The 144179-nt window shown below is 33.6% G+C and overlaps 15 protein-coding genes and 3 non-coding genes across 22 annotated transcripts; 9 read left to right on the top strand and 9 right to left on the bottom strand.

Moving 5' to 3' along the window:
* Window positions 1-2872: 2872 nt before the first annotated feature.
* Window positions 2873-3628, top strand: LOC146900626 (uncharacterized). The gene has a single exon (XM_085734421.1). The coding sequence runs from the start codon at window positions 2986-2988 to the stop codon at window positions 3454-3456; it is 471 nt and encodes a 156-aa protein (XP_085590547.1). The 5' UTR covers window positions 2873-2985; the 3' UTR covers window positions 3457-3628.
* Window positions 3629-13487: 9859 nt separating this feature from the next.
* LOC146900625 (ammonium transporter 2 member 3) lies at window positions 13488-16067 on the bottom strand. Its single transcript, XM_085735937.1, has 4 exons — window positions 15456-16067; window positions 15006-15077; window positions 14386-14671; window positions 13488-14269 (listed from the first exon to the last, which is right to left on the bottom strand). The coding sequence occupies exons 1-4, from the start codon at window positions 16065-16067 to the stop codon at window positions 13713-13715; spliced, it is 1527 nt and encodes a 508-aa protein (XP_085592063.1). The 3' UTR covers window positions 13488-13712.
* Window positions 16068-33436: 17369 nt separating this feature from the next.
* On the bottom strand, window positions 33437-34275 carry LOC146900624 (protein IQ-DOMAIN 21-like). The gene is made up of 2 exons (XM_085735936.1): window positions 33957-34275; window positions 33437-33806 (listed from the first exon to the last, which is right to left on the bottom strand). The coding sequence occupies exons 1-2, from the start codon at window positions 34209-34211 to the stop codon at window positions 33633-33635; spliced, it is 429 nt and encodes a 142-aa protein (XP_085592062.1). The 5' UTR covers window positions 34212-34275; the 3' UTR covers window positions 33437-33632.
* An 8229-nt stretch (window positions 34276-42504) lies between these two features.
* LOC146900623 (uncharacterized) lies at window positions 42505-43826 on the top strand. The gene is made up of 2 exons (XM_085736965.1): window positions 42505-43521; window positions 43614-43826. Exons 1-2 carry the CDS (start codon window positions 42505-42507, stop codon window positions 43824-43826), a joined length of 1230 nt encoding a protein of 409 aa, XP_085593091.1.
* Window positions 43827-56206: 12380 nt separating this feature from the next.
* LOC146900622 (uncharacterized) lies at window positions 56207-58859 on the top strand. The gene is made up of 7 exons (XM_085739526.1): window positions 56207-56461; window positions 56548-56724; window positions 56831-57088; window positions 57176-57418; window positions 57703-57889; window positions 57980-58105; window positions 58197-58859. Exons 1-7 carry the CDS (start codon window positions 56208-56210, stop codon window positions 58731-58733), a joined length of 1782 nt encoding a protein of 593 aa, XP_085595652.1. The 5' UTR covers window position 56207; the 3' UTR covers window positions 58734-58859.
* A 2425-nt stretch (window positions 58860-61284) lies between these two features.
* Window positions 61285-64677, bottom strand: LOC146900621 (protein FAR1-RELATED SEQUENCE 5-like). The gene is made up of 2 exons (XM_085739525.1): window positions 63299-64677; window positions 61285-62864 (listed from the first exon to the last, which is right to left on the bottom strand). The coding sequence occupies exons 1-2, from the start codon at window positions 64179-64181 to the stop codon at window positions 61345-61347; spliced, it is 2403 nt and encodes an 800-aa protein (XP_085595651.1). The 5' UTR covers window positions 64182-64677; the 3' UTR covers window positions 61285-61344.
* Window positions 64678-66693: 2016 nt separating this feature from the next.
* LOC146900620 (outer envelope protein) lies at window positions 66694-69339 on the top strand. Its single transcript, XM_085739524.1, has 5 exons — window positions 66694-66821; window positions 67004-67065; window positions 67161-67337; window positions 67733-67931; window positions 68933-69339. Exons 2-5 carry the CDS (start codon window positions 67007-67009, stop codon window positions 69119-69121), a joined length of 624 nt encoding a protein of 207 aa, XP_085595650.1. The 5' UTR covers window positions 66694-66821; window positions 67004-67006; the 3' UTR covers window positions 69122-69339.
* Window positions 69340-70825: 1486 nt separating this feature from the next.
* On the top strand, window positions 70826-74598 carry LOC146900619 (F-box protein At4g35733-like). Of its 5 annotated transcripts, XM_085739520.1 has the most exons (5): window positions 70826-71076; window positions 71179-71250; window positions 71506-71569; window positions 72461-73681; window positions 74197-74598. In XM_085739520.1, exon 4 carries the CDS (start codon window positions 72510-72512, stop codon window positions 73644-73646), a length of 1137 nt encoding a protein of 378 aa, XP_085595646.1. In that variant the 5' UTR covers window positions 70826-71076; window positions 71179-71250; window positions 71506-71569; window positions 72461-72509; the 3' UTR covers window positions 73647-73681; window positions 74197-74598. The 5 variants fall into 5 exon arrangements, with proteins under 5 accessions (XP_085595646.1, XP_085595645.1, XP_085595649.1 ...); XM_085739519.1 differs by lacking the exon at window positions 71506-71569; XM_085739523.1 differs by lacking the exon at window positions 71506-71569 and having other exon boundaries at window positions 74170-74598.
* A 3357-nt stretch (window positions 74599-77955) lies between these two features.
* LOC146900618 (U5 spliceosomal RNA) lies at window positions 77956-78073 on the top strand. The gene has a single exon (XR_015024456.1). It is a non-coding gene; the product is annotated as a U5 spliceosomal RNA (small nuclear RNA).
* Window positions 78074-80102: 2029 nt separating this feature from the next.
* Window positions 80103-82566, top strand: LOC146900617 (F-box protein SKIP23-like). The gene is made up of 2 exons (XM_085739518.1): window positions 80103-81362; window positions 82004-82566. Exon 1 carries the CDS (start codon window positions 80135-80137, stop codon window positions 81326-81328), a length of 1194 nt encoding a protein of 397 aa, XP_085595644.1. The 5' UTR covers window positions 80103-80134; the 3' UTR covers window positions 81329-81362; window positions 82004-82566.
* Window positions 82567-84330: 1764 nt separating this feature from the next.
* Window positions 84331-84403, bottom strand: TRNAF-GAA (transfer RNA phenylalanine (anticodon GAA)). The gene has a single exon. It is a non-coding gene; the product is annotated as a tRNA-Phe (tRNA).
* Window positions 84404-92738: 8335 nt separating this feature from the next.
* Window positions 92739-92811, bottom strand: TRNAF-GAA (transfer RNA phenylalanine (anticodon GAA)). The gene has a single exon. It is a non-coding gene; the product is annotated as a tRNA-Phe (tRNA).
* A 38-nt stretch (window positions 92812-92849) lies between these two features.
* LOC146900614 (conserved oligomeric Golgi complex component-related / COG complex component-like protein) lies at window positions 92850-98868 on the top strand. The gene is made up of 11 exons (XM_085731236.1): window positions 92850-93329; window positions 94824-94972; window positions 95116-95193; window positions 95333-95426; window positions 95535-95609; window positions 95724-96020; window positions 96563-96630; window positions 96715-96769; window positions 96944-97079; window positions 97784-97968; window positions 98190-98868. Exons 1-11 carry the CDS (start codon window positions 93048-93050, stop codon window positions 98535-98537), a joined length of 1767 nt encoding a protein of 588 aa, XP_085587362.1. The 5' UTR covers window positions 92850-93047; the 3' UTR covers window positions 98538-98868.
* A 1047-nt stretch (window positions 98869-99915) lies between these two features.
* On the bottom strand, window positions 99916-102087 carry LOC146900613 (GDSL esterase/lipase At5g55050-like). Its single transcript, XM_085739157.1, has 5 exons — window positions 101802-102087; window positions 101559-101704; window positions 100984-101217; window positions 100631-100877; window positions 99916-100291 (listed from the first exon to the last, which is right to left on the bottom strand). Exons 1-5 carry the CDS (start codon window positions 102085-102087, stop codon window positions 99948-99950), a joined length of 1257 nt encoding a protein of 418 aa, XP_085595283.1. The 3' UTR covers window positions 99916-99947.
* A 15144-nt stretch (window positions 102088-117231) lies between these two features.
* Window positions 117232-120246, top strand: LOC146900612 (GDSL esterase/lipase At4g28780-like). Its single transcript, XM_085734061.1, has 5 exons — window positions 117232-117632; window positions 117781-117926; window positions 118856-119086; window positions 119213-119459; window positions 119784-120246. Exons 1-5 carry the CDS (start codon window positions 117365-117367, stop codon window positions 120005-120007), a joined length of 1116 nt encoding a protein of 371 aa, XP_085590187.1. The 5' UTR covers window positions 117232-117364; the 3' UTR covers window positions 120008-120246.
* Window positions 120247-121525: 1279 nt separating this feature from the next.
* Window positions 121526-124535, bottom strand: LOC146900611 (GDSL esterase/lipase At5g55050-like). The gene is made up of 5 exons (XM_085731544.1): window positions 124286-124535; window positions 123223-123368; window positions 122849-123091; window positions 122489-122735; window positions 121526-121764 (listed from the first exon to the last, which is right to left on the bottom strand). The coding sequence occupies exons 1-5, from the start codon at window positions 124533-124535 to the stop codon at window positions 121541-121543; spliced, it is 1110 nt and encodes a 369-aa protein (XP_085587670.1). The 3' UTR covers window positions 121526-121540.
* A 1925-nt stretch (window positions 124536-126460) lies between these two features.
* LOC146900610 (anthocyanidin 3-O-glucosyltransferase 5-like) lies at window positions 126461-128220 on the bottom strand. Its single transcript, XM_085737698.1, has one exon. It carries the CDS (start codon window positions 128218-128220, stop codon window positions 126730-126732), a length of 1491 nt encoding a protein of 496 aa, XP_085593824.1. The 3' UTR covers window positions 126461-126729.
* A 158-nt stretch (window positions 128221-128378) lies between these two features.
* On the bottom strand, window positions 128379-129188 carry LOC146900609 (uncharacterized). Its single transcript, XM_085736964.1, has one exon. It carries the CDS (start codon window positions 129186-129188, stop codon window positions 128379-128381), a length of 810 nt encoding a protein of 269 aa, XP_085593090.1.
* Between the last annotated feature and the right edge of the window lie 14991 nt (window positions 129189-144179).

The following is a 144179-nucleotide window of genomic DNA, read 5'->3' as shown; positions in this document are numbered from 1 at the left end:
TTAATCAAATATATGATCTGTGTGACTACATTTTAGTTGCGTGACCACATTTTTTCTGGAAAAATAGTGGCCACGCAACTGAAAAAAATGTGGTCACGCAGACCATATATTTGGTTAACAGAGGGGTATAAAAGGGGTACACATTAAGAGTGCCAACCTATCATTGCTGATAATTTGAGTGAATCGTCAACTTTGTCCTTGAATTTTCACGAATCGGCCAAATTCGTCCCCCAATTTAGCGAAATGTCAAATTAGTCCCTGAATTTGTCAGACGTCCATCAATTTAGTCCCTCCGTCCGATCTCTCCGTTAGTGGCGATGAGGTGTCTTCCTGCATGCTGTGATGTGTTCTACACGTGTCATCAAATCAACCACGTGTACAAGAACCATTTTGATTGAAACGTAACAAATTTCATTTTTAACTTTTCACTTTCAAATTTTTTTGTTTTTCCAATTTTACCCCTCTCTTACCCATTCATTTAAATCGTTACATTTCATTAAGACACATCAAATAAGTCCCTGACTCTTCTCTTTCCTATTAAAACCTTCATCATCTTCATCTCTCCAAAATCATCTTCATCTTCATCGATCAACATTGTTAAAGATTTTGTTTTAAAGGAGATTTCGTCATTTGTTAAGGTAAACGCCGTTCCTCTTCTTTTTCTTTAAATGTTTAAAAAATATTAAATGAGAATTATCAACATTAATATAATGTTTTTATTGAATATTTTTTCTCATACATAGAAAAGTATGTTAAATATTTGAATCGCATATCTTGTGGATTTTATTTTCTTACGTACGCAAAAACAAATTTGGAGAAGAAAGAGTTGTTGGGGAAGAAAGAGCAAAACATTTTTTTGTAAATCAATCAATTTGATCCTTGAAATTTTTGGTCGCTATCGGCCAAATTAGTCCATGCTTGTGTGACATCTGACATGACAACCCACATGAGAGGTTAACAGCCACGTCAGTACCGTTAACACCCCAATTAGATAAAGAGACTAAATTGATTGACATACGACAAATTCAGGGACTAAGTTGATATTTCGCTAAATTAGGGGACGAATTTGGCCGATCCTTGCAAATTCAAGGACGAATTTGATGATCCACTCATTATAATTTTATGTTTATTTATAGATTATTCTTTGATGAATATTTTATAATTAAATGATAAAAGTATAAATGCTTTTCATTGAATTGATTATACAAATGATCTTTTTAACTTATTTTGGTTGGTATGAATATATTTTAGGGTTAAATAAGTAAATGGTCCCCTTAAATATATCAACATTTGATTTTAGTCCCACTAAAATATTCTTTAGGGTTTTGGTCCCTCAAAAATTTTCATCCATGAAATTAGTCACTATTTTTTGGTCAACTCATGTCTAATGTTCATATTTTTTAATGAAATTTTCCAAAAATAAGTAGAAAATTATGACAATATTTTCCAAAAAAAAATAGAATTTTTTAAGTAAACATGAACTTAATACGAATATTTTAACACCAAAAACATAAATATTCATATTAAATTTATGTTTTCATAAAAAATTCTAATATTTTTTGGAGAGGTTGTCATAATATTTTACCCGTTTTTGGAAAATTTCATTAAAAAATATGAAAGTTACACATGAGTTGACTATAAAATAGGGACTAATTTCATAGATGGAAAATAGGGACTAATTTCATGGATGAAAAATTATGTTTCACACAAAATTGTCTAGAATGTCAAATGAGCATTACGAGCAATGCATAACTTAATTAGTAATGATATTGTATAATATACTCCCTCCGGTCCTATTTATAAGAGAAACTTGGGTCAATAAAAGTTTATGTATCTAGTTAAAAATTCAGTCCAAATACATTAACTTTTGTTGACCTAACTTTCTCTTATATATAGGACCGGAGGGAGTAGGTCTCAGTTCGATTTTCTACGGTGTCAATTTGGGTGGGCTATTTAACTTCTTCTAAAAAATACCAAGATGGCAAATTAATTTGAAAAAAAAAAATATATTCCTTATTGGTATATTAAATTGTTGTTAATTAAAAAAGAACAAAAATATATCTTTGCCAATCAAAAGCATGGATATTTTGTAACATCTTTTTTTTTTTTGAGGGAATATTTTGTAACATCTTGAAATATTAAATAGATGTAGTCTTGTAACCAAAAAATAGATGTAGTCTTGTAAATTAATTGTTCCCCTAAAAATAATGTAGATTAATTGTTATTATTTATAGGGCATGTTTGCACAAGTAACATAACCACGATCAACAAAAGTATATAAACAAAAGTATGATCCAAGTAACATAACCACGATCAAATTGATATTTTTTTTTGAAGGAAAATTGATTTTTTATTTAAAACTAAAATTATATAATAGAATGTCCGAAAAATTGTTTTTAGTACTAATAAGTAATAAATATTATCTTGTGATCCCTTCAAAAATATATTATCTTGCGATGTACAATATCATTTATTATTTATGTACCATTCTTGTCTCCATTACTTATTTTCTTTTTATGTATTTTCTTTTTATGTATTTTGTCCTTTCCACGCCTCTCCCCATTCAACAATATGAAGTCAACTATATTTTTCTATAATTTCCCCAATTCCCTTCCTCAATAGTTAATAGTCATTGACCAACAAAATCACTTTCATTTTGCCTTACGTCATTCATATACGTGCCTTGTTAGTTCTCTACAATCGACATTTGTCCTGCATAGCCATAACTCATTATTCTTCCTTAAAAAAAAAAAAAAAAAACTCATTATTCTTAAGTATATACTCTCCATCTTATATTATAAGCCATTTTAACATAAAAAAAATAATCTTATTTTAAAATACGTTTATTCAATAGAGTATTAATTAGTATTAATATCTCCTTAGTTTAGAAAATTTACAATATGAAAGTTAAACAAAGGAGTAACAAAAAAAATTTAAGAATCGATCAAGGCTCTCAAAGAGTCATAGCTTGTGTGTCTCATCAATATGGAGAAACTATCAAAAATGAAAAACAAGTTTTTCAAGTTTCTACCAAAACGACCCGTAGCTTCCGTTTCTAGTTATCAAAACCCAACGTTGAGTCCTAATGCAAGTGTTACAACTGCAAGAAAGGTTTCAATAATTCCAAAAGAAGCACGAAGAAAGCATAGAAGTATAAGCTTTAGCGCGCGAGAACCATCCTCTCCTAAGGTTTCTTGCATGGGTCAAGTGAAGTGTAAGAAGAAGAAGAGAAAGGCCAAAAGGGTTCATCAATCTTCAACAAAAAAGAATGATTCTGTTACTAGTCATGAAAATAAGAAGATTCTGTTGCAAAGTGAGAAAGCTTTGGTCGTGGAAGAGAACCAAGAGTTGGCACCCTCTATGTTGATAGTACCGACGTTGGGTACAATGAGAAAATTTGAAAGTGGTAGAGGTAATTCATTGTCTGATTTTGATGCTACACTTGCAGAGAGGTGATGTTACATTCTTAGTAGTTAGTAGCTTAGTAGAAAAATTAATCTGGTGATACATATTGTGTGGAAAAAGAATGTTAACACAAGTTATTGTTGTGATATCTATTTATGATGGCTGTTTTGTAAAGTTTATATTGGAGAAAAATAAAATATGTTTTAAGTTATTTTCTTAGCAAGATGAAGATGTGATTTGGTTAGTATGGAGTAATAAATAAACAACTAGGTTCTGCTTTATGTAGCTTGAGAAAAAATTAGTGACCAATAAGCAATGGTTTCCTCATGTAAATTTATTGTTTCAATTAAAAGTAAATTATATTAATTTATTTTTTGAACTGCTAATTTCATATATAGACAATCTCTTGCGCGAAGAGATTGGGAAAGATACAAAGATTAAACAACAGCAAATATAACACAGGGAACAAAGAGAAAACTCATTAGACTTACAAACAAGATATTGTGAGCAATGGGTTATCATGATAATACTTTTAAGAGAAAACTCATCACACTTACATACAAACATCAAAGCATGTGACCAAATGCATGTAACGGAAAAAGGAGCATAAGAAGAAATAGAGGTATCACCTGCCACTTGCAAGTGAAATGCGGTATCACTTGATTGCAGCGGTCGCACCCTTACTTGAATCTGTTCTACAATGACAGTCCTCCAAAATATATACATAATCGACTAATCGTGTCTTGGGATTAAGGCAAAACATCGATAGTTGGTGGAAGTAATAGTTACCATTTATAAACACCAAAAAAGTATAAGGCTTATGAGATATTGTTTTTTTTTTTCATAATTAAGCAATTATTATTAGCGCATCAATGCTCTACATACATCAAAACTATGGGCTATCATCAGAGCGTAGTCTACACCGCCTATAAGCCATGACAGATACTCGTAACCAAGATCTAACCAAAAGTATCAGTAAAAAGCCAGAATCCTACTATCATAGTTATATCATACTAGAGCAAGGAAATCCCTAAGCAACTGCAAGAGTAAGTTAATAAAATAGTTGACACTCATTTCAGCACCTAGTTCTTCTTCTTAATGATCATCTCACTCCATCGAGAAAACCATGTAGCCAAGACTTAATTTATTGTATCATGTTCATGCTACTCCCACTATACCAATATAACATGCAGAAGATACTCAAAAACAAACCAGAACCATTGACTTCTTTCAATACCCCACAGCCATTACCTTTGCATCAATAAAATAAATGCCTAAATCTATGTATCTAGTGCAAAAACAAGACAACAGTCCCATGTCCAAGGTTGTTGTTCAATGTGGCCTCATTGGTCCAATTTTTACAATCCAGTAAAGTTTAACAACACTCATTCCATCAACAATTAACCACATCAAGACATGCTAAAATGAGCTTTTTAGCTTCTAAATCTAATTTTGATAGTAAGATTTTACATATGCTCATGATTGACATGGTTTGGTTTATCTTCATTCTTCACCATGAAATTATCAAAATAAAAAAGAAAAACATGCCATATAAACAAAAATGAAGAAAATTTACATATAATCTAGCTCTCGACAAAGCAACCTCAGAGCACTGAATCCAAAAAAAAACCATAATAATATAAATAAGATCACCTTGCTTCAAAAACAAAATTCTGAAACACCTAAATCCAGAATAAGAATAGGAATCAAATTTCAGTCAAATTTTGAAGCAAAATAATATCACAAACAAAAAGAATGTGTTGTTTTTGGATTTCCAAACTGTTGTATTTGGATTTCCAAATTCTATTATCTACCGAAGTTGTTACTAGGTTGAGTCACGACCAGGTCGCTCTCTTTAAGACGTTTCGTGGCACTACCCAAAATTGTGCAAGGTAGACTATCAACCACGCCGCCTCCAGGATAAAACAAGCCCAGCTACAACTGTGCGGTTAACTACTGCACCGTAGAAAACCGTTCGAGAATTACACCTTCAAATATGGTACTAAGACCACTCTTTAATACTGAAACCACTTTAATATGGTATTATTACCATTCTATTATGGTGCTAAGACCACTCAATTATGGTGTTTCCACCATTCTAACCTTTAAGTTCTCCAAACTTTCAATATGGTACTACGACCACTCAAATATGGTGATACCACCATTTCTCCTCAAATAGAAAAATATTTAAATAATTTATATACTGTTAAGATCATTCATAATTCCGACGGGACATTATTATTACGAAAGGGACTATGATCTTAATAGTACTCTTTATTCCGAAGGGACGTTTATTACCGAAGGGACTATGAACTTAAGACCACTCTTAATTCCGAAGGGACATTAAACCGAAAAGGGGACTATGGTCTTAAGAACACTCTTAAAATATGGTTCAATCGATTGATCGAAGCCACTCGATACGGTACGTAACCGCTCTATTTGAAACCGAAAGGGACAGAAAGGAGTAGAAGCAGAAGAAACTCGTTTAGCACAAGTCGGAGGGAGAAGAGAAGAAAAGAATTCCCGACTACTCAATGAAATTCTTTTCGGTGTGTAGAAAATTCACAACTAATAAGTGAGAAACTTTGGGAACAAGTAATATGAGAAACTTTGGGAACAAGTAACATATTACTTTGCGATTAAGTAATTCACATATTAGATCTAGTACAAAAATATCTTAATTGAGTACTAAAATATATTAAATTTAGTACAGAAATATATTATATTATGTACTAAAATATTTTAGCAAAACTTGGGGACTAAGAAAGCACTTTCTAATAATGATTAAATTAATTATTTAATTTATCATTTCCAAATAATAAAATATATATCAATATATATTTTTTTCTCTAGTGCTTATGTACGCCCATTAATTAGAGGTACACCCCTACTATATAAACACTACTAATGTGTGTGTTCCATCCGATGTGGGACTTCCACTTTTTTCAATTCACACAACACTAGTTCTACCCAACATGGGAATTTGTGTTTAGTCTTTTTAACTCAATTTCCACACATGTTCCAACAGAATGTATTGAAAATGTTGATCTGTTTGGCTTTAAGGTTCATATCACCCACTGTTACAAAACAAAATCATAGATCAGCTCTTTGTTTGCGATATTTGATCGCACATTGGCGATTTTCCTAAACAGCATTGAGGTTAATTTACAACAACAATCATGGTGATATTGAGCAAATTACAAGCTTCAAATGAACTTAACCTTTTTTCATTCATCCCTTCAACAAACAACCCATGTCTTTTCCGACTAAGTGGTGTCGGTCGGCTATTTCTATTCATCCCTTCAAGCAGAATTTTAAGATATGTGAATTCTCACCATGCTTCTATCATGTCTTGAATATATCATTCATAATTATACATTTTGCATAATAAAACTACCTTACTAACTCTAACCAATTGTATTTGTCCCAAGAGACTCCTCAATTATACTTAAAACAGCATCAATTAAGTGGTATCCCGGATCAGTTTTTCAATACTGTTAGAACTGAAAGTAATTTTCATTCATTCTACTTCAAAATAAACTTCTGATACAATATATAGAAAAACAGAAAAAAGGGAACAGCAGGACAGCATAGTGACTGTCCCCAACTAAGCATACAAAGTCTTAAACTATTCAACAAGTATGGGATACCATACTTCTGCACAGGCTACTATAATAAAATAAGAGATGTTCCCATACTTCTAAAGAGACAACTTCCACTACCACATTAAAATAAAACATAAAATATCACAGCATGGTACATCTGAAATCTCAATGTCTCAACACTCCTCCTTGAGATTTTGGATGGACACTCCAAGCAATTCTCGAAACTTTTCAAACTTAGCTCTTGGAAGAGATTTAGTCAATATATCAGAAACTTGAGAGTCAGAACAGCAATGAATAAGCTTGATCTCTTGATTTTTGACAGCCTCGCGTATGGCATGGTACTTCACTTGAATATGCTTGGTCTTACCATGTTGAACTGGATTTTCAGCAATAGCAATTGCTGATTTACTATCACAATAAAGCACAGTTGCTTCCGGCTGTTGTATTCCCAAATCAAGGAGTATTTTCCTCAACCAAATAGCTTGGTTTGCAGCTGCAGCTGCGGCTACATACTCTGCTTCAGCCGTGGATTGAGCTACAATTTCTTGTTTCCTTGAGTTCCATGAGAACATGCCAGAGCCTAAAGAAAAAGCATAGCCTGTAGTACTCTTCATGTCATCAATATTTCCAGCCCAATCACTATCAACATAGCCTAACAAACTTCCATTTTCACTTGGCTTGTACCATATTCCGAATTGAGTAGTACCCTTAACATATCTAAGTATCCTCTTTGCTGCAACAAAATGTGTCTTGGTAGGACTCTGCATAAATCTTGAGAGTAAGCTTGCTGCATACATAAGATCAGGTCTGGATGAAGTTAGATAAAGTAGACTTCCAATCAAACTTCTATAATGAGAAGCATCAATTTTTTCAGCTTCATCTTCCTTTGAGAGTTTCAAATTCCATACCAAAGGAGTGGGAGCAGATTTGCAGCTTTCCATTTTAAACTTCTTTAAAACTTCATGAGCATACTTCTCTTGATTCAAAAAAATTCCACTCTCAGATTGATGCACTTCCAAGCCGAGAAAATAGTTCATTTCCCCTAAGCTAGACATCTCAAACTGGTTTTTCATCTCCTCCATAAGCTGTTGAACTTCTTGTTGATTATTGCTTGTTACTAGCAAGTCATCAACATACAAAGAGACAATTAAGGAACCACCATCCAGCAACCTTTTTACATAGAGAGTTGCATCATTTTCACTCCTTTTGAATCCTTGATTAAGAAAGTGACTATCAATTTTGCTGTACCAAGCTCTAGGGGCCTGTTTCAGCCCATACAAAGCTTTATGAAGCTTATAGACCTTGTCTTCCTCCCCTTTTACCAAAAAACCAGCAGGTTGAGCCACATAAATTTCTTCATCAAGGTTTCCATTTAAGAATGCTGATTTGACATCTAAATGCCAAATTTTCCACTTCATTTGTGCTGCCAACGCTACGAGAATTCGAATAGTATCCATTCTTGCTACTGGTGCAAATGTTTCTGTGTAGTCAATTCCAGATTGTTGAACATAGCCCTTGACAACAAGCCTGGCCTTGTATTTGTTGATGGATCCGTCTGGGTTCATCTTTACCCTATAGACCCATTTCACTCCTATGACATTCTTGTCTCTAGGCTTGTCAACTAGCTGCCATGTCTTGTTCTTTTCAATGCTGTCCATCTCCTCTTTCATAGCCTGGTACCATTCCTCAACTTTACTAGCATCTTCAAAGTTGGTAGGTTCAAGGACAGCACTATTGCATCTTTGATAAATCTCTGAAAGAGGTCGGGTACCTCTTACAGCAAAGTCATCATCAACTTCTTCATCTTGATCTTCATTTGTATCCTCGAGAGAAGGCAAAGTTGAACCTCGATCAACTTGAGAGGTCTCCCAATTCCAATATGCATCTTCATCCACTTTAACATCTCTATTAATGAAAATTTTATTTGAATCAATTGCATAGACTTTATAGCCCTTAGACTTTGAGCTATAGCCTATTAAAATTCCCTTTTCAGCCTTTTCATCCAATTTGCTTCTTTTCACATCTGGTATGTGAGTGTAGCACAGAGAACCAAACACTCTTAGATGCTTGATAGACGGTTTGATGCCTCCCCAAGCCTCAATAGGTGTCATTCCTTCTACAGCCTTTGTTGGAAGTCGATTTTGGAGATAGACAGCAGTGTTTATTGCCTCTGCCCAGAAGGACTTCGGCAATTTCTTCTCAAAAATCATGCATCTAGCCATTTCAAGGACAGATCTGTTCTTTCTTTCAGAAACTCCGTTCTGTTGAGGCGAGTAGCTGACTGTAAGTTGACGTTCAACACCAAAATCATCACAAAATTTGTTGAATTCTGCAGAAGTATACTCCTTCCCGTTGTCAGTTCTGAGTTTCTTCAATAAGCAACCACTTTGATTTTCAACAAAGACCTTAAACTTCTTAAAAATAGAAAAAACTTCAGACTTCTGTTTCAGAAAATAAACCCAAGTCATCCTTGTAAGATCATCAATAAAAAGAATAAAATACTTGCTTCCATTCAGTGAAGTAGTATTCATAGGTCCACAAACATCTGAGTGAACCAATTCAAGTTTTTCACTTGCTCTCCATGTTGCTGAACTTGGAAAAGGCAACCTATGTTGCTTACCAAGTTGACAACCTTCACACACCTCTGAAAAAGTTTGAATATTGGGCAAGTCTTTGACTAACTCATGCTTTTGAGCAAACTGGATAGATTTCAAATTATAGTGGCCAAATCTTTTGTGCCAAAGCTTAGAATCAAGCTCAGCCTTACTCATTTTACATTCATGTTCAGAATTCCAGTTAACAGGAAAACTTCTTTTTCTCATATTTACTTCAAATAATTCATGACCATTAACATCAGTTACCACACAACTTCCTTCTTGAAATAACAAACAATAGCCTTTTTCAATCATTTGGCCCACACTCAATAGGTTTTGTTCAAGTTCAGGAACTAAAAGTACATCAGAAATGTATTTAGTACCTGTTGCAGTGTGAACTTTCACCGTTCCTCTACCTGTGATGGCAACTTTCTGTCCATTTCCAATCTTTACAGATCCTGCAGCGGGTTTGGGCTCTGAAAACAGTTCTGGTTTGCTAGTCATGTGTTGTGTGCAGCCACTATCAATAAACCATGTGTCTCCATCCTCCGAACTCCTTGTAGTATTGGCCATGAACAAGAGTTCTTCACCATCTTCAGTTTCAGTCACATTTGCCTTTTGAGAAGTATGATTTTGCTGATTTTGTTGCTGCTGTTTCAGCCTACAAAATCTCTCAATATGCCCAGTTTTATTGCAATATCTACATTGAAATGGTGGTGGTGTTTTTCCGTTGTACCAACAATCACTTTCCTTGTGGCTGGTTCTTTTGCAAATTCCACATTTTGGAAATCTTTCCTTCTTCTTTGTATCTTTCCCAGAATGCTCTCCAACAAACTTCTTTTCACCTTTCGCTTCTTTGGTTTTTCCTTTGTGCTTGACTAGTAAAGCTGTTTCTGATGCTTCTTCTTGTCTCAAAAGACTTCTCTGCTCTTGAGCTTGAAGAGCATTTATAAGCTCTGTCAAGGTTATCTTGGACAGATCTTTTGATTCTTCAAGTGCAGAAATCTTTGATTCGAATCTTTCAGGTAAAACAACCAAGACTTTTTCTACAATTCTGCTATCAAGGAATTGTTCTCCCAACAATCTGATTTGATTCACCACTTTCATAACTTTCGTCATGAAATCATTTATGTTTTCAGCCTCATTCATCTTTAAGGCTTCAAACTCTCTTTTGAGATTTAGAACCTGCATCTGCTTGGTTCTTTCATTCCCAAAAAACTCTTCTTCTAGCTTTTCCCAAACTTGTTTTGCTGTCTCCAAGTGTGAGATTCTCATGAATACATCATCATTCACAGCAGAGTGAAGGATGGTAAGAGCCTTAGCTCTCTTGGCAACTTGCTCACTGTGGTATCTCATTTGAGCAACAGTTGGATTTTCTTGCAGAGGTGGTGGTTCAGCAGCTGTTTCCACCACTTCCCAAAGATCATAGGCCATCAAATGAGTCTTCATCTTCACAGACCAGATTTCATATTTCTTTCCTGTAAATACGGGAGGTGCTGGAAGGGTAATATTGTTTGAAGCCATCAAGAAAAAAATGGTTGGGTTTCAAGAAAGCAAAGGTTTTTAATCACAGGCCCTTTAAGAACAAAGAAGCTCTGTATACCAATTGTTAGAACTGAAAGTAATTTTCATTCATTCTACTTCAAAATAAACTTCTGATACAATATATAGAAAAACAGAAAAAAGGGAACAGCAGGACAGCATAGTGACTGTCCCCAACTAAGCATACAAAGTCTTAAACTATTCAACAAGTATGGGATACCATACTTCTGCACAGGCTACTATAATAAAATAAGAGATGTTCCCATACTTCTAAAGAGACAACTTCCACTACCACATTAAAATAAAACATAAAATATCACAGCATGGTACATCTGAAATCTCAATGTCTCAACAAATACAATTAGATGGTGCATCCCTTTGTCCACCATTTACCACTTCCTACAAAATGGCATCAAATCTAGGCTTACCAAGGCTTCAAAAACCTGTGTTGTTTACTCCAGCCCTACAGAGCTATAATCAATTGGCTTCTTGATTTCTCTCTCATTGATTAATTTCCTACCACTGACCTTCATCTTCATAAATGTATAACAGATATATGCATTATGAAATGCAGACAGAACTCCAGTATTAGTCATTATTAACTATTATGGCTGCCCAGTGCACTAAAGCTCCGGCATGCGCATGGTCCATGACCCACCAATACGCAGCCTTACACTCTTTTTTACACAAGAGGTTGTTTCAGTGACTTGAACCCTTGACCTTACAGTCACGTGACAACAACGTTCCCATTGCGCTAAGGCTCCCACTTATTAACTATTACAATGATAATTTTATCATACCATCATTATTAACTATTGCATTATTAGTCATTGTTTGTTATCAATGTATAATCAATATATACGCTACAAAATGCAGAAAATACTCCAATTATATGATTGATTCAAGCAAGCCTGAAGCAGAAAATTCAACATGAGTTGCATGAAAGTAATTAGACAACTGTTACGTAGAATCAAAAAACAACATTCACCAATCAGATCAGAAATTGTTCATTCATTCAAAAAGAAAAATTAGTCAACATTAATCCCCACTTTAAATAGGAACAAAGAGTTAAGTAGTAGAGTGATAACAATGGCTCAGATTCGATTCTCACCTCCCGCAAATACTAACAAATTAACAAATAACATACTAACATTGACGATTCACTTCAAATAACGTATCTGAAATCTAAGAAATGTTAGTTCATTCAAAACATACATTCAAATCATAAAAATAACGACGGAATCGGTACTTATATCCTCTCAACATCTCTCTTTCTTTATTAATTCTCTCAAGTGTAATTGTTGCTTCAGCGACAGCAGCCTCCGCTTCAACTTTTTCTTCATGTTCAGCATATTCTTCATATTCAGCATATATATTAAAAAACCTTTGGTTAACTCTTAGTTTACTATGAACCCGAAAACGGACTTCCTCATTGTGATCTTGATGCAAGTTGACGGTACGCTCCAAATGATCCAACCACTCGCCTGTAAACGAAAGAGCTCTGCAGCGAGAAATGTAGGAATGGATGTAAGGTGTGTGGTGGTCTATGATATCTAGCATGTCTCGTTCGTCGACGAAATCCAGTAAATGAAGCAAAGAACGGTATGCTATTTGGTTGTGATCGTAACCACAGGGATTACGCATTCGTCTATTGTGAGGGTCAGTGTCGAGAAAATTAAGCAATAGTGTAGCCTGGCGTTCTGATAACACTACCCGCCGCGAGATACCGTAGGCGTTGAGTCTTGCCAGAATGGATTCGGAAGGGGTGTAGCCCGCCATGAAAGGAGCGAAGCCAGAATATTGCGTTGGTTACAATTTCACTTTTGAAGAGTATTTGAGACTATTTAATTTAGGGTTTCTCGTCTCTCACTAAGTAATGACTTCACGGCTCTACGCGGGTTATTCGGGACTACAAATTTTGAAAAGTTGGACTATTTCTCGTCTCTGGTTGAGTCTAGCCAAATAATTTGAATTATGTTCCTTGAGGTACAAATTCTTTTTTTGTACAAATTTTACTCGATCTTACGTATTTTTGACATTTTGGTATAATCGAGTTGGCTATACTTGATTATTCGGTTCAATTTTAGGATACTTGACCAACATGTCTTGGTTGTTGCTTAAAAATTATCTTTCGTTAGTTTTTTGGCGTGTGTAGTTTCTTGAGTGTCTTAGTTTGGTGGCTTAGGAAAAATAGTACACCTCTAATTAGTATTTCTAAAATTTGTTATCAATTATATCTATGGTTGAGCACCTGCTTTTGATTGTGTTTGAGGAACGAAAGAAATTTTATCTGAGTTTGATATGGCTGTCAAAAGTTTAAGTCCAACATTCATGTCGATCATTTTATCAATGCTTAATATAATATAGATGATACGAGAATACAATAATGGTATCAGAGTGGTATACAAGCAGTTATATACAAGTGGTTTGGACACCACGTCTTAATCCAAAATCTTAAAAAAATGGATTTACGAGCCATCTTTCGCATATAAGTTACTCAACTTATACATTTCTATCAAATGTATGAGTTTTTTTACTCACACTTGAAACTCCAATGATAAAAAGATCACTCATCAATTTTATTGATATGAGGTGAATGTCTTTGGTGAGAAATGGAAGGAATTATTGGACTTATATCTCGACGAAGAGGGAGCCGCATTCTTTCTCCATCACCCCATAATACATAAGCTTCTTCCCCATGAGCAGCATCATCACCAACCTCAAGGTCTTCTTCTTGCATTCGAAGACTCACAAAGCGATTTAAAAGAATACAAATGAGACTAGTGATAACAACATTCCAAATAGTAATAAAAATTGCTCCTAATAATTGGTACCACATTTGCTTGATTCCTTGACCTATATTATCATCAAAATAACTATAGAATAAGCCAGTCCTATAAGGAATTTCTGGTCCATAGAGAATCCTCAAAAGTTTAGGTTTAGCAAACACACCAGAAAGAATTCCCCCAAGAATACCAGCCACAGCATGAGTGTGAAAGACTCCTAATGTATCATCTACACTTTGAAAGAATGATGATTTTTTGTGCAACACCATCATCGTGTACCATGGGATTGAACCGGACAAAGCTCCCATCAATATTGCTGCACATGGATCCACCAATCCTGTCACATACATACGTAAAAATAATGTCATTACTTTTGGACATATAAGCTTAGGGAAGAAGTCTTCAGAATCATATTTTGCAACTGTTGAATGTGTGATTTTACGTGAGCTTTACCTGCACCCGGTGTAATGCAAACGAGACCAGTCATCATTCCTTGGACAGAACCTATCAATGAGCCCTTCTTGTATACAGCCATATCTAGGGAAAGCCATACAAGTATGCTCGTGGCAGTGCACAAATGAGTATTGAATATTGCCAAGGATGTAATCTCTCCCACTTGAAATGGTGCTCCACCATTAAAACCTGTCCAACCCATCCATAAGAACCCTGCACCTCCAAGCATGTGAATTATGTTATTTGGTGGAAAATTTTGTCTATCGTTTGAAGTTCTTGGACCAACCTGCCATTCATCAACATTAATACGAAGTTTAGTGAGAATAAATCTTCAACAAACCATAATTTTAGCATAAAATTAAAGTGTTTTGAAATTAATTTGCATGTATTTGGATTTTTTTTATATTATTTTCTGCAAAATTTTACTTGAATGTGTTTATAGATTAAATTTGTAAAGTTTTGAAATAAACCATAATTTTAGTATAAAATAAAATTTGATCACAAATTTTCTAAACATGCTATGACATCCAATGATTTTTGTGTTCCAAGGTGGAACTCAAATATGTGACAGTCCAATGCATGTCATACATGATACATGTTACACAAGTTGTTATAAAAACTAGGTCCTTTGCAGTTGCATTGTTGTAGCCAATACAGTTGGTTTTTGCACCAAAATCTAATACCTCTGCCAACTACTGCAAACTGCAAAGGATCCAAGTACCTGACTTTATCATGTTACTATATATTGTGATTTTATTTTTGTTGAGTTTATATCTAAGGGTGGTCCATTTGATTAGAGGATAATAAATGCGAGGAGAGGCAAAGTAAATTCTTTTAAATTTTTGTTGATAGTTCAATATTTTTTAGTTGGTCTTAACCCTTCGGCTTTTAGGAAAAGAGGGTTATAGTATCTGAAGTTCGGCAAGATCGAGCTGAAATTTGAACTCAGATTCTTCCGAATAATTTGTGTTTAACTGAAGTTCATTAATCACTTGAGCTCAATGAAACCACTTGATTGTTTAGTTAATATTTTGGAGGGGACGGGAAATAGATTAATTATAATCAATTACCCAATAAGCAGCTGTGAAACCTGCAACACCAGAGGATAGATGAATTACAAATCCCCCAGCATAATCAATTATTTTCCCTTCAAGAAAGCCATTCCCCCATATAGTAAAAGCACCAACAGTATAAGACAATGTAAGCCACATAGGAACAAACAACATCCATGCATAGAAATTCATTCTCCCAAGCAAAGACCCTCCAAGCAACACCAGAGTAATTGCAGCAAAAGCAAATTGATAGAAAACAAAATCAGCCATTGGTAAATAATAATTTGTTGATGCCTTAGAAAGTAGAAACTTCTGACTCAAGGCAAAGTTTGGCTTTCCAACAAAAGGCAAAAGCTTGGTACCAAATGCCATTTGATGAGCCCACAAAACCCAACAAACTAGTACAGCAGCAAATGCATATAGGGCCATGAACGCGGAATTTACGGCCCATTTTTTCTTCACCATGCTGCCATAGAGTATTACAAGCCCAGGAACAGTTTGAAGGCCTACTAATGTTGCTGCTGTTAGTTGCCATGCATTGTCTGCTTTGTTGTTCCATTCTGGTGATGCATCATTTGGCAAAAGTGATTCTGGTAAATGAGATATATACTTTGATGAATTAAAATTCATAATGTAAAGAAAATGACTTAAGTTTTGAGGAAAATTTTCTGGTTGGTGGAGTGTGGTTTGGACTATATAGCATAATTAATTTTGGACATTTTTCTTAAGGTATCTTTGGAATAATCATCAAAAGTTGTGGTTTCTTGTTGCGGTGGCTGGACATTGTTTGATGATGCAATAAGATTCAATTGAAAATTCTATTATTTTGAATTTTGATGAACCTAAATTAAAGATTCTCTAGCCCACCTCATAGAATTTCAGCTTGAGTCAATTTTAGTTTTGTAACTTGTGAATGAGACAAGAGTTGTCAATTCATTTATGTCGCAATGGACTTTGTTTTAATCGCTACATATGGTATATAGTCCAAATGACATCATTGCACTGCGTGGTTTGATTAGATGCATCATGTATGTTAAAAACGTTTTACGTCGTCGATGTATATAAATTAAATTATAATAGAAGAGATTAGATTTTATGCATTCACAGTGTTAAATTTTTTACATGAGCATCCAATGATATCATTAAGGGCGTAACAACTCAATTTGGATCGGTTTTCAATAAAAAAAAATGGAACAGAACCAAACTAATTGATTTGGTTTATCGGTTGTTTAAAAATACAATAAAAAAAATTCATATTCTAATTCCCCTTCCATGTTTCATATTCCATGGAGGTGTTCAAAAATCTTGTGTGTAACTAAAATACTAATATGACAGGCAAATCTACTGTGAATCATACATAATAAGATAGCACTCAACATGAAAAGAAAAAAAAAATAAAAAAACCTAACACACATACTAAGTAACCACCCCAAAGTTCCAAAATTTTTCTGCTTGGAAAACCCCAATGATAACAATTAATACAGTAGCACCTGAAAAATGAAATAAATGAAAACAAATAGAAACTAACAAGCAATCTTGAACTTCAAATAAGTCTAAATTTGCCCTAAATCAAATCTATTTCATCAACTTCTAAGTTGAAATGACAAAAAGCACGACCTAAACTTTTTCTATTATTCTTTCAAGCAAATAGAAGCCAATTCATACTCAAATCATCACACTCAAACAATAACAAACAAAGAGATGGAACCGAGGTGAGAGCGACAGTTGATGTTGATCTAAGTGACGGTGAGGAACGACGGTGTTACGTGTGGCTGGCAGTTAGGGTTTCTTTTTTGGGAGAGAGTTGAGAGAAAGTGAAATAAGATTGATTATTGTGAAGTGAGCCTGAGTGAGAGATGAGATCGGTTTAGATCGATTCAGTTTGATTTTGAACCGAATCAGATAACACCGAATACTTTTTGGTTTCGTTGGATTTTCGATTTCATCGATATGCACCCGTACATATCATGCCAAGTACATTTTTATAGAGATATTTCATTGTATTTGAAATTCATTTGCATATCCTCTTTATGAGATGTGCGAGTTAAACAATTGAATTTCAAAATACTTCATTGAATTTGTAACTTGTCTAGTAGTGGCGTAATGCCTAAAAGGTTTATGTGTACAAAATCAGGTTTTGGACTTTAGGTCAGTGTGATTGCTAGTGAAATCCTAGAAAATTGCTTTTTTGACAAAGAATACTTCCAATTGACACATGGAAATGACCATATTGCCCCTGGCGGTAGTTAACTACCGCTGGTAAACACGCCGGCAGTTAACTGCCGCTGGTGTTCGTGATAACTCCAAGTCAGTAGCACAATCCAGACACTCACCCATCATCACCATCACCATCTTTCTCTCAAATTTTCACTCTCTCTAAAAAAATTCTACCAAATCATCCAAAATTTCTTCCACTAAATCACAAGTAAGTTATCACTTATGCTATTGTCATACATTTTAGTTAGTATATGTGTTTATATGTTTATAATTTTAGTTGTTGTTTAATTATTAAATTTTGAATATTTGTTTTTAATATAATTATGTTGTAGATCTAAAATGCTATTAACATATATTATGAATACCTGTTATAATGAAGTTATATTGCTTAAATTTATAATTTTTTTTGAATTTTTTAAATTTTTTAGGGTTTGAATATTTGTTTTTAATATAGTTATGTTGTAGATCTGAAATACTATTAACATATATTATAAATACATGTTATAATGAAGTTATATTGATTGAATTTATAATTTTTTTTTTTTGAATTTTATAAATTTTTTAGGGTTTGTTTAGGATTTTTAGGGTTTATGTCAAATTTTCACTACAAGTGTTTGAATGAGTTTTTCATTGATTATTTTTAATTTCAATGTGTGTAGATTTGAAACAATGGCCGGATGGATCGACGTTCATGCAGAATTCAACGGTGGAGAACCTCAGAGGTTGAAGGTTCGGTGCCTTGATGTAACGTTAAGAGGTCTCAAGGATCAATTGAATGAATTCAACCAAGGAGTCAACCCCAGAGACACAAGGAGGGTGCAAAACGTCCGGTATAAACGTCCGACGCTCGACGAGGGGAGGGTATCATTCACTTGGGTGGAGTTAAAGAACAACGAAAACGTGACGAGCATGTTTTGGGAGCACAACATGTTCCAGTGGATTGATATGCGGGTGACGTTGCTGAGATCAACTGAAGATATCATCAACAGCTTGATTCCGCCAGAAGATCGTCATTAGTTAGAGTAAGGTGCATTCCAACTACAACAATTGTCTTACCTCTGAAATGGGGTGATTCAAACTTGCCAAACGGCCAGGACTCAAGCATTTCGCTGGGCATTAATGTTTTTCCTTTGAAAAGATTAAATTTTTGTTAGGCTTGCTTAGATGATGGTATTAAGTGTCAAGGAATGGACCTCATTTCATTGGCACTTGAATACCATCATCTAAATCAAGCCTGACAAAAATTTATTCTTTTCAAAGGAAAGCATGAATGCCCAGCAAAATGCTTGAGTCCACTTGTTTGGTAAGTTTGAATTTACCCCATTTCAGAGGTAAGACAATTGTTGTAGTTGGAATGCACATTCCAACTACAACAATTGTCTTCCTCTGAATGGGGTAATTCAAACTAGTTAAATGGCAGGACACCGGCATTCGCCCGGGAGTGCTTTTGTTCCATTCTAAATGTTAATTTCTTGTTGGCTTCGTTTAAATGATGGTATCGAAGTGTCAAGGTCTGGACCTCATTCCGTTGGCACTTAGATACTATCATTTAAAACCAAGACCAACAAGAATTTAACATTTGGAATGGAACAATAACACTTCTGGACGAATGTCGGAGTCCTGGTTTTTAGCTAGTTTGAATTGACCCCATTCAAAGGTAAGATAATTGTTGCAGTTGGAAGGTACATTTCCGAATGTAATGTAATGATAGTTGATGTACATATCTTTTACGTAATGTAATGTAATGATACCACAATGTAATGTAACGTAGATGAAATTATATGTAAATAAAATTGTCTAAGAATTAATGTTGTGTACTTATCGAATTTATTTATTCAATACGCCATTTTTATTTGAATTAATGTTGTGTACTTATTATAATTTACTTATTCGATACGCAATATTTATTCGAATTCACGTTAGTTTTTATTCGAATTTTAATTATTTGAATTCACGTTAGATTTTATTCGAATTTTATTCGGATTTTATATAAAATAATGAACAAAAAAAAAGGTTGAATGGTGAAAAGGACGGTGCATCCTAGAACGCACGTAGCGGCTGTTAACTGCCGCTGGAAGACTCCAGCGGTTGTTAACTGCCGGCGCATTAACCAGCGGCTGTTAACTGCCACTGGGGGTAAAATGGTCATTTCCATGTGTCAATTGGAAGTATTCTATGTCAGAAAAGCAATTTTCGAAATCCTATAGGATGAAGGGGGAATGGATCCTCTACTGTGACTGGAGGGTCCAGTGTGATCCTAGCCATTGAATAATAAATACACAGGAGCAATTAAATGTTAAAATCAAGAGAGATAGTATATTTAATGGTTTGGATCTTTGACTGGAGAAAACTGTAGATGATTTCACTAGAGGGAATCTTCTCCCGGATGAAGGGATTAAACTAACCATTAGATTAGTAATGAAGCAATACAGTTAAAACTCTATAAATTAATAATGTCAGTACCGGAGAAATTTATTAATTTAGAGAGTTATTAATTTATCGATAAATTAATAATTATTAATTTAAAGAGTTTTTAAATAATTATACTGTACATACCAAACAAAAAGGCAAATTAGTCTATGCCTCTTAGAATTACGTTGCAGCGAATCTTGGGACTCAACGTAAATTAGTAACTACTGTGTTCATATGCATTGAAAATCAATAATGACTTTTGAAGTACAGTAAATGTAAACAAGATGAACAAATGTGTTCAATGTATTCTTAATATATTTTTTTCAGTTTCTATGAATTATTAATTTATGATTTTCTTGGGACCGAAAATTATAAAGGGATCTCTCGAAAAATTATTATCTTATTATTTTATCGAGTTTTTCAATTTTTTACATTGGCCCAAGTTGGGACCGAACAAATTTATTATTTTAGAGAGTTTATTAATTTACCGAGTATTAATTCAAAGAATTTCTACCGTATATATATCTCGTGTTGATATTCTCTTTCCATTATCTCTTTATTTAAAATAAAAAGTTATCTTGTTTCTAAAAGATATTTATAACTTATCTGATTCTCAAAAAGGATTTTGGAAAAATTGAGTTTGCAAAAATTTCTAAAAATTGATATTTATACTATTTAAGAACCCAATAAGACATCTTCTTTCTTGTGTTTTGACTATATTTAATATGTCTGAATGTGAGCTAGTAGCATCAGAGGCGATCCTGAGTGTGGGGAACCTGGCCTATTTTTTTTAGGGCACCGAAATATACTTTGAATAGCCAATTTATATTATTAGTTAAATTTAAAAAAGTGGGGAATGGATTATTAGTTATATTTAAAAAAAGTGGGGAATGGAAAAGTTCAAATCCAACCTGAAACAATTGTAATATGATTATTGGTTCCACTAATATTAATACATCAAATTGTAACCAATGAGCTAACATCTCTTGGACAATTAAAATTATGATTACATATCCATAAAAAAAAATCTAAATATATATAAATGTATATAGTATTGAATATTGAATGATTTGGAAAATTCTATGATAACAATTTGAAATCTTGTTCAAACTTTTTGAACCACACTTAGAACATAATGGTTTTATGATCTTGATGGTGAAATTTCATTGTAAGAATTAAAAGTCATTAGAGAAGTTTTAACAAATGAATCAAATCAAATTATATGATATTGATTTATTTTTTTTTACAAGTTATATGATATTGAATTGTTTTCCTAATGCATGCACGACACATAAAATAAGATTAATTATTCAATTTTCTATTGCATCTACCGAAAGAAGTTTTTTTAAATTGAAATTGTGAAAATCTTATTTGAGATCTACTATGCCACAAAATAGTCTTGCTTTGATTTCTTTTGATTTTTTTTTTAAAGAATCTTGATTATGAAAGAATCATTAATGATTTTGCAATGAAAAAATGTATGGAGAATGTTTTATCTTGGTTTTTCGGGTGTCAAACATTGATTAAGTTTGAACCTTTTTAACCTTTGATATCTCATTTTTTCTTGGGAAGGGAAAAAATAAGCAAAACCCTTGAGAATCGAGGTCCGGGAGTTGTTTTCGCTACGGGAAGGTGTTAGGCACCCATAACGACTATAGTATCCTATAGAAACCGTCTTTACTTTCTACGCGCGCGCTTTATTTTTAAATGCTATTTGAAAAATGATATTTACACCTAAGAATTTACTAAGTGAAGAATTGGAGGGAGAAGAAGATGTTTGAATTTTTATTTTGTTTGAATTGAAGGAATATTGTTTCCTTGCCTACGTACCCTTTTAAGGGATCAAATCCACCGTAGTTCTCTTCCAAAGATGTTTTTTTTGTTTTTGTTGGTTGATTTTAATTTTGAAAATGGGATTTTGAAGAATAGAAAGAGGCCTCAAGGGCATGAGATTTAGAAAAGGTGAGGTGGAATTAGTTATTTTGCAACAAAAAAGTCTAAGTATTATTAGAATTCATTGAAGTTTTTGTTTAAGAAAATAAAAGAAAATTCAATGGGATTTTGATCCCAAGGTTTATTAGGAAAATGATTTGAGTGAAATTGTTCATATTTTTTGGAAAAGAGAATTTTTCTAAGTATCGTGATTCCTAAGCATACATCTAAACATACATTCCCTAAGCATACGTCTAAAATATCCATGTAATGTGTGTGCATGTGTCGGTGCTTGTGTCGGTGTACATCATTAGAGTCCATTGTCCTTTACATCATTGGCCTAAATACATTCTATGGTCTTGCAAGAAATTAAAAAAATATAAAGAAAATTACAAAAAATCCTAGGGTTTTACATTCTAACTTTGCATGACTTTTAAAGTGTAAGAAAGATAAAGACCAAGAATATAAGATGGAGGATGAGATGCCTTATGGAATGCATGAAACATGAAGCAAAGTGGTTAGTAGCATAAGGTATCATAGAATGGAAATTATAGGCAAAAGAAACACTAAAAACTTGACAAAAAAATGATAAAATCCTTAACCTAAAAGTAGTAAAGATAGGCCTAAAGTTCATCATAACATCCAAGAAAGTGTATGACCTATAATCCTCACATCATGACAATTTTCTAAAGGTTTTATTACCATCAATAATGTGAGAATTATAAGAACACACTCAAGTCAAGAATCATGATATATTTTGGCCATACTTGGCACTTTATTTTCACAAACAAACATCCACATGACTTGTAGAACAAGCAAACACACACAATATATCCACATGCAGTAGAAAACACTTCAAAACAGCAAGAAATTCATTACAAATTCACACTTCACAAATCCATGTCATATATCAAGATTAGGGATCAAGAACATGCACTTTTCACAAATTTTTAATATAAAACATCACAAAATAGCAAGAAAAGCATCACATTAATTTTTATCAATTTTTAATGTGCAAAATCATCACAAAAATATCACAAAACTAACAAGAAATATACATGGAAAAATTTTAGAATTTTAAAGGATTTTTAGACTCAAGAACATACAAAACTTCACACATTTTAACAAAAATAGTAACAATTTAGCAAGAAATACCACACATATTTTCCTCAGGTTTTAACACACAAAAATATCACAAAAATGTCAAGAAAGTTATCAAGAACATGTGGAAATTTTTTTTAGGAATTTTTACAAAAAAAAATTAGGCAAAGCAGAGGTGTAGGAATCAAACCACAGTATTGAAATAGCAACAAATATAGGCAAAACGAAAACCTCATCGAACACAGGCCCAGGTCCAAGGGGGAAATGGATCCTGGATCATCCAAACGCATCAGGGGCGTTGGATTGATCCAGTTTGTCCTAACCCTAGATCTGCCGGTGGAAAGCTCAAGGTCCAGGAGTGAACCAGACTGGTTCAGGTGAACCGGTCTGGTTCACGTTCCTTTAAATGCTTAAGAGGCCGGTCCAAGGCCATTTCCCACTTCTCCTTCTCTCTCTTCTCTCATTCTAGTGAGAGAAGCTCTCACTTCTCTCTTCACCGGTGTTCATCTCTCCACCGCCGGTTTCTGGAATGAACGGCTGGAGACGATGAAGATTCATCGGAATCTTCATTGTCACCGCCGTGAATTCCAGATTCCGGCAACACTTAAACTTCTCCGATCTGTTTGGATCTAAACCCTAACTTGTTCTATTTCTTACACTGATTATGAATCTGAACTCAGATTTGAAAAATAAACGGTGAATCTTCGTAGATCTACATCTTAGGGTTTCAGTTTCAAACTTTTTCAATCTCTTTCAAACTTTTTTCGAAAGAACAAGTTTTAAAACTTGTTAATCTACTCTGTTTCACCGTTTATTTTTATTTGTGAACCTTCGATGAAGATTTGGAACGAAAATGAGAAGGTTTTATGAGTTTACCTGGATTTGAACGGAGATTCGAGCGAGACGATGAAGAAAGACCTTTGTGGATCTTCTTTGAGCCTCTGATAAGTGTTGAACCGAAAATAAATCTGTGACTTCTCTTCTTCTTCTTCTTCACCGGTTCAATTCCTCTTTGATTCTTCTTCTTCTCTTCCTCAAACCTCTTTTTGTGATCGTTTTATACTTGAATTGCAAGAAGAGAAGAGAAATAGTTCGATGATGATGATTTTCACGGAAAATCACTGAGAACTTCACTAATTTCAAAAGATTTGTCGAATTGAAAACGTTTCAGCTTTGATTTTCTGGAAATTTTGCATTGATTCTGTATGTTTGATGATGAATTTTATGGAAGATTGATTCGGTTAGGGTTTTGTGATGATGAAACTTGATGGAGTTCTTGATGAACTTCAACAATATTCTTTGGTTCTGTTGAATTCGATCTAACTGCCAAGAGAGAGAAAATCTCTTTCTGTTTTTTGTGACTTGATGATTTGGCAAATTGTGAATGGAACTGTTACTGTATAATTGGTGATGTGACCTTTATATAGGTGACATGTGGTCCTGAGACCCAATGGATTGTTGACACCTGTATTTAGACTTGTTTGGCTCGGCCTTGGACTGTTTTGGACTTAAGGACCCTTTTTGCAATTTTGGTAACTTGAAGGATTATCCTGCAAATCAAAAAACTTAAAGGGACAAAACTGCAAAATAGAAAAAGGACTGAACTGCAATTTTTATGATAAAAGGACTAAATTGTAAAAATGAAAAAGACTTTAAGGACTGAAATGATAAAAAAGGACTTATATGCAAATTGTAAGGACTTTAAGGACTAAAATGCAATTAAAATAAAATTTGGTTAAAATTTGGTAAAATGAAAATAACGTAAAGTGAAACAAAAATAAAATCAACAAAAGGACTAAAATGAACCCACTACACAAATGAGGTACTTTAAAGTAACCTCTCTCTGTCAAAATTTCATGTGAAATGACCAAAATGCCCCTAGGGACTAAACTGACTCAAAAGGATTCAGGTGCAATTTTAAAAAGGATTTTGACATGGAATTAAGATAAGACTTTATTCAAACCAAATGGAAGGACTCAAAGACAATTTTTAGGGATTAGGGAGAGTTTTAACACTGAAAATGACTAAAATACCCCTAGGGGCTAAATTGACTCAAAATGACTTCAAATGTAATTTTTGAAATGGACTTTAACATGAGATTGAAACAAGGACTTATTCAAATCAAATGAAAAGACACAAACAATTTTCAAGGACTAAAATGAGTTTGAATGCAGGAAATGACTAAAATGCCCTTCTTTATGACTTTTGCAAATAACATTGAAGTAAGATGCAGAGAAAGATGCAATTGATTAGAGACAAATTCAGAAGAACTGAGCTAGTATTTTTAGGTCCAAAATTAGGGTATAACAGAGAATAATATTCAAATAGTTAGAACGACACCATTTTATTACTTTTCCCATGGCACTCAAAGTCTCAGGACTGACCTGAGTATCGTCTTTCCCACAGTGCTTCAACCAATGACTCTGTTCCATTTTCTTATACAACTCATTTCACTTACCAAATCAAATGATCCATGATTTTCATAATCAATATCTCATATGACAACATTTGTTGCTCTTGCCTCGTCTCCGCCATGTGGCAAGTGACTATTATGGCCTAGTTGAACGGCCTCTGATTCTGAAAGGCTCGTGTGATGATGTCATGCATAATCTCCAGCTTCGTGTAATTGCCTCTCATAGGAGTCAAGATGCGAGTGACGATGTAGTGGATCATACAGTTTTCAATCGCGAGCCTCCTTGCAGTCATCACAAAGAGTCTTATTAGGGATCACGAGGGTTCCTTTCCATGCATCTTTTATGGTAGTATTACCCCTTGTGTATTGCTTATGCCGAGATTCTAGCTTTATATCGTGGTTTGGATTCGTGTTGGTCGGCTGGTCATCGTCATCTTGTTTGCTATTCATATTCTCTCCATGAGATCAAGTTGGTTTGTGACCCCTTGAATGTGTTTCATATAGGTTTGGCAACTTGATTAGTTTGATTAAGAAATTATTGAGTCAAGATTGGTCTGTTGTATTGCTTCATACTCTCCGCGAAGGAAACTTTGCTGCTAATTCATTGGCTAAGTAGAGTGCTAGGAGTTTTAAGAGTTTGGTGGTTTTCGATACAATCCCTCCAGTATGCGTTCTTCGTTACTTGTTGATGCTATAAGTGTCTTTTTTGTCAGGCGTTTTCCGTTTTCTCTATTGTTTTCTTTTCTTCTTTCCCACTTGCAACAAAAAAAAATTGCATGTTGCTATCGTAAAAAAAAATGCACATTATTAAATGGATCTGAGCAAAAGATAAAGAATGCAAAACGTATGTAATTCTTTATGCTTTCTTTCGGAGTTTGGAGGGGACGACTTTGAAGGGTAGAAATATATGAAAATAAAGAAATCTTTCACAGTTTTGTAATGATAAAAAGTATTTTTTAAAGAGTGTTTTTTTTAGAAAATAATAAATTAATGATTATATTTATAGTTATATATTTAAAATTTTTGAGGGGATTATAGTTATATATTTTAAATTTTAAAAATATTATAATAACATATATTGAATTTGAAAAATTCATCAAACCGTTCAAAACCCTCCAAAATCCTCCTCTAGTACAATGTTTGAGTTCTTTCAAATTACAGATTTTATATTAAGAAGACAACTAAACCCCAAAAATCCATCTCTCCTAAGACTCTCCATTTTTCCGGTTGCTCCTTTTTTTTTCTTTTTCAAACCCCTCCTCTCTCTCTCCAAATTCAGAAACAAAACCTTAGTAAAATAAAAATAATATTTAATACATTGTAACGAAAACATTCAAATCTTCAACCCACTTTCTGCGAATAGTGGTTAGTTTTTTTATCATAAAAATAAAAATTGACAAGTCGATTGGTAATATATCAAATAAATAAATTGCATGAATCAACAAGAGTATTTGTTTTTTGTCAAATAAAGAGAGCTAGTAGAGCTCTCTTTTTTTTTTTTGGAAAAATAAAAACTGACTAGTCGATTGGTAAAAATATAAAAAAAAAAATAAAAGACATTGCTAAATTCACAAGAGGTAGTTTTTTTTTTTTTGTGTGTGTGTTAATCACGTAGTTCTCAAAACGGAGTCGGTTAGAGATAAAAAAAAAACATGATCAAAAAATTTCTACTCAACAATCGAACTCAAATTTTCTTAAACAATTCGTTATTAGTAGAGCTTATTAAACATGTAAGGTCAATTGTTTCGTTTAAAATCTCATGAGTGTGGTAGTAGGAAGTAATTCATTCATCTCATTATGAGTGTTACTTTAGGGCATGCATATTTTTCGAAAAAAATTACTCCCTCCGTCACGAATTAATTGAGCCCTTGGCTCATTTCACACTTATTAAGAAAAATGTATAAATAAAGGGGAAAGTGAAATATATTGAATTGGGAATGATGAACGTAATATTAATTAGAGTTATAAAGGAAAAAAAAGTGGAATATATTGAATTGAGAATGATGAAAGTAGTATTGAAAATTGAAATGACTCAGTTATTTTGGGACACTTTTTTTTAGTAAATAACTCAGTTAATCCGGGACGGAGGGAGTAGTAATTATGTTGAATTCAATAATTCAATAATAAAATAATATAATACTCATATGTTAACTAAAGTTTGAATTTTATTTTGAATAGACATACGTTTTATTTTTGTTAAAACAAAATTAGTTGTTATAAAATTTTAATTTTCTTGACCAAAAAAAAAAATAATAATATTAAACCACATTCTCAAACCTTTATGGGCCACTATTAATGGTTCCCATAAATACCATCTCAACCAAACCACAAAATGGTAGTACTATTGAAGCATGGGCACATGTAAAACAAGAGTTCATATTGCGACAGAGATACTGCTTTGCCATATTGAGCAAACATAAAAAAAGCATTTAATTTGTAGAATTGTTTTTCAGGTCAACCCCCACACCCAGGCCCTTACTTACACTCTCAAAAGAAACAATATTCTCTCCATCCTACACACTGTATGTAGTTTTAGCATAATTGATTTGTATCAGTTTATTTTAAAATTGTTGGGCATATGAATCTCATTTATTACTTCACTTGTTTGAGTATTTTTTTAAAGTCTATTTACAAGTCAACTTCATAACAAATTAATAAATCAATGAGTAACCTTTTTAACTAAATATAAGTCTAAATGACATTTTTTATGGTCTAACTTTTTTCACTGATTAGATTTTTGATGGTCTAAATTTAACGCAACTATAAGCCATAAACCTCTTTGAGTAACAATGTCTATTCTCACCTCTGGAGAGCTAGCCAAATGGTTTGGACAGTTCTGAAACAGAGTTTAATGGGTACTACCTTGCCTATTAATGTTGCAGCCTGTATATTTCAGAAAGAGATTCCCTCATTCAATGAGATGCTCTTTCTGGTGTCTCCAACAACAAGTATCGCCATCATCAATGGCCAGGCCAGGCCACTCTTCACATTAATTACAGTCCTAACCATTATGCAACTAATATTCTAAACAAAGAAAAGGGTTCATTTTAACTTTCTATACTAGTATGAATTTGAATCTCGCACATACTAGTGAAAAATGTACCCTTTCCATGGCACAAAAATTATCATAGTATTTCATTTTGCACAAATTAAAATGAAATTATAAATGAATGAAAAATAATAACAATTTTAAGGAATTAGACTCATTAACTACACACTCAACTGTCTCTCTCTTTTTCCTTTCTATCTTGTGAGCCGTCACAAAAACCCTAGTTTTTTCTCCATCATTCATCAAAGAGGGGTGATTTAGGGTCAATTTTTGACCCAAAATCACCTCTCTAACTCGTTTTTCTATTTCCCTTTTATTGAAATAAATGATTTTCACATCTATTTCGTTTTATTTTGTGATTTCGTCGTCTTCGTGCGACATTGGTTGTTTGTCGTCTTTGTGCGACGTTGTTTGTTTTTCTTGTTTCTCTCAGGTATTTGATCGCTTCAGATTGTCAGATCAACTTCGATCTAATGCAGATCCAATCAATGACTTTGGCGTCATCCACGTTGCAGATTCAGAAACATGGTTATTCCGGAGATTTAAATATAGTCATATGTGTAGGCATTTGTACTTTGCCGTTTTATGCTATTAACATGGATGTTGTGAGCCTGTTCACAGATTCATCCTTTTTGTTTTTAGCGACTTTGCATTATATCGATGTACTCTTTCAATTTGAATGAATGAATATCTTTTATTTTGTCAAAAAAAAAACTACACACTCAACTGTTTTGAAACATGAGCAATGTGAAACCAATAACAAACTACAAACAACCTCAAAATCAACTTCAACATCCACCCTCACGTTACATGAGTCGAATTCTCACATTGCAATTCTTAACCTGGTTATGATACCATGTTAAATGAGTTTGGCTCTGATACTCAAACATATTTATACACTCAACAGTATCAAAATCTGAGTAATGTGAAACTAATAACAAACTACAAACAACTTCAACAGGGGTTAAATACCCAATTTTCAAAAAGAAACTATTGGTTGATTTATATTATCATAAATAATAATTTGAAAGTGATGTGTATAGTATTAATTGGATAGTATAATTAAATATCAACAATTTTTTTACTGTAATTTTGTGTGTGTAAATATGTATGACAGTTATATACTTATGGGACAAATAAAGTAACATTAAAATTTTACACTTAAAAGGACATCACATTGTAATAAGTGAACGTAAAGAAAAAAACATTGTAGTAAAGTGGAAAAAAACAAAAAGGTGGGAATGGAGGGAGAATTACGGTTTTAAATGCTATGTCCCAGCTTTATGCTTTGGTAGTCGAGGTTTTAAATGCTATGTACAGGAATCATGAGACCCCTCTTGTGAAAGATCTTAAATACTGTTATCATCTAAGACATTCTCATACTCACACTTTCCTTCCTTTGTTCTTGCTGTGCTTCTCTTTTCTTTTCTTCTCTTCATATATATCTCATGATGCAAACAAAACAAAGAACATTGATTGGAGTATATAGTATATACATGCATATGTACTTGAAGTAGTTAATGAGATATTGGCCTGGTTCACTCAGACCATATGATAAACCACCAAGATATATTGTACTTGTGTGGTTTTGGGTTTGATTGAGCCGTGCCAATATCTCACTACTATTTCATGTTTGCTAGCTAGGAGATAAACTCAAACGCAAAGGTTTTGTTGATTTGTCACATTGTTTTGTTCTTAATTTATTTGCTTTCACATTGTTTTGTACATGTTAATTTCGGTTTGGATGGTTGTATAGGTGTATGTCTACGTGAATGTAGGTCATTGTTGTGATCCATGTTATGAGTTTTTTGGTCGTTTGTGTAAATGAAACAAATAGTAGTAAAAAACTTGGAATGTTTTTTTTAATGACAAAAAAACATGAAAGGTTTAGGATTATATAGTTTAAAATTAATTAATCCTTATCATGACTATGTGTATTTACCACTGGAGGTTTAATTTTTCAATTAGAGAATAAGTAAATACCACCTCTAGTTTTTTTATTTTTTTATAAGAAACAAAACACATGATTCATCAAGACCAACAAATCATCCAGAAAATGATTATTCGCATTTAATTCGCCTATAAATTTAAATGTATTTCATGACTATAACTATCCCTATATTAATATTACTCTTAATTACTTTTAATACTCTTTCTCATAATAAATAAGTACACAAATAAATAAAATTCAGCATCTAATATATTTGAAAATTGGTCAATATTTCTTTTAAAATGGATCAAAATTTTGAACATTTTTATTTTTTATAAAAAGGATCGGAGAGCATAGAGAGTAAAAACAAAATACGAGTACTATATAAGAAAAAGTTGTGATAAATATTCAGGTCCTCTACATGTTAGTATGAATGCATGAAACTTGAAAAGACATGACTGAGTATATCAAAGTTAATATGGTCAAATTACGTATACTCTAAAGAACGTGATAGAATATAAATTAACCAATGAAAAATCAGTGCTTTGTGGAATTGACTAGAAGTTGGTGAAAAAGATTGAAGTCAATAATAAATGGCTAGGCAAAATACACAACATGATGGGTTAAGATCCTCTCCATTTGATAAAATAAATGGAAGTACACGCGTGATTCTCATTCGCTATAAATAGCATTTTTCGCAACCTACACACAAAATGAAAGAAAGTTGCGCCTCTCGTTTTGAGCTCTCAAAATTATAAAATGTTGTTAGGTTAGTTTGTCCTTGATTGAATTCTTAAAAATAGCTATAAAAATTCTAAAACAATTAAATATTTTTCAATCATTTTAGTTAAAACATTTTTTTAGTATAATATTTTGATTTCTAACTAACAAATCTTTCAAAACGAGGCCAAATATTAGTATTATTAATATCGCATTAGAGGGGAGATTAAATTAAATTCTCGACCTCCCTTATCACTATAAAATATTAACACCCTCCCCATCAACTATACCAACGAGATATGGAGTTAGGAATTAAATTTAAAAGGGGTCAAGTTTAAATGTATGATTTAGTTAGTAAAGAAAAAAGAAATTTTAAGACATATTCAAATAAAAAATAGTCAACTAAAAAAAGAACTAAAATTTACTAGTTGTGCTAGTTGTTATCATTTATCATAGATGAGGTAAATTTTTAAAAAACAAGAGTAGACAAATTAAGTTTCTAATAAATTAATTTTCATGCTTGTTTTATATTTACTTGGTTGAAATACTTTTAATTAATAATAGAAATTTAACTGTTTAAAATCCAATATATAGTAAAAAAAATGTTCGTTATGCAAAGTTCACAAAAAAAAATTATAGAGACCGAAAACAATAATACTAGTAAACTAGTATAATTTTTTTAAAAAAATCTGGGAGGACCATCATCTATGTTGGTCTCCTTTTAGTTTTGTCCCTATATTTAATTCAATTGTTAGTATGACCCTGTTTTATGCTGTAGTACTGATTCGAATTGTGATCTCAAAACTTGTTTCATGTATCACCCCATAAATATTTAGCCTAAGGTTAGTTGAAGTAGACAAATTGCCGACAGATGCTTGATTTTGACTTTTTAGGATTAGCTTCTCAATGAAATACATGTAAAAACAACACAATTTTTTTATTAAAAAGTACTTCTAGTATGTAAAAACAAAACAAAATTTTAATTCAAAAGTAATTCTAGCATTCTAAAAATAGATTTTTATTTGATAATGAAAAATAATTTCAAAAATCTTACAACATATATTATTTGGACAAAACAAATATATATATATATATATATATATAAAAATACATGTGTGGGGTATAGAGTAGTGCTATTCATCCCGAAGGATCCCGAACTGTTCATAAAAAGCAATTAGTCAATAAAACATGTGTGGTCAATGGGTGTAATTTATGAAAGATAATAAGTGATCAGACACTTGTGATATTGTCGTTAGGTATACTCGTGCGACAAAGAGCAATTTCCTTGTTTCTAAATCATCTAGGCCACAAAAAGATATCCCAAAGCTCAATACATGGACTCAAATTAGTTGCAAAGTTCGAAAATGAACTGGTTATTATACATCATCCTCAAAAAACACCACCACCACATGACTTTGTTAAATCTCCTAAAAAATAACATGAGTTCGTTAAATAATATTCTGCATTCATTGTTACGGTGAAGAGTAACTAGTAAGTAACCATAGTCAAAATTTGGTTTATTAAAGATGAGGTAAAAATTAGCAAAATCATCCTTCTTCCAAGTTCCATCCATACTCATTAACATACATAGACACAACATTGACTATGGTACTGAAATAACCACTACCAACATTGACAAGAGGACCTGCATTAGAAACAATAGGATCCGTCCTAAAAATAAAATGGTTTTTCCCTTTGATTTTGATAACAGAACATGTAAACTGGGAATTAAAATATCCTAATTTTAGGACTGCTGTAACATTAATTGTGTTAAAATATAAACTCGGTGGCTATTTTCTAAGAATCTACTTAAAAGATTCTTGTAACCTGCTATTTACACCATGTTTTGTGACCGACTTAAAAGGTCCGTCCATTATAACCATCATAAATCTCTTTTCTACACCGGTGTGAACCTCATCTATATTTACTTCCAATAATCAAGCTTCAAAATTGATGAAACTAAGAACAAAATTTTCAATCATCATCATAAACGCCAATTTCATATTCTCTATTTTCATCATATCAAGACCTCTGATCATGACATGGAGGGAGTATTTTGTTGGTCACCACCATTGTGGAAAAGGAGAAGGAGTATTGCACTTCTTTGTATGAAAATACATGTCAACTAGTTACTTTGAATTTGGAATTGATGAAACTATTAATTAATCAAAACATAACACAACATATACAAACGCTCATTACATTACACAAAATCCAAACGTAAATGCATATAAAATAAATAAATAAATAAATAAAACTTCTCACAATATATGTACACATTGAAATTCTCATATGTTTCTTTCTCTTACAATTTCACACTCATTTCTTTCTATTTCTACTCATCTCATCTCCTTCATTTTTCAATATTATATAAACCAGATATGAGAAAATTTGTTATACTTACTTGTTAGTGCTAGTATATTATTGACTATGATCAAAGCTACCGAGCAATTGCCTTGCACGAACCTTGACTTGTAATCGAACAAGTGCGTGCATACACTGCATTGCTATACGCGATTGTCTCCTCACACACACCCCGCGAACCAATGCTTGCAATTTCACAAGGCTTTTCAATGCCCTATGTGCTCGTCTTGCCTGCTCAATTCAATTCAATAGTAGCAAATCAAGTCAATTAACATAGACACATTTTGTACTTTTAATTCAAAAAATTTAGTCAAAAACTATATACAACTATATACTTGCTAGAAAAATTGATATAGTTGCTACAAATTATGAATTACATACGAGATGACCCCTGAAATAAGCTTGAATCTTAATTGCTGCAAAGTCTTCTTTGCTGAATATGATCAATGAAGCATTAATATGTGGTGGTGGCAAGCTGAGTAAATCTTCTCTGGTGGTGGTTGATTCATTTCCAAGTATGATTTGTTGGCTTTGATTTGTGCAAACACTTATACATGGATGGAGAGTTATGTCTTTTTTGGATGATCTTAGGAATTTTTTTCTAACGATTCCCAACCATTTCTTGGATACACCCATTTTATTCTAGCTTGTTTACTTTTAGTTTGGAATGTGAATTATATATACATACATGGACCCCCATTTGTTATACATGCACTACATCTAATTAATCACATTAAAAAAAATGGATGATTCAATTTACGGTCAAAACTACTTTTAACTCAACTACAAAATCAACCACAATTTTTAGCATACATGAATTGAATTAATTAATCACCCACTTAACTTAATTTAGTTAACTAACAAAGTGGGTGTGTTTTTGTCACATACTCCTCCTTCTTTTACGCTTTGGGAGGAAGTGGCGTAAAGAAATGTTTGTGGGCTACATGTTTGGTTTTGAAATGTCAGAATTCAAATTTTAGGAAACGTGGAGAGATGATTTTGCTCTACAGATACTGTGTGATTTAGAAGCACTTTCTAGGATTTTTGTACGTTTAAGCATGTGACACATGCGTGACACGTTTATTGATATAGTCTGTTCCAAGTCAAATCAGCCAAGAAGATCATGTTTAAATACACTTTTGATATCTTACTTAGCTCAAAATTACTACTCTAAAATGTAGTACTACTTTATGAAAAAAGTAAAGAAAAGTTTGTGCACTCGGACTAAATTCTTAATCCTATACATCAACTTTTTAACTATATGTTTTGATCATATTTCATTTCAAAGAGAATACTACTAATTTTTAATCCTCTCATTTTTTAAAGTTGTTTTTTTTTCTTATCTCTCTATTTCATAACATTTGAAAAAAAATTGACCCCATCCATTTATTGATAATGTAGATCAAGATGTAATTTTTTTTGGTAGATAGACGAGATGACAAAGCCATCATAAATTCACACATACAAAGTGGAGGTATCGGGGTTCGAACCCCGATCATGACGTCCGGCCTAACAATTTCGCCATTTTTACCAGTTGTGCTAGGACTTATAGGACAATCAAGATGTAATTTAATGGACTTGGATTTTAAATACAAAAATTCTTTTTATAGATTCTTTAAATAATGATCTTAGAACATTTGTCAGCATGAAACATATAAAAAGTTTCATTTTATAGTCCCATTTATATACCTTGAAATATATTGGACCGACGCACAAACTATGTTGCCCGACGATATTAGAAATTTTACTCTTCTAAGTTGAAAAATCCATATATAATTGAGAAATATCAATCACTTGAATCAACAACTATTTTCTTTTGAAAAGGTCAAAGAAATACTCCTGAACATCTTAAAGATATAGAGTGCTTCATTGATAAAAATCATAAGAAAATCCTTTAGTTTTGGATCAACAAACAATTCTTGACTTTTCAAACCAAGATTATAAAACCTTGTAAACACTTGTTAGTGTGTTTTCAAATGTTGACGAGAAGCCTTACTGCAGAAGAACAAACTTGATTCTGACATTCAATCAAATATCTAGATGCTTGTCTTCAACTCCAATGAAAAATAAAGGTTGCCTAAAGATGAAGTTAAAAAGGCATGAAGGGGGAATGTTTACTGCAGCAAATAGTAGCCAGCGGCCATCAAAGTTCTTTTTATCGTTTTTATTGGATTGAATTTGAACTCAATTATCATTGTGCAAACTAATCTAATCCAAATCAAACCAAAAATAGCATACTTAAACATATTTGTTGACTATCTAACCGTTGAGATACATAAACTTAAAATTTAAAAGTATATTTTTCTTATTTTATTTTATAACTCTACTTTGTTTTTATTTCTTTCCCTATCAACATTGGCATTGGTAATTTTTTGATTAAAGTGTGCTGTAGATAAGATGCACAATTAGGCTAAATATTCCTCTAAAAAAAGGAAAACTGAATATCGTAGACAATAAGAACAAAAAATCAAACCAAAATAAGAAAATACAAAGAAGAATGTGAAAATAATCTTAAAAATTGTTAGTTGTGATTTGGGAGAGCAGTGCTATTTAATGGGAAAGAAAGTGTCCCAAAGTCATCAAGAAAATGTATTGACCAATTAAAATGTTTACTTTTGTACATACATAGAGGAGAGAGAAATGTCAACGTGATAGAGAAAATGAAAATACATGTTCGGGACAATTTCTAAAAAATGGCTCTCGTAAGATCCAGCATTTCCTGATTTGGGAAGTCAACTAACATGTCAATGGCTTTGTCTACGTTGTAAAACCAATAAATATTGCAAAACATGTAGGCATTCTTCCATCTTTTTACCTTTTTAGGTAACAAGTAGTTAATTTGATCCATGGTATGAAGGCATTCTTCCATCTCTTTACCTTTTTTGTTACTATATTTAATAGGGCTAATTAAGTAAATGGTCCCTATAAAAATTCATAATTTTAATTTTAGTCCCTATAAAATAAAATCACATTTTTTAGTCTAAGTAAAATTTTCTGTCAATATTTTTAGTCCATGTAAAATTTTCCATCAACATATTTAGTCCTTGTTAAAATTTTCCTTGAACATTTTTGGTCCCTAAAATGCTAAAGAAAAATGTCACAAGGACTAAAAAGTGTGATTTTATTTTGTAGGGACTAAAAACAAAATTTTAAATATTTACAAGGATCATTTATTTAATTTTTGGTCCCTAAAATGCTAAAGAAAAATGTCACAAGGACTAAAAAGTGTGATTTTATTTTGTAGGGACTAAAAACAAAATTTTAAATATTTACAAGGATCATTTATTTAATTAACCTTACTTAATATTATTTTTTTATTTATCTCGTTTTGTACACTTAAATACATATAAATATATGGGTTAAATATGTTTTTGGTCCCTATAAATATGTCAACTTTTCTTTTTAGTCCCTCTAAAATTTTCCTTCAACTTTTAGTCCCTATAAAGTTTTCAATCTTCACTTTTGGTCCCTCTTTTAAAGTAAAATCATATGTAGAATTCATATTATTTAATAAAATTTTGCAGAAAAATTCAAAATATTATAAGAATCACTCCAAAAAAAATTCAGAATTTTTTAACAAAACATGAATTTAATATGAATTTTTATATTGTTTACGGTTAAAAATTCATATTTAATTTTTGTTTTGTTAAAAAATTCTAATTTTTTTTAGGAATTTTTTTAGAATATTTTACACATTTTTGCATAATTTCATTAAAAAATACAAAAATTAAATTAAAAATAGGGACCAAAAGTAGTGATTGAAAATTTTATAGGATTAAAAGTTGAAGGAAAATTTTAGAGGGACTAAAACGAAAAGTTGACATATATAGGGACCAAAAACATATTTAACCTAAGTATATTAGATCTTATTCAAAAATTTATTGATTGCAATGCTCACATGTGTCAAAGTCATTTTCACCCACGATTCAACCGTCGCAAAAAGTCAATCCCTTAGTAACTCTTTCGAACTCTGTTGGTGTCGGCAATGATTCATCTCAACCAGAAATTGTTGCAAACACTGTAACTCTTTCGAACTCTGTTGGCGTCGACCGTGATTCATCGCCATTGGAAACAATCGTAAACACTCAAGCTCGATAACTCTTCGAACTTTGTCGAAGTCGACGACGATTCATCGCCACCTAGAAACGTCGGAAACACTCAAGCCTCGATATGTTGTTTTAACTTTATTTTTCTATTTTTTTCAGCTTTTGCACAAGCGTTATCAATTAATGCTCTATTCGAAAGTTTTATTATGTCTTCACTGCACTTCCTACATAAGAAGAAAGTTTAGGAAAGAAGAAAGTTTTATTATGTTTTCACTGCACTTCCTACATAATATGCTCCTTTGTTTAAGTTTATTGGTCTGTTTTGATATGTGATGATGATGATAATGATGTCGAGGTTTGAGGTTGATGATAATAATACTATCGAAGAAGATAGAGTTGGGGAGAAAGAGGATTTGGTGTGGAAGATGAGGACTTTGGCTAATTGGATATTGACTTTGACTATGAAAAGGACTAAACTGATACAACTTAATTGAATTGAAGGACCAATATGAACATTTTTTTGTTAGTGGACAAATATGAACCCCGAAATTAAGACAATGAGCAAAAAATGTCGAAGATTAAGTTATAGCCTATAAAGTTTTCCCCCGAATAGAAGAAAAAAAATTGGATTTGTCATAGCAAACTTGTTTCGACTCTCCACCTACGTCATGAGTTTGAGCAAAAATTTAAGTTGATTTTATTTTTTAAAAGAAAATGAAAATTCATTAATGTTTTTTTTTTGGTTACAATTCATTAATGTATAATAGCTCTGGTATAACTACGTATAAAATTAGTCAAAATAAGGAAATACACCCCAATGTAGATAACTACATCTAATACATCACAACAAACAACATAAAATAACTACATCTAACTACATCTAATTTGGATTTCTCATAAATGACCAAGTAGTAGTCCCTTTATAACAACTAAATTTATTATTCTGTTAATAGACACCTATAAAATAAACAACTTAAATCTTACTAGAAAACTAGTCAATAGTCATTACAACTTCCAGTTAAAAACGAGAAACATTTTAGAAACCTATCGAACATTTATGAATGTATACTTTTTTTTAGACGTTATGAATGTATACTTTATTAATTAAAGAAAATATAAAAATAATATAACATGTCAATGAAAAGAGAAATGTTAACGAGTGTCCTCAGGGCACTCTTTAAGCATTTTAAATGGTAAGTTTTTTATGAAAAGTTGAGTATTCAATGCATTGGAAATTATAATAGTTGATAATTGCTAAATTTGGGATCCTTAAGGAGTGCCTCAGGAGCACTCGTTAACAAGACGCGAAATTTTAAATAAAAAAATCAATTTTGAATATTAGATAAATCACACACAATTAATTTTCTCTAATTATAATGAATTAAACATGACTCTTGGAGTCATGCATTTCAATCGCAAATAACAATACAAACTAACCGCATAAATCACAAATATATTTTACAAATACTAATACATATCTCTCCCACTCTACATGTATTAAATATGGCTCTTTGATTCATGTATGAAATGTGAAAAAGAATATCGTATATGTATTAGAATAGAAGGTGGTTGCATCCCTAAGTTCGTTCTAGCTCAACTAAGAAATCCCAAAATTATTAGGATGGATATATGTGGTGTTTCGGATTCGACCCTAAGATTCCTTGTGTTTGAGTTTCATGTGGTATTTACCACTTCGGTTATAGAACCAAAAAAGAAAAACAAAGTGATTTCAAATTTTAACATATATTACATTTATATATTATATATCTATTATTATATATCTATTATATTTCAAATAGCTAATTTTATCATCAACAACACTAATTAGTTTTTTTTTATCTTTCATTTGTCTTCATCTATTCTTTTATACTTTCTTCTTTTCTTTCTTGTTTTTGCATACAAGTGTGAAATAAAAGACACTTTTGCAAACACATGGTATCATATGTTACTCTCTAACTATTAACTTATACTTTTATACAAAATTTAGTGTCCCTTAAAAATTTAATTCTTTTTTTGTTTACATTCCAAACCTTTAATAAAATATTTATTAATTTATTATCCCTTTTGATTTTTAATAAAGCTAATTGGTTTTTTCTTTACTTATGAATTTATTATGTTTTATACTTGTAAGATATACTTAATATATAAAGGGAAATGTTAACCGGTGTCCCGGGCACTGGTTAAGGAAGCATATATAGTAATAATGCATTGGAACTTGTGAAGTCAACTCTTTAAAAGTTTAAAAAAATATTACTTTTAAACTAAAACTTTCTTTTTTTGGTTTCCTTAACCAGGTGCCCCGGAGGCACCGGTTAACACAACCCATATATAAAAGATATATTCTATATCTATATTTATATATCCATATCTATTCATTTAGTTATACATATTATAATTTTTATAATAGACTTAATACTAAAAATAAATTGATGTCATTTTATGTATGGAGTCCTGGACAGTTGACCAATCTAACTATTCTTTGGATGGGTGATGTCTGCCATCAATTTCACATTAGGCTGAGCAAAACCATATGCAACATTTATCATAATAGAAAAGAAAACTAAAGAAATACTTTTATATATACAAGTAATATCAATTTCAATTAGGTTGGGAAAAATCACATGCAACACTTATCACAACACAAAAAACCCAAAAAAAAAATATTTTTACACAAGTAATATCTCATACAAATCAATTTCAATTAAGTTGAGCGAAACCGCATACAACACTTATCATAACAGAAAAACAAAAAAACAAAAAATTTTATACAGAGTAATATCAGACCCTACAAATCTCCATCATGAACTTTAATTAACATAATCGATGGAAAAGACTAACCTAAAACAATTTTATCAAATTATAGGATTAATATGAACCTTTTTGTTTTGTTAGAGGACCAATATGAACAATGAAATTATGATAAATGACCAAAAATATGATTAAGCTTTAAAAATATGAAGACAATGTTTTCTTTTGAAAAATATGGTACATTTGTACACCAAATATATGTTTTATGTTAAAGAAGTGATAAAAATTAGAATAATAAATTATTAAAATCAATACTAATATAATTTTCTTACTTTTAAAAATTATTTATATAGAAAAATATATTTGTTTACGGGGACAAAACCTTAAAAGCAATTTTTGTTAACTTTGTGCCACTTGAGCCACATACTCCTAATGCGTCTGCCTCTAGTTAAAGATATGATGGGAAGATGAAAAAAACAGAGATCATGAAGAGTGGGATAATTTGGATGAAGAGATGTGATATAACAAGGGGATAACTCGTGTTAAAAGTAAGTATTAATTAATTTGAGAATCTGTACAAGGAAATGAAAAGGTTTGTAATATTGAGTGAGTGCATAACTATCATCTTGACACACAAACAACCTATGAACCTATGAGCATGGGTGGGTTTACAGTGATTAGTTCATCCGTTAATTTGGTATGTAAGTAGACTTGTCAATCTATAACATCACAAGCAAATCCCAAATTAAAAAAGGCTGTGTTGATTGTGGGATTGCCATCAACAATTATTTACAGAAGCCCTAGTTATCTCTGGAATACGAGGTTGTTAACGTGGCGTGAAACGATCCACGATTGATTAAAAAGATTGCAGCATACAATAGATATTTGTTTTTTAATTTGAAATGAAATTTGATTATTAGTTCTCAGTACCAATTGTATGTAAATTAAATTAATTATTATATAATAAATTTGTTAAATCACATAAAATGATCACTTTATTGACGCTCCTTAAATCGGGAGTGGTTATGGTGCATAAGCAAAACTTATGCACCATGCATAAGCCTAAACCGGATCCGGCCCACTAAACCAAGCCCAAGCGAAAATTGCTTTCTACACCACTGAAATTGCTTTCTTCACCTAAGAGCAAAACAAAACCAAATTGCAACGGAAACGTTTATAACATTCTCGCCTGTAACAACCTCGCCGTCGCCTGTAACAGTTTCCGGCACCGGCGTTCACCAACTTCATCACCGTCGTCCTTTTCCACCGTCAAAATCACCGTCGTAGTTCACAATAATCATCACCGTCGTCGTTTTCTGCCGATTTCGTCATCATCGTTCGCATTTCCAACTTTCTTCACCATAACCGCCACCGTAACCGTCTTTCACGATAATCATCACCACCGCATTTCATCATCGTCAACATCACCTTCGTGCAAGCATTCTCAACTTCACGCAAGCATCTTCTTCATCATTACGGTTGTTTGAAACTGAACTTTAAAACTCAACAAAACTCAACAAAACTCATCAAAAATGAGGTTTAAACAGGTTTGAACTTATCTTGTGCTTTGAAATAATTACAATTATGTAACTGCATCTGTGTAACCATTTTTGTTTAGTTGGAAAGTAACTGCATCTGTGTAACCCTAAATTGACATTCTAATTTTGAATTGGGGAAAATGAAGTCAAATTAATGGTTTCAGAGTGATTAAATGTGCTTATTACAGAATGTTTTGTTTAAAAATTATGCCAAAACCATTTGCCTGTGTAAATGGTTTCTGCGAGTTTCATTATGAAACCATTTTGCTGTGGAAATGGTTTCAAAGTGTTAAGTTGGTTCAATTATAGTGTTGTTGTTGTTTGTTTGTTCATGATGTAAATTGATCATGTACATCTTGTTCATGATATAAGTTGGTTCAATTATAGTATTGTTGTTGTACTTTGTAAGCACTTGTGCTGAGCAAATGGTTTTGGTAAACTCTGAAAAATATGCTAAAACCATTGTGCTGAGCAAATGGTTTTGGTGAGTTGTACTCCAAAACCATTGGCTGTATTTAATGGTTTTATTTGATCATCCAGGTGGAAAAAACTACAGAGCAAGGTACATTGCCATCATTCAGTTTAGGACTTACACAAATGGAGGAGGAGGATAAAAAGAATATCAATGACTCGTCATCTGCTGGTGATACAAATAAGGATCATAAAAAAAGAGAGGCTAAGGGCAAAAAGAAGAAGCATAAACCAATAGAGGCTAAGGAGCATAAAAAAAGAGAGGCTAAGGGCAAAGAAAATAAGGAGCACATAACCAGGAGTAAAAAAAGGAAACAAGAGAATGAAGAACAATTGGAGGATGAACAAGAGAGGCTAAGGGCAAAGAAAAAGGTCACTGGTTCATCATCTGGTGGTGATAAACATAAGGAGCAGAAAGAAGATGCTAGAAGTAAGGAAAAGAGGAATAAGAAAAGGAAACAACAAAATGATGGTGAAGATTCTGATGAAGGAAGTTTGAATGAGGAAAATGCAAAGCACAGACTGAGGCACAAGCTGAGTATACCTAAGGTATATGAAATTATGAATTCAATATATCGAAAGAGAAACAAAACAGAGATCATTGAGGTTTTGAATAAGTCTGGCTTTGGTGGAATGTTGCATATCTGCAACTGGAAAAGAATCCACACTTTCTTTGTGGATTGGGTTGTTAAAAACTTTGACAAAGATAACATGTGGATTGTATTAGGCAAGAATGAGGTACTTCCATTGAAAGAGGAAGATGTACATAGGGTGTATGAGCTTCCAGTGGCAGGGAAGAAGATTAACGTGGATCTATGTTCTGAGGAAGCAATAAAGAAATTAAGGAAAGAATTAGGTCTGACTGGAACTTATTCGGCTTCTGTGAGGGTGACAGAATTGGAGAGAATACTGAAGACACTCGAGAAACCAAATGCGTGGGTGAAAGGTGCAATCTGTTATATCATTCACAATATTTTGTGCCCCACTAATAGTAGCTTTGTATCTCTCCAATATGCACACATATTTGAAGATCCAGCTGGGGTATCTTCTTATAACTGGTGCTCCCATGTTCTTGAATATATGAAAGAAGGCCTGCAAAATCCGGAAGTTGCAAATCCATTAGCGGACTTCCACTTCCTAATGGTGATCATATTATATATTCTGTATATTTGTATTTTTTAAACAAATAAGTGTTAGATTTTTAAATTATGTATATGCATGATTTTATTGTGCAGATTAATTACATGGACAAAATGGGGAAGAGAAGTCCTTTTCTGACAGGACAATACAAGCGGCCATCACTTCGTGATTGGGATGTCATGGCGGCAAACCAAGAACTTCAGAAGGTCTATGACATTATGGGACTCGAGCATGGACTGACAGCCGGCGTAACCAGACTGCACAACACAATTGTGTTGGAACAAAATGTGTTTAACAATGAACCTTAAAGGGTTTTGATGATAACAAGGTATTAAAAATTGTAAATTGGACTAGCTAATATTTGTTCAAGTGTACATGACCATAATTATAAAGTTACATCATCATTGGTTCTGAATGAGCAAATAAAGAGCTATGGAAACAACAAAAATTTGAAGCTTGGACGCTCCTGAAGGCAACTTGCTACTGAAGAGAAAAAGCGCTCCTGAAGTCAAGCTGCTCCTGAAGAAATAGCGCTCCTGAAGTAAGCTGCTCCTGAAGAATAGTGCTTCTGAAGACAAGAAGTCCAGAAGCCACATCATCAGAAGCTGCGTCATCAGAAGCTGCAGAAGTCATATCATCAGAAGCTGCATCATCAGAAGCTGCCTCATCAGAAGCCATTTCACCAGAAGCTGAATATCAACTGGATTTGCAAAGAATCAAGAATTGAAGAATTATCAATGCAAAAGCTGTCTATTGGATTCGAAAACACAAACAAAGGATTAGTGGAGTTTGCAACGGTCATTTCAAAGGTGTTTGAAGGCGTGTGTTTGCAATTTGGACGAAAGCGTTGACATTGTACTTTGTACGAATTGTACAACCACGTTCTCCACTACTCTGTTTTGTGTCCGCGCTACAGGACAAGAAAACAGCTCCAGAATACGGTTTCGCCTGCATAGATGTTCCTTTGGATAAGGAATGGATTTCAAATTTGTTCTTCATAGGACAACAGCCAAATCAGGCAAAAGATTATTGGTGAAAGATCAAGCTTCAACAACGACTCTTTGGTGTGCTGGCAATTTCACAACGTCTCTCTCACACCTCTATATAAAGGAGTGAAGACCTAGAGAATTGGTAATGCATGAACTCTGAACGAAAGACTCACAAAGATTTTCACAAGTACCAAACCTCTGCTGAAATTGTTCTGCATTCACTTAGATTTTCTGTGTCTCAAAGTCATATCTTAGAAATTCTTAAGTCCATTGAGTCTGTATCTGATTTGTATTGTGAGCACCTCTGATTGTATATCAAGTGTTCAACCTTAAACAATTTTCTGTGTAATTTTGTTTAGTTAGGAAGTCTCTTGCAGTTGTGCTTGAGCAGGAAGTCTCTTGATTGTGTTCTTGAGCAAAGGAAGTCTCTTGCTTGTGTGCTTGAGCATTGGAAGTCTCTTGCTTGTGTGCTTGAGCATTGGAAGTCTCTTGCTTGTGTGCTTGAGCATTTGTAATCAGATATTACTCATAGTGAAATCTCCTTGGAAGTGCAAGGGGGACTGGACTACTTCCGGATTGTGGAAGGAACCAGTATAATTGCTTTGTGTCGTTCTTCTTCTCTCTCTCTCTCTCTGTTTTATTCCGCTGCATTTAGATTCTGATTATCACTTCAGAAGCTGTCTCGCTTAGCTTCTGATCAGTGTGTTCAGTTTTTAGGAGAAACGAAGAATTTTTCTAAAACACAATTCAACCCCCCTTCTTGTGTTTTTCTCACCTTCAATTGGTATCAGAGCCTGGTTTGTTGTGTAACACTTAACCGTGCAACAGTCAAAGATCTGAGAAAAACATGTCTACTCCTACTCCTACTGGTCCTGGTGATACTAGCTATAAACATGTCTCACATGATTATAGTGATAGTAAGAAAACCAGTGTTGGAAAAGTTCCAAAGTTCAATGGAGATGCTGAAGAGTTCTCTTGGTGGAAGACCAACTTTTACAGTTACATCATGAGCCTGGATGAAGAATTATGGGATATTCTGGAAGATGGTGTTGGTGATTTAGTCCTTGATGAAGAAGGAGCTGCTGTAGATAGAAAGAAACATACTCCAGAACTGAGGAAACTCTACAAGAAGCATCATATTATCAGAGGAGCTCTTGTCACTGCCATACCCAAAGCAGAATACATGAAGATAAGTGACAAATCCACTGCTAAAGCTATGTTTGCTTCTCTCTATTCAAATTATGAAGGGAGCAAGAAGGTCAAAGAAGCAAAGGCTCTCCTGCTTGTACATCAGTATGAGCTATTCAAGATGAAGGATGATGAAACCATTGAGGAGATGTACTCAAGGTTTCAAACCTTAGTTTCTGGGCTACAGATTCTAAAGAAGAGCTATGTTGCTTCTGATCATGTAAGCAAGATACTCAGAAGCTTACCTGCCAGATGGAGACCAAAAGTGACTGCCATTGAGGAAGCTAAAGATTTAAACACTTTAAGTGTCGAAGATCTTGTTAGTTCTCTCAAAGTTCATGAGTTAAGTCTTAATGAACATGAGTCTACTAAGAAGAGTAAATCAATAGCTCTTCCATCCAAAGGCAAGTCATCAAAAGCTCTCAAAGTGGTTGAATCTGAAGAGGAAGAACAGTCAAGTTCAGACTCTGAACCAGATGCTGCAGAAATGGCCATGCTCTCAAACAGACTTCAATATCTGGCCAAGAAGAACAGAAAGTTTCTCTCCAGAAGGGGTAACTCCAGAAGCTCAAGGAAAGAAGATCAGAAGGGATGCTTCAACTGTAAGAAGCCAGGTCACTTCATTGCTGAATGCCCTGATCTTCAAAGAGAAAAGTCAAAGGACAAGTCAAAGAGGTCTACATTCAAACCAAGCAAATTCAAGAAGCAGATTAAGCAGAGTTTAATGGCAACCTGGGATGATTTGGGTAGTGAATCTGGATCTGATAAAGAGGAAGCTGATGAAGATGCAAAGGTAGCTGTTGGGTTGGTAGCAACAGCAACTTCAGAAGCTGGGTCAGATTCAGACTCAGAAGATGAAAACGAGGTATATTCCAAAATTCCCAGAGATGAACTTGTTGAGTCACTTAAAGAACTTCTTACACATTTTGAAGTAAGAACCAATGAGTTGAAGGATTTAAAAGAAAAATATGCTGATTTGGTACAACAGCAAAAATCAACTTTATTGGATCTGAAAGCTTCTGAACAAGGACTTAGGGGCTTTGACTTCATGTGTAAAACATATGAAGATCAGCTCAGGTTCTTATGTCAGAAGCTACAAGAAAAGTGTAATGAAAAACCTTTAAGTAACCATGAAATTGCTCTTGAAGATTTTATTATATCTGGCATTGACAGAAGCAGAGTGGCTTCTATGATTTATAGCATTTACAAGAACAATGGCAGAGGAATTGGTTTTCCAGAAGTGAAACTGGAGAAAACCAATCTAAAGTCTTGTTGTGAATGCATCAAGGAAGGTCTGAAAACATTCTTTGTACCAGAAGGGGCTGAGTTGGAAACTGTTGTTCAATCAGAACCTGAAGCTTCTAGTTCTAAGGCTAAGATTACTTCAAAGCCAAAGAACTCTAAGTCAAAGGCTATGATCAAATCTGATTCCAAAACTTCAAAGGTTAGGATCCTGAAAAGATCAGAACCTATTCCTCAGAGTCTGGTGAAACCAAAATCTGGGGTTCTGAAGTCTAAGTTTCAGAAGAAGACAGTTACTGCTTCTGAAGTACCAAAACCTAAGGTGATGGTTAATCAGAAGCAACCCAACTCACAGCACAAGGTACAAGAAGTGAAGAGTAAAGCCTTAAGTACTAACCTTCCAGGACCCATAGAACAATGGGTACCTAAATCTAAAAATGTCAATGATGCAGGTATGTCTAAGAGCAGTGCCAAAGCAAAGATCATGGTACCTAGACAGTGGTTGCTCAAGACACATGACAGGAGACAAGTCCATGTTCCTCAGCCTAACAATGAAAGAGGGAGGAAATGTGAAATTTGGAGGCAACCAGTCAGGCAAGATCATAGGTACAGGAACTATTGGTAACTCCTCTACCTCAATTAATAATGTATGGTTGGTAGATGGTCTTGAACATAACCTTTTGAGCATTAGTCAATTTTGTGATAATGGTTATGATGTGCTTTTTGAAAAACCCAACTGTACAGTAATCAACAAGGAAGACAAATCCATTGTGTTCAAAGGAAAGAGAGTTGACAATGTCTATAAAATCAATTTTTCTGAACTGGCTGATCAGAAGGTGATGTGCCTACTATCAGTGAATGATAAGAAATGGATGTGGCACCGAAGGTTGGGACATGCTAACTGGAGGTTAATCTCTAAGCTTAGTAAGTTACAACTTGTGAAAGGGCTACCAGACATTGACTATTATTCAGATGCACTCTGTGGTGCATGTCAGAGAGGGAAAATTGTGAAATCATCTTTTAAAACAAAAGATATTGTTTCAACCTCAAGACCTTTAGAATTACTCCATATTGATTTATTTGGACCAGTAAGTACTGCATCCTTATATGGAAGTAGATATGGATTAGTCATTGTTGATGATTACAGCAGATGGACTTGGGTGAAATTCATAAAGAGTAAAGATGTTGCGTGTGATGTATTCAGTAGCTTCTGCACTCAAATTCAATCTGAAAAAGAATCAAAAATTTTGAAAGTCAGAAGTGATCATGGTGGAGAATTTGAAAATGAGCCATTTGAAGCTTTTTGTGAAAAACATGGAATTTTCCATGAATTCTCTTCTCCTAGAACACCACAACAAAATGGGGTTGTAGAGAGAAAGAATAGAACTTTACAAGAAATGGCCAGAACCATGATTCATGAAAACAATTTACCAAAACATTTTTGGGCAGAAGCAGTGAATACAGCATGCTATGTTCAAAACAGGATCTATATTAGACCTATTTTGGAGAAAACAGCATATGAACTCTTTAAAGGAAGAAAACCCAATATCTCTTACTTTCATCAATTTGGATGTACATGTTACATTCTGAACAACAAGCTCTACCTAAAGAAATTTGATGCCAAGGCCCAAAGAGGAATCTTTTTAGGTTACTCTGAAAGGTCAAAGGCATACAGGGTGTATAATTCAGAAACACTCTGTGTTGAAGAATCTATGCACGTTAAATTTGATGACAAAGAGCTTGAAGATAAAACTTCAAAGCAAGGTGAAAGTTTTGCAGAGATACAGGTTCCTGAAGCTACTCCAGAACCTGATCAGATAGTTGAGTCTGAAGATAGTCCAGAAGCTGAACCCACATCAGAAGCACAAGATGAAGCTGCTTCTGATGAAGCACAAGATGACTCACATCAAGAAGATCCTCCCAGAAACACATTCAAACACAAGTCTTCACATCCTGAAGAGCTAATCATTGGAAACAAAGATAGTCCAAGAAGAACAAGATCACATTTCAGACAAGAAGAGTCAATGATTGGACTAATCTCAATGATTGAACCTACAACAGTTGATGAAGCACTTTCAGATGATGGATGGATCCTAGCTATGCAAGAAGAGTTGAATCAATTTCAAAGAAATGATGTGTGGGATCTGGTACCCAAACCTCAGCACAAGAACATTATTGGAACAAAATGGGTATTCAGAAACAAGCTGAATGAGCAAGGTGAAGTAACAAGAAACAAAGCCAGGCTTGTTGCACAAGGGTATAGTCAACAAGAAGGCATTGATTACACTGAAACGTTTGCTCCAGTTGCAAGATTGGAAGCAATCAGGTTACTTCTTTCCTATGCAGTTAATCATGGCATAATATTATATCAGATGGATGTCAAGAGTGCATTTCTCAATGGTGTCATAGAAGAAGAAGTGTATGTTAAGCAACCTCCTGGATTTGAGGATATTAAATATCTTGACCATGTTTTTAAATTGAAGAAATCACTATATGGCTTGAAACAAGCTCCCAGAGCTTGGTATGATAGATTAAGTAATTTCTTAATCAAAAATGATTTTAAGAGAGGACAGGTTGACACTACACTCTTCAGAAGGACCCTTGGGAAAGATATTCTTGTTGTGCAAATATATGTTGATGATATAATATTTGGTTCTACTAATGCATCTCTTTGCAAGGAATTTTCTGAGTTAATGCAGGATGAATTTGAAATGAGCATGATGGGAGAGCTGAAGTTCTTCCTTGGCATTCAAATCAATCAATGCAAAGATGGAGTCTATGTTCATCAATCAAAGTACACAAAGGAGCTTCTGAAGAAGTTCAAACTTGAAGATTGTAAAGTGATGAACACTCCAATGCATCCTACGTGCAACCTGAGCAAAGAAGATGAAGGAACTAAAGTAGATCAGAAGCTGTATAGAGGTATGATTGGTTCTTTGTTATACCTCACTGCATCTAGACCAGATATTTTATTCAGTGTATGCTTGTGTGCAAGATTCCAATCAGATCCTAGAGAATCTCATATGACTGCTGTCAAGAGAATCTTCAGGTATTTGAAAGGAACAACCAATCTTGGACTCCTTTATAGGAAATCCTTAGATTATAAGCTAATTGGATTCTGTGATGCTGATTATGCTGGTGATAGGATTGAAAGAAAGTCAACCAGTGGCAATTGTCAATTTCTGGGTGATAATCTTATATCCTGGGCTAGCAAAAGACAAACAACTATTGCTATGTCTACAGCAGAAGCAGAATACATTTCAGCTGCAAGTTGTTGTACACAACTACTTTGGATGAAACATCAGTTGGAAGATTATCAGATAACTGCTAACAGTATTCCCATTTATTGTGATAATACTGCTGCTATTTGTTTGTCTAAAAATCCAATTTTGCATTCAAGAGCGAAGCACATTGAAATCAAACACCATTTTATCAGAGATTATGTTCAAAAAGGAATTTTAGATATACAATTCATTGATACTGAAAATCAATGGGCTGATATATTTACTAAGCCTTTAACTGTTGAAAGATTTGATTTTATAAAGAAAAATTTGAACATGCACTTTGTATCTGATTAAATGCTTGCTTGCTCCTGAATAGGATTTTAGGTTCTGAAGTTAGTTCAGAAGCAGTAGTCCATCAGAAGCTCTTTATTGAGGTTCTGAGGAAAACTCGCTTCTGATGACGACGTCAGCATCTGAAGTCCAGAAGCTGGATTTATTGCTTCTGAATAGTTGAATTAGTGGAAACGTTGGAAGTTACCTTTTAAAAAGTAACTTTTGGCCCACTAACTTGGTAGTTACTCTGTGAACCTCTTACGTGGCCTGTATGTGTTGGTGTATAACTAAAAGGGCAATGATGATTTAATAGCTTTGAAAGTACTTTTCACGCGCCCCCAATTTTGTCATTAATGTTATGTTTGTTTGTCTCTTTTGAATTGCAATCGTTTTACTTTTAACACTTTGTCAATTCACACACTACTCACTCACAACAAACACATTTGCTCTCAAACCTCTTGCGAAGTAAGCGCATTCTCTCAACCTTAGAACCCTAAAATCTTCATCTTCTTCAAATCTTCGTCAATCAACAAATGGCATCATCAAGCTCGCAACGAGAAGTTTCAGTATCTACTTCACGAATGATCCCTGAATATGACTACAAAGGAAGAAGCATGAAATTGGAAGAATGGGAACTACAAGTTCAAATAGAAAATCCGGTAGATTTTGAATCACTCGCCTTCCATGAGTGTTGGATCAGAAGCTACTATGAAGAGCAGGAACTTATGCATTACTTCAAGATGTTGAATGGACCAACATACGAAGCATTGGTAAGACACTTCTGGGTGAGGGCCAAGGTTTTTGACAAAGCTGCGTCTATAACTGAAGAAAGTCAAATGGTGTTGATTTATCCCGAACTGGAAGGAAAGACCAGAGAAGAAATGGGACTTGAGCCATTTACAGGCATTGAAATCAGGTCAAGTATTTGTGGTATTCCAGTAAGAATTGCGGAATGGCAGATAGAAGCTGTACTCTGTAGAGAGGCCTCTGGAAAATACTCTGGAATTGATCTTTCAAATACAGCTGAAGAACGCCTCTGGAAGGAAAAAGTAAACTTGGCACTGTACAACTCAACGCAAGCAGGAAAGTATGCTGATCTAAGCATGGATAAGAAGCTGCTTCTGAAGATTCAGAATGAGGACTTACTCCCATGTGGTGGAAGTGAGAAACCCAATTTGGCACAGAAGGTCTTTCTTCAGCACTTCATTAAGAAGGAGAAAGTGAACGTGCCAAAATATATGTTCAAATACTTGATAGAGTGTCTGAAACACAGTCAGCTGCAGAATAGAACCTGGGTACCTTATGGAAGACTCTTGTCAGAAATATTCTATCAAGGAGGAGTCTTGGACAAGCTGAGCAGTGCTGAAGCCTTCACAGATGAGCTGCTTGATACTAAAACAGGAAAGTTCATTAATGCACAAACCCTCAAGAATATGAAGTTGATCCCTGCTGTCACCAAGCTTCATACAGATTTGAGTGAATCACTTGTTAAGTCTGATCTTATGAAGGACTTTCCACCCATCTGCAAGAAGGATCCCATTGAAGTGCAGATGTACTATATCAAGGAACATTTTGAGGCAACCAATCAGAGAATCAGATTGGAAGATATTCCAGAGGAAATGTATGGTGGTGCTCTGCCACGAGCCAGAGGCAGAAAGTCAAAAAGAAAGATGACTGCAGAGCAATATCTAGAGGTTGAACAATCTGCTAAAAAGGCGAAAGTTGCTGTTGACAAGCTCAAGATTGGTGGTTCATCAATACCTTCAATCGAAGAAGCTATTGAAAACATGGATTCCAGGATGATCATGGATGTTGGCATTACTCTTGATCAACCTGCAATACCAAAGAAGAAAAGGAAGCAAGCAGTAAGGAGAACCAAGAACTTCCCTCATGTGTCTAAGAAGACTGAAGCTGCTACTAGTGTGTCAGAAGCTATTGGAAAAGCTATGGAGATTGCTGCTGAGCTACAAGAGTCTGTAGTTTCAGAAGCCAAGCAACTGTTGCTGATGACCAGTGAGTCTGTTAAAGAGGATTCTGATCCTGAACCAGAGAAGGTAATTAATATATCATCAGATTCCGCATCCTCACCATTATCAGATTCTGATGATTCTGATGATGATATACCCTTAGCCCAACTCTTTCAAAAACCAGTAAAAAGCCAGCCAACATCAACCAAAACCAACAAAAAGCCCTCTCAGTCAACTACTTATGAACCAGTTGGTCACATAATTAATGAGAAGTTGGCTGAAATGGCTGTGCAGAGAGAAAGAGTCATTGAGACTATCTTTCGCCTTAACCCTCAACCTCTTAACATTCAACCTCTCAACATGATTCCTCCAGAAAATGTTGAGTTTACCTCAGAAAAGACCTCTGAAGCAACTCCAGAAGCAGCTGCTTCTGAAAACGTTGTTTCAGAAAACCCCCATCAACAAACACCTGAACCACAAAAACCCACAACACCCCCACAATCACCAACAGCTACCATTGACCCCCAACTCAACACTCAAACATCAACTTCACCACAACAACCATCAACTGAAATTGAACACTCCCCACAACCAACTCCCATGGATGTTGACATCTCTCTAGTCAATGTTCAAGCCTCAACCTCTACCACTCACATTGCCTCTGACCAGCCTTCATCTTCAAACACACAAACACACTTTACCATTCCACTTCCTAACCCTGTTCAAGATCTGGAAATCAGTGATTCTGATCTTGAAATCCTTGAACAACCACCCTCAAACATCCTGGAATCTGGATATATTACTTCTGAGCTTCTGACAATCCTTAGTCAATTGCTTAATCTTGTGGATCAACGAAGGACAGTTGATCTCACAAGTGCATATGAAGACTCCTGGGCATCACTTCAGAACCGGGCAACTGAGCTAATTGAAAGCTTAAGGGCTAAGTGCATCAGAAGCAAGGAAGCTTTTGTCAGGAAGTTAATGGAGCATCTGAATCAGAGTCTCAGAGTAAGAAGTTCTACACTGCTCCTGGCAAACCAGCCTTTCTTCTCAGAAACGGACTATTTGACCAGAGAAGCCAGGTTGTGTAAGCTTCTGAAGAAACAGATGGCACAGCAGCAGCAAGAAGCCAGAGAAAGGGAACAAGCTCTTCTTCAGAGGCAACAACAACTTGAAGAACTGTTGAAGAAGAAGATTGAAGAAATGGAAGAGATGAAGAAACAACAACAAACCAACCCTTAGTTGCACACCCTTGTGTTTTTCTTTGTTTGTTGTCTGTTTTAAAATTTCTTAGTCCTTGCTTCTGAAACCATCTTGTCTTATTTCTCTTGCTTCTGAATGCTTACTGATTCTGACTGTTTAGCTGCTTCTGACAATTAATATGCATGTTCATATATTTTGCTCTGACTTATTTAGTTCACTTTCTTTTATACTCTCTCCTGTTTGAGTTTTTCTCATATCTTTTTGTCTTTTATGCTTAAATTTATTTTAATTTTTTTTTGATAATGACAAAAGGGGGAGTATATGTGACAAGTATTTAAAGGCTCTGAGCCCCATTAATGGCATTTGAAATTTTTGAAAACCTTCTATCATTTTTTTTTACCTTATTGGTATAAGCTATGAACGAACGAAGGAGTATCAAAATTCAAGTAAAATTAATTGAACCATTCTTCTTATCTATAAGTTAATTCTTTCAATGATTCAATTTTGTTTTTAAGCTCTGATAATATTATTGCGCGAAAAATGAATTTAATTAACCTGGATAGAACTTAGGGGGAGCTTACAAACCTCACCTTAAAGACTATCAGACTCAGGGGGAGTTTGAGCTTACAAACCTCAGATTCTGAGCTTACAAACCTCAGAACCCCAAAGTCAACTTGTTAATTAGATTAACAACAATTGATCAATTTTAAATACTTTTGTTTGTCATCATCAAAAAGGGGGAGATTGTTGGAACAAAATGTGTTTAACAATGAACCTTAAAGGGTTTTGATGATAACAAGGTATTAAAAATTGTAAATTGGACTAGCTAATATTTGTTCAAGTGTACAGGACCATAATTATAAAGTTACATCATCATTGGTTCTGAATGAGCAAATAAAGAGCTATGGAAACAACAAAAATTTGAAGCTTGGACGCTCCTGAAGGCAACTTGCTACTGAAGAGAAAAAGCGCTCCTGAAGTCAAGCTGCTCCTGAAGAAATAGCGCTCCTGAAGTAAGCTGCTCCTGAAGAATAGTGCTTCTGAAGACAAGAAGTCCAGAAGCCACATCATCAGAAGCTGCGTCATCAGAAGCTGCAGAAGTCATATCATCAGAAGCTGCATCATCAGAAGCTGCCTCATCAGAAGCCATTTCACCAGAAGCTGAATATCAACTGGATTTGCAAAGAATCAAGAATTGAAGAATTATCAATGCAAAAGCTGTCTATTGGATTCGAAAACACAAACAAAGGATTAGTGGAGTTTGCAACGGTCATTTCAAAGGTGTTTGAAGGCGTGTGTTTGCAATTTGGACGAAAGCGTTGACATTGTACTTTGTACGAATTGTACAACCACGTTCTCCACTACTCTGTTTTGTGTCCGCGCTACAGGACAAGAAAACAGCTCCAGAATACGGTTTCGCCTGCATAGATGTTCCTTTGGATAAGGAATGGATTTCAAATTTGTTCTTCATAGGATAACAGCCAAATCAGGCAAAAGATTATTGGTGAAAGATCAAGCTTCAACAACGACTCTTTGGTGTGCTGGCAATTTCACAACGTCTCTCTCACACCTCTATATAAAGGAGTGAAGACCTAGAGAATTGGTAATGCATGAACTCTGAACGAAAGACTCACAAAGATTTTCACAAGTACCAAACCTCTGCTGAAATTGTTCTGCATTCACTTAGATTTTCTGTGTCTCAAAGTCATATCTTAGAAATTCTTAAGTCCATTGAGTCTGTATCTGATTTGTATTGTGAGCACCTCTGATTGTATATCAAGTGTTCAACCTTAAACAATTTTCTGTGTAATTTTGTTTAGTTAGGAAGTCTCTTGCAGTTGTGCTTGAGCAGGAAGTCTCTTGATTGTGTTCTTGAGCAAAGGAAGTCTCTTGCTTGTGTGCTTGAGCATTGGAAGTCTCTTGCTTGTGTGCTTGAGCATTGGAAGTCTCTTGCTTGTGTGCTTGAGCATTTGTAATCAGATATTACTCATAGTGAAATCTCCTTGGAAGTGCAAGGGGGACTGGACTACTTCCGGATTGTGGAAGGAACCAGTATAATTGCTTTGTGTCGTTCTTCTTCTCTCTCTCTCTGTTTTATTCCGCTGCATTTAGATTCTGATTATCACTTCAGAAGCTGTCTCGCTTAGCTTCTGATCAGTGTGTTCAGTTTTTAGGAGAAACGAAGAATTTTTCTAAAACACAATTCAACCCCCCTTCTTGTGTTTTTCTCACCTTCAAATTGAAGGTCCCCTTGTATTGTGTTTTGATGCAGATACTTGCCCACTCTCTAAGGTGAGATAAAACTGTCAAAAGATGTATTACATGAATGGCATAATATTGTGTTTTTATGGTTTTCAAAATAATAATAGTACATATAAAACTAAAAATAATTAAACCAAACTTATTGTTTCAGTAATAATTCCATCATTTAAAACCATTTGAAAATGATTTTGGTTTCACAATTAAAGCTCAGAACCATTGAAACAGACATATGTTTTTCAAAATAGTAATAGTACATATACATAAAAATTTTGCAGGCACAGATGCATCTTAATCATTGTAGGTCTTGCATACAAATCTACACTAAAACTGCTGAAACCTTGGAAAGAAGAATAGCTGAGGCAAAAGTTGAAACTTCTGGGGAAAATGATGATGTTCCAAAAGATACAACCAACGACAGTCCAACTGAAGGTCAACCTGAACACGACAAGAATAACAGTTCAAGTCATGAAAAAAGTATGGAAGCACCTGATAGTGAAGAAAATAGAGGGGATGGAAGCACTGGAAGGGAAAAAAGGTACTGCATCTAATTTTAAGTCTTAAGACGATTTAATGTTTGATATCTGCATAAGATTGACACATATAAGCAAATGTATAATTCAGTGAAGAAAATCATGACAAAGATGTATCAGATGAGATTGATGATGATGATGGAGAAAATGAGATTGATGCCAAAATCCTTGATGATTCAGTGAGGAACGCATGCAATATTTCCGTTACACAGGAAACAATCTTGAGGTTTCCAGAGTTTTTTGATGGGGGAGAAGCTTCAAATGCAGGGTAAGAAATGAATACAAATGATGTGTTTCAATGGTTCTTAATTTGTGATATGTACAACTATATGAACTAACTAATGCTTTTCTATATATGATGTGTTTGTCAATAGTAAATCAGTTAAGACAAAATCTGAGACAACATCTGAAGCAAGCAATGTGAATCAAGAAAGGGTGATGGAGGAGGAAAACCAGGAGAAGGACACGGAGCAGGAGAACCTGGAGAAAAACACATCAGTTAAGACAAAATCTGAAGCAAGCAATGTGAATCAAGAAAGGGTGATGGAGGAGGATAACCCAGAGAAGGACACGAAGCAGGAGAATGCAGAGGAGGATAAGAATTTGGAATTTTGTAATGACATTATTGTAAAGTAAGTATCGACCAATGTGACATTGCTTCATTAAATTCTGCAAAATATAAATTCTGGAAAGTAACAATTACGTAATTTATTTGACAGGGCAACTCCGTTAAGGTCAGTGTTAGCAGATGAGGTAATTGACTTGGACAATGACAAAAGTGTGAAGGCAAGGAAAAGAAAGACCAAGCATGACATATCTGGAAAAGCCCTTGAGCGTGAAAGAAGAGCTGTAAAGAAATCGAAATACCTTGAAAGCCCTTATGATGAAGCTGTCTACGAGTCAAAATGCAATAAGATGCAAAAGGACATATCAACATTTGCATGGAGCAATTCACTTGATGAGTAAGGAAAACCATTTTAAATATTTATTGGAATATTATATGAATTAGTACTTTGTTAGCACTTTGGTAAACTCTGAAAACTATGCTAAAACCATTGTGCTGTGTAAATGGTTTTGGTTAGTTGTCCTCCAAAACCATTGACTGTATTTAATGGTTTTATTTGATCATCCAGGTGATAATGATGATGATGAGTCAAACTGTTAATGCTTATTTGGCTATACTAGAGTTTCTAATATCATATAATATCGTATTAGTACAAACGCTAAATGATTTATAATAATGTAGGGAGGAGTTTTTGTACTGCTCGGAAAACGGCGCTCATGCTTACGCTCTACAAAGAAGAGACTTGTGCACACTTAAAAAAGATGAATGGGTCAATTGCTTCGTTATAAATGCCTGGGTCAATTGCTTGAACTGGAATCAACAACCAGCTGACAAAATGACAAGACTGGTCACACCATTCATGAATTTTGTATGCATTACATTTCATGAATGTTAAAATTTTAAATACATAATGTTTAGTTCTTTTTGAAATTGATTTTGACTCATTTTATATAAACAGGTTGACTTGGAAAGACCTGATGCCCTGAATATAACAGAAAAGGTTGCATTTGAACGATTCATCGAAAAGCTGAAAAAGTTCAAATACATGGATTGGAAAACTATTGACCCTTCATGTCTAGAATATGTGAGACTACATTCATTTTATTTTTGAAAGATTTCTACACATTAATTGTTTGAATTATATGATGTTGATTGTTTTTTTACTGATGAAATAGATAATGACACCAGCAATAATTGGAAATCCGGGTAGTCATTATGTATCCTTCGTAGTGAATCTCAAGAGCCAAAAGTTACAATTCCTGAACAGCTTGGCAGGAGATCCACTGCACATGAAGAATGGAGACCCAACTGTGTACAAAAGAATGTTTGATGTATGGCTGAAGGAGGTGGAAGCATTCGTGAAAGAATTGTATAAGAAAAGCAACATCACAATGCCTTTCCAGTTTAGCAAATTTAAATGGGAAACACCAAAGGTGCCTATTCAAACTGATAAAGACAGTTGTGGAGTGTTTTGCATGAAGTTTCTTGCTGAATGGGAGGATGGCAATCCAGAAATGGAATCTTTCAAAGGTTGGACCAAACTGAAAAAGCGTGGGGAGAATGGAAAGGTTACAAGAATTATGGATATGAGAATTGAAATCTGTTCAACAATATTAACTGACTCCAGCAATAGCAAAAGACAACATGTGGAGAAGGCAGCAACTTCAAACTACAAACAAGTGCTTGAAAAGCTAGCATCTCCGATTAAATAATGAATTAGTTTTAATGTTTTTTTTTGGAGTTTTAATGTTTTTTAAGGAGTTTGTACACAGATGTTGATGAATTTATATATTTCTGTCAAGTTTATGGAGTTTTAAATGATGAGACTATTACTGAAACCATATGTCTGTTTTAATGGTTTTGATAGCTTTAATTGTGAAACCAAAATCATTGTCAAAAGGTTTTAAATGATGGAATTATTACTGAAACAATAAGTTTGGTTTAATTATTTTTGGTGTTATAGTGCAAACTTATAACATAGAAAAGAATTACTTAATACGAATTAATCAATCAGTAACCACTTTTTTATTTATTAAGCTTCATCATCTCTCTTTTGTTTCTTCCGTTGTAAAACAAATTTCTGCATTTGTCTAAGTAAAATTGTGGTTTAATGGTTTATAAAATAAAAGAATAATAAAAATTATTATTGACAAACAATTTTAAATAATGACCTTTACTGAAACCAATAGTACAGTTTAATGGTTTTGAAAGTATTCTATGTGAAACCAATATAACTGCCTAATGGTTTTGTAACTGCCTAATTAGAGACACATAAATTTCCACGCCCCACCAAGATAAATACGGGAAAAGGTATAATAACGGTTAGAATGGAAGAGTCAGAGTCATGGACAGTTGAAAAATGCAATTAATTTAAATAAAGGAGTTAACTATGGTTTTGTAGGGAAGTTGAAACTAAATGAAACTGCCTAGTATGGTTATTAAACTGCTTAGGATGGGAAGTTGAAACATAAGGATTAACATATTACTATATATAATGAGGTTGCTTTAGAGAATGTTTCAGAATTAGTACCATAATAAGGTCTTGTGTCACTTACATTTCCAAAACAAAAAATGTCAGACGTCACTACTGCAAATTCCGCTCCAGTTGCTGTAAACGGAGACATCGCAACGGCAACAAATCTTGCAAATGAAGTAAGAGAAATCATCGTAAACAACACATTTGAAGCAATCTATTCCGATGCCAATATTAGAAACCAATTATCCCAACTTTTAAGCCAAATCCGTCCACTAAGACACCTCCTCAATCCTGTTCATTCAGGATTAGTCTGTTCATGTCTTCAGTTGCAAAACATGTTCGCTGCAGGTTTACCAATCATTGAAACTGATACCCTAAATGCAAACATCGCAAGACAGGAACTTGCTGTGTTCGAACGACAATGGAAGGTGCTCAATGATGATTTTGTCGCTGCTGAAAAAGCAATGACAGAACTATCATTGCAAAAGCATGCCTCTGATACTCGAATCGAAGTATTGGAGAAGGCACTTGCAGAAGAAAAAGAAAAAGGGATATTGATCGGGACAGAATTTGAGGCATCAAGGGTTCATCACTCGCAGCTGGCAGGGAGGATTATGGCTGGAACTGAATTACACACAACGTTGCAGAATGCGGTTGAGCAATGGGAGCAGAAGTACAATCAACTTGTGGTATGGAGAGAGAAAGTGTTGGATTGCTGGACAAAAATCAGGGCGTTCTATGGATGAAGAAAAAAGTAATCTTAGTATTTATTAGTAATCATATTTATGTTTTCATAATATTTCTGTATAAGTATTTTTAATTTTGTTATGTTTGGATTTATAATGTTAGTATGGTTTGTAATGTTTGGAACTATAATATTAGTATGTTTTTTCCAATAATGCCTACATTGTTTAAAAATGCCTTGTTTTATTATGACTTTGATATCAAATCCATTGAAAACAGCAACAAACACTATTAAGAACAAAAAAACCATTAGATATGATAAATTGAAACTACTGAAAAACTCTGAAAAACTATGCTAAAACCATTGGCTTGTGCATATGGTTTTGGTGAGTTGTACTCCAAAACCATTGGCCTGTGGAAATGGTTTTGGTGAGTAATAAGCTAAATTGCTATCAAATTATCCCTAACACTCATACTCCAACAGTTATTTTAAATGATTCAATCATTAGGTTAAAAAATCACAGTTGAATATTCACATTGAGTTAAAAACATCACAGATTGAATCAAATTAACCGATGTAATCAACTGATGTAAACAACTGAACTAAAATATCACATATTGCAATGATTCAATCATTGCAATGATTCAATCAAGTAAAATTCTTACTACAACAATAATTTGCAATGATTCAGTTTACTTCAGTTTTATAGCATCAGTTTTCAATTCAATGAGTGGTTTCAATTTCAAAAATATAGTAATATTGTCACCGCGCATTACATCAGAATTGACATCATTTAATATTAATTTTATCACTTGAATAGATTGAAGCAAATTGCAAAACTCAGTAATTTATCCACTTAACTCAGTAATTGAAAATCTTAACTAAACCATAATTATAGTTTAATGGTTTTGAAAGTGTACTATATGAAACCAAATTAACAGTCTAATGGTTTTGTACCAAAATATAGTAATAAATGCGTTAAAACCAAAAAATGTGAAAATGTATAGTTTCCAGAAGATAATATTCAAACCAATGCATAACAATCAAGAATTTGATATGAAATCTAGTACAAACTTATCACATATAACATAAGTGACCGCTTTTTTAGTTAAAGCATCATCATCTTTCCTAACTTATAACATAAAAAACAATCAGTGCCCGCTTAATTTGTTAAAGCCTCATCATCTTTCTTTTGCTTCTTCCGAGCTATAAGGAATTTCTGTCTTGCTCTAGCTTTTTCATAATCACTTTTAAGTCGCTTCTTTGACCTAATTGGATTTGGTCTTTCTTTGAACTTTGGTGCAGTCCCAACAGATGGTTCACAGACAGCAACTGCTTTTGAAGACTTAGAAGGCGTAACGGATGATCGATCTGTATGAATACCTTTAGAAATAAGAAACTCCTCTGCCTTTTTCCCTGCCTCAAGAACACCGTTGAGAAATATTTCAGATGCCTCCGCATCTGCGCAAACACGTGTAGAAAGCTGAACTGTAACAGCACAAATTTGTTGATATCGTTGCGCTTCAGTGGTGTCTTTAGTGCCAACATTCATGGTGGATTTCAGCTTATCGACAGACGGACGCACATCTCTAGTCCACCGCTTTAAAACATATTGTGCAGGTATAGTCTTCAAAAAATGATATTGCACATGACCACCTAAGACCTCCAAAATCTTGAAAACATGTCGACATAAGAAACCCCGGTTCTCAAACATACGACATGAACAAGTAAAACTTTTGCTCCCAATGTCGACTGTGACAACCCTTTCATCAAGTCGATTATGATCTTCAAACCTTGGGGAAAGGTTTTCTTCAAATTCTGCATCCAAAACATCAACATTCGAAACCCTCTCATTATCATTATCAACATCATCGTAATTATAATCAACCTTCTCAATTGTGAAAACTTTGAAGAACTTGTTCAATTCTGACCCTTTTGTTGTGTCCTCCTCATAATAGTATTTGAAGGAAAGGTCATACTGACTGTGAATAAATGAAAAGCAAGATGGTGTATACTTGTTTACTACGGACCGCATAAGCTGACTGTTGGGATAATTATTTTTTGTTCTAGTGTTTGCAGCCTTAAAGTCCAACTCAGCATGATTATCCCTCATTCTCTGAACCATAATGTTGAAATGACTAAAGAATCGAACAAGTGAATGGTCTGGCTGCAAAAATCCACGAAGAAAAGCATTGAAAGACTCACTTAACTGTGTCGTTTTCAAACCAGCTGTAAAATGTGACCTCACCCAAACTGAAGACCAATGCATACGATTTGAATGAGTTTGAACAAGCCACTTAAAGTCCGAAGTAGGCCTTCCATTAAAACAGTTTTTCATCATCTGATCCCAATTGTAGTCGAAATCTGATTCATCTTCGACATTTGAAACCAAATTAGTTAACTCATCGAAAAATGCACTGTTTGCACGAGAGCCGAGATTTTTCTTTGCATTCTCTCCCATGTGCCATGAGCAAAGACCATGAAAAACACCTTGAAAAACATTCGGAATTGACTTCAACAACGCACCAGCCTGGTCTGTGTATATGGTTTGAGGTTTCTTATTGGACATACACTTCAAAAAAGTTGTAAACAACCAATCAAAAGTAGCTGATGTCTCATCATACAGTAGCGCAGCACCAAATAACACACTCTTACGATGATTGTCAAAACCAAGAAAGGCAGCTGAAATGAACCAAATCAGAACAAAATACAACATATTTAAAAAATATAAAACCATTGTGCTGTGTAAATAGAAAAAGCTATTTATTTAACAACTGTAAAAAAACACCTATGATCTTTGCATAGCTGGACATAGCACAACTTCTCAAGCGAGATGTCTAAACTCGCAAACACAGACAGAGCTATTTATCATCGATAAAAAAACACATATGATCTTTCCATGGCTGTACAGAGCATAAATTCCAAGGCAAGATAGGATCACCCATAAACCAGAACATTAAATTCTAAACCTTCAATCAATATAAACATTCAATTCTAAACACACACAAGAGCCAAATTAACACACATATACCAGAACCTTCAATTCTAAACCAGAACATTCATTCAAATTTCAAGAATATAAGAATTAAAAACTGTGAGAAGTACAAAATACTAACCTAATGGCCGATATTTATTGTTTGTTCGGTAAGTTGTATCAAAACTGACAACATCACCAAATAGAGCATAATCTTGTTGCATAATTCCATCTGCCCAAAAAATACTGGCTATGTCTTCTGCAGCATCAACTTGGATATCATAGTAAAAACCTGGTTTCGAGAGAGCTTCATTTCTAAAGAATTTTTGAATAACAGTTGCTTCACCAGCCACCATCTCCTTTTGACGAGTTGTCATTAGATAGTTCTTTAAGTCCGAAAATCGAAAAGGAAGATTCTCCGTGCCTCCAACTCCTTGACCCATCACTTCATAAGATGTTCTCATCGACATTCCAGCTTTAGAATTTATTAAAGCAAGTTGTCCTTGAACTTCATTTACTTCTCGAAATGATCTCAAGTAGCACAAATGCTCTGGTTTATGTAATGGATGACAGTGATCAACTTCCCACTTATATATCTTATAGACATTCAACGCTTCATCCAACTTCAAATATATTCCAGCTTTACAACCAACCCTTTCCTCTGGTTTTTCTTTAGCTTTCTCATACTCAACAAGAACTGGACTGTCACATGTTGGCCTGTTTTTAGGATTAAGCAGACTTCCCTTCTTGAAACCTTCTTTGTTACAAACATAACGCACATAATGTACCTTATCCGATTTCTTATTTTGTGAATTGTTCTTGGACTTCAACATACTCCTAACAGAGAATCCAGTGTTATATGCATAATTAAAATAAAAATCTTCAATCTCTTTTATAGATTTAAAGACCAAAGACTTCCATGATTCTTTATCACTAAATGAGTAACATTGAGAACTATCCGCATCAATAACTGAATTTTCAACCGTCAATTGTCCACTCTCAGATGAAGTTAATATCAAATCCATTGAAAACAGCAACAAACACTATTAAGAACAAAAAAACCATTAGATATGATAAATTGAAACTACTGAAAAACTCTAAAAAACTATGCTAAAACCATTGGCCTGTGGATATGGTTTTGGTGAGTTGTAATCCAAAACCATTGGCCTGTGGAAATGGTTTTGGTGAGTAATAAGCTAAATTGCTATCAAATTATCCCTAACACTCATACTCCAACAGTTATTTTAAATGATTCAATCATCAGTTTTATAGCATTGAGTTAAAAAATCACAGTTGAATATTCACATTGAGTTAAAAACATCACAGATTGAATCAAATTAACTGATGTAATCAACTGAACTAAAATATCACATATTGCAATGATTCAATCATTGCAATGATTCAATCAAGTAAAATTCTTACTACAACAATAATTTGCAATGATTCAGTTTACTTCAGTTTTATAGCATCACTTTTATATCATCAGTTTTCAATTCAATGATCCTTAACTTCAATTTTAAAGCATCAATTTTCAATTCAATGATTCAACAGTAATTTTATATAATCAACAATAATTTTCAACGATTCATATCACAGATTGCATCGAATTAACAGACTGAATCATATAAATGAATAACTCGCCGGAGAAATACGTCGGAGTGAATAACGTCGAAGGAAGGTGAGAAACACGTCGGAGAGAAATGTGAGAATCACGTCGGAGAAGAATCAAGTTGCAGCAGCGAGAAACGGTGAGAATCGAGGTGCCGGCGATGAATTTCTGAATCACACGAATCAAGATGAATCAAGATGAATTTCTGAATCGCACGAATCAAGGGTGAATCACGTCGGAGAGAAGGCTGAAAATAACGTCGGAGAAGCGAGCAAGGCTAAGAATCACGTCGGAACGGCAAGAAACGGTGAGAATCGTGATCGTGAACCGGCGCCGGCGACGGAAACGGTGAGAAAAGCGATCTTGTTAGGGACGAAACACTGTGGCATCTGAAGCTCAAGATTAGAACACGTGTGCAATATCGGACGGTTGTGATATGTTTGAGCTGAAGCACCAGATTATAACACCTGTCCTTGATCTAACGGTTCTGATTTGCTTATGCACCATGCATAAGGAAATCCTTATGCATAATAACTTTTGCCCCTTAAATCAACCTCAATACCACGACCTGAATTTGAAATTAAGAAGGTTAAAGAATTGTTAAGAATCAAAAACCTAGAAGTTGAGATTATTTTCTCACCTCACTGGAAAACATTATCGTCGAAATTGTGACTACTAATCATCTTTGCCTTTCATCGTTAAATTCAAAAGTGAACTTCTCTTTTTCGGTCTTCTCTCCTCTTCTCACCTCTTCAGTTCCCACTCTATCTCTCACAACCACTCTCTCGCATCTAAATTCTCTCTCGGCTCTCGCCGGTGCTATTCAAGACTTGTCAATCTATATCATCATCTCATCCTAATTATAGGTTTTCCTTAAGATTCTAAATTGAACCAATCTCATCATGACATTAAAATCGTACTTTATTTAAGTATGAGACACCTTTCAATAATAAATATTATATTCTTGTCATGAAACAAAGGCTTCCCAATAGCCCAAGCCTCAAGAGATGATCTAATGACAGACCAACGCCTTAAAACGAAAACCTTTAAGTGATATATCTTGTTAGCTACAACATCCAAAGAAGACAATTTTAGGTTCTTTGAAAAATCAAAACAAATTTATGAAATGGTTCATGTTTTGTAAGAGTCTTTGAATTTATCTGAATGTGCAAATCTAAGACGATGATTATTTGGGAATATTGAACTGATTATTCCTAAAAGGCTTCAAGTGGAATTTTTATTTTATTTTATTTTTTTGTCTTAATATGAATCAAAATAAAGTAAATAGAAAAGAAATAACACACAAGGAATAATGCTAATACCCAATGGATAAAACACATACTCTCTGGTCAAAAAATAATTTTTTAGATCCATTAAATATCTAATGTATTCGATCTATATACAGACTACATACATTAGTTATTCAATAACCTAAAAGTTCATTTTTGCTTATAAATGTAATCGAAGGAAGTATGTAACAAAGACTAAACGAACAAATAAGACAAGAGAAAAATGCATAACATAACAATGAATTAAACACATTGTAGTTGACCTCATAAGAGAATATGAACATAGGATGATAGCATGACAACTCAAAAATACTTGTTTTATTTAGAGTTTGCAGAGTCTGCTTCAAGATGATTTAGCTATATTAACCAGATTTTTTTTATCAACTTAGTTCTGGCTTCAGCAGCTTATAGTGATCCTACTTCTTTCTTGCCTACTAGGGAGTTTAGATATAATAACTCATTTGAGAATTTTATTGATAAGACAATCCAATTAAATCCTCAAATCACTTGCCCTTATATTTGTCCTTTCATATTTTCATGTGACACAATTTTTATGATGTACTCTAATATTTGTATAAATAAAATAAAATAAATAAATAAATAATAGAGGGACCAAAATTGTAAAGGGTCTTTTATGTAGGGCTATGTCTATAATAAACGATAAATATAAATATGAATATGAAATATGAATGTGGTTCAGTAGAATCAAACACGTTCTCATAGACACAAAATTATCATAATATCATCGTTGCCAAATACAACAACCGGTATATCTCTAATACTCCAAAGTTCCAAACACTTTATTCAAAGCATAATTAGCATTTCCAATTTACAAAACATTATCTTCTCTTTCTTATTTTACTTTGTATAATATATATATTATCTTCTAAAGTTAATTTCTTCCTTGTTATTGTAAAACCCGTAACATGTTTGTGAAAATGCGTCACAGAGAATGTTTTTCTTGAGCTGGGTTCGTCCCACTACCCAAGACCAAAAAAATTGCATAAACAAGTAAGTAATAGCATACACATGATTCATTCAACATTTGGAACTCATTTTCGAAGTTCATGATTTTCTATGGTTCTGTCTGATTCTTTATTTACCAGGTCGGGTACTTTGAATTACGATGATAAATACAAAGGAGCTTCTGCTAAATCCTTGTCTTCCCTTAAAGACGATAAAGGGTTATCGAAAGATGGTTTTTTACTCAATAACGCGCGAGTTCTGATGGGTTCCGGTGTTGAGACTTTTGAAAAGAGCAAGAGTGCTCTCCAAAGTTGGAGGTATGTTTCGTTGCATATCAATTTGAACTTCAGCATATGCAAGAAATGTTTATGCATCGTACTACTTCTCATTAAAAATGTAATTAGTTTACTAGTTTGTTAGTGCTTAGTTACTATCAAATTGAACTTCTCAGCATATACAAGAAATGTTTATGCATCATGTTTCTCAATACTGCTGCTTTTAAGTACACACCTTTGAGGCTATAGAGCAAATAAATGTGTAATCAGAATTGGTTTAATTTGAAGTGTATCTTGATTCTATGCTGTTAAAATTTAAAGGTTGATTGATGCATGTATCCTTATATTGTCACATAGAAACCAAACTCATTTTAGAAAATTTTTATTTTCATTGTTTTAATGTGTATTTAAATAGTTTTATGGGAAAAATTTCACAGGCATTTTGGATTGAATTGGGCGTTTGTTGATCCGAAAACACCAGTCCAACAAGGAGAAAAGTTCTGTATTTGTGTTAAGGAGTTCCTTCCCTGGCTTATGATGCCACTTCAGGTTGTGTATGTAAATGAAACTAGAACTGCCAAAAATCGTGTGGCCTCCTTTGGTTTTGGAAGTGGAACTCTTCAGGGTCACTTACTGGTTACTGCTTTTTCTCTCATCTTGCTGATTTTCTTTTACTCTTCTTAGTTTGTGTCTGATTGAAAATTTGAAGATATGTCGTGATTTGATGAGTTTAAATATGCCAACTGTGTGTAATGAGGGAGCACACAAGACAAGATAGAATTAAGAATAGTTCAATAGTTAAGGGTGCGCGCGCGCGCACACACACACACATATATAGAGAGAGAAGAACTATAAACCAAATCATTTGAAGTAATTAAATGAGTTGTCTTTAGAAATTTAATATGCGCTATTAATACTTGCATATATGTGTGTTTTTTATATGAACTTATTATATTTTTTGAAATCACCCGTCTTCTGAAACCTGAATCAACTCCTTCACAAATTTTATAGGTGGAGAGATTCCTTGTTTAGCATTTTTAATGAGTGTATATATGTGTTCAATCCATGCTCCTTTCCAACATATTGAAAACTAGGAATAGGAATAACAAGTAATTAAAATATCGGTGCTTAACTATAGCTCTTTTCCAGATTTCTTTTAGATTGAAAAACTTCAATTTCTAACAAGTTTTCATTCATCAAGGTCATTCTTGTGGAATGTGATGCTTACATTATTTTATCAGAATAAAAAAATTTGTTGTGATCTTCAAGATTAACTTAATAAATTGTTACTAGCATTATCCACACTACACAGCAATCCCTATTTTGCTTTTAAAAATGCTTTAGATACTGTTTACTTGCAAGGATTTAAGGAAGTTGCTTTTCTTTCATTCTCAAAAGTTCTTAACAGCAAATTGCAGGGCTCCTTGATTTCTGGTATAACTTGTACAATTTCTTTGCTCGATTTTATCATGCATTTAGGAGTTTCTTTTATGTGTGCTAATATGTCCATCTTTATGCAAATGATTTCTGAGTTTGTCTTACTCTTACTTAGTATCTTGTATTTGACATTTTCGCAAACAAGCTATTGAAAAACATTGTACCCTGATCACTTCAGATTTGTTATCTTTTTGCAACAGGCCGGAGAAGAACGCTTTTCAGTCGAGATTGATGAAAACAATCAAGTTTGGTATGAAATAGTTTCTTTCTCAAAGCCTGCCCATGTTTTATCATTTGTTGGGTATCCATATGTGATGCTTAGGCAAAGATACTTTGCGCATGAATCTGCCAAAGTAATGCGGGAACACATTAGTTCATCAAAATCCTAATATAAATATATCACATTGTTGCCTTCTATTCCCTTTTGTAAATTATTTCTCTGATATCTTTTATCTGTAAACTTTGTTTTTATGTTGTTTTGTTACATACTCTGATAGATGCAATTCATTTATGATCATTTTGCTGTTCCCTTACCATTTACAATCTCATGGCAAGTGGTAACGAGTTAGTAGCATGAGTACTTCGAATGGAGTGGATTCTTTATTTCCGCGCTGTGTTTAACTTTGTTTATAAAGAGTTAGATATATCAGTTTTGTTTGAAATCATGATTATACAAGTGACTTGATGTGAACATTGAAGCAATTAGCATAAAGAAACAAAAGAAACATTGGTAAAACAATTACTCTCCAACAATGTTTTACCAAAGCAAACATAATAGTCTGGTTTGCAGTTGAGAAACCGTAAAACATGACATTGCATAAGAACCATTATATTTACAAAACAATACATTATCAGGTGGATGATTAAGCCAACATTTGGATGACACTTAAACTTGTTTTAACACATCCAAACTAGAAAAATCTAAATCAATCTTTTCTTTTCTTTTTTTTTTTTATCAGGAAAACCATTATCAAGTAATGATTGAGCAGTATGGAATAATAATTTTATGTATTGACAAAAATTTCTCAACTAATCATGAATCAAGGCTGAAACAAGTTAGAGTGTGAATCTGAACCAAACCAAATCAATCCAATACATTTTGGATTGGATTGGTTGGTGGGTTTTTTTATACAGTAATATTTTTTGTTTTCAACGTTAAAATCAAATTAAAAAGGTAAAACACAACATATTTTCAACAATGTTTTAAATTTCATCCAACATTACAATTTCATTTCCATCCAACAATATTCCCAACTACATAGACCAAATTAAAACGTTGACAAAAAATAATCTTATTTTGTAAGAAATACAAAATACTAAAATTTAATCATTCTCTAAGAGTTCAAGTAGCACATAAATACATTTTTTTATAGAAAAAACAAAGAAGAAACTTGAAGAGAGAAAAAAAATATGTCATTTTATTAAAGTTTCCATTGAATTTCTATGAGTATTGGTTTAGTCTAGATGATATATATTTAATTAGTGTTTTTTCTTATATTGTAGTTTGGTTTGGTTTGGTTGGTAAAATCAAAAACCACAAACTGAACCAAACCATGTGGTTGAGTAAAAAAATGTTCCGAATACATCCGAACCAAATGCGGTTTTTTGCGGTTTCGATTTGGATTGGTTCGGTTGGCGGTTTTTCTTTTAGATTGGTTCGGTTTTGAACATCCCCACATGAGATTGAGATGCCACGTTTAGCCACATCGGTATTTACTTTTGGGTCAAAATGTGCTTGAGACTAATAAATACAAAACGCGTAAGATTAAGGAGTCAAAATCACTCATTTTAATTTTTATGCTGACGAGCACATGAGATTAAGATGCCACATTTAGCCACATCAGTATTTTTTTTTTGTGGTCAAAACGCGCACGAGACTAATAAATGCAAAACGCGTAAAATTAATGAGTCAAAATCACTCATTTTAAATTCTAAGGGTCAAAATACCACAATTGTAAAATTTAGATGGTTAAAAGTGCAATTAAACTTCTTTTTGTTATGAATATATTATGGTAGATGCTCATTAATCATTGGACCAAACATTTGACCTACTAACATATTTTCATACTCTTATATCTCCCTATAAATTAGGTGCATTTGTAAAATAATTGGATAAATATCAAATATTCTTTCTCTCACCTTTCTCTCTTTCACTTCATCATCTATATTTTCATAACACTTTCTTTTTTCTTTTCTTTTCTCTTCATCATCTATATTCCTCTTCTTCAATTCTATTCCCTTTGTCCTTCCGCCATCATCAGTCATTACCCTACGTCTGTCCCCGACTGGGGGCATCCCGCCGTATCCGATCAACCTTTCTTGCTTGTGCCACCACTGATTACAGGTACGTATATTGTTGCAAATGTTTCATTTTTTTCACTCTCCAAATTGGGGTATCTCAAATCTCAATGTTGAACTTATTATGTTTCAATCACACACTTTGCAGGTCGTGTCTGTATATCTACTGTCTCGCATGGTGAAATTCTAATGTTCATTGTTACTAGATCATCCAATTAAGGTATACCCTCCTCGCCTTTGGTCATTTTTTGTTTTGTTTTTGTAGTTCATATGTTGTAGCATTCCCTATAATAAAAGAAAAAACTTTAATGATAATTATTAATTTTTTTATATTGGGTCTAACTCGTCCTTACAAAATAGATAGATTTAGTAGGGCGTTATCTTTAGTTTATGCAGCTTGTTGTCCACTTGTTTTCTATTCATGTGTAATTAATCCTTAATATATATCCTTTAAATGATGACCAATTATTTGCAGTACTTGATTTTTCCAATCGATCCCCTCGTGCACAACATTGTTGAGCTTGGTGCGTGTATGTATGGTGGGTGACCCGAAACCGGACTCCGATACCATAATAAGTTTTTTATTTTTTTATTTTTTATATTGGGTCAAATTCATCCTTACAAAACCTGGCTTGTAAAATGACGGGGTCACTCTTTATAAACTTTAGTGGCCCTGTCTTTAATCTATGTGACACTCGAATTTTCCAATAATAATTGTTGAGTTAGTGTCTGTTTGGAAAAGTGAAAACCACGTTAAAAACGCATGTCTCAATTTCACGTTCAAATTGGCATTGGAATGTGAGTTTGGCAATCAAAACTTTGAACCAAACATGCTAATAGAAATCCATTTATAAAACTACATTGAAGAATGATAAGTATCTCAAAATTCTGAAATCATTACTACATCTTGTTTCATAAAGTTTTTAACATGTCCACAAATTTTTTTACTGCAACCACAACCATTTTTTCTGCAGTTTTCTATTCAAGAGGTTTTGATAATTCAAACGCAGTGAGGATTTAGGACTAATATATGTTTTCATGTATTACTTTTAGGGTGTGTTTGCAAGTTGGTTTTTGGCGAGACTAAGTTTATATTTTGATATTTTAAAGTTTCAACTCGCAAACACACCCTTAGCATATTCTTTTGAATTTCAACATTTCCAACACCAAAAATACCACTTTCTAATTCATTAATAGAAAAAAAAGACTATTCCTCTAAACAACGCTCAAGTTTGAATCTGGTTTATTGTTAAGGGAAGACAATTATATTACCACTTAGAAGACATTTAAAGTCAACTGTTCCTAAGAAAGAACCTATGATGGAAACACAACCAACTAACATATCAAAATGGTTCTATTCTTCCTTCTCTGTTTTTTTTTTCCATTTCTATTATACTTATTTTTTCAGTCACCTTCTTGTAAATTCACAGGTATTTTTGACATACAAAAAAAAAAACACAAATCTTTGAACTGTCAGCCATGGATGAAAAAGTAGATTGGTCTCATCTCCCCAAAGAGCTATGGTCCAAGATAGGGAAGTATCTTGATAATCACATAGATATTCTCAGATTTCGCAGTGTTTGTGAACTATTTCATTCTTCCATTCCTCCCTCTCTTCCAAATTCTCCTTCTTTTCCTTTACAAATACCTCGCACCATCCCTGTCTCCCTATACAATTACCTCTATCAATCAACTATTTATCTTATTGAACCAACTAATGCAAGTTCCAACTTCAATTTACCACCTTTAGCACCTTCTTATACCAAAGGTTGGTTGATCAAAGTGGAAGAATCAAAGAATAATCCTTTGAAGAGTTTGTTGAGTCCTATCTCCGACTGCAAATTATCATATCCTCTTGACAGTAACAACAGTTCTCCAATTATATGGAACTTGTTGAATTATAGGGTCATTGAGCTATGCAAGTCATATTCATTTCAAAAGACACCATACTCATCAAGTTTTGTGAGCAAAGTTGTGTCCTATCCTAACTCTCCTTGGATTAATGTTGGGGATTGTGTAGCTTGTTGTATCTTTCAGGAAGGTAAATTAGGATTCATGAAATATGGAGACACAAAATGGAAACTTGTGGATGAAAACAATTTCTACTATGATGATGTCATTGTATTCAAGGGTCAGTTTTATGTTACTGATAAATGGGGAACTATTTCATGGATTAATATTTCTTCTTTGAAGTTGATACAATTTTCACCTCCTTTGTGTGGGTTTGGAAACAAGAAACATTTGGTGGAATCTTGTGGGAATCTTTATGTTGTTGATAGATACTATGAAGGTGAAAACATGAGAGGGAACAATGTTGGAAGACGCCATGATCGGGACGCGGTTGTGGAGTGTTTCAAAGTTTATATGTTGGATGAAGAATGGGGGAAATGGGTTGATGTGAAAAACTTGAGAGATAGAGCCTTCATTTTAAGCAGCAGTTGTAATTTCTCAGTTTCTGCTAAAGAATTAATTGGATATCAAGGGAATTGCATCTACTTTAAGGATACTTTTAATGCTCGTATGTACAGCTTGGATGATAATATAATCATTACCGTTGATTTTGATCCTTGCATTGACAAGACTTTGTGGTCTCATTCACGTTGGATGAGATGTTAGAGGACATTAACAGGTCTAGCAATGGAGTTTTAAAGGTACATTTGGATTTCTCTTCCCATCTTTTTATCTGTCTTGGCAATGTGGTTTTATCGGTTGCTTTGTTTTGTTTTGACACACAGTTTATTGACAATATACAACTATATACTATCCATAAAGACATGTGAATTTTATTACATGGTTAGCACAGTTCAACTATATGATTCATTGCGTTCAGTAGATGGTTATTGGGCATTATGTGTAATGCAGTATAAGTATTTGGTTAATTGTCTTCAATGGATGGTTAATTAGTTGCAATACCTTGTTTGTTATATTCATTAATCATCCGTTGAACATAATTAATTATATTTTAACTGTGTTAACCATGTAATGAAGAAATGAATAGTGTTGTGTTAAAAAAATCATTGCGCTCACATATACATGATATTCATTAATCATCTACTAAACATAATTAACCTGTATCAAAATGATATTTTTCATTATTTATGCCTTTCGATAATTGGATATTTTACGAATCCTGTATCAGTACTGATGTGCTTCATCATTCCAACAGTTAAGAGCGTCTAGATGAAGAAGAACGCCTCTCCATAAAGAAGTGCAGAATGTAGAGACTACTATTTGCTATGTTATTTTTGTTTCGCGGCTAGTATACAGTGAGTTAAATTAAACTGTGTAGTTTTGAGGATGAAAGACTTTGTACATCAGAAGGACATCTTCTACATGTTTTCTTGTTACTGTCCAGCTTGCTTCTGTCATGATTTATTTTCAGCTGAGAATTTGTTGTCAATGTATGTAATTATTATTCCTTGGTGAAAAGGAATAATAATTAAGGGAACTGATCAGGGCACAATGGTTTTTTTTATAGGTTTACTTGTGAAAAGGTCATATACATTATACCAATCAATGTTAAGACAAACTTAGAAATCATTTTCACTAAGATTAACATTCAACACCACTTCTGTTTGGCCATATTTGAGTAGTTTTGTTTGCTAAATTATTAAATGAATGATAAAATCAAGCATGAGACAAACTAATCGACAGAAAGAAGTTTGTGATTCTGATATAATTATAAGCACCATATTCCATTGAAATTTTCAAACTTAAAAAATCTTCATTTTAACCGTGTTATTAATGTGAAGTATCAACCAACTTTGTCAATAATTAGTATTTGTTGGAAAGTCCAACTGATCGACCTCTATTAACGCGGTCTCAGGTCTCCCCTCTTAACCACACTTTTTTCATCCACAAGGTTCAAATACGAGACATTGTTTAAGGGATCGAAGTTCAGTTACACTATAACCGCTAAATAATGTTGGTCAATCCTATAGAAGTATGGTAAAGGGTTATAGTTTAGCACCTAGGTTTGTAATTAGTAATCATTCATTCTAATTTCCAACATGCTAGAAAAGAGCACAAATGAAAACCACAATATATTCATTCAAAATGCTCCACGAGATACCCCAAATCATGAACCAAACACATAATATAAAGAGTAGGGGTGGGCAAAAAAACCTTTTCACGATTTTGGTTCACCAAAAAACATTAAACGTTGTATTTCTATTTTCTGAATTTTTAATGATTTTTTATGCTACATAAAATTGGGTTTGATTATTACTCTGGATGGTCACACATTGCAACAGTTTTTGTCAATTGGTTTAATCATATAGAATATTCATGACTGAAACAGAATCTGAGTTGCAGCTCATATAGAATGTTTATGCAATTATATCACTGTTTCTAAACTCAAAGAATGCAATCCATGTATGATAATACATTTCTACTATATTCTTGCTGTGTATACATTTGTATGAAGAGTTTATTGATAACTGATTTTGGTGGAAAGAAAAAATTGTATGCAAATTTCTCCAAATTGAAGGCATCATTCTTTCTCCAGGCTTATGGTAACTCCAAACATGTAAGGCAAATATATTTTTGCTAATTGAAACTTGCTTCCATATTTGGTTGGTGTTGCCATATTCATCTTATCAATATCATCCTTCACTTTTCAAACTTTGCACACTTCATAGAGCATAAAAACATAATGTTTTAGACTTGACAAAGTTCCATAGAAAGAATTATTTGATCAAGTGTTTATTAATGTATTTGATCATTGTAAAATATAGTTCAGAGTAGCAGAATTCCAGTTTTGAAAACAAATGTTCAAAGCATACATTAACCGTCTACAAAACATAATTAATCATGTATTGCACTGTGTTAACCATGTAATAAATGATGATCAGTGCATACATTGTCGTTGTCAATATTTATTACATGTGAATGATTGCAAAACAAATCATGTTAGATGTGATCTTATTAGTAAATGTACAAGTTATACCAGAACTCATGTAGTTCAACAATTTGCTGTTAAAAATTTCTGAAAATGGATGTAAAGTAACTTCCTTAAACCCTTGCAAGTAAATATGACCTAATGCACTTTCTTCAAAAGCAGAATAGGAGTTGTTATGTATGTAGATAACTCTAGTAAAAAATTCTTAAGTTAAACTTGAAGATTACCAAGAGTTTGCAATTTGTGATATAAATATAGACAAGTTCTATGGTGGATCGCTGTGGACCAGCACTTAAATTGCACAAAACATCAAAACTTATGCAAAACCAGCGGAAGTAGAAAGCCATGGTCTTATCCGTTCTTATGAATGAGACAATAACCTGATCGTCGTCGGTTTCAAAAAAAATAAGAGAAAACAAACAGAGATGATTTTTGAGACAGACATATTGTCTTCTTTTGTTTTCGTCAAATTGACACCAATGATGCCAAATCTTTTGGCATCACAATTAGGACAGTTAACTTCTACTTGAGTGACCGAACTTCGGTGATCGTTGAAGTTTAAAAAGATTTTTCAAGTACTGATCTATGGTTCATCATAGAACTTTCCTTGGATGATCTTCATGATTGAAAGCTAATATCCCATTGAAATTGTCAATCCAAAAAAGAAGTCTGAAGAAGGGTTATAATTTAGCACATATATTTATTAATTATTCCTAACTTCAATCATGCTGGAAAAGAGCATAGATAAAACGCTTAAATAAGATACTTAAAATTTTCAACCAGACACAAAATAAAAAGAGGAAGAGTAAAATAAAATCAGCAAGATGGGAGAAAAAACAGTAACCAAATTTATTGTCTATGCATATGTAATTATTATACCATATATGCAGCTTTAATAATAAAAAAAATAAAAAAAAAACACGCATAATAAAAAAAATAAAAAAAAAACACGCTGAGCATGGTTCAAACACGCAACCTTCAGATCTTCAGTCTGATGCTCTCCCAACAGAGCTATCCCCGCTTAGTGATTTTTTATTGCTGCTTACTAATAGCTTTCACGAAAATTAGAATACTTTTACAATTTTCTAGTTTGAAATGATGGGGAAGCATGTGAAAAATATGGTCAGAGTTTTTCATACAGAAGCTCTTAACTGTTAGAATAACAACATATATCAGTGAATTGATCAAATTCACCTTGAGACCGATTACATCCTCCAAGCCAAGGTGAATGAATCCAAAAATTCTTCTCAATGCAAGGGTCATAGGAAAGTCTAGAGAATATGTGATTGTCCAAGTTGTACATAGGTTAAAGATAGATTCGCGACAGTGAATATCGTATTCTGTCGGAGGGCTTTAACTGATATTGAGTAATTTACACTGCCAAAATTCCAGTAGACAGTAGTGATGGAACAAAAACAAGGACAAATATAATTCAAGAATAGAAGGCGAATTCAATTATCTACGGAGATACAATTGACATAAGATGAAAAATGTGTCCTAAAAATATATATGTATCTTGAACAATGATACAACCTAATTCTATATTGATGCCTTCAGAACATCGATACAAGGGCTGAACATTGATTACCTGATTGCTTGCTAGCTAGACATGCCAAATAAGAGCTAACAGCTGCTTCAGCCTGCAAGAAATAAGTACTTTTGGTACTGTGTGTGGTACATTTTGGAGATAGACAATACTCAGAGAAATGAAAGGCAATGAAAGATATGATGCTAAGGAAGAAGGAGGCTCCTGCTGTTTGAGAAGGAAGGAGAATTTTAATGTGTTTCGTGGGGAATATACTATATAGCAAAACCAAGCACAGATGTAGATCCTGGACATAGGTGTGTTGATGAGTCTAGTGAATAGGGGAAGATTGTGACAAGTTCTGCACTGTCATGTAGAGAGAAAGGAAAGGGGAAAAGTGAGTGGGTTTCTGGCTAAGAAGTCCCACATCGGCTAATGCATAAACCCAACCAAGCTGCTTGCATATAAAATGAAAGCATTTCTACCTAAGTTAAGCACGGAGCCGTGTGATGATCACATAGCGAACTATTCTTTCGCCTTTTACTAAAGAATACCGTGTGAGCGTCACAATTAGCGGCATACGCTAGTTTTTGGAAGAGTCCTCTTTATTTAGGGCTCTGCAATCTTAGTTTAATTTTTTAATTTTTTCTATTTAGTATAGTATTATAATTTCAAAATTATGGTGAATTATTTTTTTGAAATTATTCAAAGGAATTTTGGTAAATTTTTATGTTTAAATTAAAGGTGGCTTTTGCTAGATTCCAGTTGTAAATTACTGGTCCTTCAAAAAAAGTTGTAAATTACTGGTGGAAGTCGCAACAATTATCTCATAATACCCGAAATAAATAAATAAATATACTCAAAAACTCTTCAATAAGAAAATTACCATAGTTCCAAACATCAAAGCTGTATTAAATTCCTCAAGTATTACATTCTTTCTCTTATTTAGACTCTAAACTATATAAAAAGGGAAATGTTAACTTGTGCCCTTAAGGCACAAGTTTAGAAACCAAATGTAGAAATAATGTATTGAAATGCGTGCATTAAATTTAATTTTTAATGTTTTAATGAATTGAATGCACAAAGTTTGAGGGAATAATTCTTTTTTTGGATTTCTTAACATGTGCCCTAAGGGCACAAGTTAACACTACCTATATAAAAATAATACCAAATTTTTAAACTATATCAAAATTGTAGTTTTATCTTTAATATCAAGTTTTTTTAAGAAGCTAAACTAGCCCATCCAAATTGATACCAGAAAAAATCAAACCAAAAACTTTGAGGAGAAACATATTCCAAGGTCTCAAACTAACACCATCAAACCAACCCAAATGAGTTTTTATTTTCAATATTACTAGACTATGTGAGATTTGTCTTTCTAGTGTCCAAGAAATTCTTGTCAATATATGTCCATCAATGAATAATTGACGCACTTCATATAGTTTAGGGATTGGCATAACAAGAAGGTTGAGGCTTGAAGGTTCGATCTCCACTCCGATAATTTTTTCTAACAAATAACAATATTAACCTCATACACCCTCAGGTCACAATTATATGCAAAATTTTGCATTTTAGATTCATTCAATTAATAATGTATATAGTCTTTATTATAGACCGAATACATCATTTAATGAATAAATTTAAAATGCAAAGTTTTGCTTATAATAGTGACCGGATGGTGTATAATTTAAGGATTAATTATTATTTATATACATTGTAGAGACTAAATAGGAGACTGGTTGATACTTGGGAGTAGGGGTGGAAATGGGCTAGGCCGGGCCGGGCTTTGTAAGGCCTAAGCCTGGCCTACTTCAAAAATTATAGGCCTGAGCCTGGCCTATTACCTGTTATAGGCTCATTTTCGAGGTCTGGCCTGACCTTTTTAAAGGTCTGATGAAGCCTGAAAGCCTATTTAAAAGCCTATTTTATGCTAAGGCCTAACAAAACATGTAAGCCTACTCCTAAATAGGCCAAAACTTATTAAGGTCTAAAGCACACAAATATGTTTGCTACTAAATAATGAATTCTTACGAAGGTCTAATCACACCAATATATTAGCTACTAAATAACCGATCATATGAAGGCTTGTGTTTGTGGAAAAAAAACTTCAAAAATATCAATAATGGAAGGTATATTATATATGAAAAGCTTAATAGGCCGGCCTGATGGGCTTAATAGACTTTTTTGCAAGCCTTAGCCTGGCCTGTTTAGTTAAATAGGCCTTATAAAAAGCTTGAGCCTGGCCTTGTTAATAAACGAGCTGGGCCGAGCTAGGCTTTAAATACGCTAGGCCGTAGGCCCCTGTCGGACGGTCTGGCCTGTTCTCACCACCCCTACTTGGGAGATTAAATCGATGGTTTAATCTATAATTTATTACTATTATATTATGTTACCACTTAGATGACTTTTCAAGTCAACTGTTCCTAGAAAAAGTTTCCTAGTATCCTTCCCAGAAATAACTCAAGGATGTAAACTTGACCAACAAGATCTCTAAACGGTTCTACTCTTCCTTCACTCTCCTTGCAATTTCCATTATACCTCTTTTCTCAGTCACCTTGTAAATTCACAGATATTTTCTACACTCTTTACGCTTCAACTTTTTCCAACAATCCTTCCAATATAAAGGCCTATACAGAGATTAGAGACCAAAAACATTCAAAGCAAATACATCAACATAACATGATATCACTCTTCAGCAAAATCAACAAATCTTTGAGATCTGATTCTTCTTCATCCATGGATGAGATAGTTGATTGGTCTCAACTTCCTATAGAACTATGGCCTAAGATAGGAAAATATCTTGATATACACATAGATGTTCTCAGATTTCGCAGTGTATGCAAATCATTTCGTTCTTCCATTCCTCCATCTCATCCAAACTCTCCTTCTTTTCCATTACAAATACCTCACCCCGTCTACGACTCGCTAAACAACTACATCAACCAATCAACCGTTTATATCATTGAACCAACTGATGCAAGTTCCAACTCCAATTTAGAACCTTTAGCACCTTCTTCTTCCAAAGGTTGGCTGATTAAGGTAGAAGAAACAAAGAATCAACCTGTAAGTTTGTTGAGTCCTATCTCTGACCGAAAATTATCATACCCTCTTAGCAGTAACAACACTTCTACCATGCTATGGAACTTGTTGGATCATAGGATCGTTGAGCTATGCAAATCATATAAAATTGAGAAAACTACACGTTTCTCTAGTTCTGCTATCAAAGTTGTGTTCTATCCTAACTCTCCTTGGACTAGTGTTGAGGAATGTGTAGCTTGTTGTATCTTTCAAGAGGGTAAATTAGGATTCATGAAACATGGTGATGAAAAATGGACACTTGTGGATGACAAGAATTTCTACTATGACGATGTTATTGTGTTCAAGGGTCAGTTTTATGTTACTGATAAATGGGGAACTATTTCATGGATTGATGTCTCTACTTTGAGATTGATACAATTCTCACCTCCTTTGTGTGGATTTGGAAACAAGAAGCATTTGATGGAGTCATGTGGAAGTCTTTACGTCGTTGACAGATACTGTGAAAGTAGTGAAGACATGGGAAGGAACTATGTTAGAAGACGCTACGATCGAGACACTGATGTGGAATGTTTCAAAGTTTATAAGTTGGATGAAGAATGGGGAAAATGGGTTGATGTGAAAAGCTTGAGAGATATAGCTTTCATTTTGAGCGACAGTTGTAACTTCTCTGTCTCAACTAAAGACTTAATTGGATATCAAGGGAACTGCATCTACTTTAGGGATACTTATGATGTTCGTATGTATAATTTGGATGATCATAGAATCACTATGGTTAATTTTAATCCTTGTATTGACAAGACTTTGTGGTCTCGTTCACCTTGGATGAGATGTTAGATGGCATAACATCTCTAGCCATTGAGTTTCAAAGGTACAATTGGATTTCTCTTCCTATCTCTATATGTCTTGATGGTTAATGAATATCATGTATAATACAGATCAAATACACGGTTAATTACATTTAATAGATGGTTAATGAGTTAAAACATCTTGTTATATTCATTAATCATCTATCGAACGTGATTAAACATATACTTGAACTGTATTGACCATGTATAAAGAAGTGAACAATGTTGTACGAAAAGATTATTATGTTCAAATATACATGATATGTCTTAACCATTTACTAGGTTTAATTAATCATGAGTATGAATTGCCTTAACCATGTAATCTATATAGCACTGACACATACACGTAACATGTCAATACCGGTAATGATTTGAGAAAATGAATAAATTGAATATAATCACATGTGTTGGTGTCAATCTCAGATACCGAACACGTCTTCAACTAAAAATGTTGGTGCTACATATATGATGTAATAAAGGATATTCGGTGCATATGGTGTCTGTGACAAAATTTGTATAAAATAAATTTTTTCTTTATTTATACCTTTAGAGATGCAAGAATAGTGAGTTGATTCAATCAAAGCATAGAGAATACTTTCTTTTGGCAACTAGGTATTATATGAATCCACTATCAATACTGATATGTGTTTTTTCATTCAAACAGATAAGAGGGCCAATATGCAGAAGAACACCTCTCCCCTAAAGAAGTGCAGAATGTAGACAATACTCTTTGCCAAGGGCTGTTTGTTCTGCTACAAGCATATAATGAGATTAAATTAAAATGTGTAACTTAAGGATGGAAGGCTATGTACATCAGAAGTTTAAATGCATTTTCAAGTTCATCTTTCTACCAAAGGATGGAATGAGATGCGGTGAGCATGGATCAAAATGCATTCCATCCTTTTGTACATCAAAGGCCCAGTACATCAAAATTTAATCTTGACACTGTTCGCAATACATTTGAACTTTATTTAATGGTTGCATTTTCAAGTTTGAATTGATAGGAAGTATCAAGCATATGAGAAACTTGGTCAGAGTTTCGTCGCTGTACTAATACTACTGCAGTTTCATGTTTTGATGTAAAAAAAACTAAATATTTTTTAGTTTAGTTTTATTTAATTTACAGTCCAGTTTCTACATGTTCTCTTGATACAGTCCAGCCTGTTTCTGTCTTGATTCTTTCTCAGCTGAGAATTTATTATCAATGCATATAATTATTACTCCATAGTACTGGACTACTGGAAGTCTGGAACAATGTTGCAAATAATGTATATATCTACATTAGGATTTTGAAGAGTTAATGTGTTTCGGCATTACCTTGGCAGACTCATGAGCAAAGTGTTTTTGCCTAAGCATCGCATATGGGTAGTATCACATACCAAAGTTAATTGTTCTATTCGATATCAATTGAAAAGCATTCTTTCCCTGCCAGTTGCTAAAATCAAAACAAATATGAACTGATCAGGGTATTTTGCTTCACTATATTTGAGTAGTTTTGCATGCCAAAATACTAAAAGAAACTACTAAATGAATGATAAAAACAAGCATGACCTGTTTAGAAATTGTACAAGTTATATTACCAGAACTCATGTCATTCGAAAATAATAATTACCAGAACTCAAATGTCACCACGATTTGTTGTTAAGAATTTCTAATAATGAACGAATAGCAACTACCTTAAATCCTTACATATAAATATAAAGCATGCTGAAAAGCAAAAATAGAGACTGTTATTTAGATAGCCCTGTTCAAATTTTGTTAAGTTAAACTTGAAGATAACAAAGAAGTTTGTGATTCTGATATAAAAATAGGACGGTTCTACAGTTGATCACCGCGGATCAACATTTAAGCTGCACAAAACATCAACAGAGACATACGCCGTACTGCAGAAGTAGAAAGTGATGGTCCTATTCACCCTTATGACTGAGACAGTGGCCTGATCGTTGTCGATTTGACAAAAATAAAGGAAGATAAAATTTATCTGATAAATGAGTTGAGTTTTGAGGTATGCATGTGTGTCTTCTCTTGTTGTCAAACTGAGATCAATCATGTTACGGTCTTAGACAATAGAACTAGGAGGATCATAAGGCTGATATCTGTCATTGTTGACGATTTAGATTTTAGACAGATTTCAACTACCGATCCACGGTGGATCACCACAAAACGCATGGTTCACCATAGAACTTACCTTTGATGACCACCATTATTGATAAATGAAAACCGGAAAAGAGTTATAATTAAGCACATATATTTGTAACTAGAAAATAGTAACCATTCTTAATTTCCGTCATGTCGGAAAAGAACACAGATGAAAACCATATATTCATTAAAGACACTCAACAAGGCACTTCAAATTTTCCTAATTCCCCTGCCTGTTGCCAAAATCATAATTTGAACTGATCAATATATTTTGTTTGTGAAAAGGTCAAATGCAAAATACTAATCAAAAGGTTAACACAAACTCAGAAATCAATTGCACAAAGATAACACCACTTAGTAGTTTTACATGCAAAATTACTAAAAGAATGATAAAATGAAGCATGAGTCAAACTAATTGACGGAAATAAACAATGAGTTTGTGATTCTGACACTACGAGGCATGGACACAAACACGGACATGTCGACAACGATAATTATTTGATAATATGACATAATTCAATGTAATCACATGTGTCGGTGTCATGTCAGAGTCCGAAACTAAACTAACACTGACATCGGATACACCTTGGATCAGAAGTGTTATTTGAATTAGTAATCATTCCTAATTTCTATCACGAGGGAATGGAGCACAGACAAAAACTACATATTCATTCAAGAAGCTCAGCAAATTTACTTAAAATTTTAAACCAAACACAGACTTAAATTTAAAAGAGGAAGTGTAAAAGGCAATCAGTAAGATGGAATTTTAAACCAAACACAGACTTAAATTTAAAAGAGGAAGTGTAAAAGGCAATCAGTAAGATAAGTGAAAAAGAAACAGAAGAAAAAATATGCGGTGAGCGTGGATCGAACACGCGACCTTCAGATCTTCAGTCTGACGCTCTCCCAACTGAGCTATCCCCGCAAGCTGAAAACTCAATGCTGTTTGATAGTCACTTTCCTCAATTTTGATTTGCATTTTGTAGTTTGAAATGATAGGAATCATATAAGAAACTTGGTTAGAATTTCGTCGTTGTGCTAAATTTAAGTAATTAGTCAATATTTTTTTAAGTTTGTTTTTTTTTTTTTTTTATAAATAAAAGGATGCTTATCATATTAAATTTTTGGATTAGTAGCATTTTTTGTGCTTGTAATATTGAGCAACTCCAATTTTAAATTTTATATCCTTATTAAAAGATCCGTTTTGATTTTATGCCTATAATACCAATTTTTTTATTTCAAGTCCTTCATTTAACTTATGTCAGAGAATCTATCTACGTGACACACGAAGACATTTTCAATATTTTTGAATTAATTAATTCCAAACGTCTTTTTTCTAAATAATGTTAATTAAAAATATAATAAAACTAAAAAGAATTTAAAAACAAATAAAAAATCGTCATCGTTTCTTCATTTATGTTCATCTGTGAAGCCCGGATACGAGATACGATACGGATACGATACTGCACCGATACGCCGATACGGAAAAATTTCAAAAATCAAGATACTATACGGCTGGGATACGTTAATAAAAAAAATTATATAATTAAATGTACAATATAATTATAACCATTTTGTTAATATGCAAATATATTAACAAACACACGAAACCAAGCTCGTAGCACATTAACATAAATATAAATAATATTGACGATTAAGAGAGTGATCATTAGTCAATTACATACGCAATATATACCAAAGTCGTCCGATACCAAGACTTCGACGGTGGCGAAAGTGGACGGCGACCACTTTGGAAGAAAAAGTTGAAACCCTAATTTCTTAGAAAGGGAAAGATGCAATTGTTTGTGTGGTGTGGTGTGGGTCGTACTGACACCAAATAAAGATAAAGGAAATGTATATATATTATAGTAATATAATGTTTTTATTCTTATTTTTTACAAAAAAAAAAAAAAGAAATCAAAATAATATAAAAAACACAAGTATCCGTGTGTATCGGGACGTATCGGAAAGTATCGGATAATTAATTTTTTAAAAATTAAAATTTAATATTTGGATATTCTCTGGATACGTATCGGGAAGTATCGGGCAGGTATCGGTGCAGGATACGCAGGGGATACGGTACGTCATCCATTTTGAAGTATCGGGGCTTCACAGATGTTCATCCATATCCAATAAATTCATCATAAAACCATCTTTTCAAAATTTTATCAAACCCAAAAAATAAAGTGTGCACCAATTGTCTTCTTCGAGGGTGCTTATATCATATGAACCCACAATCCCGATTTTCATGGAACAACAACAACAAAGTGACTTTTAACAAAAGGAAAACAGACTTTGAGAATCAATGACGTATCCATTAACGATGCAAGCTCTCTCCACACCACCTTCGTCGTCATTGAACGAAGCCTAAACACGATGAAGCAAAATCTAAGACAATGATTCGGCTAAGTCAACTCATTCACAACAAAACTTAGATCTAAACTCTCCCTCTCTAAATTATTCTCTACAAACCTAGAAAACAACAAGCACAAAGCCAAAAATCTTCAACACAAATTCACAAACACTTTAACAAAAAATAATGAAGCCATAAATTGAAGACAATTTCATTATAAAGAGTATAAGGAATTAAGGTTTTTTTTTCAAATTAAAACACCATTAAATCTGAAGCAAAATAAAAGACTATATTTCAAATTTGGAAGGGAAGAGTATGGAAGGGAAGAGTATTAGGGTTTAGAATCAAAAGTGTTTGAGACTTTTGGTGTTTGAGACTTTTGATTTAATTTAAATCTTAAATTGTCAAAAGATCAAAAGAAGTCTTAAATAAGCTTGGATGGATCTCATCCAAAAACTAGTTCACATGATGTTAGTACTCAAGCAAATTTATACAATCAACAATCTGAGAACCTGAGCAATGTGGGACAAATAACAAACTAAAAACAACTTCAAAATCAACTTCAACACCCACCATTACGCCTAGTGTGGGCTTAAGTCAAATTCCCACATTGCAATCCTTAACCCGGCTCTAATACCATGTCAAATAGGCTTGGATCTCATCCCAAAAGCTATCTCAAAGGATGATGGTACTAAAGCATGTTTATACACTTAATAGCTTGGGAACCTGAGCAATGTGAGACAAACAACTTCAACACTCACCCTCATGCCTAGTTTATCCAAGCTTATTTAACACCGTATCAGAGCCGGGTTAAAGATTGCAATGTGTGAATTTGACTCAGGCCTACGCTAGGCATGAGAGTTGGTTTTGAAGTTGTTTCTAGTTTTGACTGTTGAGTGTATCAATATGTTTGAGTACCCTCATCATGTCAGCGAGCTTTTTGGATGAGATCCAAGCCTATTTAACAAGAAGAACACATGAACTCGAGTACGGACAATAACAACGATGATGAGAACAGAAGCTGAAGGTAGCACCAAACATTATGGATTTGCAAGGAAGATGGAGAACGATGGTGAGAACAAAGAGAGACAACATGGAGATTAAATGAGTTTGATATAAAATTTAAGAACATGTACGAAGAAGGAGATGAGTTTGAGAATTTAGATGAATTTAAGGAAGCTGAGGAATTTGAGAATTTGGATGGGTTTGAAGAAGGAGATGAGTTTGAGAATTTTGGACTAGTTTGGATGAAGTAACACATTTTTTTAAAGTTGTTTTTTAATTTATTTTTTAAATTTAAGTTTTTGAATTTTAAATAATGGAAATAGTTCTAAATTTAAAACGTATTAAAATATATTAAAATTACACAATCAACATGTCACATAGGCAGATTCTTCTAACGTAGGCTAGATAAGGGATCTAAACTATTGGATGAAGTAACACATTTTTTTAAAGTTGTTTTTTAACTTATTTTTTAAATTTAAGTTTTTGAATTTTAAATAATGGAAATAGTTCTAAATTTAAAGCGTATTAAAAAAATATTAAAATTACACAATCAACATGTCACATAGGCAGATTCTTCTAACGTAGGCTAGATAAGGGATCTAAACTATTATTAGATAGAGTGATAGTATTAACCTTAAATTTTTGAATGAAGTTCGCTCGCAATAAATGATTGAACAAATTTTATTTTCTCAAGGGGATTGAACAAATTCTATAACAAGTCCTTCTAAAATTAAAAAAAAACAAAAAAAAACCAAATTCAACACAATTCAACCGATAAAAAACACTAAAATTGTTAGGTGAAACATCGTGATCAATGTTCGAACATCGGCTTCTTTACTTATGTGTGTGAGTTTCTCATAGTTATTATCATTTCGTTTATCTAAAAAAAATCGTTAAGTCTAAGGTTTCAACCTATGTAAAAAAAAAATGGAGATCTTTTACCTTGATCAACTAAGTTGGTCAAATTTGTTAAAAAAATAAATATAAGTTGGTCAAACATTTATTACAATCACATTTATATCTAACTTAAAAAAATTAGGCTTAAAGATCTAACTTAGATTGCTTAACCCTTGAGTCGGTCATATCAAAATATCAATAAAAAGGTAAAAAATATTGCCACTATGACAAATGTATGAAAAACCTAGTCGACTTATTTTATAACAAACTCAACATCAAGTATAGGAGTCAACCACTCCTTTTTGGAGTTACAAATTGTCCTTTCTCATCGTGAATGCACATCCCAATGCCCAATTTATTACAAGATTAGGAAAAAACACATCAACATTGCATTTGTATCACTCCTATTGATGATGAACCCAATCTGAAGCAACTGTATGTTGCGTTATGTTTTTCACATTCTCTATAGTTTTTGCTTGTTGTCACTCTACAATAAAATTATGGTGAGGTTTAGTATGGGAATGGGGAGTTCTTTCCCATGATGGGAAAGTTTGATATGGACCATTGATATATTGATTTTTTATTTCAACAGTTCAGATTTATCACCTGCAACTTGCTTTAACTTTTTGCTGGCACATGGTACACCAAAAGCAGCGGCCCCACCTGCAGATTAAACAATATTATTTCATTTTGTTTTATAGGCTTTTGGCAATTAGACATGAGTTTGTCTTGTAATTTTAACTTGTCAACACTAATTATTATTTGTAATCATTTATTATTACTTTTATTTTTTCATTTTTATATAAAATATTAAAATAAATTAATATACACCCTCCAGTCACTATTATAAGCAAAAAAACTTAATTTTAGATTCATTCATTAAATGATGTATTTGGTTTATAATAAAGACCACATACATCATTTAATGAATGAATCTAAAATGTAGTTTTTTGCTAATAATAGTGACCGGAGGGCGTACGTAAATAAATGTTTACGTTGAATAATAGTTTGATGAAATAACATAAAATTTGAACAACATTTTGAAAAAAAATGTTTACGTTGAATAACACGTGTTTTGAATTTTTAGACACACACTTATTAAATATTAGTGTTTTTTTTTTGGAAAGAAATTGTTTACTAATATTTAGTTTTTATAGTTTAAAAAATAATAAAGGAGGTGTACATAAATATATTTAGTAGTAACTTTGAAAGTTGGTAAATTTTTCTAAACAAATAATCATAATAATTATTATTTGTTGTGGTGTTGGATAATTTTTATTTTAAATTTTGAAATTAATAACCTTTTTTTCACCAAAGAATTAATAATGTTAAAAATAAGAAATCACCGATCATCAAAATTTCTTTATAAAAAGTTACTGCCACGTACTATGATTTTATTATCGGGAGCTCTCATGCGTTATTATTCTCGATTTATTTTTGTTATGCTACCTTTTTAAATAAAATTTTGCTTAATTTTTTGTAAACTGTTAAAAAATGGTAATTTTTTTAACATTATCGTAATTTTTTTAAGGGTGGTGTTAACTTGTGCTATAAGGGCACATGTTAAGCAACCAAAAGTAGAAATATTCTCTTGAATTTTGTGCACTCAATTAATAAAAAGTAAAAAAATTAAATTCAAATGCATTAATTACAACAAATTATTTCCACTTTTGGCTCATTAACTTATGCCTTAAGGGCACAAGTTAGCATTTCCCTTTTTTTAATTGGCACGGGGTTTTGCTAAATGCTAAATTTTTCGCCAATGATCGTTAAAAAGTGTTCCGAAAACGGATCGTACCTAATTTTGTTTTTTTAACTTTATTCGATAATCTAAACTTTTCGCTAATTATCGGTAAAGAGTGTCCCGAAAACGGATCGTACTTAATTTTATTTTTTTAACTTTACCTGGTAATTTTAATATTTCGCTAATTATCGTTAAAGTGTGTGTTGAAAACGAATCATACCTAATTTTAACTTTTTAAACTTTATTCGGTAATCTAAATTTTTCGCTAATTATCGTTAAAGTATGTTCCAAAAACACTCATCATAATAAATGCCACAACTAATTTTCCAGTTTGTGTGTTTGAGACATAGGCTACGTACAGCATACGAGAAGTTTGTTATTATATTTTAGGTCAAATGCATTTAAAGGTCCTTTAAGTTTTTCGTTTTTCCCAAAGTAATCATTTAAGTCTCAAACAAGTCTTTAAGTTTCAAAAGTCACAAACAAATCCTTTTAGTTTTTGAATCGTTTCAAACAGGTCATTTTAGAGGATGATGGTGATGATTCAGATGATAGCAACAAAGAGTATTATCTACCATTTGCCATACCTAAAAAGATGACTAATTTTAAGTGGGTGTTAGGAGCTAGATTTGGTACCAAAGATGAGTTCAAAGAAGCAATTACCAACTATGTTATCTACAATATGACTTGTTTGAAACGATTCAAAAACTAAAAGGATTTGTTTGGGACTTTTGAAACTTAAAAGACCACTTAGGGAAAAACGAAAAACTTAAAGGACATTTAGATGCATTTGACCTATATTTTATATTTTAATAGTAAAACTTATCTATTAACCAAAGCAAGCTTCATAGAGTTTTTTTTCCTTCTCCGCGTTCATCAGCTGGCAACATAAATTTTTTCATGGCCGATGGGATTCAAAATGACATCAACAGAACAGGATTGGTCGATTGAAATATTTTCAATTGAAGAAGGAATGAAAAGAATATAAAGGAAGGGAATGGACTGACAATGGGTATGATATGAACAATTGAAATATGATAAGATATAAATGAAGAACACAAGACACATGTATATGAATTATCGAAGAACCATTTTCGGAGAAGTCGAAATTCATACTTGTTTTCTGTTAGAAATTGGACCGGTGACAGATCTGATGGGTTTCAGCCAAGAAAATTGTAGAGGGAGAACGTTTTCACCAGAACAAAATTATCGACAGAGACGATGATGTGCGGTCGTTAGTTCAGCAAAGAAGATGATACTTCAGATCAGATTTGTTATCATTTGTACGGATTTTGGCTGTTGGAATGAAGGTTGAATGAAAACAATTTAAGCAATATTATTTGTGTTCTGAAATTGAGCAATGCTAGGAGCAATCGCTTGACCACTCTCTCTTGGATACTTGCTCAATTATAGGTCCACGTGATTGTTATTGACAATTTTATAACTGGCAACCGGCACATTTGTTTTAACTTTTAAGTATGATTTAATTACTGTACTTTAAAAGAAAGTCTTTTAAGTTGGTAAAAAAAAATATAAAGTCTTTTAAAATCGTTGTTCCTTTTTTATTTGTTACAAAAATCTGTTTTTTTTTTTATTTTGTTGCAAGAATCGCTGCTTTGCTGCAGTTTTTTTTTCCTGCAAGTTCTTATTCATCATTAACATCAAGCTTGAAGAAATCAGGAACTGGTGGCACACCCTTTGCACTGAGGAGGCGATGAGAGTTCGCAAAATGTCAAAAAACCGTTATTGTTGGAATTACAGAATATAAGATCTGACTTGAAGAAGTTAGATTCAACTATATATTGTGTTTGATTGAGTATGGGGTTGTTGCAGAAGAGATGAATATGGGAAGAGAGAGAGTCAGTTTCTGGAAAAAATTCAATGAACCCATTTTTTTTGTTTTTTGAATATGCAAAGAATCCATAGTTAATTGGTGAAGCGGTTCCTTAAAAAAGAAAATATATGAAGAAGCTACATGTTTTCGGGATTATTGAGGTGTGGCTGTTGATTATGATTTGGTGATTCTCAGTGGCAGGGACGAAGGATATGCGTGTCCTTTTAACTTTTTAAGTTTGAATAAAATAAGAAAATTAATGATATGCCTCTAAACCTGTGTAACCGGTAAGTAGGTGATAATTTTTTTATAAATAATGATGTGGACCAATAGTTAAGGGAGTGTTTAAGAGAGAGTGTAAGAGTGATTGTCCTTAGCATTGCTCTCTGAAATTAATTTGTGTTATACATTAGCAAAATGGGGGATGTGTACTGGAAAAAGCAAAAAAGCATTAAAAACTAATTTAATTTTTATTTATTTTATTTTTCAACAGGTATCTCACCGCCACCTGTCCTGGGAATGGGAGCTTTCCCATGGTGGGAAAAAACTTCCCATTCCCAGGCTAAATGCCACCTAAAATTATAGCCTCGACTGCAAACAGTCTCTGTGGTTTCCACGGATAATATTTGGGTGAAATTGTGGTTGATGATGTTGGTGACATTGGTCAACCACAATGTTACAAGTGTACAAAACAACAAAAAAAAACCAGTGAAAGAAAAAGAAGAAAGCCACTTGTGGTATTGTGGTTGGTCAATGTCACCAATGTCACCACCACAATGTCACCCAAGTGCTACCCGGTTTTCACATAGTGATTATAGACTTTGTTGCTCCATTGTTTCCATATTCTCCACACTTTGGGAGCAAAAAGAGCCATCTAGTTTGCGTTTAGCTATGAAGCACAGACATTCATCGAATTAGGTGTGTCCCGGTGTCGGACATGTGTCGTGTCTGACACCGACACTTGTAATTACACTGAATTATGTGATTTTTTCAAATTATTAGTGATGTCGGCGTGTCAGTGTCCGTGTCGTGTCCGTGCTTGATAGGAGTTTAGTTACTATAAATATCAAAGGAATTCTTTATTTCTTTTTACTAATGATGGGGACACCATTTGGATAATTCCATTGCAATTATTTTGGTAGTCCAAAATCCATGTTTGATGAATTTGAGAGGGGCTTTTATGCTTCTTCCGACGATAAACGGTAATCCTCAATGTTTTCCAGCTCAATGCCCTTTGTGTGATGCGAAATTAGAAGATGATAAACATGCATTTAAAATACAATAAACTAGCTATATGCAGACCAATAAATCAATGTCATTTAAATTTCATTTTGGAGTGGAAAGTGCGTTTCTTCCCCTAGATGCCAAATTCGAACAACAGTAAAATATGGTGATTAATTATTCCATCCTAAAAAAAAAAGACAAAATGCGGTGAGCGTGGATCGAACACGCGACCTTCAGATCTTCAGTCTGACGCTCTCCCAACTGAGCTATCCCCGCAACAATGTTAACTAGCTTCTACTTATCAACACCTTCCTAAACATAAAAATCAGATCGAGTTTACATTTCTCTTCATCTTTTTGCAGAAGTGTTATACCTGAAAGAAATATCAAATTTGTTCTTGAACTCATTCACACCAATGCAATCCCTTCACAATTTGCATAATTCAATTTAAATCAGTCCCTACTTGATTCAACCGGATCCAGATCAGAGTCCCACTCTCAAAACCATAAATAATGGAGTGGGAAAATGCAGTTTCAGGAGGATCCGATTCAGCGCTTCCAATTCCACTTCCATTAGCCTCCGAATCGCAACAACCTTATGTCTCTGAACTTCTCTCCTTCACTCTCGATCGCCTTCATAAAGAACCGGAGCTTCTTCGCGTCGATGCCGAACGGATCCGTCGTCAAATGCAAGAGGTTGCCGTTGGTAATTATCGTTCATTCATTGCTGCTGCTGATGCGTTGCTTGATATTCGTCATGAAGTTTCCTCTATTGATAATCATCTTGAATCTATGGTAATTAATCATTCCTTCCTAATTTCAGTTTTCTATTTGTTTTTGTTTATATTCGTGTAGATTGGAATTGGAGTAAATTACATTGAAACCTTAATTGAATGGATTTACTTACTATGCAAATTTCATTTTTTTTTTTGTGTGTATATTAAGCTTAGAATTGGTTTAGAACCGAATTTGAGCGGATCAATGTATATTCGATCAATGTGTACAAGAGGTTTTCCGATGCCACATAGCTATGCTAGTTCATAGCAGAGGTAATTTTCCGGTGAAGTTACAATGTGGTTACTGAGAGATTATAATGAGAATGTTATTGAAAAGTCGGTGAGAGTGGTGAAAAATGTGTAACCTGTCTTGTAATGGCGCGCAACCCCCTTTATATAGGGGGTGCCCAACTGTAACTGTTTCGGTGAAACCTGAAGAGGAATGCGGGAGTTTGTTAGAGATCACATCAATGGTCCTGATCGTCAGAGCCATGCACCTGTACAGTAAAGCTTAGGGGAAGTCTTTTGTAGTCCTCTAGCAAGCAAGGATTATGGGTTATTGGGCCGGCGTCATGGCCGAGGCCCAGTCTGGAAGAAAATTTATTCGAGAGTTGTTTTTAGGTGAATTGGGGATTATAATTGTGATTCAAAGTTCAATCTAGGGTGAACTAATGAACAACTGCATTTTATCCTATGTTAGGTTTTGTATAAAATTTCAAAAGAAACCAGTAATTAAGATCAGCGTGGTATGTTAGTAAAAACTAAGTGAGATTAGTAGAGTTCGTTGGAACTGTCACACACATTTAAATTAATCAAACTGTTCTAGAAATTGAAATGATTAAATTATATAGGCAGTAAAAATAATCGGTAATTAAGAGCACAGTGGTATAGATACATCTTTGCAGATGTTGCAAGTAATACATATAGCACTGTGCAATAGTATGCTTTTTTTTATTGGGTTTTGATTCAGAAAATATATCGCATTCTCAGAATTAGAAACGAGAACAACCAAAGTACTTACCATGAGATGAAGTTGATTAACAGTACTGAACTTGAAAAGTGAAGGACAAGTAAAAAAGAAAAGGATTTGGATAGAATATTACAAAACCAGAGGAAAATATAGAAGCAATGAAGGCAGAAATGAAACTCAGGTGCAGGAAATTGATAGGTCCTGGCTAACATTTTATTTCCGTCCAGGTTGGAGTAGATTAATAGTGAAAGAAAATACTGAACTTTTGGAAGGTTGGAGTAGATTTGTGGTATAAGAAAATACTGAACTTTTGGAGTAGAAAGCAGAAATGAAACTCAGGTGTAGTAGGAAATTTGTAGGTTGGAGTAGATTTGTAGTAGAGAATTGTAGAATTAGAAATGAAAATATAAAAATCTACTCCCTTTCACTATTTCCTTTCTCCCATTTTCTTCTCCACAATCAAACGATGTGTCAATTCTTAAAAATCTTCTTCACTTCTTTTGTTTCTGTATGTGATTTGGGTGTTTGTGTCCTTTGTCACAGATAAATGAAATCCCAAAGCTGACATCTGGATGCACTGAATTCATAGAATCTGCGGAACAAATTTTGGAGAAGAGGAAGATGAACCAAACAATGCTAGCCAATCACAGTACTTTGCTTGACTTGCTAGAAATTCCTCAACTTATGGACACGTATGTTAATATGATAAAATTTTGTAGTTACATTTGTTGCATTTCCAGTTATTAATTGTCCCACATGCTGTATGCATGTCAAAACATGTTACATTTCCTTTTTCAAATTGTAAGAAACCTTGAAAATTCTTATGTTTTTGCAGATGTGTACGGAATGGAAATTATGATGAAGCCCTAGATTTGGAAGCATTCGTTGGTAAACTTTCAACCATGCATCCAAAGTAAGTGTTACGCCTTCCACGCTGTTTAACATGTAATTTAACGTTAGATGTGATCTCCCCCCACTCACAAGTTTTATGAGGCAAGTTTTTTTTTTAGCTGATTCCTCCTTTCTTACTAAACATTGCCCTCCCTTCTAAGGTTACCCATTATTCAAGCATTGGCTGCAGAAGTTAGACTGACTACCCAATCGCTTCTTTCTCAGCTTCTTCAGAAACTGCGCTCAAATATTCAGGTTCATGCAGTGATTATATTGAATATATTTAATTGAATATATAACAAATGCCAGTTGATCTAGAGATATTTCTATGTAGTTTTTTTATTAATCTATCTCCATTACCAGTTGCCTGAATGCCTGCGCATTATCGGATATTTACGGCGAATAGGAGTATTTAGCGAGTATGGAATGCGTTTGCTGGTAAGGATTTTCTATGCAGTGTTCCTTTGCTCTTGTTGATTGCTTTTTACCTTGAAATTTTCATTATGATTGCTTTTCCCTTCTCCGATTTGATTGAATGTTATTAATTGTCAGTTCTTAAGATGTCGAGAAGCATGGCTTAATGGTATTCTTGAAGATCTGGATCAGGCAAATCCATATGAGTACTTAAAAGGAATGATTAACTGTCACAGAATGCATCTTTTTGATGTTGTAAATCAATATCGAGCAATATTTGCTGATGACACATCGGGAAGCGAGGAAAATTATGATGGTGGACTACTTTTTAGTTGGGCAATGCACCAAATTACCTCACACCTGCAAACTCTGAAAGTTATGCTTCCAAAGATAACTGAAGGTGGATCACTGTCAAATATTTTGGATCAGTGCATGGTAGGCTTCTTCCATCATACCCCCATATATCTTGAAAATGGAAGGAATCATGATTTTTGTTAAGAATTAGGACAGGGATATATAGAAATTATGAATTATATAAAAATTAAAGGTCCAAATTGGTCTTCCCAAAAAAACACTATTTGGTCCTAGAAATAAAAATTGTCAATTTGGTTCTCTAAAATCTCAAATGTTAGTCTAATTAGTGATATTTAGTATTATTTTTAGGGACATTTTAGCTCTTTCAGGAACTATTTTGACAATATTTGAGGTTTCAGAGGACCAAATTGATACTTCTCATTTCTTTAGAATCAAATAGGTCTTCATGTTTTTTCTCAATGACCAATTTGGGTGTTCAATATAAATTTTGATGCACAATAAATTTCAAGCAAACTTGTGGAAAATATGTAAAAACAATAAGAAAATAAATTCAAGATTGGTTTTCCCACTAGTCTCGTGAAAATGTGTGTATGTGGAAAGAAAGTCACGTTGCAAGAAGAAATTGCATTGACATGTTTCTATTTTATATCTACTTTTTACAGTACTGTGCAATGGGATTGGGCTGGGTTGGATTGGATTTTCGAGGCTTGCTCCCACCACTTTTTGAAGAGTAATTCAAGTTCCTTTTTTTATGGTTTATTGGGCTGAATCGTACTTGAAGCATATTATAATATATGGGATGGTTTCTTTTCAGGGCAGTTCTCAACTTATTCTCAAAAAATATGAGTACTGCAGTTGAGAATTTTCAGGTAAATCCAGTGAAGTTGAAATGTTTTACATGCTAGTTACCTGAAATTGATTTATATAAATTGGTCACATTCATTTATGCAAACAAGTCAACATCTGGGGACATCATTTTTCTTATTCCCTCTGCAAGTTCCCTACTTTTAAATTGCAATTAAGAATTGATGATTTGTTCTCAGTTGGTCTTGGATTCACATCGCTGGGTTCCCCTACCCGCAGTTGGCTTTCGTGCAAATTCTGTTGAAGAAAGTAAGGAAGATGTAACTCCTCCCTCTTATTTGATGGAGCATCCACCTCTTGCTGTTTTTATAAATGGTAAGTCTAGTCAGTGTCTTCCATTAGGTTTCTTTTGGAAATTGTAACTAAACTAATTATTGTTCCTTGCTTCTCTGTTTTTAAACTCAAATGCCAATTTTGTAGGACAATAATTCTGTTTTCATCGTCAACATCATGAAACTATCTGCCTGTTTTCCCCCCCTAAATTTCTTTACGTCCCTTGAAATCTGCGCTTATGTCTTCAAATCTGATCACTTCTTGGAATTTTTCCTCTTGCTACTCCATTTCTATCATGTGGCTATGACGCCTTTTAGGCCTTGTGCACGTTCCAGTCCTTCCTATTCATATTTTTGTAATTTGATCTGTTCCTATATATGAGTGAGAGAGTCATTGTTATGAGTGATAAATAAATCTTGAGTATTAGATCTCACCATGAATTGTCCAGGTTAGAAGAATATAATCAATTTAACATTTTAAGTTAGCCTATCTTATCATCATTAAATTAAATAGTTTTAAATTTGACTATCTTTACATGGTTGTATGATATAGATTTACTCCTCTCTCTTGCATATAACATTATTACGTTATCTACATACATCTAGTCACACACTTAAGCAAAGTACAAAATGAAAACATTCATAGTCGATGTGCATTTTTGGTGTGTTTTTTAATCTATGCTGCATCGCCTTTCTCCAGTTTAAATCCATTGTCCATTTGCATTGATATCTCTTTGGTGGCTGCAGGTGTATCTGCAGCAATGAATGAGCTACGTCCGTGTGCCCCATTAAGTTTAAAACATGTCCTTGCCCAGGAATTGATCAAGGGACTACAGGCTGTTTCTGATTCATTGTTGCTATACAACACAACACGCGTTCTTAGGGCTAATGAATCAGGACTTTTCCTCTCACTTTGCCGGGCATTTATTGAGGTACTTTATAACTTGGTCACTGTTTTTTTCAGGGTAACTCGGTCACTGTTTCTAATCTGAGGTGATATGCATTTGTCAATTAATTACTGTGTACTAATTACATTTTTCTGATACTATGGTGGCACTGGAAAATTGAACTCAAGCTCCTCACCACTAGTACATACAAATGCATGTGGCTTTCTCAATACTAGTTACTGAATTTCTGCAAATTCAATTTATAGGTTGCTTATCCTCATTGTGCTACATGTTTTGGGCGTTGCTATACTGGTGGAGCAACTCTTATTATGGATGCAAAAAACGTTTATGATGGAATCAGACGCCTAGTAGAGGCTTCGTCTGCAAGAGAACTCCCAAAACCAGTAAATAATAGAGAAGCCAGTGGCATAGCCGAGAATGGTGAAGTGCCAAAAATGGATAATGGAGAAACACCTGATGCCAAAGAACCTGATGCCAAAGAATCTGAAGCTATCAATACTGAATCTGAAGCCATCAATACTGATGAGACGAACAAAAACTCTACTTCTCAGACAGGTCAGGAAGTCATTAATCTTGAAAAGACAGACGAATAAGTGACATTCTAGTGATGGATAAAGGTGTATTTTTGTTTCAGTGCTTTCCCCTAGTTTTGGGTCTGTTTATTTTTTTTATATGGTATTGCCAGCTGTAATTATATTGTCAGATTAAATAAATATGAATAGGCTATAGAAATTATTGATTGTTAGAAGAACAGAAGAGGGAATTTTGACACAGATTACATGTAAGGAAACATTATTTCTTTGTTTTCTTTTTTCCAGCGGGCTAATATTTTCATCTGTAAGCCTCGTGGAGGGTCTACCGCTTACTAATGAGAGATTATTATCTGCTTATTTACTATGATATGCTCTGAAGCTTGTTATTTTATGAGGTTTGGTTGGAAGCTTATAAGAACTACAATATTTTCTCAAGTTTATGCTCCTTATGCTCTATATGGTTGTTCTCATTTGTGATTTTTCTACCACTCATTCATTAGTCCAAAATCTAACAAGAACAACTAACTAATTCGCATCCACTAACTTCAAGAGAAGCAAACATGATGGGTGTTAAGCAAATCTGAGGGCCAGCATACATTTTGACAAGGCTTTAAGAATTTATTTGATGATGAACAACTTTTGTAGCTTATTGGTGATTGATGATGAACAACTTGCTCTGAGAGAGAAAGGGTGATGTAAAGTAGGGGATGAGGGACTTGAGGAACAGGGGTAACACTTGGGTGACATAGCATTTAGTGCTACCCGAGGAGGAGAGTATTGACGATAAAGAAGTGGTAGTATTTTTTATATTTTAGATGTCGTGAGAGACAAAATCTCATGATTTATTGTGTAACAAATTTTGACTAATGTTTTTTTTTTTATCATATATTTTATCATTTGTTTTGTTTGTCTCAATAATATATTATAATTAAAGAGGGGTAACTTTGGCGCAGTAAAATTGTTGTCATGTGACTGTAAGGTCACGGGTTCAAGTCCTGGAAACAGCCTCTTGTGTAAAAACACAGGGTAAGGCTGCGTACAATACACCAAATGGTGGGATCCCTTCCCGGACCTTGTGTATGCGGGAGCTTCAGTGCACCGGGTTGCCCCTTTTTTTAATACTCCCTCCGTTTCAAAATGAGTGTCGCTTTAGCCAAAAAAATTTGTTTCAAAATGAGTGTCGCTTTTAGTTTCCAATGCAGTAATAACTTTTTCTTTTCAATTGTACCCTCCAATTAATACTCTGTACACTACTTCCAAAGTATTACTTTTAAAACTAACCAATAGTTAATAAGGATAATTTGGTAAAATAACCATTATCTTTTTCTTAATCATTGCATTTCTTAATATGTGTGTAAACACCTAAAACGACACTCATTTTAAAACGGAGGGAGTATATTATAATTAAACATGGAATAAGTGAGTTTATGTTCTCTATAAGGTGCATACATGATCAAATAATTGGATACATCAAGAAACTAATTGCCTGAAATTCTTCGGAAACACAAACTCAATCCCTCCTTCAAATACCATTTCAGCTATCAATTTTGAAGCTCTCTCTGTGATATGTAACCAATCCCAAAATAAGTGATTATCACGATCCACACAAAGATTGATGTTCAAGAGTTTCATGCAAGGATCCTCAATATAGAACTTTCTTATTCCCAAAAGCTTGTCATTCAAGGATTTAAATAGTAGACCATCTTCATTGAACATTCCAATTCCACAACGATTTTCTTTCAAGGTTTTCAAACATGGACCCTCTCCATTCAACTTCCCAATTCCACAACATGCTGACTTCGTATCATTCAATCCTACACAATTATGGATAAGATTATTTAAATTTTAAACATCTGATAATGCCTACACGTCCTGTTTTTTTTTTTTTCCTCATGTAGATCTGACTAAGTTATATACATGACGAGGGATCAAATTACTCTAAACTAGTATTTGATATTGTTACACCACTTAAATTTTCATTGGATGCATATTTTGTCAAACTGATTGTGGTCTGTATTAAATTACGAAAATCTGAATTATCGAGATGCGTCAAAATTAATGTCTTGAACATTTCAATAATTTTTTTTAAAGGTAAACACTTTAATTTAATATCCATTTTATCTATAAATGTTGTATTATTATTTGGTGCTTACCAAACACCAATGGGTGTTTTAACATGGTGGTGAACATTGCATAAGTGTTGCCAAGTGAATACTCAAATCCTTCCAACTCCAACCTTAACTTTTGCAGAAGAGTTTGAGTTGCTTTGTAGAAAGCAACAGCAAAATCATTCAGTGGTTTCACACAATTCCCTCCATTGGTAGAAGTTACAACAGGATAACATCCTATAGGTGGAATGCTTAGGATGCCAAATTTTCGAGCCCCTAATTCATATAGTTTCTGCAGTTCCCAATAAATCAATTTGATCTAGTTTTAGCACCTAGAATTAGCGCAAGTGATTGATGCGTAAAGTGTGAGTCGTAATTATAGAAAATTATGTACGTACCCTTATATAAGAGTAATAGTTTAGTTGTAGAACTGCCAAATTTTCTTCCTTGCCCAAATGAAATACTCCACTTTCATTACGTTCATAATCAAAGAGGTCATTGCTACCAATACTAATGAGAAACAAAGCCTTTGAAACAAAATTAGCAGCTTTTTCTGGCCCCAATGTCTTAGTGATATTTTCACGGACTAATGCAAATTGGTGCACCTGCTTTTCAAGGCAAATCACTTCTCCCTGCAAAGAAAATACTTCGAACTATATAATTTTTCAACCTTTTTTTATCCTTTAAATTATTTCATATTTTTAATCATTCCTATACTTTTATATATTGCATACAAAGGATTTGATTTAATCACAATTTTTTTCTCTCTTTTAATCAACCTAACACTTATTTTAGTCGTATTTTTTTGTGGTGTCCCAAAATTATAATATTTTGGTTGTTAAAATATCTGTCTTCTTTCAAAAAAAAAAATATCTGTCTTCTTAAAATATTAGGTGACTTAATTGGAGGACCAAATACATAATATACTACTAACTAGTACTAATAATAATGTAATCAAAATTAAAGAAGTTACCGATTGTTTGTACCCGGTATATCTGAGAATTCCAGACCCTCCTGATGCAAAATTCACACCAACCATAATATTCTGCTTGAAAGTATATTGAAGTTTTTCCAAATCCAAATATGAGGGTGGACTTTTCTTATAACCGAATTGCCTAGCTAGTTTTTACAAAAAGAAAAAAATTAATTAATACAACAAAATCAATAAAATCTCATACAATATTTTATTTATATGAAAATTCAACATTTTATTTACCAATTTGGTCAGCAGTGTTGAAACCATTGCTAAACCTTCCAGTGGGAAATGAAATGTGAAAATCTATCCCATAGTAAGGGCTGTTTGCTTTTGTTTTAGAGTTGAGAAAATTGTTAGTTCCTACATCAAATGTTGAGTCACCAAATAGGTATAATGTTGGTGCATCTTTAATCTCATCAGCTACAAACTTGTCAAGCATGGCCACAAAGTATAAAAGAAATAAAATGACCAAAGCATAGTAATTTTTTGCAATAATAGAACTTTTATCACCATTGAATAATGTCATTTGTGTGGCTTATACATTTATTACCATAGCTTCATGGCTTATACTATATGTCCTGGACAGAACATCTCTAGTAACAAATGACAAAATCTATGTGTTTATTTAATTGTTATTGAAATCTGTAAATTAACAAAATGTAACGTTAAATTTGTTGTCATTGTTTCAAATAAAAGAAGTAACATGAGTTGTAAAACAAAAGACATGGACATGGACATGGCCGACTGTACCATAGTCCCATTGTTATCATCGGCAACAACTGCTTTGAGCATAATCCAAGTATATACATACGTTCATACCTATTTCATTGTTTATTAAAATAATTGTCAAATTAATGCTTGGCCGTTTGTTGATGAATTACATCATGGATCCACCATGTGAGCCTTTGGGCATAATTCATAAAAAGAAGTGAATCACAATTTCAATCACTCTTTTAAATTTGTGAAGTGATTTTTTTTGGTAAGTCGGGTATCCTCTGCGCACAATTGTGTAAACTAATCTCTCTAGTTTTGGAGAACCGAAATGGGTGGCAACTCTTCCTAAGAGTTTTCACGTAACTGCATGCCCAAGACTGAACTCAAACTCATGACTTTAATTAAAATAAAATAAAATAAAAAATGTGTTATCTCATACAAACGCTCTTGAAAATTTAGTCTAATAACACGAGTAAAGTTAATCCTTTTTTAAAATACAATACCATCATTTTAAAAGGTTATATATTTGTTTTGATGCATGCGATGAGTCAAAATAATATGCAAGTGTTTCATTTATTTTAAGAGTTGGTTTTATAAGGAAATTTTTGGCTAGAGGGTAAATTGACTAAGGATCTTTAATTTGTGAACTAAATTACTATTTCTTAAATTTAGGAGGCTAATTAGATTGACTAATGTTCTTTAATTTGAGGAACGAGATTACAATTTTGTAAATTTAGGAGACTAACTAACTCAAAGATTATAGTATATATATGATAAAAATGATAATTCGTTCCATAATTAGATATTTGCTTTCTCTACTTTTTACTACATTTTAATTAATTAATTAATTAATTAATTCGATTGGACTTAGAGTTAGAAGATCTACAAAAAGAGGATTAAATAAACTAACTCAAGCAAAAAATTCGAGATGGTTGCTATTCTGAAAAACAACTTTGGAAGTTATCAAACACACAATAAAAAATGTACTATTTACTTTTTGGTGACCAAAAGAGCAACGCTCAAAGAAATTAAAATGAGCTAGACCTAATCAAAGACAGTAAGAGAAATATGAAATGTTATTACTTTTTTTCCTCCTTATGTGTTTCTCGCGCTCTCTATTTTTTTCTTCCAAAATACCATTTGCTTAGATTATAGAATCTGAACCATATTTCAGATTCTATAATCTAAATTGTCCCGAAGTTCAAAAAACTGCTTGAAATGATTTCGTGTCTTTGTTTTGATAGAAAAAGAAGCAGTTCAAAATACTCATTAGAGCTATTCATGTTATTCCTATTGTATCATCAATAAAAGTAAATTATTTCTGTTATATTTCTATGTTTGATACCAGTTTCTATCATGATAATTCAGAGAATGCGTCTTAAATAACTTAAATATTAAAGTTAACTATTAATTGTTTGACTTTAATATCTTTTGAGTTAAGTATAAGAAAAAAATATATAAATTTTCAAGTTCAGGAGGGTATTTTGCACATAAGTGCAAAACTTCAGGGGGTATTTGCAAAACGTCATGTTGACTAACAGAAGAATTTGACGGAGAGGGTAAATTGATTAACGTTGTGCAATTTCAGGGCGTAATTGAAGTTTTGTTAATTTCAGGGGGGTAATTGACGAAACTTACAATTTCGCGCGGGGGGGGGGGGGGGGGGTAATTGCCTGTTTACTCATAATTAAATCAAAAAAACATTAGAGTTCTTAATGCTATATACATTTCAACTAATCTGCTCCAAGGTATATGCTACAATCATCAAGTCCAAGGTTTTCATCATTTTCAGTCTCCATTTCCACCCTTCTTATCAACAATAACCTTCTCTTTAGGGTCAAGGTTTTTATCAAGGAAAAAATCTCATCTCCTACTACTTCATAACATGTTGCACAACTTAGTTCATTATAAGCAATCATCCTACCTAGATATCTTTCATCCCATGACTTTTCATCTTATTGATAGTGTTGTCTTCATATCACAGAAGTGTAAGGAATTGGACAACCATTATTCAAATATATCATCATAAAATGGTTGTCATTCACATGTGTTAGACACATCATTCTATTTCTATTAGAAGGTGCACCGTATGCTAGACACGTCATTCAGGTGCATCACGTAAAGGGAAAAATGTTTTCGATTGCCCTCTATTGATGGACATTAGAATCACCACATGCTTGTATCTATGTGCAATGGGGAAACCCATATCCGACATGATTATTCATTTATCTGATGGAGCAGGTCCAACAACATTACTGGTCAGAGCGTGTCTGACCTCATTGAAGTGTCTCTCCTACACAATCAGTCAAAAATAAAGATTATTATCTTTATATGTGAGCTCTTTTAGAAGTTGATAATAGACCATCTGATAATGATCAACATACATGTCACGTAGGTGTGCAACTGTACAAAATCCACAATGACCACAACCGGCTACATCCACCACCTTTTCATTAAATTTATGCATGAACAACTGGATTTTGTCTTTCTATGAAAAGTTGACTTTAACTTTTCATGGGTTAGTATTATGAAACATAATACTTTTACAAGAACTTTTCTTGCTTGAGTCTGCTAACTTGGTATATGAAGCATGTGTATGTGGATCGCGAGAGTCAACATGCTCCCAAAGTGAAGATGATTGCTTTGTTGATCGTACAATATGTTTATCCTCCTTTGACACATCTTTTGTATTGAAATTTCTTGAAGGTGGACGCATAAAGGTGCTCTCCGGTACAAACAAACTGCCAAAATTTCTCTTTAATATGCACATTCATGTTGAAATTAGCAGCACTGAACCGAGCCTATATTGTGTAACAGTATGTTAGTTAGAATGCATGAATTCTGCATTGTTTTTTTATTGGGGTAGTTTGGATTTTATAATCTGAACTTCTATGTTCTAGTTTGGACAATATAATCTGAAATACCTGATTCACTGTACATCATGTAGGCAAAGTATGTCTTCATGGGACTAAAGAAGACATTGTTCATATTATATAATCTAAAACATATATATTTCGCTCGGTTTATATATTCCAAAGTGTACTAGTACCGAAACAGAATGCAGAAGACAAACATAACAAACATCAAACCAAATAGTGTTCAAAATACCATATGCGAAACAAATCTCATTATGGTAGAAGATATATATCCACCTTTCTATATGTAGGATCATCTTCATATTCAAACCGCAACTTCTTCTAGTGAGTGTGAATCATCCGAACGGATGGGGTGTTGTTCTTGATCTTATTGGCAATTGTACACGCACACAAAAAATCATATGTGATCAAAATTAAACAACCACATTTAGTTTTATACGTACCACATCTTACTGCTCGATCAGCCTCATCTACAAGAAAATGCAAAGTGTTCGTTGATATTTATCTAACCAACTTAAACCACAACATCTTTCTTTGAATCAATGTTCAAGCATTATCATACTTGTGTTGAAATGATGTGTGTATCTGAGTATGCTTTGACTTTAACATGTTGTGAACATATTTTCAGTTTGTACATAAATCACACATACTACTAGTCATATACTTTTTCAACTGACTTTGCGCATATTCAACGATGTTTGTCATTGTATTTCCCATATGCATTTGTCAGTTGGTTCAAAACCTCACAACTTCTCCTTTATCAAACCTAAAATTGTAGTTTCGATATATCCCTAAAGCTTATGAAACTTTTCGCATACAAATGTGAATCGCGTGTAATTATCAATATACATAACTTTGCAAGGCTGCTGACACATGATCATTGAATTTTTCCCATCTTGTGGGCTAATCATCTTTCAAAATTTACAAAAAAGATAAAACGATACAAACAATCTTTCATGGTGAAAGCAAAAAGATACGAACAATAATAGGGAAAAATAAAAACTTTGCAAATTTAATTTATAAATGGAAAAGGAAAGGATAAGCAATATTCAAATTATTACATAGCACAAAACTTTCACTTAATTCAGTTGTGGATGTGAAAGTGGAAGCCCGTAAAATTTTATATTTAGCTGTAGACTACTCGATTTTTGAAATCAACTCTGGGTTGACAATCATAAGAAAAAAATGAAACTTAGTTATATTATCAATCAAACAAAGTAAAATACCAAAAAACATTAAACATGAATCTTGTATATGCAACTCAGTCACGCATATGAAAATTGGTAATTCAGGATCTCAAGTAAATATCCTATAAATTTGACTTTAAGTATAAGGCACAACCATTTTTAAATTATGCGTCAAGTGAAATTACAAAGTGCTTAGAAATACAACATAAGTAAGCTTTACAGTATAAATATTTATTATATAGAATTTTTTATACAAAATGAGCACAATACAACATCAAAGGTGTCATTAAGTGTTAACTTACATCACAACTTTTACATTATGTATAAGACACAATCATTTTTAACTTATGCGTCAAGTGAAATTAGGAAATGCATAGAAATACAACTTATATACGTTTTATAACACAAATTTTTCAAATGATTATAGAAATAGGAAATATAAATTAAACGCACATGGAAGCTAATACGTACAACATTACAAGATCGCAAAATAAAAACAAAGATAAACACAATATGGAAGGCTCACTTATGATCTTTAGAATCTTTCAAAAATGTAAAACTTATGACAATCATAACCAAAATTGAATTTGTATTATCAATTAAACAAAGTAAAATACCGATAAACATTAAACATGAATCATGTAGATGCAATTCAGTCATGCATATGAAAATTGTTAATTCAAGACCTTAAGTAAATATCCTATAAATTTGACTTTATGTATAAGGCACGCCCATTTTTTATATTATGCGTCAAGTGGAGTTAGACAATGTTTAGAAACACAACTTCAGTAAGTTTTATAACATAAATGTTTATTATATAGTTTTTTTATATATAAAATGAACACAATATAACATCAAAGGCGCCATTAAATATTAACTTACATCTCAACTTTTAATTTGTGTATAAGGCACATTCATTTTTAACTTATGCGTCAAGTGAAATTAAATAGTGGTTAGAAACACAACTTATGTAAGCTTTATAACACAAGTTTTTCAAATGATTAAAGAAATAGGAAATATAAATTAAACGCACATAATAAACTAATACAAAATTACAAGATCGCAAAATACCAACAAGGATAAAAACAACAGAAGACTCACTTATGACCTTTAGTTAAACTTATGATAATCATAAACAAAAATGAAGCTTAGCCATATTATCAATTAAGTAAAGTAAAATATAAATAAACATTAACATATTGAGGTGTGAGTTTATGTGGAATTCAACCATAAAAGCAAGTATAGAAAATCTTATGACATTTATTAGTGAAGAACGACACACCAAAGATGGTGCTTTGAGCTCATTCTTACAAAAGGTAAAATCTTTGTACATAAAGGTTGATGCCCATAAACAATTCCTGGTTGAAGTTTTTTTTAAATATAATCATCTCAACTTGTTAATGGGGGAATTTGTTCAACATTGCTTCAAATGCAAAGAAAATCCTATAGTTTTAAAAAGAGACCTTTCAATTAGAAATTTGATAGTTGTATGCCACACCTATCCCAAATGTAGCACATTTTTCCGGATTTTTGTAGTAGTGATTGAAGCAGTTGACAGCAGATACTTGCTCCAAGCGTTTTCCTAATTTGTACCGTTTTTAAAATTAAATTCAAGTGATTGAAGCCACACCTATCATTACCAATCGATGATAATGACTGGTATTTAGGTTGCATTGACGGCTGCGACACAAGTTATAAAAATTTGTTAGAAAAATATGGTTGTAATTGAGTGAGATATATTTCAGTTTTTGTAGAAAAATATGGTTTGTTAGAAATCCTATCGTCATATGAAGCTTTGAGTAATTTTTTGCAGATTTCAAGGAGAAATACCTCATTGTCTGCATCTGACTCATTCATGAGCCACTGCTTCTTTGAAATGTCTCTTTGTAGAGTAATTTGCAGTTTACTAATTTTTGTACTTTACTGAAGGTTACAAACTGAGTCATCTTTTTTCAAAATTATTTTACAAATGTTATTCAAAATATGAATTTATAAAAAGATATTTTTTCATAAAATCATTTTATTCTCATTCTAATCCATCTAAAAAGAGAATGCTTTAATTGTTATTATTGTTGTGGTAAAAACAAATATTGTATTAAAAGATCACACATTTCATCCAATACAAATGAGTCACCGCAAAAATATTAACAACCGAGCCCTCCTCCAAAGAAACACAAAAGAAACAATTTTATAATTATGATAGAAATTCCATGTAATCTCTTTTTTTTTGTTAAATAAATCTATTATAGTATGAGTTCTTTCGTACTAGAGTTTAGTTAGGACTTCTATCAAAGAATGAAAGCCCTATCTTCTTCTTAGTTATTTACATTAAACACCTAAATATTTAACTATAAATTACTTAAACATTATTGAACAATTTTTTTTTGACAAATAATATGTTTCGTACCATAAATTTCCTCAAATTTTTGGTGTTAACACTCTGATTCTCAGGGAGAAAGGGACCCTGCAAATTCATTATGGTTTTGATTTAAGGAGTAATTGTTAACAAGTGTCTATCGCGAAACAAACTGCATGGGAATCTTTCGCAGAAGGTTTGGTCAAAGGCGCAGAAGGCTCTGAAATATCCAAAACTCTTTGAACAGCAACCTTGTATTGTTCAAAATATGGATGTTCCCTAGTAGGAACAAGATTGACAGGGTTAAATTCTAGCACACCATCGAAAAGCTTCCAAGGTTTCACATTATTATATTTGTAGATTCTACCTTGAATTGCAGAACAAGTTCAATCATAAATAATCGAGCCCAGTTGCTTATCCTTTAACATTGCAAAAACATTGCCATCGTATGTCAGAGCACCATAGTCAAAGGCATCTTTTTCATCATCAGTCCAACCCCTTGATTGACTTTTATTTATGCGATTATTCTTTCTTCACGTTCAGCTTCTGACCTCGAACTCCACTTTCTAGTCTCAGTTCGTTTTCTAGTACGAAAAATCCTTTTCCCTTATGCATCAGCTAATGTAAAACCTTTCACAGGTTCCCCGTGTACCATATCTGGGGAAGCAGCGGATAATACTTAAATCAGAATTAGCTGCATCAACTGCATCCAATGCTGGGGTAACCACTGCAGCCACATCATCAGAGAATCTTGTCTTGACGGTGCATAAGACATACGCTTAGCAGAACGTAACATATTCATTTCCAAACTAGTGAACTCAGTATCTTCCAACTGCTCCCTTTAATGGTGGGCAGCAAATTCATGGTCTAGAGTAACCCCTGCAATCGGCATTCTCAGAGAACCTTGATCTCTTGAGGTTGCATAAGGCATACGCTTAGCAGAACGTAGCATACCCATCCCCAAGCTAGTGAAATCAGCACCTTCCAACTGCTCCTTTTGATGGTGGGCAGCAAATTCATGGTCTGGGGTAACCCCTACAGCCAACATTCTCAGAGAACCTTGATCTCTTGATGGTGCATAAGACATACGCGTAGCAGAACGTATCATACCCATCCTGAACTAGTGAATTAACACCTTCCAACGTCTAATCTCCATCTCCATCGACGACAAATGGGTTCTGAAATTAGCATGCTCCCTTCGAGCACAACTTCTATGTAAAGTAGTAGCATCAAACTGAGTAATGGCTGACTTGACATTTAAATCCTCAGAGAACCTTGATCTCTTGTAAAGTAGCAGCATCAAACTGAGTAGGTGTTGATTTCACTAGCTTGGCTGACTTGAAATTAGATAATGTTTAAAAGTACAACATAAGTAAGTTTTATAGCATAAATGCTTTATATATATATATATATATATATATATATATATATATATATATATATATATATAATGAGCACAATACAACATCAAAGACGTCATTAAGTGTTAACTTACACATCAACTTTTACTTTATGTATAAGGTACAATCATTTTTAACTTACACGTCAAGTGAAATTAGTTAGTGCTTAGAAATACAACCTAGATAAGTTTTATAACACAAGTTTTTCAAATGATTAAAGAAATAGGAAATATAAATTAGACACATATAATAAGCTAATACAACATTACAAGATCACAAAATACCAATAAGGATAAACACAATGGAAGACTCACTTATGATCTTTAGAATCTTTCAAAAATCTCAAACTTATGACAATCATAAACAACAATGAAACTTAGTCATATCATCAATTAAACAAAGTAAAATACCAATAAACATTAAACATGAATCATGTAGATGCAATTCAGTCATGCATATAAAAATTGGTAATTCAGGACCTTAATTATATATTCTAAAAATTTAACTTTATGTATATGACATGACTGTTTTTAACTTATGCGTAAAGTGAAATTATGCAATGCTTAGGATTACAACTTAATTAAATTTTATAGCATAAATTTCTCAAATGATTAAAGCAACATAAAATATAAATTAAGTGCATATAATATGCAAATACAACATTATAAGCATGCAAAATACCAACAAAAATAAATACAATGAAAGGTTTTATTATGCTTTTTAGAATCTTCCAAATATGAAAACTTATGACAATCATAAGCTAAATTGAACTTAGCCATATTATCAATTAAACAAAGTAAAATACCAATAAATATTAAATTAGAATCATGCAGATAAAGATGAGTCATGCATATGAAAATCGGTAATTCAAGACCTCAATTAAATATCCTATAAATTTAACTTTATGTATAAGACACGATCATTTTTAACTCATATGTTCAATGGAATTAGACAATTCTTAGATATACAACTTAAGTAAGCTTTATTGCAAAAATGAGCACATTACAACTGCAAATGCGCCATTAGGTATTAACTTACATATCAACTTTTACTTTATTTATAAGGAACAATCATTATTAAACTTATGTGTTAGACAATGTTTAGATATACAACTTTTTTTTTAAAGGGTTTAAATATACAATTTAATTAAGTTTTATAACATTAGTTTCCCAAATGATTAAAGCAATAAGAAATATAAATTAAACGCACATATAAGCTAATACAACATTATAAGATCGCAAAATACCAACAAAGATAAACACAATGAAAGACTCACATATGATCTTTAGAATCTTTCAAAAATGTCTAACTTATGACAATTATAAAGAAAATGAAACTTAACCATATTATCAATTAAACAAAGTAAAATATCAATAATCATTAAACATGAATTACGTAGATGCATTTTTGTCATGCATATGAAAATTGGTAAATTAGGATTTCAAGTAAATATCCAATAAATTTGACTTTTTGTATAAAACATATATGTTTTAACTCTTGATCAAGTGAAATTAGGTAGTGCTTAAATATACAACTTAAGTAAGCTTTAAAGCATAAGTTCTTATTATATAATTTTTTTTATATATAAAATGAGTATAGTACAACTGCAAAGGCGCCATCAACTAACTTTTCTGCAAAAAAAAAAAAAAAAAATTACATCTTAACCATGTTGGTACCTAGTAACCTACTAACTTAATGCATGAAATTGTTTAAAAAATGGAATACCATTTTAAATAAATAATAAAGGTTACAACTTAATAATGTCATCACAGTACGACTCATGTACTCGTTGTCATCCTTTAGTCCAACACAGAGGAAAGATTCAACAAAATCCAAGTTATTGTTGAAGTTCGCCGATGGACTATGTCCTCTGTGTCCTAACATATATAATACCATAGTATCATCGTGTTCTGCATTCTTGAATTCTTTAAACTATGTCTGTAGTATCTCAGAAGCTTATGGAATTCTTTAAGTAAGCTTTATACCATAAGTTTCTCAAATGATTAAAGCAATAAGAAATATAAACTAGACACACATAATATGCAGATACAATATTACAGTCTCGCAGAATACCAACAAGGATAAACACAAAGAAATGTTCATTTATACTCTTTAGGATCATCCTAAAATGTTGAACTTATGACAATCATAAGCAAAAATGAACAAACCATCATCTCATATTACCTTATAACCTGTCGTCTGATATAGATTGGTCTATTAAATCGTCATATCGACATATCTTTTATCCTATGACTTTGCATAATCTCAACATTAATGTGACCATAGCATGGAAGTGTGAGTAATTGAATACTCGTTGTTCAAATATACCATCATAAAATGGTTGGCATCCACATGTGCTAGACACAATCGATTTCTATGCGAAGGTGCACCGCGTAAAGGGAATAAGGTTTCTGATTGCTTATTTTTTATGGACAATAGGACCATCGCATGCTTGTATATCTGTTCAATAAGGAAACCCATATATGGCATGATCATCCATTTATCCGATGGAGCTGGAGCAATACCATCACATGTTAGAGTGTGTAAGACCTGGTTGAAACGATTGTCCAACCCAATCAATCAGAAATAACGATCACTATCTACATCGGTAAGCTCTTTTAGAAGTTGATAACATACTATCTGATAATCATCAACAAACAAACATGACATGTAGGCACGCAATTACGCGTAAGTAACATATAAGGTGATTAAAGTAAAATCAATGTAAAAAGGACACTGGATTGAACTATATCACTATCTGTTTAATTTTTTCTTTTTATAAAAACTAGTTACAAACCCGTGCTTCGCACGGGGGTTCAGTAACGTATTTGACAAAATATTATATTGGAAGGATAGATTGTGAAATGACAGATAATTATAAACCATAATACAATATTTAGAGTACTCTTGCATTACGGATTACAAAATTAAATCTTTAAAATGGTTTGATCACAAGTAACAAATGAAAACATATTTTGTCAGCGGTAGAAACACTTTTCCAGTAATAATTGATATCTATCTATAAACCAATGAAAACCCTATTACCAAAGTTGCCTGATTTATATCATTTTGACTTTCAGCTTCAACATATATAAATCATTTCACATGATCTACAGCAAAGACAGTAACTGCAATTTAGTATCCAGTTCTTTCAGGCGAACAAACTTCTGCATCAGATAGATAGCTGAAAGCCTCTCTACCTAATTTATATCAGTTTGTGTTTTAGCTTCAACGTATATAAATCTTTTCACATTATCTACAGCAAAGGCTAGGGATGTCAATGGATACCCATGGGTACGGATAATATGATACCCGTGCCCGCCCCGTATCCTCGTGGGTACTCACTATACCGGTACTCGTGGGTATTGAGGTATCCATGGGTACCCATGGAGTTTTGAATTTATTTATTTTTTGGTACAAATAATAACTTTTTTTAATTACCAAAAAACTTCAACTTTTAAACATCCATACATAATCCACTCAAATTTCATTAATCATACATAATTCATAGAAAATTCATGATTCTTATATAATCTATATGTTTTATGATGTGAATGAAGTAGAAATGGTGAACTTAATAAGATGAATTAAAAAAATTTAAAATAAAAATAGGTTATTATTGAGGATTTTTAGGTGGGGGGTAAAATTTTCTTCAATAAGGTACCAACTTTAAGTAATAAGATATGATATATAAAGATATATTAGTAATTTACTTAATTTATTATCGGGTATGGGTACCCATAGGTATGGATACAATCCAATCCGTGTCTATGTCCATATAATAATGGGTAGTCAAATACCCGTTTATTATACCCGTGGATACCAGTTTAGCTACCCGCTCCATACCCGTGACGGATTTTACCCACGGGTACCCATGGGCATGTGTATTTTTGCCACCCCGAGCAAAGGCAGATATTAACTGCAATTTAGTACCACGTATATAAATCCTTTCACATGATCTACAACAAAGGTAGATAGTAACTGCAATTTAGTATCCATTCCTTTCAGGTGAACAAACTTCTAAATCAGACAGATAGTTGAATGTCTCTCTACTTGATTTATATCATTTTGCCTTTCAGTTTCAACGTATATAAATCATTTCACATGATCTACAGCAAAGGCAGATATTAACTGCAATTTAGTATCGAGTCCTTTCATGTGAATTATACGCACTTTTAAAAACTTGTTTTAAAGGAGAGATGTTCAAATTACGGAATATTACCATTCTTAGTAAATTTGAGAATGAAGTTCGCATAATCCAAATATTTGTGATGCATGGTTTAAGGCATGGGGTTCAGTAACTTATTTTGTAAAAAAATTGTTCCGAAGGAAAAATGAACAAATTAATGAATATTGCACAAAAATTAAAAAACTTTATCAAAATATTTATGAAAGCTTTATCAAGAGCAGGAAAACAACATAAATTACATAATAGTTAAAATTATAAAAGTGAGCGCTACTGTCATAGAGTTACCAAAAAGGGATTAACACCAATATTTACATGACACAAAATGAACGAAAGAAACACATTAAACTCTTTAGCGTCTTGTGTAGGAACTTGGTTATTAATATTTTGACCGTTAAAAAATAAAAAATCTCTTTGACATCAAAAAAGTAATATCAACTGAGCAATATTCAGTCTCTTCACATATGCTTAGTAATATTCAGTCTGAAAGATTACATTGAAAGGATAGATGGTAAAATGACGGATAATTGTGAATCATTTTAATATGTCAAAATATAAACCTTAAAAACCATGAACCATCAACTTAGTTTTAAATAGTTAAAAATAAAAAATTGTAAAATAGTTAAAAGTTTTTAAAAATATAAAAATTGGAATATAGTTAAAAAAAATTGGTGAGGTAGCACTCAACCAAGCAACACTAAAAAAATTACATGCATTAGCGTAACAAAAAAACAGACAGACGGACATAAAATATTACTCTAAACGTTAATGTGTGTATATATTCGCGAGGTTGAAAAAAGGAGATAAAAATATTTGGGATCATTAAATGACATCGTGAATAAAAATATTTGTGAGATTGTGATGATTAAACGATATTGAAATTAAATATATAAGTGATAAAAAGATAATAAAATTCCTTTGAAAAAAAGGTAATAAAATTAAATGGAATCTCCTTAAAAAATTAATGGAACGGTTAAAAAAAAGTTAAATGGAAGAAAAAAACATAATGAAATATAATATTAAAAAATAAAGAAAAAGTTCCCGGCGTGAGTTGAAAAGAGGTGCTTGTGAAATAAATTGTCGAGAAGTAGTTTTTTAAAGTAACATTCAACAACTTCTGGTCAAAGCTCATTCCATTCAATTTTATGCGTTCAAAAAAAGTACTTTTTTTAGTAAGTAATTAATTGATATTGTATTCGGCCTAACTTCTCCTTAAAAATGTAGAGAAGTTTGAAAAAAGTCGGGTCAAACGATACCTTAATCTCCCACAAAGGCAATGTAGAAGCAATTGAATTTGGGAGAAAAAATTGAAAAATAGTTAAAAATATAAAAATTGGAAAATAATTAAATGTTATTAAAAATATAAAAATAAGAAAATAATTAAAAAAATTGGTTAGGGGCAAAAATGGAAATTCATAGGCCAAACCTTAAAAAAAAAAAACTTGTCGAGAAGTAGTTTTTTAAAGTAACATTCAACAGCTTCTGGTCAAAGCTCATTCCATTCAATTTTATGCGTTCAAAAAAAGTACTTTTTTTAGTAAGTACTTAATTGATATTGTATTCGGCCTAACTTCTCCTTAAAAATGTAGAGAAGTTTGAAAAAAGTCGGGTCAAACGATACCTTAATCTCCCACAACGGCAATGTAGAAGCAATTGAATTTGGGAGGAAAAATTGAAAAATAGTTAAAAATATAAAAATTGGAAAATAATTAAATGTTATTAAAAATATAAAAATAAGAAAATAATTAAAAAAATTGGTTAGGGGCAAAAATGGAAATTCATAGGCCAAACCTTAAAAAAAAAAAAAAACCACTTCCAATAATTGAATTACCAAAATGCCCCTCATAGGGGCAAATTGGTAATTTCAAGGGGCATTTCCTTTCTTATATATATAAGTAGACTATTTAAGTATTTTGCATCTCTATTTTTCTTTTCACACCCCTTTATATTTTGAATTTACTTTTCTTAAATACCTCCGCACCTTATCCCAATTTTAAACCTAGCCCCCTACCATTGCATTCTTATATCCCCTAACAAAGAGTAGTTATTTTGATTAAAAAAATTAATAGAATGTATTTAGATGATTTAATAAACTTTTTTTTTTGACAAAGAAATAACTTAATAAAAAATATTAATATATGGACATATTTTGTATGATACTCTCAATCTTAATTTTTAAAATTATAATTACTAACAATTTTTTTTAAAAATATATTGGCTTAACTTTTAAAAAAAACACCGTAAAAATCATATTGCCAAATTTAATTTTTATTTTATGTATGTATAACTTTTTTGCAAACAGGGTAAGGTTGCGTACAATACACCAAATGGTGGACCCTGCGTATGCGAGAGCTTCAGTGCACCGGGTTGCCCGTTTATAACTTTTTTGCACACATGCATTAATCACATCTCAACATGTAAATATTTGTGAAATCATTTTAAAAATTAAAATATATTTTAAAATCCGACATAATAATAAAGTGTCATATTTTTTTGAAAGGGTAATAAAGTGTCATCTTTTGTATAGTTTGATTTTTTTTTTAAACATCTTTGTATAATTTGATGAGATGTACATGTTAATTTTTTTTTTTTTTTGGTTTGAAAAATACATGTTAATTTTTTTTAATAGCAAGCAATTAACCTCTACCAAATTTTGGCATTAAGCATCTGTCACAGATGAATTATTTGCATGATTAATGTACAATACTTTCATGCTTACGATTAGTTTAAGAACTATTTGGAATTTAAATAAATCAAACAAACAGGTTTAGACGTAGGAAATTTTATGGCATTCTCAATTACCATATATACTAAGAAGATTCTTCTTTGATCGGTTCTTGCTGATTATTACAAGAGCAGTCAATGGTCGGCCATGTTGATACCTTTGTTTCTATAATCTTATAAATTTTAATATTTATTTATTGAGACAATGCTACAAAAACTACATTGTTGCATTTTTAGTTACTTTTTATGCGTTTAAATGTTTATATAAGTATAAGACATGCAATGTATTTTGCATTAAGTGTAAGAGGTTATAGAAATATAAGTGTTGTGTGAGATTCTAGAACAAATTAGGGACATAAAATGACATCAATCAATAAATTTTCTATTAATTATGCTTCAGTCTTTTTCTTTGTTCTCTTATCTCTCACAATGCTTGAAATGTACGTAGCTAATGAGGTTAAGGCTGCACCAACATTATTCATTTTTGGAGACTCAACATTTGATGTTGGAACCAACAATTTTATCAACTCTACAGCAAAAGCCAATGTCCCTTATTATGGAATTGATTTTCCTTTTTCAGTTGCCACAGGAAGGTTCAGCAATGGACTCAACACTGCTGACCAAATTGGTAAATACACATTTCAATATTTATTTTTTTACTAAAAAATATATTTGATTTGAACAATATTGAAGTTTCATGATGAAATAGTGTACACACATTATATGGTTTTATTGATTTAATATTCATTTCCTATTTTTTTGTCTATGGAAATTAGCGAAACAATTTGGTTACAAGAGGAGTCCACCACCATTTTTGGCTTTGGAGAAATTCCAATACGGTTTTAAGCAGAACATTTTGAAGGGTGTGAATTTTGCTTCAGCTGGATCTGGAATTCTAAGCCAAACAGGACAGAAACAATGGGTAATAACTAGTATTTCAAACTCTTTACTCTCCCTAATAGTACAATATTATCCTTATATGATAGGTAAATATGTTATCGTTAAATGTTGAAATTGTTAGTCGAATATTCTATAGCATCCCGACATACACTACTATAGTTTAGAGAGTAAAATGCTACGAAAAGTAAAAGCTAATAATATCCACAACCACTTATTCTTCCTCCCCATTTATTTGTGTCTGTGTTGACCACTAAACCAATGGAAAGAAAAAAATAAAAATTGTTCGACTTAATTTCAATTTATACATAACTTGTGCATATCAGTTTGTAGACATGTCATATTTGATAATTTCTATATGGCTTTAATTTGTATACACGATATACAACTTTTGCTCTACATATATACATCCAATTAAATCAAATCAAATCACATTATATGGATGCTAGTAAAAATTAGGAAATAACTTAAGAAAGTGGCACTACCATATTGTACTATAAAAATAAAATTAAACTCTAAATGTATAGAATTTGAATTCTTTCTACATTAATATTTTAAACCCTCGTTAATTTCATGTACTTTTTATATCTTTTATTTATTTATGTTTACTAATTTTTTAACATAATTTATATAGGTGAAACATATTTTTCGTCCCTACAAAATTATGAGTTTTCAAGTTTAGACCTTATAAAATTTTAATTGTAATTTTAATCGTTTATAATATTGTGGTTTTTAAGAATAATCTATATTTTAAAGACTTTTTACTAGAAATGGTTACTTTTAATCCTCCAAGTAGTTCCTTGATAACATTTTGTTGGAATTAAAAATATATTTAACCCATTTATATATAATAGTAGAATTTATGCATATCTATTATTTTGCTTTATTTTTTTTACAAAGTTATGTATATAGTTATTTAAACGATAAAATAAAGTGGGGATCTCCTATTTGCAGCAAGAAGTGGTTTTCTTTGGAAAACAGGTGCAACAATTTGCACTGGTCCGTGGAAATATCACCCAAATATTGGGGGCAGCCAAAGCTGATAGTTTTATTTCAAAGGCAGTGTTTCTAATTAGTACAGGTAGCAATGACATCTTTGATTTTGCAAATAACAACACTGAATTTCATGTTGGTGTGGAGGAATATCTCTCTATTCTACAACTCACCTATTTCTCTCATTTAAAGGTATCACATAATTTTACTCATAAATATGTTTTTAGTCCGTATAAATTTTTCTGACTATTTTTCTACCCTACTTTTTATAAGTGCATTTTTTATATATAACTTTGTGTATTGGATAATATATTGCAGAGTCTATATGAATTAGGGGCTAGAAAGTTTGGCATCCTAAGTGTTGCACCTATAGGGTGTTGTCCTGCAGTAACCTCTGGTAATGGAGGGAATTGTGTGAAGCCATTGAATGATTTTGCTATTGTGTTTCATAGAGCAACTCAAGCTCTTTTGCAAAAGTTGAGTTCAGGGTTTGAAGATTTTGAGTACTCGTTTGCAAACACTTTTGAAATGACCTCAGACTTATTAAAAAGTCCATCCACCTTCGGTAAGCATGGTTAATAATTCAATATTTATTTTTAGAGAGTAATTATTTTTGTCTACTCATTCGATTTTTAGGGAAAAAGCGACACCAGTGAGGTTTAATCTAAGATCACTTCACTAAGAGATTGAACTCGACTAATTTCGACCCATAAACTTAGCATAAACTCATTATTGGAAATACGGGATCGCAAAATAAATTAAAGTGGCCAAACATAAGAAAATGTGCTCCGACAGTCAACATACTAATTTTATACTATTTTTTTTGACACTTTTGACTTCCTAAAACCCGATGACGTGGATATTCATTTTTTGTTTTAACATATTGCAGGGTTGAAGGATACACAATCAGCATGTTGTGGACTTGGAAAGTTCAATGGAGAAGGTCCATGCTTGAAAGCCCTTAACGCAAGTCTTTGTGTTAATCGTGATGATTTCTTGTTTTGGGATTGGTTTCATCCAACTGAGAAAGCTTCAGAGTTGGCTGCTGTGACTCTCTTTACAGGAGGGAAAGAGTTTGTGTCACCAAAAAATTTTGGTCAGCTAGCTTGTTGATTCAGCTGAGACCCTATATATTATATGATATCCCATTACTTAAAGTAAGAGGAAAATAAATCAGGCATCTATTGTCATATGTCTTGATGAGAATAAATATTGTGCACAAAGTGAAATGCAGATGGATGAGATAAAAATGTCTCATTTTTGTTTGGATGTAGTCACAATAAGATTTATCATTGTATTCCTATTCCTATTTTAACATTTTCAAGTCACAATAAGACTTATTATTTGTCTAAGTCTTGTGTTATTTTTTATTTTAAAAGGCCTCAATATAAAATTTGTTTTCAACCACTAAAGATGTTAGGCCGGTCATGACCTCCTATATTACTACTTTGTATTTACTAGTCTGCACATAACTTGACTAATTCTAATGATGTGATATATTCGTATGATTGTCAACTTAGAAAATAGAATTTTTATTATATAAAAAATTTCACCTTCACCTCCACATTAAATTATTTTCATTCCTTTCCACTCTCATACTTCCTTCCTACCCTTCTAATTACATCAATACATCAAACCTCAATAGTTATGGAGAGAATCATATACTGAGCAACTTGAACTTGTATAGGAAGATCCTAAACTAACCTAAGCTCACAATTTTTCCCCCTCAAATAAAACTAAACCACAAACAACAAACACAAAAATTAACAACAAACTTTACAAGAAAAAGAAATGAGTGAGGTCCCAAATTAGTCCCTGAGAAATTTTAAAAGACCCAATTTAGTCCCTAAAAAAAATATAAATTATAAAATGTTGCAATTTTACAAAGAGAAATGTGTAGTGAAATATAATGACTTGAATGTAGCATATAAAATATTAATTTAAAATAAGAATTCAAAATATAATAATTAATGGTCAATTGAAAAAGCAATGCAATATTTATTTTAACATTTTTTTATGTTAAAAAGCAGTGCGATATATTAGAACAAAGGAGTGAGAAAAAAATGAGATATAGAAAAATCAGGGCATATAAGGGAAATTGTTATAAAAAAATATGAAGTAATAAATAATGTATATTTTATTGGCAAAATTAATAATAAAACATGACATTTGCTTAGTGGTTAGAAAACTTTTACTATGAGGGAACATGCAAGTCAAATATAGCCGAGCCTTGAAAAAGTTCGATCATGTTAGAAGGGAGATAGAAGGAGAGATCATTGGACCAAATTCCAAAAATTTATAGATTTAGGTTCAAAAAATTGAAGGTGTGCAAAGTAAAAATGAAACAAGATTTTAGGTGTAAATTTTGAAAATCCAGGTAAGCACAAGGTGTTCAAAGGAGTAGCAATTTGTTTTGATCACAGTATTGTATAATTTAGCAGAATTAAGAGATACAATATGCTTGTGCACCAAAACATAACTTAAATAAAATACAACATATGGATCAAAGAAATGCCCCCCCAATTGCAATAAAAACCAATGTACATATGAGGCAATTACTACTAGAAAGCTTGCCTTATTTTGCTTAAAATGTTACTTCTTTTTATCCAAGTGGTGAAAAAGGGCACGGGCTAATAATAAGTATGATTATGAAGGTTGAAAGAGTACACTGAAATTAGTTGGTGATACATATGGACTTTCACCATTACAAAGACTATGAGCAGCTAGAGTACAAGCAAACTCTGAGGGATGATATTGATCCCAGAACAAGAAATGGCTTCGATTTTCACACACTTTGGCATCAGGGCTGCAGGGTACTCCATCTTTGAGTGTTTGATTTCCGCAACATGCTGATTTTACATCTAGTATGGCTTCATTATCCAAAACAAGAAAATCATTTTAGTAAAGGAACACTATGACTCACACAAATGTACATCTAAATTAGAAATAGAAAAACAAAATTAGTTGCTAATTTTGATGTTATTATTATTAATTTTTAGGCGAACCTATTTGTCTTTTGAACAACAAAAGAATTATTTTAGATGAAAGTGAGAAAAATACAATAACTATTCAATCCAAAAACCTGACAAAAGTACAAGGGGTACTCGACTCACGAAAGAAAAACAACCACCCTAAATTAGTTGAGGAGAACCTTATGACCCATTGTAAAGTATTTTCTTTCTTAGTCATTGTAAATATACTATCTTTTCCTTTTTGCTCTAAGTATTTGTTTTTTAATCCCATTTAAAATTTGATAATTTTGGAATTGGTCCATATATAATATGTGTGTAATAACATTTTATTCCTTATACAACTCATATTTAGTTTGAGGAACAAAAATCAAATATTGCACAAATTACAGTCATTAATCCCAACAAAAAAACTATTATGGGCTAAAACAAAACAAAAAGAATAAAAGTAACAAGTGACATGTTTGTGGGGCTAAAAACATATTCAAATCTTATGTTTACAATTAGTGACAAAATTAGATAAATTCTGTTTTCAGTTAGAGTTATAAATTTTCATCAATTTGTGTTTGGTAAAAGTAAAACTATCCTATTAATTATTTTTGGGATATCAATGGTAGAAACTTACGAAATGGAGGATTCACAGTCATGCTATCGATGATAGCAAATGTATTTCCAAGCGAATATTTCATGTCTGGAAACTCTGAATTCAAATCTTGCAATACCCCATTAAGTGATATGTAGAAAAGTTGTGCAATAACATTAAGCTCGTTTATACACTGCCCATCACTTGTTGTGCCACGTAAAATTGGGACACAACCCACAGGAGGTACACTTAATATGCCAAATTTTCTTGCTCCAAGGTTAAGTAGATTCTGCCATGTAGGAAAATGTACAAGGAAAATAATTTTCAATGTATTTTAATTTTGTATTCATTAACACGTGCACTAAGATCACAAGTTAACACGACAAATTTTAGGTGACAAACCTGAAGATGTGCTTGGTACTGATTCATAAGAGAAGTTATGAATTGCTGCACCTCTTGTGTAACATTGTCGGGATTGGTTTTTCTGAACTTATCAAAGAATTCAAGTATGTCGTTGCTTCCGGCACTAAAAAGAAATAGAGATTGATGAATTCTAGATTCGGAAGTGTCGTTTAGATTTTGTGAGATGTTGTTGTGAACGGTTTCGAACTGTTGGATCTGCTCTGCCATCGGAATAACCCTATTCTGTTTTCACACATAGTTATAGTTATATTATACATTTGTTTTCAAGAAAAAATTAAATTATAGTTTTGTTAAACTTTTTTTCTCAAGTAGCTAGGTTATAGTTTTGAAGTATAAGCTGTGACAAAACTTACAAAGCGTTTTCCTGTATCCTGTAGAAGTCCTGATCCTCCTGAAGCAAAATTGACACCTTTGATGTTTTCAGTCTTGAAATTTTCAGTGTAATTTTGGATTAGATAAAGAAATGGTGGTGGACTCTCGCTGTATCCTAGTAAATTCACTGAATACCAAAACATACATTAACCTCTTAGAAAAAAAATTAAGGGTTAATTATGTTTTTGGTCCCTACAAAATTGCAACCTTGTAAGTTTAGTCCTTACTTAATTTTAATAGCATTTTTAATCCCTACAAAAAAAAATTTACTTATAATTTTAGTCCCTGCTAAAATAAATTTTGTTTAATTATCCTTAAACTCTTAAATTTTTTAACGATTCTTTTTATACAAGTTTAGAACACTATGAACGGTTCATTTACTAAAATCTATAATTTTTTAACATGAAATAAATTAAATATGAATTTTTTAAAACGACAAAAGTTTAAGATATAAGTAACAAAAATATGGACGTAGAAATCAAATTTTTGCGATATTTTTTTCGGAGGACCTTTTAATAACGTTCTTAACACGCCTGTAAAAAAATTGTTGAAAAACTTAAGAGTTTAAGCATAAATTAAACAAATTTGGATTGAGTAAGGACTAATATTGAGTGCAGAAATTTTTTGTAGGGATTAAAAATGCTATTAAAATTAAGTAAGGACTAAACTTACAAGGTCGCCATTTTGTAGGGATCAAAAACATAATTAACCCAAAAATTAACTACCAACTATATTAGTGTACTTTTGATATTAATAATAATGGATTTAGTTTACAGCGTCAGTGTAAATATATTTTACGCTGACAATCAAATAAAAATTACTTTTTTTAAAGGAACTAAATTACTTATAAAGTTACAAATATAAATGATCGTAATTTATCGTTGAAGTACAAACAAGCTTAGTGGTGATCATAAAATGCAATAATAAAAAGAAAACAAAAGCAAATTATAATTTTGATGTCTATAATACTTAACAATAAAATCATAGATTACTTTTAATTTTTTGCAAAATTTTGTCACTAATTCGCATATATTTTAAAAGTACCAATGCGATCGGCAGCGTTATAGCCGTTGCTAAATCTCCCAGTTGGCTTTTGGAAAGGAGAATCGATCCCATAAAATTGCATATCTGCTCTAGATAATGAATTAGGCAAGAAACTATTGGTACCAACATCAAAAATTGAGTCCCCAAAGATGTAAATTGCAGGCAATTTTACTGTTTCATTAGTGTCCATATTCAAACTCAAACTAAACATGGCTAAGAGAAATAATATAGTCATAAATATTTTGGCCATAGTGATCATAATTCACTGGATTTGATACTCTATGGTTAATACATGCTTGTTCACTATATATATAACTTCTAATGACCATAGTCCATAGTCTTTTTCTTATGATTCCTACCTGTCCACACTACAACGAACAAAACTTTGTTTTGTATGTTTAGAAAATAGTAACTTTTTTAGGCGGTGAATCCTAGTGATGAATCTTAACCAGGCGCTGCATAAGATGTTTTTTTAACAACATCCAACGAGTTACACAACAAAATCTTTCCTTGTTTTGCATAAGATATTCACTTAAGATTCCTTGCCTCTATTCTTTCCTTGGAGGAGGAAAGAACAACCATGAATAAGAATATTTTTTGTATGCCTTAGGTGCTGATGGGCTAGCCCCCAAACTACTAAATAAAAATAATGCTTGAATTGCATCCATCTTTTCTCTAAATTTCTTCTCTTCTTCTTTTACCAAAAATGGGTGATTTTGGATTTTTTTTTTTGAAACAAGGTGATTTTGGATTTTATTGACCTAGAATAGTGTGTGTATTTTCCCCCTCTTTTAATTTAAACAAGTGATTTTCATGAATATTAAAGCTTTCATTCACGTTTCTTTTCTTCGTGATTTCACTCTCTTAATACAGCGTTGTTTGATTTCTTGTCTTATGCATGTTCTTTTAATTTTCGGTCTTATTGTCGTGTTCGTTTGGTAAAAATTAACATGAATATTTCCGTCATTTTGAATTTGTCACGATATTTGTAGCATTTGTTGTTTTATGTTATTAACTTGAAAAAAAAAACATTTAAATAGAAACTGCCAATAAATCTCATTTTATTAGTTTAATTTTACATTTCTTTTTAATATAAAACAACATTAAAAATGCACTATTCGGTAACAATATCACAAAAATTTAAGGTCCTTATTAAAGGCTAACTCCACTCATATAATGGGTGATTTTGGATTTTATTGACCTGGAATGTTGTGTGTATTTCCCCGTGTTTTTCTTCGTGATTTTGCTCTCTTAATGCTGCGTTGTTTGATTTCCTATCTTAATGCATGTTCGTTTGAATTTTTTATTTCACGATATCTGTAGCATTTGTTGTTTTAGGCTGTTAACTTAAATAAATTATAAATCGCCAATAGATCACATTTTTTTAGTTTAATTTTACATTTCTTTTTGATATAAACCACGTTAAAAATGTACTATTGGTTGCACTTCAGTGACACTATAAAATATCTCAAAAATTTAAGTTCCTTATTAAAGGCTAGACTCCACTCAGATATAATGGTCGTAGGTTTTCCAAGAGTGTATTTTGCATAAGTCACAATGAGTTATACTCTTTGAGATCAGTACTTTCGATTCTGGATTTGCAGTGTCTAGCTAGTTTTATAGAGAATTTTGAGAAAATGAGTGAAAAGAGCTTTGGAAGTTTGAAGGAGAGTAAAATTCGTAGGGAATCATTTTAATGAAAGATGGATGGTAGTCCTATTTATATTGGTTAGCGAGCAAGCACTAACCTTCTACTAATTTCTTCTTCTTTTTTTTTGGGTTCAAACCTTCTACTAATTTCTATAACTAACTCTAATTACAACTAACAAACTGTGAATTTATATTTGTAACACAGTGTAAGTCTATGGAAGTTGTCACCAACATCTATACTTAAGAGTTAAATACAAAGATTAAACATGATGGGTTTTGACATTATGCAACCTTTCTCATATCATGAATTTTTGAAATAAAAAATGTTCATTCGACAGCTCATAGAAAGAATGTGATAACCAAATAACTTATTTATCCCCTTTATGTGTGGTCTTCACAATCACATAAGATAATATTTCTTCTCCAAAACCATGCATTAGCCCTAGAGTATATATCACGAACTAATCCACTCGTTTGGATCCTCTACAAATGTTATATGGTGTTGTACTCGTAAGGATCCATTCATTTTACAACAAAAAAAGTACTGTGAGCCATGCCCAACATAATAATAGTAGTTGATAGATTACACAAACGAAATGCTAATAGTTGGCTTTGGAACTTCTTATAGTTTCAACCTGATTTTTTCACGATGCATATCTTTAACCACATCTAACTTCTCCACCACACATACATATTACACTCGTTCATATCTTTATTTTATTTTTATTATTAAACCCATAACATCACTGATTTTATGTGTCTTTTATATCATCCCTAATAGTATCCACGTTTTTTTAAACACAAACAAAATCTTGTTTGTTTATTATTCTTGCAACATGAGACAATGCATTATAAGACGAACCACCCTGGCACAAAGCTTTCGCTGCACTAACCTTAACCTCTTTCACTCTGTCCCTCACTTGCTTACTCTTCCCATTTTGGTCCACCAAAATAACCTTTCTCACCAAACTTGCTATCTCTTCCCTCCCTACCAGCTGATTCTTCCTCGGAGACACCGTAGTCTTCACCGCCATGCCAAGCTCCTCCACCAGCAACACCGCATTCATCCTCTGCTCCGCGTAAAGCGGCCAAGCAATAATAGGGACACCGTTGGTTATACTCTCGAGCACAGAACCCCATCCACAGTGTGAAACAAAACCACCAATCGAAGGATGTTTCAAAACAGTTACTTGTGGTGCCCATTCATGAACTAACAAACCCACATTCTTATTCTTAATTCTCTCTACAAACCCCTCAGGTAAGTGCTTACCTATCTGATCATCAAGTTCATCACCAAACGCGTCACCACTGCTTCCAGTGGTGAAAAACGCAGCGTCCACAGCTTCTGTGGACGGCCGTACCACCCAAACAAATCTTTGTTCACTTAATTCTAAACCAAGAGCTATTTCATTCATTTGCTCATACAACAAAGTTCCACCGCTCCCAAACGAAACATAAACAACTGATTCCTTTGGTTGTTTATCAAGCCATTGAATTACTGCAGACTCAGTAGCTTGACCTATTTCTGACTCAGCTTGTCTCACCAGGGGTCCAACTGCAAATACAGGAACTTTCAATAAATTTGATAATTCTCCATCTTCATCATTAAGTGCTTTAAGCTCTCTATGTTGAAGTTCATCCCACCTGTTAATTAAAATGGCGTCGCTTTTGGAGAGGTTATTGGCTCTGTTTAGATACTCTTTATACTGCAAGTCGTTTCGGTTCAGCATGGGATCAACTAAATCTACTGGTTGAACCGGTTTACAACCTGGGATTTTCAACGGATTGTTTTGCTCAATGTATTGTCCTTGGATTTGTTTGTCCAAAACAGGAGAATACACGAATAGGGAAAAAAACCAAGCTTGTGAAGCTACATAGACGAATTTTGGAATGTTGAGCTCTTGTGCTAAAGTTAAAGCCTCTATTCCGAATATATCAACAATGAGTGCTGAAGGGAGGAGGGGTAAGTTTGTGAGGGAGGATTTGATGGAAGGTAGGGAGTGATGCATTGTGACAGAGAGGCGGGTGGAGACGGTGGCGGAGACGGGGAGGAGGGAGGGAATGTTTTGTGATGGGATTTGGATGATGGTGTAGAGGGAGGAATTTATGGATGATTTCAGGATTTGAGATTCTGCTTGCGAGGTTTGGGAAGTGACCGCGAGGATTGTGAGTTTGAAATTGTGGTGGATCACCAAGCGTTTGGCGAGTTCGATGATGGGGATGAGATGCCCTAGGCCTGGACTTGATAGTAGGACCACGTTTGCAGTAGTCTTGTGCGAATTCATGACTAAAAATTAGGGCAGTGAAGAAGTGATCATAGAGAAAGAATATGTAGGCAATACTGCATTGCATGGATATTGCCTATATACACACACACACACACACACACACACACACACACATACATACATACATTTTTTTTGAATGAAGACTGGTAATTATATTAAGAAATAATGAGGCTCATATCTTTTTGGATATGAGTAAATACAGGGGTGGGGAAATTACAATGCCAGGTTTTATTGGGCTCAACTTCAGCCCACTTAGCAGTGGTGTGAGCAGCCCAATTTCCTTCTCTTCTAACCCAGGCGATAGAAATTCTATGAAGCTGTTTCATCTTCTCTAAACACTTCCTACCCACATTTCCTAAATAACCTCTGCTCAGTCTACGATTGTTGATGCTATCCACTATGGTCTTCGCGTCAGATTCAATCACTACGTTGTGCCAACCCGAGATTTCAATCCAATCTAAAGCAGACTGGATGCCCAGCATTTCCGCCATGCAAGGATCTGTTGATGTTTCCACCGTCCTAGTAGCCACCACGACGGGCCGTCCATCACTCCCCCGGAGTACAAATCCTAACCCCCAACGGCCATCACCAAGAAGGTGAGCATCCACGTTGAGTTTTAGGGTTGTCCCCGTCGGAGGTTTCCAGCGAATGTCGCGACAGTCTAAGCTAGAACTTGGAAGATCTGGTTTATGCAGAAGCTTTTTGTTCTGGGCCTGGTAATCAAGTATTGCATGTTCCGATCTGGATATAATTTCCTGGATAGGTATGTCTTTGTTTTGGAAGATTAAGTTGTTTCTAGCTGTCCAAATACCATAGATGATTGATGAGACAAGTTCCATGCACTTCTGGTTTTTCTTTTGTAGGTTATCAGACAGCCATTTAGTGAAGCTGTCGGGATCCAAAGCTTTGAAGTTGATATTGAGAGAAGACACAAACCAAACCCTTTGGGACCAGTCACACTCCATGAAGGTGTGGGAAATTGTCTCTGAGCTCTTGTTGCATCTGGGGCACAAAGAGTCACTCCTGATTCCTCTGTTGACCAGGTTTGTTTTTACTGGTAACCCATTGTTGAGAATGCGCCAAATTAAGTGTGACACACATACATACATACATACATACTAGGCAAAATTGCATTTCATATTTTGTTTAAAATATAAAATAAAATGAGATTTACCAATTTATCTTTTGGTTAAAACAAATTTTAAATGGATGAAATTGATTTTTTTTTGTCAAAAGCAATTGGACGTAAGTTGCTAACTTATTTCTTAATATTTTTAAGTGAGAATAAGTTAGCAACCCTATATAATTTAGTCGCTGACTGTGAATACATTAGAGAGGGTGTTGGATTGTAGATTGAGGCTGGTTGCTCGACAAAATTGATCGTAAGGTGGGTTGAGGGGTCCTCTACTCTGTTTTGGAGAGACCCATGGCTTGATGGAGTTTCTCTGAATGTTAGCTTTAGTAGACACGCTGTATGAATTAGCGGAGAACAAATGGCGATTGTAGCTAAGATGTATGATTTGGGTTGGGGAGTGAAGAGTGAGGCGTGGAAGTGGCGTAGGAGGTTGTTTGCTTGGGAAGAGGAGTTGCTTGGAGAGTGTATTGAGTGTTTAATCTCAGTTGTTTTGCAGTGCTTATAACAACTTGACCTCAATGAAAGACTATCTATCCGACTAACACTCAATTTTTATGGATAATGGTTGTTCTGCTTAAAATTTCTATTTTTGCATGGTGTTTGATTCTTAACCGTGTTCCGATAAATGATAATTTGGTCAGGAGATGAATTCTTGCTCTTAACGATCAAAGTTGTTCGGCAAATTATGGTATAAATGAAGACATAGATCACTTAGTTGTTAAATATGATTTTTTTTTTTTTAGACTTTGGCCTCTTATTTCTAGCTTGCTTGGATTCTCAACACGACATCAAACAGAAACTTATTGGATCACCTATTTTTGTTTGGAGGGTTAAGGGGATTTTCGAAAAAATGTTCCTTTTTCCCTTAATACTATCTGGCTTTCTTGGTTTGGGTCATCTCAAAGAGTGCAATAGACGAATTTTTCATCACAATGAGGAGCATTTGCAGGCGTTAACCGAAAGGGTCAAGATTCTGTCTTTTTAGTGGTTGAAGTTGAAATATGTTACTTTCGATTTTGATTACCAATTATTTAGGCTTAATTCTATTTGTTGCTTAAGTGCTATAATTTAGCATGTTAACATTTTTCCAGTTTTCTTTTTAATAAATCGTTTATGATACACCTTGTGCCGGTAAGACTTATTTTAGTTGTTTATTATATATCTCATTTTAGCCTTAAAAAAAAAAAAAAAAAAACTTGTATACATATAGACTATTATCTTGCGATCATAATTGAATGTTGTGGCTAAGAAAGAAACTTGCCCATCCACCCCCAAAACATAAAAGATCACTCTAGAAATGGAAAAATGTACAATTGGAAAGACAACCTCTGGGTTGCAATTAAAAAAGAACACAAATGATTAAATCACGAGGTTATCCGCAACGCAACTACAACCTACGATTGACGTAGACTGCACCATTCCCTGATTTTCAAGCTTCCTTATCATTTAAATTCGAGAATACAATTTTTTTTTTTAATCTCTCTGTAACCAAACATTTCTTTTAAGACATTAGAGATTTTGATTGAGCAGGGATCGGTTATCCACACACTTGGCAAGGGAAATCAAAGTGCAGACTGTATGACTAAGCGCAAATTTTGAGCTACTTCGTCATGACTCTCCTCCGACAAATATTCTTCCTATCCTACAAATTGATGCGGCTGGAACCTTCTTTATTTCTCTACGAGAATTTAGCTCTTTGTTCTTTTCCTTGAAAAAGGCAAATTCTATGGTACATCTAAACTTTTGAGTGTACCAGAATACCAAATCATTAATTTAATAATTAAATGGGTTGTTTTTTTAGCAAAAGAATTATTTTTTTTACCATTAACAATTATAATAATTAAATCTTATTTACCAAAAATGTCGACAAAATAAAATTTATTTTATTTATTGAATGTTTCGTACTCATCACAAAGAATATTGATTATTTTTTATGAGAAAATGTTAAAAATTTAATATGATTCTTATAAACAAAGAAATGACGTTTTTTCTTATGAAATGATGTTTTCTAAAATATAAATATTGACAAAAAGCTATTCATTTCATAAAATGATCGTTAATTTATAAATTTATGAAGCAAGAGTACCGGTACACCTCAATTTGTGAGGTGTACCGTAAAAGTCCCCCTTAAGAAAACATAAGAAGATAACATGAAAAAAAAGTAACAAGAAGAACATACCATAACATAACATGAAAATCCCAAAATCGGAGAAAACTCACCATCATTGTCAAATGACAAGCAGATAATAACACTATATTCATATTTTTACAACACATGGACGACTTTCAAACAACCATCGACCCCAGTACACCCCATCATCCCAAGAAAATATCTAAATACATCTCACAACAGTTTAAAACAAAAGTATATGAGAAAAGAATATATATATATATATATATATATATATATATATATATATATATCCTACTTGATCAGCAAACCAACGTTCGGTGCGGTGGTTTGTGGTGTTCGTAAGCTTGGAATGGTGGGGTCTGTACTTGCAAACACTCTGATGCTCAAGTCAATATGAGAGCCACAAGTGAGTTAAGGGTTGAAAAATATTGTATCTTTGGGGATTGTGAAAAATATCGTTACCGTTGAGTGTTACAAAATGATAATCATGGGACCATTATCATTCTTTTTGAATTGGCACCCTTAGTTGCTACGAGCACCCTTGCCCCTGGTAGAGGGGGGTGTAAAATGAGTAATTGGCCCAATATTGATTTGGTCTTGCTTATTGGGTCTGAGTTGCTTCAAGCATAAGCCTTTGAGCAATCCAAAGTAGTAGCCCCCTGATGTAAGTTTTTCCTACATGTCATATAACTATGTACACGTGAGTATATATAGGATCGTTTCCACAGGGAGTTACGTTAATCATAAGCATTTTCACAATAGTTCACATTAAGGGTTTGGATATAATTTGTTTGTTTGTAACACTATATCCACAGATGACATAAAAGTAAAAACGAGAGGGGATCGAACTATTTCGCTTGCGGTATAAGATAACGAGCAAGCATAACAGCAGCAATCTCTCGATCGATTAACAGATTCTAGCTTTATAACCAATATTATTACAATCATTTCTACAACATCCTTCGTGTCCAAAGCGACATCGTTATTTCTAAGTTAGCGTTTAAACATTCGTGTCCAAATCCCTTAAACGATAACAGAGTCGATCGGATAACTTAATCTACCGTGTCCAGCCTGATTAAGTATCCGAAAGCATTAAAATCTTGATTAAAAGTAATTATCAAAGGTTTACAAACTTGTCAAGAGTGATATAACATAAGATAGATTGTTATTCTATTTCTAGATTCAAGAGTTTGTGTCCAAATCATCTTGAATCTCTTTGAAAGCATTAAAAGCAAGAATAACAACAATATTGAATCATTAAGCTAGAACCTTATATATTAAAAGATCAAAAGATTACATAATAGCTTGGTTGTTACCTCAATACTACAAAGAAGGTGATAGCTACACATAGACATGTAAACTAATGCAAGGAATGAAGGAAAGATGAAGATTCCATGCCAAGATCCTTGATGTCTCAATGAATCTAGGGTTGAATTTACTCCTTAATCACTTGCTTTGTGTTTCTCTCTTGGAAATAGCTCTGACCTCTCTCTTAGAATGTATGAAAATATCAATGGAATAGTCAATGACCTAAAAGAGAGGTAAGAATGCTATTTAAATGGGCCTGTGTTTTTGTACCTACGCTAATAGCGCCATTTACGCTAATAGCGTGGTAGGTCGGCCTATAATCTGGCCAATGGGCTGCTGCCACGTTGGCCTTGCCCTGCTTCTACGCTCCAGCCACGCTAATGGCGTAGCTTTCTGGACTCTTTACGCTAATAGCGTGTCTCACGCTAATGGCGTGTTTCTTCATGGCCTGCTACGCTCCAGGTACGCTATTAGCGTACCTTTCTGGAGTGATTACGCTAATAGCGTAACTTACGCTAATAGCGTGTTCTTCACAAGTGCTCCAGATTCACGCTCCAGGTGCGCCATTGGCGTACCTTTCTGACCTTGGGCTTTTCTTCCTCACGCTAATAGCGTAGGACACGCTAATGGCGTGGCTTCCTTGAATTTTGACTTTTCTTGCTCCTTGCTTGTATTTTCCTGCACAAAAAGGGTAGAATAAGGCTCAAAAGCATAAATGACATATTAACACAATATTTCGAGTTTTCCATAGAGAATCTTGCAAAACAAGTCACTAAAATGCCTAAATTCCTATATGAAATATATCACTTTTAAACACTTATCAAACTCTCCCCAACTTGGCTTTTTGTTTGTCCTCAAACAAATCAATGGAAAAGGAAACTAACAAGGCTTTGGACAAGGTTTTCAACATGGTGTCAAACAATTCAAAACAAAAATAAACAAATGGTGATTCAAATATGATCGCGTGGGCAAGCATGAAGTTCTCCGCTACTCTAGATTCAAACTAAGAATGCGAAAAATGTCCTAAGCACAAACTATACATCATAAACTTCAAAACATAAACATAACTATCCATGAACCACACCTAACACACTTCTTTAAAAGTAAATGAAATACTATGATAACAATAAGTAAGGTAATGAACACACATCCAACAATCATGCTAACATCCTATTTAAGTTAGGTGTCCATCCAAATATCATCTTAAAAAGCATAAAAGCATGAATCAAAAGGTCTTGAAAAGGTTATAACTTGGCCGGGCTACAAAAGAAATGTCATATGTGGGGCAATTGATCAGAAAGCCTATCAAAGAGGAACATTTTTTTGTATCACAACTTGAAATCCAAAATCTTCCCTACCAATAATTACAACCTTTGGTGATTATCAAACAAACCAATAACCTTGACAACTTATTCTATTTTTTTCTTTTCCTTCTTTTTCTTTTCTTTTTCTTTTTCAAATGTACAATTTTTTTCTTTGATTCAATGTTGTCAGGTTATTTTAACAATTTCACCATAAACTTGACATATAATGCCTCCTTTTCTCCCCAACTTGAATGCAACAAAACTCTAATTGAATGTTCCCCTATCCTAAGGCAAGGGACAAAGTACAAAGAGGTTAAGGGTTCAACAAATTAAAAATTATCAAAGTCCTTTCAGAGACAAGCATGAACTGGATTTATGAAAAATTTCAGACAAATTCACTAAGCATTGTGCTTATGAATATTGACAGTTCATGTTTGAGGACTTGATTCATTAGGCTCAGATTGGGGTATCAGATACTCGCTCTTCTCACAGGTAGGCTTTATGTGGTCAAGTAGGTTATTCTCAATTCAAAAAGTGCCTTGATCCTTTCCATGCTTTCAAACAATTCAAAATGATTATCAGATTTAACATAACTAAAACAAGTTAGACGGTGATTATCGGTCTCCAGCATATATACAACAGATTGAAGCTACCTCACATTTATGTTAAGTACTAAGTGGTTCAAAAATATTTATGTTTATGAAAAGACTTAAATGATATATATTTTGTGCAAAGTACAAGTTTCAAATTCTTATTAAAAACCTAGAATAACAGGAAACCAATACCTTGGCCTTACGCTTTCTCACAAGTAATATCATTATCACTCACCTGTTTTTGCTCAAACATGGCTCCATGGAGCACTTTAAAATTTATTGTTCATGAGCAATTTTCTTTTAAGAGACACAAGCAAGATGTAAACAAAAAATTCATCCAAAGCATAAGTTAAAAACCAAAAAGCTAAGTTATTAAACCACAATAATATAAAGTACTAAAGTATCAGGTCGAGCACTAAAAACCACAATGCTCGAAGAGTACAAAAACAACCAAATTAAATAAGTTCCAACATGAAATAAAGAAACATAAGTTCGAAAGCAAAAATAAAAACATCACTAAAAATCCAAGATATCACTGATCATCCTCTCCATCATCATCCATATCATGATCCACGTCCACATCCAAATCATCATCTTCACCTCCAGCATCAGCAACATCAGCCTCAGGTGTAGCCTCATCATCCATAGCATCTGCCACCCCCACATAAGGACCTGGCCTGCCCTCAGGCCAGTGAACATAGCTCTGGTACTGGTCAGGTGTCATTATCGGGTAATCAGCATTCCCCGGATACATGTGAGCATTGTAGAGGTCCTGATGAATGCCCATGTTGCTCCTATAGATTGCCTCGTTCTGATCCATCAAGAAACTGTTCTGGTCCCTCACATACTTGTTATGCATTTGTTGCTCCAGCATGAAAGTCTGAAAACCTGAAAAATCAAAGGAACCAGGGCCCTCAGATGGGCCACCCTCATCATCAGAAAAGTGGCTTTGGGAACACCGCTGCTCTCTCTTCTCCCAGGTGCGGATAGAAGTATCATTAATGGTCCCCTCAATGTCTTCATCATAGGGTCCAGCAATGGCTACTCCATGGGCCTTAAGCAAGGCCATGATAAGTCCGGGATAGAATAGTGCAACCTTCTTAGCACCGGTGGCAACCTTCAACGCCACAGCCTTCAGCTCATTGGCTATTATGCGAGCAATATCAACCTTGACTTTCTTCATAATACACCAGATGAGTGGTAGGACAGCTTTTGGGGCATCGGATGTATGGGCTCGGGGTAAAGCATTGTGGACAAGAAATTGGAACACTAAGCAGGCCTTAGCATTCATCTCTTTTGCGAGAGCATGCCTGATCTCTCCCCTATCATTCTTCACAAAGAACCTACCCTTGTTCATGATGTCCCGCTCAATTTGCTCATAGGTCCAGTTTCCTTGAGCATTTCTCTTAGCATAAGTATTCAAAGGAGGGTCAGTTGGATCTTCTGAAGGTGGAAGGACTAAGGGATTGCCTAGGAATTCATTGATTGAATCCCTATCAAAAGGGATTTGCTTTCCTCTCACATATGAAGTCCAAGAAAAGGCATCAGCCAGGGTAGTGGGTGAGGCATCAGGTGTAGCATTGCAATAGAACTCCTTTACTAAATCAGTGTTAATCTCAGTTGTAGGATAAAGGAGTTTATGCCACTTACGATCAGTGAAAATGTAGAGGAGGTCACAATGTTCACCATCGGGGTGAATGTCAAAAGTTTTCTCGTGCCAAGTTTTGTATTGAGCCATCTTCTTAAACCTGGCAGAGTGGACAGGGGTGGGAAAACGGTTTGGGGTTACAGGTGTGGCTGAGGTCGAGGCAGCTTTGCCTCTTGGACGTTTGGTCCCGGTAGTTTTCTCAACATTTTTAGGTGTCATCTGCAACAAAACCAGGAAAAACCAACATATTGCATAGGAAATATTAGCACAAACTGGAATTTATCATTTAAAAACATCAAAAATTTTGAAAATCTGGGCAAGTATGAAGAACCACGCTAATAGCGCCTGCCACGCTAATAGCGAAAATTTCTGGAAAAATTTCGCTATTAGCGTAGAATACGCTATTAGCGTATTTCTTCGTTCCTGCAATTTTCAAATTTTCAAAATCTTTGTTCCTGCAATTTCTCAGCACAAACCAGCAAATTTCAACCCTAAGTTTCATCCTATGTCTCAACAACACAATAGAATCATGAAAAGGAATCAAAATCACAACATTTGCACAAAAATCATTCAAACCCTTGTTTTATTCAAAAAATTTACAAATGGGTTTAGATTCAAAAAGAATGTTTGTTGCATGTGGGTTATGATTCTTGTTCCTTTTCAAACTATAATCAATGAATAACAGTCTCTAATCATAAAGCAAAATTCTAACCCTAACCTAACCATTGCTAATCATGCCAAAACATGAATTTTTTCAAATTAAGGACAAGGAAAGGAAAAGAAAATCAAACCTGTTAATGTAGTGAGCAGCAGCACAAATGCAAGAAAGAATGATGCAAAATGGTTGCTTGATTTGAATTGAAAAATGGGTTGGAGTTTTAGGGTTAGTGTGTGAGAGAAAAAAGTTTTTGTGTGTGTGAGAAAATGAGAGAGTGAAACCGTAAAAGGGAAAAAAAATGAGGAGTTGTGGGAAGTTAAGGGGAGTTAATCCCCTGGGCCCACCAAAAAAATTTTCTCCCACGCCAAACTCACGCTATTAGCGTGGCTTTCTGGAGCTCCCACGCTAATAGCGAAATTTACGCTATTGGCGTAAGGCTTCAGGATCAGTTTTTCAAACTTGTTTCATTTTTACTTTCAATGCTTATGTACTACTACTATATGCAATAAAACATAAAAATACTTACAAAACTGGGTGTACCTCCCAGCAAGAGCTTGTTTTACGTCATGAGCTCGACGCATTTTGAAGAAATCAAGGCTCGATTAGTGAAATCGTCGACAAACACCGATCAATTTCACCACCGAAGTAGGGCTTAAGCCTTTGCCCATTAACAGTCCAGTTGGCTTTTATGACTGGGTCCTCAAGTTCAACAGCTCCATATGGTTTGACCTCTTTAACCATGAAAGGTCCGGACCACTTAGACTTCAATTTGCCCGGAAACAGTCTTAGTCTTGAATTGAAAAGTTACACCATTTGCCCCGACATGAATTGTCTCAGAATGATCTTCTTGTCATGATACTTCTTGGTCCTTTCTTTGTAGAGCTTTGAAGATTCATAAGCTTGATTTCGCAATTCTTCAAGCTCATGCATTTGAACTTTTCTTCTTTCACCGGCCTTCTCTTGATCAAAGTTTAGGAACTTCAATGCCCAAAATGCTTTATGTTCGAGCTCGACCGGTAAGTGACAAGATTTGCCATAGACCATTTGGAAGGGAGTGAGGCCTATAGGAGACTTGTATGCAGTCCTATATGCCCACAAAGCTTCATCAAGTTTAGCCGACCAATCCTTCCGAGATGTAGAGACCGTCTTCTTAAGTATTCATTTGACCTCCCGGTTGGAAACTTCGGCTTGTCCATTCGTTTGCGGATGATACGGTGATGCTACTTTGTGCTTGACTTCATAATGATCTAGGGCCTTGGCAAGTTGTGTGTTGCAAAAGTGTGACCCTCCATCACTAATAAGAACTCTTGGTGTACCAAACCGGGTGAAAATATTCTTCTTTAGGAACTTCACTACCGTCTTGCTATCGGCTTTAGGCGATGCTACGGCTTCCACCCACTTTGAAACATAATCAACAGCTACCAAGATGTACTCATTTGAATATGATGAAGGAAAAGGGCCAACAAAATCTATACCCCAACAATCAAACACTTCCACTTCAAGGATGAGTTGTAGAGGCATCTCATTTCTTTTTGACATTGATCCGGTTCTTTGGCATTCATCACAATGCTTGCAATGTAAATTGGCATCTTTGAAAAAAGTTGGCCAATAGAACCCGGATTGAAGTACCTTTGCGGCTGTTCTCTCCCCGTTGAAGTGACCTCCATAGGGCGAATTATGACATTGTCATAGGATCTTCTTTGCCTCTTCATCATCCACACACCTATGCAAGAGATTGTCCGCTCCAATTTTGAACAAGTAAGGCTCATCCCACACATAGTGGTTAGCATCATGGAGGAACTTCTTGCGTTGTTGCCATTCAAAATCTTCCGGAATGAACCCGGTTGCTTTGTAGTTCACCATGTCGGCAAACCACGGTCTCACATTGATTGCAAGCAACCTTTTGTCGGGAAATTCTTCACGAACTTCCGGTTCATTCTTGGTTACCTCATTGTTTGTCAACCTTGAAAGGTGATCAGCTACAAGATTCTCCGTGCCTTTCTTATCTTTGATCTCTAAGTCAAACTCTTGAAGCAACAACATCCAACGGATGAGCCTTGGCTTTGAGTCGGACTTAGTAAGGAGATACTTGATAGCTGCATGGTCAGTATAAATAACAATTTTGGAACCTACAAGGTAAGAACGAAATTTCTCCATTGCATAAACTATTGCAAGTAACTCTTTTTCAGTTGTGGCATAATTGATTTGTGCCTCATTTAAAACCTTACTTGCATAGTGAATAGCATGAAAATTTTTGTCCTTACGTTGACCCAAGACCGCACCAACAGCATAATCACTTGCATCACACATTAATTCAAAATTTAAATTCCAATTAGGAGCAATGATTATTGGTGCAGTGGTCAATCTTTCTTTCAAAGTTTCAAATGCTAAAAGACATTCATTATCAAAAATAAAAGACTTATCTTTGTTAAGCAAGTTGCTCATAGGCTTTGCTATCTTTGAGAAGTCTTTAATGAATCTCCGATAAAATCCGGCATGACCAAGAAAACTCCGAACACCTTTGACATTCACCGGTGGTGGAAGCTTTCCAATAACATCGACCTTTGCTTGGTCTACCTCAATACCCTTAGCAGAAATCTTATGACCAAGGACAATACCCTCGGTAACCATGAAGTGACATTTCTCCCAATTGAGCACCAAGCTAGTTTCAATACACCGCTTCAGCACGGTATCCAAGCTATTCAAAAACATATCAAATGACGAACCAAAAACCGAGAAATCATCCATGAACATCTCCATGCATTTACCAATAAAGTTGGAGAAGATTGCTTGAACACACCGTTGAAAAGTTGCAGGTGCATTACACAAGCCAAATGGCATTCTTCGATAAGCAAAAATACCAAAGGGGCAAGTGAAAGCCGTCTTCTCGTGATCATCTGGGTTCATGGCGATTTGATTGTAACCGGAGTAACCATCTAGGAAGCAATAAAAGGATTGACCGAAGAGTCTTTCAAGCATTTGATCCATGAAGGGCAAGGGGAAGTGATCCTTCCTTGTTGCTTGATTGAGTCTTCTATAATCTATACACATCCTCCATCCGGTGACGGTTCTAGTTGGGATCAACTCATCTTTATCATTAGTGATCACCGTCATTCCTCCTTTCTTGGGAACTACTTGAATCGGGCTTACCCAAGCACTATCCGAGATAGGATAGATCATGCCGGCTTCAAGCAACTTCACTACTTCCTTTCGCACCACCTCTTTCATGTTTGGATTTAAGCGGCGTTGTGGTTGTGCTACCGGCTTGTAGTTTTCTTCCATCATAATCTTGTGCATACAATAAGATGGACTTATCCCTTTCAAGTCGGATAACTTCCACCCTATCGCTTCCTTGTTGGCCTTGAGGACCTCTACCAACTTTGTTTCTTCATTGATGGACAAGGAGCTACTAATGATCATCGGTTTTGTACCATCTTTCTCAAGAAAAACATATTTCAAATTAGATGGTAAAACATTCAATTCTACCTTGGTGTCATCAACTTTTGCTTCTTCCTTGGATTCTTCTTTCAAATCTTCAAGTATGGCTTGATTAGGAAGAATCTCCTTCAAGGAATCTAGCTCCTTCAAACACTCTTCAATAGATCTTGCTTCGTCTTCATCAATAGCATTGAGTGCGTCCACCAAAGCACTCTCAAGGGGTGTTCTATTGTGCAATTGCTTCCAAGTAGTCAAGATGACTTCTTCGGTTGCATCCATTTTGAAACATGCACCCTTGTCTTTCGAGTACTTCAAGGCTTCCCGGATGTTGAAAGTAACCTTTTCATCATTTACCTTGACCTTCATGATATTATCATCAAGATCAATCATCATCCGAGCCGTTTGCATGAAATTTCTTCCCATTAAAATAGGCACATCCTCATCTTCTTCGACATCCATAACCACAAAGTCAGCCGGAAAAATAAATTTGTCCACTTTTACAAGAACATCTTCGGCCATACCTAGTGGTTTTGCAAAGGATTTGTCGGCCAATTGCAACATCATCCTAGTCCGCTTTATACAAAGGTCACCAACTCTTTTGGCAACGGACAAAGGCATGAGATTTATGCTTGATCCAAGATCAAGTAGTGCCTTACCTACATGTGTTGTGCCAATAGCTACCGGTAGAGTGACTCTTCCCGGATCTTGCTCTTTCTTAGGCAACGTTCTTTGAATAATAGCACTACAATTGGCATCAATTTGGATTGTCTCTTCATCGTTGACTCTTCTTTTCTTGGAAAGGATATCTTTCATGAACTTCGCATAGACCGGCATTTGCTCCAAGACTTCTGAGAATGGTATATCAATTTGCAACTTCTTGAAGAGTTCAAGAAACCTTGCGTATTGCCGCTCTTTGTCTTTCTTCGATGGATCATGTAGGTATGGTAAGCGTTGAGCCACCACTTGCTTCTCAACTTCTTGTTTCTTCCCTTTATCTTTCCCCACATCTTTCTTCCTCCTCTCCATCTCCTCTTGTTCCACTAGATCTCTTTTTTGATTTTTTTCTTTTTCAACTAATTCTTCTTTATTCTTTATATACACTTCCTTCTCTATCTCTACAACATCCTCCTCGAACTTCTCTTTATCCTCCTCTTTGACAACTTCATCATCCTTCTCATCAACAACAATATCTTCACCTACCCCTTTACCTACTACTCTACCACTCCTTGTAGCAATAGCTTTTGACGGCTATGCTTTGTGATGCTCCTTAGGATTTGGTTGAGTGTTAGCGGTGAAAGTTCCCACTTGCTGAGGACCTTGAGCCATTTGTTGTGCTAACTGACCAACTTGCGTTTCAAGGCCTTTGATGAACGCGTTGGTATTTTTCTGGTTAGCCATGGACATTTGCATGAATTGCTTCAAAGTTTCTTCGGTGCTTTGGGAATTGTTAGGTTGTTGGGGGTTATTTTGTGGTGGAAATTGGTATTGATTATTGAATGGTTGTTGAAATTGAGGGTACGGTTGTTGGTAGAAATTTGATTGTGGATATTGGTAGTTATTGTTGTAAGGTGCTCTCCATGGTCTTTGAAAGTTTTGGTTGCCCGGATATCTTCCTTGAAAGTTGGAAGTACCCGGATTTTGTGCTTGTTGTGAGGTTCCGGCTTGGTGTGGTTGGTTAGGTCTTTGTTGGTTTCCCACATAATTGACCTCTTCTCCCTCAAAAGAGCCGGGAGCGGGACAATCTCCGGTGGGATGATCTCCCGTGCAAAGTTCACAAGTGTTAACTTGAGCAGTTCCACCTTCCTTCATGAGTGATTCTAGAATTTGTTTTGGCATAGCTCTCATCTCCTTTTGCATAGCTTCCATTTGTTGAGTGAGAAGCTTGTTTTGAGCCAAAACTGCATCATTTGATTCTAGTTCAAGGATACCGGCTTTCCGTTGTTGAGGATTCCGGTTGTGAGTTGATCTCCTTGTGTTGAGAGCCATCTGGTTTATGATCTTGACAACATCTGCTGGGTTTTTCAAAGCAATAGATCCACCAGCACTAGCATCTAACATTGTCTTGGACATGTCTTGCAGCCCTTGACGAAAAAGGTAGAGTTGCATTTGGCTATCAAAACCATGCTTTGGATAATTCCTTAGCAATGATTTATAGCGCTCCCAAGCTTCACATAAAGACTCACTTTGACCTTGAGAAAAGGTTGTAATTGATGTTTTAGCTTCAAGATGTCTATCCTCAGGAAAGAATCTTTCTTGAAACGCTTTCTCAAGCTCAGTCCAGTTTTCCATTAAAGAAGTTGGTTGATCAATATACCACTCCTTAGCCTTCCCAATCAAAGAATGAGGAAACAATTGCACGAATACACCCTCTTCCTCATTTTCCTTCAAACCAAGTGTCCCGGCGATAACATAGAAGTTCGTTAAGTGTTTATATGGATCCTCATGATCCATACCGGTAAACTGGTTATGAGTTATCAAGTTTATCAACCCTGACTTCAGCTCAACTGATTTAGCATTTCGATTTCCAAGATTAGCTAGCCTCCTCGGACTAACCCACATTGGTAGAGCATCATTTTCACCTTCATTAGCCATGACTACTTCTGGTTCACTCCTCGGAGATGATAGTTCAGAAGAGTGTGAAGAACCACTAAGTGAAATAGTATGCACCGAACCGGAAGGAGAAGGAATAAAAAGTAAAGATTCCGGCTGAGCCAGCCTGGCTAATCTCCTAGCTTCCTTTGCTTGCTTCCTAAGTAACCTAGCAGTTTTCTCAATCTCAGGATCAAATTGTAGGTCTTCTTTAGCAACGGTACCTCGCATAAACAAAGTTCACCAAGACTATACCAGGTGGTTAGCATAAATAATAATGAATGATATAGGTATATGCATGAAAGAATTTTGTGCAAAATTTGACTTAACATGACAAAATTGTTCCAATACTTATAATAAAAATTTCCGTTACTCCCCGGCAACGGCGCCATTTTGATGTAAGTTTTCCCTACATGTCATATAACTATGTACACGTGAGTATATATAGGATCGTTTCCACAGGGAGTTACGTTAATCATAAGCATTTTCACAATAGTTCACATTAAGGGTTTGGATATAATTTGTTTGTTTGTAACACTATATCCACAGATGACATAAAAGTAAAAACGAGAGGGGATCGAACTATTTCGCTTGCGGTATAAGATAACGAGCAAGCATAACAGCAGCAATCTCTCGATCGATTAACAGATTCTAGCTTTATAACCAATATTATTACAATCATTTCTACAACATCCTTCGTGTCCAAAGCGACATCGTTATTTCTAAGTTAGCGTTTAAACATTCATGTCCAAATCCCTTAAACGATAACAGAGTCGATCGGATAACTTAATCGACCGTGTCCAGCCTGATTAAGTATCCGAAAGCATTAAAATCTTGATTAAAAGTAATTATCAAAGGTTTACAAACTTGTCAAGAGTGATATAACATAAGATAGATTGTTATTCTATTTCTAGATTCAAGAGTTTGTGTCCAAATCATCTTGAATCTCTTTGAAAGCATTAAAAGCAAGAATAACAACAATATTGAATCATTAAGCTAGAACCTTATATATTAAAAGATCAAAAGATTGCATAATAGCTTGGTTGTTACCTCAATACTACAAAGAAGGTGATAGCTACACATAGACATGTAAACTAATGCAAGGAATGAAGGAAAGATGAAGATTCCATGCCAAGATCCTTGATGTCT

The sequence above is a fragment of the Medicago sativa genome, chromosome 8 (assembly GCF_051527215.1).
Source record: "Medicago sativa cultivar Bolivia chromosome 8, Bolivia_mono, whole genome shotgun sequence".
NCBI lineage: Eukaryota > Viridiplantae > Streptophyta > Magnoliopsida > Fabales > Fabaceae > Medicago > Medicago sativa.
This window is presented reverse-complemented; position numbering and strand designations above follow the sequence as displayed.

Bases quoted from the DNA above. Each gene is read 5' to 3' on its own strand.
- LOC146900626 (XM_085734421.1), top strand. From the start codon at position 2,986: ATGGAGAAACTATCAAAAATGAAAAACAAGTTTTTCAAGTTTCTACCA.
- LOC146900625 (XM_085735937.1), bottom strand. From the start codon at position 16,067: ATGAATTTTAATTCATCAAAGTATATATCTCATTTACCAGAATCACTT. The intron at 15,078-15,455 runs GTAATTGATTAT...AGTTTGCAGTAG, and splicing joins GTTTCACAGCTGCTTATTGG to TTGGCAGAGGTATTAGATTT. The intron at 14,270-14,385 runs GTAAAGCTCACG...TGTATGTGACAG, and splicing joins TTGCATTACACCGGGTGCAG to GATTGGTGGATCCATGTGCA.
- LOC146900624 (XM_085735936.1), bottom strand. From the start codon at position 34,211: ATGGGTGTATCCAAGAAATGGTTGGGAATCGTTAGAAAAAAATTCCTA. The intron at 33,807-33,956 runs GTATGTAATTCA...TGAATTGAGCAG, and splicing joins CTTATTTCAGGGGTCATCTC to GCAAGACGAGCACATAGGGC.
- LOC146900623 (XM_085736965.1), top strand. From the start codon at position 42,505: ATGGAGGAGGAGGATAAAAAGAATATCAATGACTCGTCATCTGCTGGT. The intron at 43,522-43,613 runs GTGATCATATTA...TTTATTGTGCAG, and splicing joins CGGACTTCCACTTCCTAATG to ATTAATTACATGGACAAAAT.
- LOC146900622 (XM_085739526.1), top strand. From the start codon at position 56,208: ATGCATCTTAATCATTGTAGGTCTTGCATACAAATCTACACTAAAACT. The intron at 56,462-56,547 runs GTACTGCATCTA...TGTATAATTCAG, and splicing joins AGCACTGGAAGGGAAAAAAG to TGAAGAAAATCATGACAAAG. The intron at 57,890-57,979 runs GTATGCATTACA...TTATATAAACAG, and splicing joins TCACACCATTCATGAATTTT to GTTGACTTGGAAAGACCTGA.
- LOC146900621 (XM_085739525.1), bottom strand. From the start codon at position 64,181: ATGGATTTGATATTAACTTCATCTGAGAGTGGACAATTGACGGTTGAA. The intron at 62,865-63,298 runs GTTAGTATTTTG...GGTTCATTTCAG, and splicing joins CAATAAATATCGGCCATTAG to CTGCCTTTCTTGGTTTTGAC.
- LOC146900620 (XM_085739524.1), top strand. From the start codon at position 67,007: ATGTTTTTCTTGAGCTGGGTTCGTCCCACTACCCAAGACCAAAAAAAT. The intron at 67,066-67,160 runs GTAAGTAATAGC...TTTATTTACCAG, and splicing joins CAAAAAAATTGCATAAACAA to GTCGGGTACTTTGAATTACG. The intron at 67,338-67,732 runs GTATGTTTCGTT...AAAATTTCACAG, and splicing joins AGTGCTCTCCAAAGTTGGAG to GCATTTTGGATTGAATTGGG.
- LOC146900619 (XM_085739519.1), top strand. From the start codon at position 72,510: ATGGATGAAAAAGTAGATTGGTCTCATCTCCCCAAAGAGCTATGGTCC.
- LOC146900617 (XM_085739518.1), top strand. From the start codon at position 80,135: ATGATATCACTCTTCAGCAAAATCAACAAATCTTTGAGATCTGATTCT.
- LOC146900614 (XM_085731236.1), top strand. From the start codon at position 93,048: ATGGAGTGGGAAAATGCAGTTTCAGGAGGATCCGATTCAGCGCTTCCA. The intron at 96,021-96,562 runs GTAGGCTTCTTC...TACTTTTTACAG, and splicing joins ATATTTTGGATCAGTGCATG to TACTGTGCAATGGGATTGGG. The intron at 97,969-98,189 runs GTACTTTATAAC...TTCAATTTATAG, and splicing joins TTTGCCGGGCATTTATTGAG to GTTGCTTATCCTCATTGTGC.
- LOC146900613 (XM_085739157.1), bottom strand. From the start codon at position 102,087: ATGACATTATTCAATGGTGATAAAAGTTCTATTATTGCAAAAAATTAC. The intron at 101,705-101,801 runs GTAAATAAAATG...TGTAAAAACTAG, and splicing joins CAACACTGCTGACCAAATTG to CTAGGCAATTCGGTTATAAG. The intron at 100,878-100,983 runs GTACGTACATAA...TGGGAACTGCAG, and splicing joins ACTATTACTCTTATATAAGG to AAACTATATGAATTAGGGGC.
- LOC146900612 (XM_085734061.1), top strand. From the start codon at position 117,365: ATGACATCAATCAATAAATTTTCTATTAATTATGCTTCAGTCTTTTTC. The intron at 117,927-118,855 runs GTAATAACTAGT...TCCTATTTGCAG, and splicing joins AAACAGGACAGAAACAATGG to CAAGAAGTGGTTTTCTTTGG. The intron at 119,460-119,783 runs GTAAGCATGGTT...AACATATTGCAG, and splicing joins AAAAAGTCCATCCACCTTCG to GGTTGAAGGATACACAATCA.
- LOC146900611 (XM_085731544.1), bottom strand. From the start codon at position 124,535: ATGGCCAAAATATTTATGACTATATTATTTCTCTTAGCCATGTTTAGT. The intron at 123,369-124,285 runs GTACTTTTAAAA...TTTGGTATTCAG, and splicing joins TAACGCTGCCGATCGCATTG to TGAATTTACTAGGATACAGC. The intron at 122,736-122,848 runs GTTTGTCACCTA...CCTACATGGCAG, and splicing joins AGTACCAAGCACATCTTCAG to AATCTACTTAACCTTGGAGC.
- LOC146900610 (XM_085737698.1), bottom strand. From the start codon at position 128,220: ATGAATTCGCACAAGACTACTGCAAACGTGGTCCTACTATCAAGTCCA.
- LOC146900609 (XM_085736964.1), bottom strand. From the start codon at position 129,188: ATGGAGTGTGACTGGTCCCAAAGGGTTTGGTTTGTGTCTTCTCTCAAT.